General features: G+C 38.0%; 6 protein-coding genes and 1 pseudogene across 13 annotated transcripts; 2 read left to right on the forward strand and 5 right to left on the reverse strand.

Annotated features, from left to right (window-relative positions):
• Positions 1-4,191: 4,191 nt before the first annotated feature.
• Positions 4,192-61,256, forward strand: LOC125470827 (annotated as a pseudogene).
• LOC103942925 lies at positions 61,243-66,409 on the reverse strand. Of its 8 annotated transcripts, none has more exons than XM_048570557.1 (11): positions 66,258-66,409; positions 65,879-65,984; positions 65,295-65,371; positions 64,959-65,164; positions 64,089-64,871; positions 63,709-64,000; positions 63,234-63,443; positions 62,881-63,054; positions 62,378-62,578; positions 62,113-62,226; positions 61,243-61,885 (listed from the first exon to the last, which is right to left on the reverse strand). In XM_048570557.1, exons 4-11 carry the CDS (start codon positions 65,003-65,005, stop codon positions 61,541-61,543), a joined length of 2,166 nt encoding a protein of 721 aa, XP_048426514.1. In that variant the 5' UTR covers positions 65,006-65,164; positions 65,295-65,371; positions 65,879-65,984; positions 66,258-66,409; the 3' UTR covers positions 61,243-61,540. The 8 variants fall into 8 exon arrangements, with proteins under 8 accessions (XP_048426514.1, XP_048426521.1, XP_048426516.1 ...); XM_048570564.1 differs by having other exon boundaries at positions 64,951-65,164; XM_048570559.1 differs by having other exon boundaries at positions 65,289-65,371.
• Positions 66,410-86,149: 19,740 nt separating this feature from the next.
• Positions 86,150-86,609, forward strand: LOC125470846 (the record flags this gene model as incomplete). Its single annotated transcript, XM_048570513.1, has 1 exon — positions 86,150-86,609. A coding segment is annotated over one exon (324 nt), but the record flags the coding sequence as incomplete, so codon positions are not given.
• Positions 86,610-97,325: 10,716 nt separating this feature from the next.
• On the reverse strand, positions 97,326-99,328 carry LOC125470828 (putative pentatricopeptide repeat-containing protein At3g13770, mitochondrial). Its single transcript, XM_048570494.1, has 3 exons — positions 98,905-99,328; positions 97,671-98,443; positions 97,326-97,529 (listed from the first exon to the last, which is right to left on the reverse strand). The coding sequence occupies exons 1-3, from the start codon at positions 99,326-99,328 to the stop codon at positions 97,326-97,328; spliced, it is 1,401 nt and encodes a 466-aa protein (XP_048426451.1).
• Positions 99,329-99,675: 347 nt separating this feature from the next.
• On the reverse strand, positions 99,676-102,657 carry LOC125470845 (polygalacturonase ADPG2). The gene is made up of 3 exons (XM_048570512.1): positions 101,896-102,657; positions 100,898-101,229; positions 99,676-100,287 (listed from the first exon to the last, which is right to left on the reverse strand). Exons 1-3 carry the CDS (start codon positions 102,513-102,515, stop codon positions 99,800-99,802), a joined length of 1,440 nt encoding a protein of 479 aa, XP_048426469.1. The 5' UTR covers positions 102,516-102,657; the 3' UTR covers positions 99,676-99,799.
• A 915-nt stretch (positions 102,658-103,572) lies between these two features.
• On the reverse strand, positions 103,573-108,726 carry LOC125470863 (transcription factor bHLH48). The gene is made up of 7 exons (XM_048570575.1): positions 107,716-108,726; positions 107,485-107,604; positions 107,325-107,390; positions 104,842-104,910; positions 104,547-104,618; positions 104,089-104,295; positions 103,573-103,921 (listed from the first exon to the last, which is right to left on the reverse strand). Exons 1-7 carry the CDS (start codon positions 108,211-108,213, stop codon positions 103,886-103,888), a joined length of 1,068 nt encoding a protein of 355 aa, XP_048426532.1. The 5' UTR covers positions 108,214-108,726; the 3' UTR covers positions 103,573-103,885.
• Positions 108,727-135,370: 26,644 nt separating this feature from the next.
• On the reverse strand, positions 135,371-138,840 carry LOC103939822 (protein cornichon homolog 1). Its single transcript, XM_048570431.1, is given in 5 exon segments — positions 135,371-135,687; positions 136,795-136,917; positions 138,028-138,209; positions 138,681-138,818; positions 138,820-138,840. Coding segments are annotated over 5 exon segments (522 nt in total). The 3' UTR covers positions 135,371-135,629.
• Between the last annotated feature and the right edge of the window lie 5,339 nt (positions 138,841-144,179).

A 144,179-nucleotide genomic window follows, 5' to 3' on the forward strand; every position in this document is an offset into this window, starting at 1 on the left:
GCTAGGGTGAATTAGGGTGAAATAAAATATGAATGAAAGTGAATAAATCAGAATAGGGCTGCAATGGTGAAAGGGCTAGGGTTTAAGTGCATAAAATGGACCCAAAATGCTCCCCCTTGCATGGCAAGGGAAGGGAAATAGGGTTAAGCCCACGGCAAGGTTGTGTAATTGGGCTAGGGCCATTGTTTTGTGTCCTAAAGTACCTACAAGGCCTTCAATTTCGTCCAACACTTTGGCTCCAAGCATAAGCTATCCATCCTTAGCCCAAAAGTGCTCCAAAAGGCTCCAAAATGCATTTCTTTGCTCCTTTAGCCCTTAGAACCTGAAAACATACGAAAATAACTTAAAAGACTTAAAGAACTAAGAAATAACAACGTAAATGCACAAGAACAAGCCAACTAAGTTACCTAAATATGCTTCTATCAGCAGTATTGACTGTAAAAACTTCCTACGCAAGCTTTTTCCCAGTTTTTTCTACCTTTGGGGTGAACACCTTATCTCTCTTAAAGTCAGTGATTGGCTCATTCTTCCCATGATTGGCGATACTCAGCTCTATGTCGTGGGAACAAATTGCCGGCTCCTCAAATGTTCTTAGTTTTATGCCTTGGAGGATGTAATGTAACCCTAATGCATGCCTTGAACACACATCTCAATGACAGAGGTTTCAGAAAGCTGATTTTTGCAATCTAAACTTAATGAATGCCACCTATTGATGTACTCGACGACAGGTTCAACCTTCTACTATTTCGTACTTGTCAGCTTCAGCATGCTTACAATGCGGCAAGTGTTGTAGAAGCGGTTGAGGAATTCCCTTTCCAGCTAGTCCTAGCTGTTGATGGACTCGGGCTCGAGGTCGGTGTACCAGTCAAAGGCATTACCTTTTAGCGAGTGCACGAACTGCTTGACGAGGTAGTCTCACTCCGTCCTAGCATTGTTGTAGGTTTCAATGAAATGGGTAATATGTTGCTTAGAATTGCCTTTTCCATCGAATTGCATGAATTTGGTCGGTTGATAACCCCTTGGCATCCTGAAGGCATCAATTTTCTTGGAGGAAGGCTTTAAGTACAACACGGAGTCATGTGAGCTTCCTTTGTGCTTTAATGGTGCTTATAATCATATCTTGCAGCTGTTGGATGGAGAGCGATCCTATGAATGTCACAGCTTGGTCCACCTCCACCTTCTCCTTAGCTTTATCTATCAAAGGCTCCTTATTTTCGTCAGTTTCCTCCTTTAGTGGATCAAGCTTCGGGTCAGCTTTCTCGTCATGCTACGCCTCCAGACAGTTAATGAGTGTAGCAATCTGCAAGTCTTTTTCCTACATAGTCCTTGTTAGCCTTATGATTACTTTGCTAATTTGTGCCAGCTACTCTTCGATTAAAGTCGCACCAGTAGTCATGACTTGCATGGCTACAGGATACGAGCTGCTGCTTAAGTCGGCACCGAAAGTCAACGACTTGGAGTACCTTATCAGGTTTTCTTCCCTTGGAGCCCTTAGTGGGGCCAGGGTGATCATGGGCTCGTGCCTCGGGTGTTCTTGCTCATTCGACAGAGTTGATGTAAGGGTAGAAGGCATGACAGATAGAGCTCTTGCCTTACTTCGGGTTATGACACCTAAAGTGCCACCACTTGCGACAGGGATGTTTTTGTTCTTCGCGTTGGTTACAGGAATAGCTTGATCCTTTCTTAATGCCATGTGTGTTTCTTGTGGATTTGAAGACAAAGATGAGAGACAGAGATGGTCCCATTGAGAGTGCCAAATTTGTAAACACAAAAATTCTGTATCAAATGAAATAATAACACGTGTACAAAGTAGATTTGTATTGATGAATTTGTAGGGTTACAATCTCTGTTTACAACTTTCCTCTGATTCAATCTTCAAATTTGATGTAGATGCGTAGGTTGTCAATCCAAGGGTCGCGAGGACTTGATCTCGGACGAACAGTTGAACGATTGCTTCAAGTTTTGTGCTTAAAACAATGCGTGGATGGTTTTCAGCTTAGGTTTAGGGCTGCGACAAAGGTGATGTTTATGTAGGATTTCGTTGATTCAAGGGTCTTGGCAACTTGATCTTGAATCAAATATCATTACAAGTTTTGAGCTTGCAACAAAGTCTTGAAGGAATCGGCATAAGTGCTTGATTCTTCAAGGGAATGCTTCGACTTTGGTAGAAAGAAAGCTTCGACTTCGATAGAAAGAATGCTTCGACTTTGGTTAAATGTTCTTCGAAAAGAGCTTTGGTGGTGTATTAGTCTTCAAAGATTTGGCAGAGGTTCTCCTCTTGTGAGAATTTTGGCCTTGAATGTAGAAATTCTCAACCTTGTCCTTATCTTGGGACCTTGTATTTATAGACTTCCAAAGCCATGCCTTTGGGTGGATTTGGCTTTGATTTGTGTCTTGATTTGTCCACGGGAGAATTTAGGCATGTTTTGTGTCTTAATTTTAGCCATTTTCCCTTGCTTGGCCGAATTATAGGGTCTTCTTGCTTATTTTGCGGGTAATCTTCAATTCTTGCTTGTTTTGTGAAGATGCTTTAACTTTCTTTTCGATTTTGAGAGCAATTTGGGCCCCTCGCTGATTTTAAGGAGATTTATTCCCCTTTGCTTGATTTGTGCCACATGTCATTGATGACTTGTTCAATTGTGATGCATCATTTGTATGCAATGAAATTTACATGTCTACAATAGCTATATATAACATCTTTATTTTAATACATCCCAATCTACATAAGAGATCTAGGAATAGGCTAAGCCTCACAATGGGTTAACAATTGTAATTTGGTTGGAATTTGCCTTTGGAGAGAATCAAACTTTAGACATTTTACTTAAGAATATCACTAGACTGTAGCACTAAGTGACAACTATATATAACATCTTGAATCAAAAGTCCAATTGGAAATGACCTAGAATATTTTGCAGTAAAACTGCTCTATCTCTTAATATTCATGCTTGGGATTTCAAAAATTAACATCCAACAACATGTATGGCAAGATTTACTAATAAATTAATGTGCCTCTAATAGTAAGCAGTGGCAAATATTATGTTAAATAAATTTTATCCTCTAAAAGTAAACCCGATAGGTTCTTGCCCTATTAGCTTGACTAATTCGAAGCTATTTTAGGAGTCATTTAAGACGTCCAAACATCAATATATTTAATTTAATCTATTTCACTAAATTTCAATCGTAATCCAACTAATCAAATTAATTAGTATCATTTTGTCTTATTATTTTCATATTTTTTGAAATTGCTCTAATAATATGAAGGCCGAAATTTGACTTGGAAGGCCACATTGGCTGAACCCCCTAATACATTTTGGTTTACTTTGTGAATAATTTCTTTTGTTCTCGGATTTAAAATTGGTGTTTGGATGACATTATCAATCTTCCTAATTGCTCAGTAGGGATTGTTGTTACAATAACGGAATATAAAACCTGGATAAGGGTTAAAAAGTATAAATTGATCTATTGGGGTAAAAGTACTTGAATTTTTCAAAATCGGCGAGGAAGTTGTTTTAATATTTACTAATGTTCATTTTACCAACAAAAATATTAATGCCATAGAACTTAAAGTAATAAGGTGAAGACAATTTAATGCATAAAAGAAAATGACTTGAAATTTTATTTAAGATCATGAAATATTCACCACATTTAGCTAGGGAGCAATATAGTTCATCTTCTAATAGGAAGAAGAAGCAGGTGCGACAGTAGTTAGAACACAATGATTCCAAAGTTGTTTACCCCTTGCCAAAGCCTTAGATCTTCTTATTCCAATGCTTCCCCCAAGAGTCCAATCCAAAAATGTATCATGACATTTTTTTCCCACCGCCACAATAGCCCGACAACTTGTGACACTAATCGGTTGTCCGTGAAAAATGTAGTTGTATGCATCGTGTGCATACTTTATGGAGAAATGTTTTTTGCACTCAGCTAATGCCTTCTCATCTATTGCCTCCAACATCGGAAATGTGTTACTTACCAAAAACAAAACTACCACAATTGGAAAGATGTTTATTCCGGCCATACTTCGAAGAAAGAATAGCTTTTAATTTTCTGAGAGAATAATGTATTTAATGGAGTTGAAATTGAAGGCATGTGGCTCAATACTTATAAGGCATAAGGTAAAAGTACAAGTCATTCTAAAAACAAAAAAACGTATTTGCCTTTAAAACTAAACAAGCAACATATTGAACTGCTATGGGGTATTAAATAAGAGAGTTTCAAAATTTTGGTATTTACGCAGTATGTTAAAAATAACGGAATGGGAGATAAATTATTTAAATTAGAACCATTACAAACTACTTGTCATGTGCCAAAATATTACTTCACTATCGAGCAACTTTCGCAACAAAAAAGCGAAAACCTTTTTAGTTTTATATGATAATGACAAAGTAATATGATTATGAAATTTATTAGTAAGTGTAAAATTATTGAAATATAATAAAATAAGTAAACGAGCACCCTTTTTAGAAACTCGTTTTAGCATAAATATTATATCAAACCTAACTTTCTAAACATGGAATGTAACCTTTTCCGTCAATTTAAGTATTGGATCATTAAAAAATATTTTATTTTTGTTTATTCAGACTACATGCACAAGATAAAAAAATCAAGATATGAATAAGTGTGAAATGAATAGATTTCACAAACCAAGGGTATGCTGAGGTTCATCGATTACATGAGCTTAAGTGTGAAATAAATAGATTTCATGTATTTGTAACATCTTTTTTTTAATACATCTGAATCTACATAAGAGTTCTGGGAATAGACTAAGTCTCACAATGGGTTAGTCATAGTAATTTGGTTGGAATTCGCCTTTGGATGGAATCAAACCTAAGAAGTTTTACTTACAAGTGAATTGGAATATCACTAGACCATGACACTAAATAACAACTATATATAACATCTTGAATGAAAAGTCCAAATGGAAACGACCTAGAATATTTTGCAGTGAAACTGCTCTATCTCTTAATAATCATGCTTGGGATTTCAAAACTTAACATCTAGTAACATGTATGGTGAGATTTACCAATCAATTAACATGCCTCTAGGTATAGTTGACAAATATTAAGTTGAGGTATTCATCAATTTACCACCAGAACTTGTGACTATTGGCCAATTTTCCCCCTCAACTCTCATGATTAGTCAATTTGCACCCGACTGTTAATGTTTTTTTAATTTTTCATCTATTCTTCCGACGGTATCCGCATAACTGCCTTTGAAAGGCAAAAATAATCAATTTGCACTCTATTGTCGTTTTTTCAATTTGTACCCTATTATCATTTTTTCAAGTTTAAGTCTTATGTGTCACCAGAGTGCAAATTTGCACTCTAAGTCGTATCCCGTACTGGGGTGTCATAATTCCTCCAGCAGCCACTGAAGAACAAATTGCTTCAAAGCTTTATGAGCTAATGACAATGCAAACCAGCGTGTTCATAGTACATATGTTGTCGTCTATTGGGTCTCGACTTTTCGCCAAGGCAAAAGAGATGGGCATGATGGCTGAGGGTTATGTTTGGATAATTACAGATGGGATGACTAGCTATTTTGGTTCCTTAAATGTTTCAATCCTAGATAACATTCAAGGGGTGTTGGGTGTAAAAACTTATGTTGAAAAAACGCAAGATCTTGAAAACTTCAGAGTCAAATGGCAAAGGAAATTCCAAAAAGACAATCCTACTATCCTAAATATTAGATTGGATGTTTTTGGATTGTGGGCTTATGATGTTGTTTGGGCACTGGTCATGGGAATTGAGAAGGTTGGGACTACTACAAACTTCAATTTCCAAAAGTTAAACAATATTGCTCGCAGCACTTCCAATAATACCATTCTAGAAAAATTAAGGTTCTCTCAAAATGGTCCTAAACTTGTTCAAGCGTTATCGAGTACAATATTCAGAGGCCTCTCGGGTAATTTTAGCCTTGTTAATGGATAACTTCAGTCATCAGATTTTCAGATAGTAAGCGTGAATGGCAACAGTGAAAGGGGAATTGGGTATTGCATGCCTCAAGATGGACTTATGAGGAACTTAAATACCACAAACACTGGTACTGCCAATAGTCTTGGACCTGTTATATAGACATCATGACTAGCTTGCAGCCTAAGCTATTTAACTAACTAATTCGATAACAGCTATAACAACGCAGCCACATTCTCAACTGTCTAACTAACTATTGCTGAGCTGGAATGATAAGGTGGACTGATGAGCTGGCATAGATGAGTCATAGATGTATAGTCAACATTCCCCCTCAATCTAAGCTTGGATTTCCAAGCTTTAGATTGTAACAATGCTTGAGAAACGAAGGACTATGCAGGCCCTTGGTTTAGATTAGCAGTCATATGATGAGTAGCCCCTATGTCAATGATCCAATTATCTTCAGCAGAAAAAACCATGTCCATTTTCATTTGAAAACACTAAACCAGTAGCTACGTTTGACTCAATGTTTGTCTAAGCAGTCATAGCAAGAGAAGATGGTGGTGGATTACCTTGGTAGGCATAGTTGTTCCTATGATAGCATTCAAGAGCAGTATGCCCTCTTTTCTCACAAATTTGACACATTATAGGACTAGAACTCTGTACACTCTCATTATCAGATCTGTAATAACAATTTGGTGCAATATGTCATTTTCTTGAGCATATCTATCACTCTGGTGACACATAAGACTTCAAATTGATATTTCCAACCTAATTCGACTTAGAGTAACCATTTAAACTGAACCTCCATTTCCATAGCTATTGCCAGAATATCCATTTCCTCCACTGTATCCTATTTGCATCCCTTGTGTATTTGAGCTTTCACCATGTTCATAGCCCTGATATCGCTGAGAGTTAGATCCTTCACCTTGGACACACATTGCAACCATAGAACTTGACAAAGATTGCATCTTGGACTTAATGCTCCCTTCTGCAACAAGAAGTTGTGCTTTGAAATCTTTTAAAAATAGAGTTGTATCCTTTGCCAAGATCATTGTCCTAATCATTTCGAATTCTGCAGGTAGACCAGATAGTACAACAATCATCAAATCATTATCTGAAATTCTTTCTCCTGCAGAAGCAAGTTGATCCCTTATATTCTTCAGCCTTATTAAGAACTTATCCACAGATTCCCCTCATTTTTGTGTTGTATGTAATTCAATCCTTAACTGATTAATCTGAACAACTGAGATTGATGCAAACCTTTCTTGTAAACATGTCTAGGCTTCATGAGATGTCATGCACCTAATGACATGCTCTATAGCCTCATCAGATAGAGTGGCAATAAGGAGACTCAGCAATGCCATATCTTTCCTTACCCATTCTTTATAAGCTATAGTAATTTCCTTTGTTACACCAGTTTTTGTATGAATCACAAACTTGGGTGGACAAGGTGCTTCTCCAAGAAAAAAATCAAACAAATCATATCCCCTTAAAATTGACTGGAATCGATAGCTCCACTTAACAAAATTATCATGCTGAAGTTTAACAGTCAACATTCCCAACAACCCTTCAATCTTGACACTTGAATCGGCCATTGTATCAACTCTAGCAAGAAATGAAAAACTAATCGCTACAAACAAATTGAATCTTTGCAAGAACCCTTCAAACACTTCTGGCTATCAGCCTTTTTGAAGCGATAAAATATCAACTTTCGTAAGCAAATCACAGCAAGAAATCTACACACACTTCTATCTATCTGCCTTTTTGAAATGGGACATAAAAGGGAAATGGCTATTGGCCTCTCTATCCTAACAAACACCTCACAACAAGAATTCTACACACACTTCTGGCTATCGGCCTTTCTGAAGTGGAACATAAAAGGGAAATGGCTATCGCCCTCTCTATCCCAACAAACACCTCATTTATCTACAAATTCCATGATTTCAACACTTATGGTCATCGGCCTCTAACAATTATGCAATTTGAAGCAAAGAAATTTGACTGCGACATTCCATCAAAAACATAGAGTGCAAGATATGAACGAACCTGACAATTCTGCGAACCTTGCATCTGTACCCGAACTAGAAAAGATATGAATGAAGATCTTCACCTCTGTTTCAATCACAAATCAGCGGAAGTAGGTCACCAAGAATCGACTCGGCGATGATATCATGTTCACATAGTATCAAGAATGCAGAAATTCAACTAAGAACACTATGACTGTTTAGAGAGAGAGAGAGAAAGAAGAACTAGAGAGAGAAGCAATTGATTGTATTGATGCTGAATGAATCTTTACAACTACGAGAATACAGTTTATATAGCCATCATGACTAGCTTGTAGCCTAAGCTATTTAACTAACTAATTCGACAACATTTATAACAACGCAGCCACATTCTCAACTATCTAACTAACTATTGCTGAGTTGGAATGATGAGGTGGACTGATGAGCTAGCATAGGTGAGTCATAGATGTATAATGGTTGTTTTTTCATATTCATTGGTTTCGTGGTTTGGGTTCTTGAACATCGGGTAAATGAAGAATTCCGCGGGCCTTCGCATCACCAAATCGGCACAAGTTTTTGGTTTTCCTTCTCAACCATGGTTTTTGCACACCGTAAGTTTAATGTGTTGGAATGTATATGCTCTAGCTCTATCACATATTTCATGACTATAATATCCGTTCCTTTTTTCTTCTGGATTTTTGCAACAGGAGAGCGAGTACTGAGCAACTTAGCTAGGTTTGTAGTAATCGTATGGTGCTTTGTTGTTCTCGTACTGATTCAAAGCTAAACTGCCAGTTTAGCTTCACTTTTAACAGTTCAACAGCTCCAACCAGACCTGACAACTGTCGTTGGCTACGAGAAGGTTCACTTGTACGTCAGATTTTGATACAAAATGGAATTCCATCTAACAAGCTTATAAGCTATGATTCTGAACAAGGACTGGCTCAACGTTCTGAGCAAGGGATTGTTTCTGCTGCTTTCGATGAAAAAACTTTCGTTGAGATTTTTCTTTCAACTTATTGCTCAAAATATACTATGGTTGGCCAAAAGCTACTTACACCAGGCGGTTTTGCATTTGTAAGTTTACTTGCTTCTCTCTCCCTTACCTTTGTTATTTTACATAAAACAGTCTGGCAATATTTTGTTGGAGAATAGTCTTAAAATTGGACATATAACAAAATAGTATTTTAGTTTGTATGTGGGAGAGGTTCACTGATAATATCACCAAATGCTTTTGTAATACAACTCAACACCTAATAGTAGTAACAGGTGGGTTAGTTGCGGATATCTTTTCTAATTCATATCTGACTCATTTGCTAGTAACTCGAACCTGGAACCTTTTACTTGCTAGTGACATACATGTGACATTTACCTACATATAAATTTTACTTTCTCTGTTCCTCTTGATTTCGTGACTTACAGTCCTTCCACAAGGGTTCACTTCTTGATGTTAAAATTTACTTGACACTCAAATTAAACCCTCGTTTGACAATTCTAGTAGAATGGATAAATGAGGGATCGTTCTAGACCGGGGATTAGGAGGGCTTGCTAAAACCTTCTAAATTGACTTAAAAACGTAGAAACAATATAAAACACTAAACTGGACTCAAAGAATGCAAAACTAAAATTTAAAACATTAAGATAAACCAAAAGACTCAAAACTAATTTTGGACGAATTTAAGATTATGGCTTGATTCAAAATACTTTAAAACATAAACTAAACAGATTCTAAGCACTAAAGAACAAGAAAGTAAAGGGGGGGGGGAAAGTTTTGATTTGACAAAAATTGAAATAACAAAACAAGTTAATAAACTAAGCGGAATGTAAATATGAATTTGTGATGGAATGAATGGAATGAAGGCTAGCTAAGGGGTTCTTCTCCACACATGTTATACTTGCATACAAGATTGATTCTCAGTTGGTCTTTCGATAAATTATGAAACTCAACACTCCGGATTAATTAGGTCCGCTTAAATTAACCGTCAAGTTTTCCTTAAGTTAATGAATTGGATGGGTTTGCGCAACGCAATTCACAACATTCTCCAAAAGTCCTTTACGTGAACAGCACAATAAAGATACAATCAAAGATCATTAAGTATTATGAAAACTATAAGTGTTGACGAGGCATTCGTTACTATGATGAGCATGAAACTCGTGCCAAGAATTCATTTAACGCGATTGTTTATAAGCAACCTCCACTACTTGTGAATATAAGTTCATAACGATTAGGTGAAAATCACTTATATTCTAGCGTCATATTTATGCATGAAGATTAAGCGCGCATTCTTAATAAACATTCATAAATAAGTTATCAATCAAACGGTTAAACAAATTGAATCCACAACTTATGAAATTCCAATGAAAGTTAATCAATTCATATTGCAAATATAAACATAGTTTCGAATCACCCCCTAGCTAAAGGGGGATTAGTTCCTCATACCTTTGAAATCAAAGAAACACCTAAACATTCCAACAACTCAAAACTTGAATTGTATGAACGTTTAAGCACTCTTCTCTTCCATTCCTTATACGTACAAAACAAAGAGAATTAAAATGAAACTTTGAAATCAAAGAAACACCTAAACATTCCAACAACTCAAACTTGAATTGTATGAACGTTTAGGCACTCTTCTCTTCCTCGTTGTTGTAGCACAAGGTTTAAGGATAGGTTGGTTGGGGGGATGGAAGTGTGGAATGGAGTGGAAATGGAGAAGATGGAGAAGGGGAAGTGTTTGTGTATTACAATGGAAAATGAGATGATTTGGTGAATGGAATGAATGGGTATTTATAGGAAGAGAATGGGTGTTAATGGATGTTTGTTTAAGGTATTTGGTGGATGGGAAAAGGTGTGGATGGTGGGAATTATGGTGGATGGATGGTTTAGTGGATGTAATTTAGGGTTTATTTAGGTGAATGTGGATGCATGGTTTAGTGGATGTAAAGGATAATGGGATGGTGTGGAATTAAAAGCTAAAAAAAATGGGATAATGGGCATTTAAGTGTGAATGGAATGGTGGGATGCACTAATGGAAATTATGGAATGGAATGGTGGGATGCACTAATTAGGAGGAAGAATTAGGGTGAAGGGCTTAATGCATGGATTTGGGCCAATTAGGGTGAAGGGCTTAATGCATGGATTTGGGCCTAAAATGCCCCCCCTTGCATGGCAAGGGAAAGGACTTGGGCTAAAGCCCACGGCAATGGCTCTAAAATGGGCTAAGGTTAGGGTTTAGGTGCGGCATAGGCTTAGGGTCCACAAAGAGTTAGGGTTTAGGTCATCTAAAAGCCCAAAGCCAAGAATAGAAACTCACGACAATGGAAACCTCCAAGAATAGAAACTTCCAACTTTAGAAACTTTGGTAACCAATTCCGACTTCCTTGCTCTTCACTTTCATTTCTTCATTTCTTAAGCTCCTTTGACCTTCAACCTCGTTCATTCCTCGTGCTCCATTTGCATACACCACATTCCAGCTCAGTTTTGCTCCAAAAGCTCCCAATTGCATCATTTCATGTAATATGTCCTTTAAACCTGAAAACACATGAAAGTAGCTTAAAAGACTACTTTAACGAATAAAACATAACAAAAATGCATAAGAACTAGCTAACTAAGGCGCATAAATATGCTCCTATCAAATTCCCCCACACTTAGCTTTTGCTAGTCCTCGAGCAAAACAAACAAAAGAAAGAAAAACAAAACGAAACAAACTAACCAAAACCAAAAACTAAACCTTCCAATGTTCGCCTCAGGGATTTCCAATGCACATGACATGTTAAAGATCGTTATCCCTACAGATTTGAGTCCTCTTTACACAAGCACATACTTAATTAAAGCCACTACTCACTTGTTCACAAGTAATCAATTAAAACAATGCTTTGAATGTAGTAACATGCCTTAGAGAATTCCCTCAATTCCTTACAAGATATACACTCTATTTTCACTCAGATTTTCTAACTCCACACCCTAAACTAGTCATATGTGAGAAGATTGATGTAGATATGAAAACGAATGCTCACATATATGTTTCACAACGAATGCAATTTCTAGAGTTAAGAAGCATGTTTAGATATGATCTCATGAATAGAATGCTACTACTTAGATGCGAGAACCAGTGACACCATATGCTCATACCAAATTCAAACTCCACAATTGAAATGCACAACACTCAAGATAGAAGTAGAGGGTTGTAACGGGGCTTGGGGTGTTGGCTAACAAGGAAAGGTAGGGATAAACAAAAGTTCTTTAAGCAATAGCAAGTAAAGCAATGAAATTAAGACCTAGAATTCCCTTAGAATGCAAAAATCAACTTTTAGACAAATAGGGGAAACTCAAACAACTCTTAGGGCCTAATTCATTGTTTTGGGCCCTTACTTCAACAACCAATACTTTTCAACTTTTTTTTTTTTTTTTTTTTTTTTTGACTCTTTTTTTAGCCGTGCCTATGGCACATAAACTCACATCAATAATCCTTCCCCCACACTTATTTTCTGCAACATATTAATCAAAAGGAATTCATTGCTTACTATGCTTCGAGAACAAGGGTAAGGATGGTCCTAATCTAGGCTAGGTGAGGATAATGTGGGTTAACAAAGAACATGGGCTAACACGGCTCAACGGGGTTAAACTTAAACACAAAATGAGTGAAGGGCACATGGCTGTTTGGCTTTGATGGTGGTCACTACACAACTTCATCTTGAATATGTGGTATGCAAATCAATGACATGCTTTGAATGAAATGGGCATGAGTTCTAGCATTTGGAACTAAGTGATGAAACGCCTTCTAAGTAGTAACCAAGCAAAGAATAATGAGATCATGCAACGACTTTAGAAAACAATGACGCACAGATTATTACTCTCCAAATAACGTTTAGGCTCAAGTCTCACAGGGATGTATCGTTTGTTTAAGTTCATTCCTTCAAGCATGTTACAAAAACTAATTTTTATCATTTGTGATTACATGTGAATTCGTAAACTATAACGACAACCAAGCATAAACCAAAGAGTATATCAAACGTCCTTCCATGTTTGTAACTTTCTTTAACCATCATGCAATTAAAAACCAAATCCTCATCATTGCGTTTGGAAGGTACCCTACGACACAAACACACAAAAACAACTTTAAAACAACTCTTTTTGGGTTTTTCAAAACAATGTTTCAAATTTTTATGGGATTTTCGAATTTTTAAGTCAAAACACACTAAAACAGTTTAAAAACATTTTAAAACAGCAAGGAACAACACTTGAAGTTATGGGTGATAAAATCCAACAAATTTGCATCAACATACTTAGTTACCCCCCCCCCACACTTAAATCAAACATTGTCCTCAATGTTTTAAGCTTAAAACACACCAAACAAAAGAAAACATATAAAACAACAACTAAACATACTAAACATGGCAGAATGTATCTATCAAAGAGAAGAGTTTTAGAGATGCAAATCTGGTTATGGAGTGTAAATTCCATCTTCTCCTTGGTGATTGCAGTGAGGCTTCATCTTGAGTGATTCCACAGGCTTACTCTTGAACTGCGTTACTCCCATCGTTGATTTTCCTTTGTGCTACTCTTGAACTGGGTAGCAGGCTTCCTTTGGTCTCCCCCAAAGGTCTGAGCTTCCTCCTTTTATCTGTTTCTTTGTTCAATCTCTCCAATTCATATTGAAGAGGGTTAGAGGATAGCTCAGCAAAGCTAGGTAAGCAACCAGGGAATAGAGTCCAGATAGACTCCAAGTGCCGGCTGATTGCTTCTTTCACTTTGCCATGCAAGTAATATCAAGGACAAAGGAAAAGACAGGGAAAGAGCATGATATGAGATACCTTTGCTTTTGCCCTTGATGATATGAGATACCTTTGCTTTTGAAGAAGCGGTGAATGAATCAGCACATGTATTTGTGGTGCTGTTTCCTCCTGGGTCATCTGTACTCCAGGCATCTAGTATCATCTTTGGGGAAGAAGAAAGAATGGAGTATTTCGAAAGGCTTTGCTGGGAGTGCGCCTTCAGAGGTGAGAAAGAGTTGGGCATTTTCTTCAGTTCTGTCTTGCCAAAAAAAAATGAAGGTCGACATATATAGGGAATTCAATGGTACCCTTCAGATATCGCAGAATCCGTTTGACAGCTTGAAGATGAGACTGGCGAGGACTGTGCATGAACTGGCAGACAAGGTTGACGGCAAAGGAGAGGTCAGGGCGAGTCCAAGTGAGATATTGGAGAGTACCTACGATGGATCGATATTCTGCAGGATTGTCAAGAAGTGGAGAGGAATGATCGAGCTTCGCAGTGCTGAGAGGAGTGACACAGGGTTTGGAGCCTTCCATGTTAGCTTTCTTGAGAAGATCAAGAATATATTTCGTTTGCGTAATGAAGATGCCTTTAGAAGATCGATGAACCTCAATGCCCAGAAAGTAGTGAAGGGCACCAAGATCTTTGATGGGAAATAGAGAACTGAGCTGAGAGATAACATGTTGACATGCTGAAGTGGATGGCCCAGTAACTATAATGTCATCAACGTAGACTAACACAAAGACCATTGGATCCTTTTTGACAAATAATGAGTGGTCAGATTGTGAGCCAACAAAACCAAGAGTGCGTAAAGCAGCATGAAACTTCACGTACCAGGCGCGAGGAGCCTGTTTCAGGCCGTATAAAGACTTGTGCAGGTGACACACATGATGGGGTTGAGTAATGTCCTCAAAACCGGGAGGTTGTTGCATATACACAGATTCGGATAAAGTGCCATGGAGGAATGCATTGCTGACATCAAGTTGATTGAGAGGCCAGTTGAACTGAGCAGCAAAAGTGAGTAATATGCGAATAGTCACAGGCTTTGCTACTGGACTAAAGGTCTCAGTATAGTCCAGTCCTTCCTGTTGATGAAAACCTTAGCGACGAGCCGAGCTTTGTACCTATCTATGGTACCATCAGGTTTTCGTTTAATTCGGAACACCCACGTACACTCCACGATGTTTTGGTGGCCGGTTTTGGGAATGAGGGACCAAGTGCTAGTTTGTTGTAAAGCAGTAAACTCTTCCTTCATGGCTTGAATCCAATGAGGATATTTGGAAGCTTGAAGATAGGTAGTAGGGACAAAGTCAAGAGAGAGATGCGAAGGGAGAGGGTGTTTAGTGGCAGAGAATGCTTTTGGTTTGTGACGGATTTGGAACGTGTCTGCATAGGATGATTATTAGTAGGTACTAAGCAAGATTGATGCGCAGAGGAGGACGATGGAGAGGGGGCAGGAGATGGTGGAGATGGGTTAGAAGAAGATGAAGATGGTCGTGATGGTGGAGGGGAAGGACGGATGATGGGTTTAGTGAAGGTAAGGTGAGTAGGTATGGTGCTGGAAGATGAGAACGGTGTTGATAGAAGAGAACATGGAGAAGCAACAATGTTGTGAAAAGGGAAGCTATCCTCATCAAAGAGAACACTTCTGGAGATATACACCTTGTTTGTGGTAGGATCGAGACATTTGTAACCGCGATGATTGAGACTGTAGCCAAGGAACACACACTGCTTGCTTTTGCGATCCATCTTAGAGGAAGAATAAGGTTGCAACCATGGAAAGCAACTGCACCCAAAAACCTTGAGTGTAGTATAAGTTGGTGATCTTCGAAACAGACGTTCCCATGGAGATGGTGATAGAAGCATATTTATGCGCCTTAGTTAGCTAGTTCTTATGCATTTTTGTTATGTTTTCTTCCTTAAAGTAGTCTTTTAAGCTACTTTCATATGTTTTCAGGTTTAAAGGACATATTACATGAAATGATGCAATTTGGAGCTTTTGGAGCAAAACTGAGCTGGAATGTGGTGTATGCAAATGGAGCACGAGGAATGAACGAGGTTGAAGGTCAAAGGAGCTTAAGAAATGAAGAAATGAAAGTGAAGAGCAAGGAAGTCGGAATTGGTAACCAAAGTTTCTAAAGTTGGAAGTTTCTATTCTTGGCTTTGGGCTTTTAGATGACCTAAACCCTAACCTTAGCCCATTTTAGAGCCATTGCCGTGGGCTTTAGCCCAAGTCCTTTCCCTTGCCATGCAAGGGGGGGGCATTTTAGGCCCAAATCCATGCATTAAGCCCTTCACCCTAATTGGCCCAAATCCATGCATTAAGCGCTTCACCCTAATTCTTCCTCCTAATTAGTGCATCCCACCATTCCATTCCATAATTTCCATTAGTGCATCCCACCATTCCATTCCATAATTTCCATTAGTGCATCCCACCATTCCATTCACACTTAAATGCCCATTATCCCATTTTTTTTAGCTTTTAATTCCACACCATCCCATTATCCTTTACATCCACTAAACCATGCATCCACATTCACCTAAATAAACCCTAAATTACATCCACTAAACCATCCATCCACCATAATTCCCACCATCCACACCTTTTCCCATCCACCAAATACCTTAAACAAACATCCATTAACACCCATTCTCTTCCTATAAATACCCATTCATTCCATTCACCAAATCATCTCATTTTCCATTGTAATACACAAACACTTCCCCTTCTCCATCTTCTCCATTTCCACTCCATTCCACACTTCCATCCCCCCAACCAACCTATCCTTAAACCTTGTGCTACAACAACGAGGAAGAGAAGAGTGCCTAAACGTTCATACAATTCAAGTTTGAGTTTTGGAATGTTTAGGTGTTTCTTTGATTTCAAAGTTTCATTTTAATTCTCTTTGTTTTGTACGTATAAGGAATGGAAGAGAAGAGTGCTTAAACGTTCATACAATTCAAGTTTTGAGTTGTTGGAATGTTTAGGTGTTTCTTTGATTTCAAAGGTATGAGGAACTAAACCCCTTTTAGCTAGGGGGTGATTCGAAACCATGTTTATGCTTGCAATATGAATTGATTATATTTGGTTGGAATTTCATAAGTTGTGGATTCAATTTGTTTAACTGCTTGATCGATAACTTATTTATGTATGTTGATTGAGAGTGCACGCTTAATTTTCATGCATGAATATGACGCTAGAATATAAGTGATTTTCACCTAATCGTTATGAACTTATATTCACAAGTAGTGGAGGTTGCTTATAAACAATCGCGTTAAATGAATTCTTGGCACGAGTTTTATGCTCATCATAGTAACGAATGCCACGTCAACACTTATAGTTTTCATAATACTTAATGATCTTTGATTGTATCTTTATTGTGCTGTTCACGTAAAGGACTTTTGGAGAATGTTGTGAATTGCGTTGCGCAAACCCATCCAATTCATTAACTTAAGGAAAACTTGACGGTTAATTTAAACGGACCTAATTAATCTGGAGTGTTGAGTTTCATAATTTATCGAAAGACCAACTGAGAATCAATCTTGTATGCAAGTATAACATGTGTGGAGAAGAACCCCTTAGCTAGCCTTCATTCCATTCATTCCATCACAAATTCATATTTACATTCCGCTTAGTTTGTTACTTTGTTTTGTTATTTCAATTTTCGTCAAATCAAAACTTCCCCCCCCCCCCTTTTACTTTCTTGTTCTTTAGTGCTTAGAATCTGTTTAGTTTATGTTTTAAAGTATTTTGAATCAAGCCATAATCTTAAATTCGTCCAAAATTAGTTTTGAGTCTTTTGGTTTGTCTTAATGTTTTAAATTTTAGTTTTGCATTCTTTGAGTCTAGTTTAGTGTTTTATATTGTTTTTACGTTCTTAAGTCAATTTAGAAGGTTTTAGCAAGCCCTCCTAATCCCCGGTCTAGAACGATCCCTCACTTATCCATTCTACTACAATTGTCAAACGAGGGTTTAATTTGAGTGTCAAGTAATTATCACATCAAATTTTGGCGCCGTTGCCGGGGATTAGCAACTTTGCTAATCCCTTGGATTGTTTTATTTTCGTTTTTTTTTATTTTCCCAGATTCTTAAATTTGTTTTGTTTCTTGTTTTAGGTACTAGTTCATGACTCGGAGTTCTCATCCGATTCGTGAACATATCCTGGAGTGATTGGGTTCTTCGTCCGGCTGCAAGACGTTAAAGCAAGCGCTACTTGGGAGGCAACCCAATACAGTAAATAAAACTTTTGCTTGTTCATTGATTTTTTTTCGATAAATTACAATTGTATCTAAACATGGCAGAAAGATGGAGCCTTTACAAAGGTTGTGTACGTGAGGCCCCACTACGTGGCAACACTCTCGGAGCAAGAGGCATCGGAGCAGGAGGTCTCGGAGCAGAAGGCATTGGAGCAAGAGGCATCGGAGCGGAAGGCATAGGAGCGGGAGGCATCGGAGCGGAAGGCATAGGAGCGGGAGGCACCGAAGATAGATCATTCAAGGCCTCAAACCTTGGTGGAACGCTGGATGACCCAGGAAAGAGGTGCCTCTGGAAGAAAGCCGCAAGCTTTTGACGGTCATCAAGCTCATCAAGCTTCCTCTTCATGCCTGACGAATAATTGTTGGCAAGCACGTGCAAACTTCGGTTCTCGTACTTAAGCTGTTTGATCTCCTGCTTAAGACTCTCCACCTCCGTCATCAAGGATTCAACCTGACGGGAGCGAGCAAGAAGGCGTTGGCCCATGTTGGACACAGAGCCAGCGCACTGAACGCTAAGAGCCAAGGACTCTTGAACGGCCAACTCATCGGACCGTCCAGAAAGCAGCTGACTGTCTTTGGGAGTGAGGAGGTTCCGAGCCACTATCGTAGCTGTTGTGGGATCCGTCATCACAGAGTCCTCATCTGTAAGAGGGCCATGGGAAGATAAGAAAGACGGGCACCATACCTTACCCTGACGAGACGCGACCGGATCACTGCTTAGACTCAAATCTAAGCAAAGGTTCGATGGGTTGGATGAGCTAGCCATTGTTCACGAAGTTAAAAGAGAAGGGGTGGACGGAGTAGATTTTCAAACGGGCCGGAGACGATTTCTCGGCAATTTTCAAGTGTGCATGCTAGAGGTGATCAATTACCTCTATTAAAGGAGAGGCGTTCACCAATTCAGAATGAAGAGACACCACTCTTCAAAACCGGAATTTCCGGCGTAAAGATCGCCAGCTCATCAGACGCAATCCCAGCTTTTCAGAAGACGCGTGGAAGGCGAGAAATCAGCTGCACACTTTAGCCGACAAATGTGGGAGACAAAGCCGAAAGCTCCCGGCTTTCCAGAAAGCGTGTGCATATTTGTAGAAAACTCCCGGCTTTGCAGAAAACGCGTGCCATTTGTCAAAAGATCTCAGACAGAGCCGCATCCGTGCTACTACGTGTCGTTCAGAAAGCGAAGGGCATCGTTCAGAAATCGAAGGGGCGACTGCTCAGAAATCGAAGAGGCAAATTCAAAGATCGAAGAGTCGTCACTATTTCAAAAAGCCGGATTTGCGGGATCAAAACGTTTGTCGACAACGGTAAAAGAACAGTACCACCACTTGCTATTGAATTCCCTATATATGTCGACCTTCATTTTTTGGCAAAGCAGAACTGAAGAAAATGCCCAACTCTTTCTCACCTCTGAGGGCGCACTCCCAGCAAAGCCTTTCAAAATACTCAATTTTTTCTTCTTCCCCAAAGATGATACCAGATGCCTGGAGTACAGATGACCCAGGAGGAAACGGTAGATGGAAGCATGTGCTGATTCATTCACCGCTTCTTCAAAAGCAAAGGTATCTCATATCATCAAGGTCAAAAGCAAAAGTATCTCATATCATGCTCTTTCCCTGTCCTTTTCTTTGTCCTTGTTCTTACTCGCATGGCAAAGTAAAAGAAGCAATCAGCCGACACTTGGAGTCAGTCTTCCGATCTGGAACCAACTGCCTGGAATCCCTTCCCTGATTGCTTACCTAGCGTTGCTCTCGAGTAGTCATCTTCAACGGTTGATACATTTCCAGAGAAGGGACCACTTCTGCAAAGGGGAGCAAGTAAGGCAAGTGAAAATGATACATTGAAGCATGTGTAGACAAGCTGCAACTGCATATGCGGAGCTATCCTCTAACCCTCTTCAATACGAATTGGAGAGATTGAACAAAGAAACAGATAAAAGGAGGAAGCTCAAGACCTTCGGGGTGATAGGAGCATATTCATGCAACTTAAATGGCTTGTTCTCGTGCATTTACGTTATGTTTCTCTAGTTATTTTAGTCCTTTATGCTTCTTTTGTGTGTTTTCAGGTTCTAAGGGCTTAGGGAGCAAGAAAGTGCATTTTGAGGCTATTTGGGGCACTTTTGGGCATAAATTGGATAGCTTAATCATGGAGCAAAGAGGATGGACGAAATTGAAGCTTTGTATGCTCTTTGGGGACATCAAACAAAGGGCCTAGCCCAATCAAACAAATCCTTTGAGCCATGGAAAACCTCTAGCCCAATCAAACATATTATGCCATGCAAACCAACCTATTTTAGGCCCATTCTATGTACTTAAACCCTAGCCCTTTAAACTAGTCCATTTATCACTTATCACTTCCATTCACTTATCACTCACCACATATCATTCATTTATCACTTATCATACTCATAATCATCTACACATTTCAAACATATGCATTTCATCTCACATGCACACCCACCTCTTTCCAAACTAATTCACATGCATACCTATTCTTTAAATCAACACATGCATTCACACACATGCACATCATTCACTCACATTTCCACCATTCATTCTTTATTCCACAAACAAGTCACATGCATTTCCACCTTCCTACTTCATCATTTCACCACATTCTCCCTCTTTAACTCATTTCATTATTCATTCACTTTGCATTCATTCAATTCCACCCCACATGCACCCTTTATTCTTCATCATTGCAACCATGGCACATTTACACCAACAAAACAACTCCCATGCCATGGCCTACTCATATTCCCATTTCCTTTCCAACATCTCACATGCATTTCCACCTTCCTACTTCATCATTTCACCACATTTTCCCTTTTATTTCCACATGCAATTCTTCATCATTGCAACCACAAACACCTTAAACAAATAGCCATATACATCTCCACTCCTCCTATAAATACCCTTGCATTCATTCATTCAAAAATCATCTCATTCACAACACAACACCCCTCAAACACTTCCATTCCTTCCTTAGCCGTGAGTCTCCCTCTCCCTTATAATCCAAACACCACTCCATTCCACACTTCCATCCCCCCAACCAACTATCCCTACACCTTATGCTACAACGAAGAGGAAGAGAAGAGGGCCTAAACGTTCAAACAATTCAAGTTTGAGTTGTTGGAATGTTTAGGTGTTTCTTTGATTTCAATGTTTAATTTCAATACCCTTTGTTTTGTACGAATGAGGAATGGAAGAGAAGAGGGCCTAAACGTTCATACAATTCAAGTTTGAGTTGTTGGAATGTTTAGGTGTTTCTTTGATTCTCTTTGTTTTGTATCATGAGGAACTAAACCCCCCTTAGCTAGGGGGTGATTCGAAATATATGTTTATGCTTGCGTTTTGATTTGATTAATTCTAATTGCGTTTCATAAGTTGTGAATTCAATTTGTTTAACTGTTTGATCGATAACCTATTTATGTATGTTTATTGAGAGTTGACGCTTAATTTTCATGCATGAATTTGACGATAGAATATAAGTGAGTTTCACGTAATAGTTATGAACTTATATTCACAAGTAGTGGAGGTTGCTTATAAACAATCGCGTTAAACATATTCTTGGCATAAGTTTCATGCAATCATAGTAACGAATGCCTCGTCAACACTTATAGTTTTCATGTTGCTTAATGATTCTTGCTTGTATCTCCATTATGCAATTCATGTAGGGAACTTGTGAGGAATGCTTTAGGTTGTCGTATGCAATCATCCAATTCATTAACTTAAGGAAAACTTGACGGTTAATTTAAGCGGACCTAATTAACCCGGGGTGATGAGTTTCATAATTCATTGAAATGCAATTGGAAATCTTTTTATTATGCAAGTGTAACATGTGTGGAGATGAACCCCTTGGCTAGCATCCATTCATTCCATTTCATCAATTTCATACTTACATTCTGTCTAGTTTATTAACTTGTTTCGTTATTTCAATTTTCGTCAAACCTCAATCCCCCTTTTGCTTTAATGTTCAATTTAGTTAGAAATCAATTTAGTTTGTGTTTTTAAAGTTTTTTAAGTCTTTTGGTTTGTCTTAGTGTTTTAAAGTTTAGTTTTGCATTCTTTGAGTCTAGTATAGTGTTTTATATTGTGTTTTTACGTTTTTGAGTCAAATCCAAGTGATTAACAATCCCTCCTAATCCCCGGTCCAGAACGATCCCTACTTACACACTTCACTACAATTGACAAAAAGAGGGTTTAATTTGTGTGCGCATAATTCTCGCATCAAATTTTGGCGCCGTTGCCGGGGATTAGCAACTTTGCTAATCTCTTGGATTGTTTTATTTTCGTTTGTGTGTATATATTTTTAGTTTTACTTTAGACGCAAGACATGGCATTTGATAGTGCTTCTCTTATGTCACAGCTTATGGAAGAGTACCAAACGCAAAGAGTTGGTACATTTGATCATAATCAATCAAGGAACGACGTGTTTTCCAATACTTACAATTCGGATTGGAGTGATCATTCAAACTCTATATGGTGGGAACCTCAACATATTCAACAAGAAGGATATTGGCAGCCTTATGAGGAGTTCTATACAACGTCTATGCATCCACCACAACCTCATACTCAATATGCCCAACCAAACTCAAGTTCGTCAATAGATTATAATCAAAAGCTTAATGAATTACTTTGTTTGGTGCAGGGCTCACAAAACCAAGTCGAGGAGGCTCAACAAAGGGAATATTGGCAACCATATGATGAGTTCTATATGACACCTATGCAGCCACCACAACCTGCCCAAAGCAATGTAAGTAATTCAAGTGATAATGATACGATTTTTCAATTACTTATTACTTTGACGCAGGAAGTCCAAACTCAAAACAAGAACGAACAAAATCAAGACAAAAAGTTGGGTAAATTGGAGGAGCAAATTGGGCAGATTATGGAGTTCATGAAACAAATTCAAGAGCAAGAAGTGGAAGAGGAGCTGCTAATTGAGGAAGAGGAACACACGCAACCTATGGCAAGGGTGGAAACACCTTTGCCGCAGGCACCTATTGCTCCTACGCCATCTAATTCAGGTAAGGTTGTTCCAAAGTTAATTATTTCTAACCCCGTTCCACTGAATGTCCCTATTCCTTGCAGGTTCATGAATTCCAAGGAAGAAGAGGGTGAGAAAGGCATCTTCAAATCCTTTCCAAAGAATCAAGAGCAAGATGTGACGGGGGAATTCGTCAAAGAGGACATATTTGAAACCACAACACCCGAAGAAGTTGAATTTGACGACATTGGACAAGTCATAACCATCACATGCAATCTGGCCAAGTCCAATATCCCTGAAACTTTCAAGGGAGTGGTGTTTGTCATTGAGTTCTTGTCGGAGCACAAAGGTAAGCCGCCTTCCCGAATTTCAATTTTATTTTATACTAATATGTTGTTAATGATCCAGGCACCCACTTTAGAATTTGAACCATTACCGGATCATCTCAAGTATCACCCCCCATTCAGAGATAAATTCCATGTCATGGGTCCTAAATGAGCCTAAGAAGGTTTCGTCCGGCTGCAAGATGTAAAAGAAAGTGCTACTTGGGAGGCAACCCAATACAGTAAATAAAACAAAGCTTGTTCATTGATTTTTCGAGAAATTACATTTGTATCTAACAAAGAAAGAGAAAGATGGAGCTTTCACAAGGGTTGTGTACGTGAGGCGCCACTACGTGGCAACACTCTCGGAGCAGGAGGCATCGGAGCAGAAGGCATCGGAGCAGGAGGCATCGGAGCAGGAGGCATAGGAGCGGGAGGCACCGAAGATAGATCATTCAAGGCCCCAAACCTTGGTGGAACGCTGGATGACCCAGGAAAGAGGTGCCTCTGGAAGAAAGCTGCAAACCGTTGACGGTCATCAAGCTCATCAAGCTTCCTCTTCATGCCTGTCGAATAATTATTGGCAAGCACGTGCAAACTTCGGTTCTCGTACTTAAGCTGTTTGATCTCCTGCTTAAGACTCTCCACCTCCGCCATCAAGGATTCAACCTGACGGGAGCGAGCAAAAAGGTGTTGGCCCATGTTGGACACAGATCCAGCGCACTGAGTGCTAAGAGCCAAGGATTCTTGAACGGCTAACTCATCGGACCGTCCTGAAAGCAGCTGACTGTCTTTGGGAGTGAGGAGGTTCCGAGCCACTATCGTAGCCGTTGTGGGATCCGTCATCACAGAGTCCTCATCTGTAAGAGGGCCATGGGAAGATAAGAAAGACGGGCACCATACCTTACCCTGATGAGGCGCGACCGGATCACTGCTTAGACTCAAATCTAAGCAAAGGTTCGATGGGTTGGATGAGCTAGCCATTGTTCACGAAGTTAAAAGAGAAGGGGTAGACGGAGTAGATTTTCAAAGGGCCGGAGACGAGTTTCAAGAATGAAAAATCTTTAGAGTGTGTAAGTTGGCGGTGATCGATAGCTCTATAAAAAGCCAAGGCAACGCGTCCACCGATTCAAAAAGCCGACAAGCGCAAAGTTCGGCGACGCTTTATCTGCTTTTCAGAAAACGCGTTCAACACGTGGAGGCCATCATCGCAACTACACGTCTTTAGCCGACAAGCGCAAAGTTCGGCGACGCTTTATCTGCTTTTCAGAAAACGTGTGCAGCTTTATCGAAGAGGCGTCTTCAAAGATCGAAGAGTCGTCACTATTCCAAAAAGCCGGATTTGCGGGATCGAAATGTTTGTCGACAAGGTAAAAGAACAGTATCACCACTTGCTATTGAATTCCCTATATATGTCGACCTTCATCTTTTATGGCAAGACAGAACTGAAGAAAATGCCCAACTCTTCCTCACCTCTGAGGGCGCACTCCCAGCAAAGCCTTTTGAAATACTCCATTCTTTCTTCTTCCCCAAAGATGATACCAGATGCCTGGAGTACAGATGACCCAGGAGGAAACAGCACCACAAATGCATGTGCTGATTCATTCACCGCTTCTTCAAAAGCAAAGGTATCTCATATCATCAAGGGCAAAAGCAAAGGTATCTCATATCATGCTCTTTCCCTGTCTTTTCCTTTGTCCTTGATATTACTTGCATGGCAAAGTGAAAGAAGCAATCAGCCGGCACTTGGAGTCTATCTGGACTCTATTCCCTGGTTGCTTACTTTGCTGAGCTATCCTCTAACCCTCTTCAATACGAATTGGAGAGATTGAACAAAGAAACAGATAAGAGGAGGAAGCTCAGACCTTCGGGGGAGACCAAAGGAAGCCTGCTGCCCAGTTCAAGAGTAGCACAAAGGAAAATCAACGATGGGAGCAGCGCAGTTCAAGAGTAAGCCTGTGGAATCACAAAGATCCAAGCCTCACTGCAATCACCAAGGAGAAGATGGAACGAACACTCCATAACCAGATTTGCATCTCTAAACTCTTCTCTTTGTTAGATACATTCTGCCATGTTTAGTATGTTTAATTGCTGTTTATATGTTTGTTTGTGTTTAGTGTGGTTTTTAACATTGAGGACAATGTTTGATTTAAGTGTGGGGGAGTTACTAAAGTGTTTTGATGCAAATTCGTAGGGTTTTATCCACCATAACTTCAAATGTTGTTTCTTGCTGTTTTTAAGTGTGTTTAGTGTGTTTTGACTTAAAAATTCGAAAATCACATAAAAATTTGAAAAACATGTTTTGAAAAGCCTAAAAAGAGTGTTTTGAGTCATTTTTGTGTCGTAGGTCGCCTTCCAACACAATGATAAGGATTTGGTTTCTAATTGCATGACTGTTAAAAAGAGTTATAAACATGGAGAAAAGTTTGATTTACTCTTGGTATATGCTTGGTTATGGTTATAATGTATGACTTCACATGCAATCATAAAAGAAAAATTCGTTTTTGTAACATGCTTGAAGGAAGGAACTCAAACAAACGCTACAACCCTGAGAGACTTGAGCCTATAACGTTCTTTGGAGAGTATAATCTGTGATTTCTTGTTTTCTAAAGTCGTTGCATGATCTCATTATTCTTTGCTTGGTTACTACTTAGAAGGCGTTTCATCATATAGTTCCAAATGCTAGAACTCATGCCCATTTCATTCAAAGCATGTTATTGATTTGCATAACATATATCAAGATGAAGTTGTGTAGTTGCCACCATAGCCGAATAGCCTCACTTCCCATATTTCGTATTTGTTGTAAGTTTTAACCCCGTTGAGCCTTGTGTAGCATTTATTCTTTGTTTACCCACATTTTCCTCACCTAGCCTAGTTTAGGACAATCCACACCCTTGTTCTTAAAAGATAGTGAGCATAACTTAAATGAATTCCTTTTGAGTTACATTACGCAAGAAAATGAGTGTGGGGGAGTAAAAGTTTGTTCTTACGTTTATATGTATGTTTTGAGATTCAAAAGAAAAAGAAGAAGAAAAAAAAAAAAAAAAAAAAAAAAAAAAAAAAGAGAAAAAGAGAAAAAAAAAAAAAAAGAGTGAAAATAAGTAAGGATGAACTCACGAGCGTTGATGGTTGAAGAAAGGGTCCAAAAAGTGAATATGGCCCTAAGTTTTGTGTGACTTTCCCTTGGGTGTTCAAAGTTGACTTCTGCGTTCTTAAGGGAATTCTAAGTGTCTGATTCAATACTTTGCTCACTATTACTTTAAGAATGTTTGTTTATCCTTCACCTTTCATTGTTAGCCAATACCCCAAGCCCCGTTACAACCCTTGACTTCTATCTTGAGTGTTGTGTATTTCAATTGTGGAGTTTGAACTTGGTATGAGCATATGGTGTCACTGGTGCTCGCGTCTAAGTAGTAGCATTCCATTCATGAGATCATATTCATGTCATTATCGTAAATCCAGAAAATGCTTTCTTTGTTATAAGATATGTGAGATACTAGTCTTTCATGTTTACATCAATCTCTCACATATAACTAGTGTAGGGTGTGTAGTCAGAAAATCTGTGTGAAAATAGAGTGCATTCTAGCAAGGAATTGAGGAAATTCTCTAAGGCATGTTACTACATTCGAAATGTGTTTTAAATGCTTAATTGTGAACGAATATGTGGTGACTATGATTAAGAATGTACTTAAGTGTAAAGATGGCTAAATTCTATGGGAATAATGATTTTTAACTGGTCATGTGCATTGGAAATCCCTGAAACGATTGTTGGAAGGTGTAGGTTGTGTTTTACGTGTTTAGTGTTGTTTTGTTTATTTGTTTTTATTTTGTTTTGCTCGAGGACTAGCAAAAGATAAGTGTGGGGGAGTTTGATAGGAGCATATTCATGCGACTTAAATGGCTTGTTCTCGTGCATTTACGTTATGTTTCTCTAGTTATTTTAGTCCTTTATGCTTCTTTTGTGTGTTTTCAGGTTCTAAGGGCTTAGGGAGCAAGAAAGTGCATTTTGAGGCTATTTGGGGCACTTTTGGGCATGGATTGGATAGCTTAATCATGGAGCAAAGAGGATGGACGAAATTGAAGCTTTGTATGCTCTTTGGGGACATCAAACAAAGGGCCTAGCCCAATCAAACAAATCCTTTGAGCCATGGAAAACCTCTAGCCCAATCAAACATATTATGCCATGCAAACCAACCTATTTTAGGCCCATTCTATGTACTTAAACCCTAGCCCTTTAAACTAGTCCATTTATCACTTATCACTTCCATTCACTTATCACTCACCACATATCATTCATTTATCACTTATCATACTCATAATCATCTACACATTTCAAACATATGCATTTCATCTCACATGCACACCCACCTCTTTCCAAACTAATTCACATGCATACCTATTCTTTAAATCAACACATGCATTCACACACATGCACATCATTCACTCACATTTCCACCATTCATTCTTTATTCCACAAACAAGTCACATGCATTTCCACCTTCCTACTTCATCATTTCACCACATTCTCCCTCTTTAACTCATTTCATTATTCATTCACTTTGCATTCATTCAATTCCACCCCACATGCACCCTTTATTCTTCATCATTGCAACCATGGCACATTTACACCAACAAAACAACTCCCATGCCATGGCCTACTCATATTCCCATTTCCTTTCCAACATCTCACATGCATTTCCACCTTCCTACTTCATCATTTCACCACATTTTCCCTTTTATTTCCACATGCAATTCTTCATCATTGCAACCACAAACACCTTAAACAAATAGCCATATACATCTCCACTCCTCCTATAAATACCCTTGCATTCATTCATTCAAAAATCATCTCATTCACAACACAACACCCCTCAAACACTTCCATTCCTTCCTTAGCCGTGAGTCTCCCTCTCCCTTATAATCCAAACACCACTCCATTCCACACTTCCATCCCCCCAACCAACTATCCCTACACCTTATGCTACAACGAAGAGGAAGAGAAGAGGGCCTAAACGTTCATACAATTCAAGTTTGAGTTGTTGGAATGTTTAGGTGTTTCTTTGATTTCAATGTTTAATTTCAATACCCTTTGTTTTGTACGAATGAGGAATGGAAGAGAAGAGGGCCTAAACGTTCATACAATTCAAGTTTGAGTTGTTGGAATGTTTAGGTGTTTCTTTGATTCTCTTTGTTTTGTATCATGAGGAACTAAACCCCCCTTAGCTAGAGGGTGATTCGAAATATATGTTTATGCTTGCGTTTTGATTTGATTAATTCTAATTGCGTTTCATAAGTTGTGAATTCAATTTGTTTAACTGTTTGATCGATAACCTATTTATGTATGTTTATTGAGAGTTGACGCTTAATTTTCATGCATGAATTTGACGATAGAATATAAGTGAGTTTCACGTAATAGTTATGAACTTATATTCACAAGTAGTGGAGGTTGCTTATAAACAATCGCGTTAAACATATTCTTGGCATAAGTTTCATGCAATCATAGTAACGAATGCCTCGTCAACACTTATAGTTTTCATGTTGCTTAATGATTCTTACTTGTATCTCTATTATGCAATTCATGTAGGGAACTTGTGAGGAATGCTTTGGGTTGTCGTATGCAATCATCCAATTCATTAACTTAAGGAAAACTTGACGGTTAATTTAAGCGGACCTAATTAACCCGGGGTGATGAGTTTCATAAGTCATTGAAATGCAATTGGAAATCTTTTTATTATGCAAGTGTAACATGTGTGGAGATGAACCCCTTGGCTAGCATCCATTCATTCCATTTCATCAATTTCATACTTACATTCTGTCTAGTTTATTAACTTGTTTCGTTATTTCAATTTTCGTCAAACCTCAATCCCCCTTTTGCTTTAATGTTCAATTTAGTTAGAAATCAATTTAGTTTGTGTTTTTAAAGTTTTTTAAGTCTTTTGGTTTGTCTTAGTGTTTTAAAGTTTAGTTTTGCATTCTTTGAGTCTAGTATAGTGTTTTATATTGTGTTTTTACGTTTTTTAGTCAAATCCAAGTGATTAACAATCCCTCCTAATCCCCGGTCCAGAACGATCCCTACTTACACACTTCACTACAATTGACAAAAAGAGGGTTTAATTTGTGTGCGCATAATTCTCGCATCACGGGGGAGACCAAAAGAATTATGCTGCTCAGTTCAAGAGTAGCACAAAGGAAAATCAACGAGTGGAGGAGACCACAAAGAATCCTCCAGCCCAGTTCAAGAGTAGCACAAAGGAAGCTCAAGACCTTCGGGGGAGACCAAGGGAAGCCTCCAGCCCAGTTCAAGAGTAAGCCTGTGGAATCACCAAGATCAACCCACCCATTCAACAAAGGAAGACCGAGAAAGCACTCCAATTCCAGATTTGCGTCCCTAAACTCTTCTCTTTGTTAGTTACATTCTACCATGTTTAGTATGTTTAGTTGCTGTTTTATATGTTTTCTTTTGTTTGGTGTGTTTTAAGCTTAAAACATTGAGGACAATGTTTGATTTAAGTGTGGGGGGGGTAACTAAGTATGTTGATGCAAATTTGTTGGATTTTATCACCCATAACTTCAAGTGTTGTTCCTTGCTGTTTTAAAATGTTTTTAAACTGTTTTAGTGTGTTTTAACTTAAAAATTCGAAAATCCCACTAAATCTTGAAAATTTGTTTTGAAAAACCCAAAAAAGAGTTGTTTTAAAGTTGTTTTTGTGTGTTTGTGTCGTAGGTCACCTTCCAACGCAATGATGAGGATTTGGTTTTTAATTGCATGATGGTTAAAGAAAGTTACAAACATGGATGGACGTTTGATATACTCTTTGGTTTATGCTTGGTTGTCGTTATAGTTTACGAATTCACATGTAATCACAAAGAAAAAAATTAGTTTTTGTAACATGCTTGAAGGAATGAGCTCAAACTAACACTACATCCCTGTGAGACTTGAGCTTAAACGTTTATTTGGAGAGTTAAAATCTGTGCATTCTTTGTTTTCTAAAGTCGTTGCATGATCTCATTATTCTTTGCTTGGTTGCTACTTAGAAGGCGTTTCATCACTTAGTTCCAAATGCTAGAACTCATGCCCATTTCATTCAAAGCATGTCATTGATTTGCATAACACGTATTCAAGATGAAGTTGTGTAGTGAACACCATAGCCAAATTGCCATATTTCCCTTTTCATTTGTTTTATAGGATTTAACCCCGTTGAGCCTTGTGTAGCCTACTTTCTTTGTTAACCCACATTATCTTCACCTAGCCTAGATTAGGACCATCCGTACCCTTGTTCTTGAAGCATAGTAAGCATGAATGAATTCCCTTTGATTAATGTGTGCAGAAAATAAGTGTGGGGGAATTTTTATTGATGTGAGTTGATGTGCCATAGGCACGGCTAGAAAAAGAAAAAAAAAAAAAATTTGAAAAAGAGTTCCAAAGTATTGTTTGTTGAAGTAGGGCCCAAAACAATGAATTAGGCCCTACGAGTTGTTTGAATCTCCCCTAATTGTTTAAAAGTTGATTTCTGCATTCTAAGGGAATTCTAGGTCTTAATTTCATTACTTTACTTATTATTGCTTAAAGAACGTTTGTTATTCCTTACCTTCCCTTGTTAGCCAAAACCCCAAGCCCCGTTACAACCCTTGACTTCTATCTTGAGTGTTGTGCATTTCAAATGTGGAGTTTGAATTTGGTATGAGCATATGGTGTCACTGGTTCTCGCATCTAAGTAGTAGCATCCCATTCATGAAATCATATCCATACACGTTTAATTACTCCCGAAATTGCTTTCTTTGTATAACGTATGTGAGTACTAGTCTTTCATGTTTACATCAATCTTCTCACATATAACTAGTGTAGGGTGTGTAGTCAGAAAATTTGAGTGAAAATTGAGTGCATAACGAGTGAGGAATTGAGGGAATTCTCTAAGGCATGTTACTACATTCAAAATGTGTTTTAATTGATTAAATGCGAACTAGTGAATGGTGACTATGATTAAGTATGTGCTTGAGGGGAAGTAAGACTAAAAGCTATGTGAGTAATGATTTTTGACATGTCATGTTTCATTGGAAATCCCTGAGGCAACCGTTGGAAGGTTTAGGTTATGTTTTGTTTATTTTGTTTCAGCTTGTTTACTTTAGTTGTTTTGTTTTGCTCGAGGACTAGCAAAAGCTAAGTGTGGGGGAATTTGATAGAAGCATATTTATGCGCCTTAGTTAGCTAGTTCTTATGCATTTTTGTTATGTTTTCTTCCTTAAAGTAGTCTTTTAAGCTACTTTCATATGTTTTCAGGTTTAAAGGACATATTACTTGAAATGATGCAATTTGGAGCTTTTGGAGCAAAACTGAGCTGGAATGTGGTGTATGCAAATGGAGCACGAGGAATGAACGAGGTTGAAGGTCAAAGGAGCTTAAGAAATGAAGAAATGAAAGTGAAGAGCAAGGAAGTCGGAATTGGTAACCAAAGTTTCTAAAGTTGGAAGTTTCTATTCTTGGAGGTTTCCATTGTCGTGAGTTTCTATTCTTGGCTTTGGGCTTTTAGATGACCTAAACCCTAACCTTAGCCCATTTTAGAGCCATTGCCGTGGGCTTTAGCCCAAGTCCTTTCCCTTGCCATGCAAGGGGGGGCATTTTAGGCCCAAATCCATGCATTAAGCCCTTCACCCTAATAGGCCCAAATCCATGCATTAAGCCCTTCACCCTAATTGGCCCAAATCCATGCATTAAGCCCTTCACCCTAATTCTTCCTCCTAATTAGTGCATCCCACCATTCCATTCCATAATTTCCATTAGTGCATCCCACCATTCCATTCCATAATTTCCATTAGTGCATCCCACCATTCCATTCCATAATTTCCATTAGTGCATCCCACCATTCCATTCACACTTAAATGCCCATTATCCCATTTTTTTTAGCTTTTAATTCCACACCATCCCATTATCCTTTACATCCACTAAACCATGCATCCACATTCACCTAAATAAACCCTAAATTACATCCACTAAACCATCCATCCACCATAATTCCCACCATCCACACCTTTTCCCATCCACCAAATACCTTAAACAAACATCCATTAACACCCATTCTCTTCCTATAAATACCCATTCATTCCATTCACCAAATCATCTCATTTTCCATTGTAATACACAAACATTTCCCCTTCTCCATCTTCTCCATTTCCACTCCATTCCACACTTCCATCCCCCCAACCAACCTATCCTTAAACCTTGTGTTACAACAACGAGGAAGAGAATAGTGCCTAAACGTTCATACAATTCAAGTTTGAGTTTTGGAATGTTTAGGTGTTTCTTTGATTTCAAAGTTTCATTTTAATTCTCTTTGTTTTGTACGTATAAGGAATGGAAGAGAATAGTGCTTAAACGTTCATACAATTCAAGTTTTGAGTTGTTGGAATGTTTAGGTGTTTCTTTGATTTCAAAGGTATGAGGAACTAAACCCCCTTTAGCTAGGGGGTGATTCGAAACCATGTTTATGCTTGCAATATGAATTGATTATATTTGGTTGGAATTTCATAAGTTGTGGATTCAATTTGTTTAACTGCTTGATCGATAACTTATTTATGTATGTTGATTGAGAGTGCACGCTTAATTTTCATGCATGAATATGACGCTAGAATATAAGTGATTTTCACCTAATCGTTATGAACTTATATTCACAAGTAGTGGAGGTTGCTTATAAACAATCGCGTTAAATGAATTCTTGGCACGAGTTTCATGCTCATCATAGTAACGAATGCCTCGTCAACACTTATAGTTTTCATAATACTTAATGATCTTTGATTGTATCTTTATTGTGCTGTTCACGTAAAGGACTTTTGGAGAATGTTGTGAATTGCGTTGCGCAAACCCATCCAATTCATTAACTTAAGGAAAACTTGACGGTTAATTTAAACGGACCTAATTAATCTGGAGTGTTGAGTTTCATAATTTATCGAAAGACCAACTGAGAATCAATCTTGTATGCAAGTATAACATGTGTGGAGAAGAACCCCTTAGCTAGCCTTCATTCCATTCATTCCATCACAAATTCATATTTACATTCCGCTTAGTTTGTTACTTTGTTTTGTTATTTCAATTTTCGTCAAATCAAAACTTTTTCCCCCCCCCCCCTTTTACTTTCTTGTTCTTTAGTGCTTAGAATCTGTTTAGTTTATGTTTTAAAGTATTTTGAATCAAGCCATAATCTTAAATTCGTCCAAAATTAGTTTTGAGTCTTTTGGTTTGTCTTAATGTTTTAAATTTTAGTTTTGCATTCTTTGAGTCTAGTTTAGTGTTTTATATTGTTTTTACGTTCTTAAGTCAATTTAGAAGGTTTTAGCAAGCCCTCTTAATCCCCGGTCTAGAACGATCCCTCACTTATCCATTCTACTACAATTGTCAAACGAGGGTTTAATTTGAGTGTCAAGTAATTCTCACACCAGATGGGCGAGAGGCAGATGGCAACCTGTTTATGAGATACACAGCAGTGGAAAAGGCATGATCCCAATAACCATGAGGGACCTTGGAAACCGTTAATAATGTCCGAGCAGTTTCAACGATATGTCTGTGCTTGCGCTCAGCACAACCATTTTGTTGGGGAGTGTGAGGGCAACTGAGTTGATGATGAATACCATGTGTAACTAGAAAATTGGAGAATGCAGTGCCAAGATACTCCCCACCAGAGTCTGATCTGAGAGCAACAATTTTTGTATGCAGCAAGGTCTCAACAAGAGTTTTAAACTTGACAAAGGTAGAAAACACATCGGATTTGCATTGCAAAGGAAATAGCCAACAGTATTTAGTAAAATCGTCAACAAAGATGACATAATATCTGCATTGAGTAAATGAAGTAGCAGGCGCAGGCCCCCAAACATCTGTATGAAGAAGCTCTAATGGCTTACTGGTGTGACACGGTACAGAGGTAAATGGCAATCTAGAGTTCTTGCTTAAAGCACAACCATTACAAAAGGAAGTAGTGGAACCACTAGAGACAGAAATACAAGATTTGGCAGCCAACTTATTGAGTGTCTTGATTGAAGGATGGCCAAGCCTATGGTGCCATAGATTCCGAGAAGCATGAGTTGATGCAGCAAAAACATTGTGAGAGTTGAGTGCTGAACTGGAAGGTTGGGATTGCAATGAATAAAAGCCATCGTTGACAGGACCTTTAAAGAGCGTCTTCCCCGAAGAAATATCCTTCACAGTGAAGTGAAAAGGATAAAGATGCATAGAACACCAATTTTCAACAAGAAACTGATTCGCAGAAAGGAGATGTTGTTTCAAATCAGGTACATGCAACACATTTCGAAGCTGAAAATGATGAGTAGGAGTACGTAATGTAGAGGAACCAGAGTGGAGAATAGGCAAACCTTTGCCGTCTCCAATGTAGACCTGCTCAGGACCGGAGTAGGGCTCAGGGTTCTGGAGATTGGTGTAGGAATTTGTCATATGAGTACTGGCGCCAGAATCAATAAGCCAGGTAGGTTGAGAAGACTGTGCATGTGCAGCCATAGCAGAAGGAGAGGAAGCACTGGAGTAGTGTGGATTCATGCGCTGAGGGCAGTCGAGAGCATCATGCTCAAATTGTCGACAGATTTAACATGGATACTTTCGGCCAGATGAGGGAAAAGTAGTTCGACCACCACGAGTGTAACGCTGAGAGTTGTTACGAGAATAGTTTGGACGAAAATTATTAGATCTGAAATTACCTCGACCTTGACCAGATTTGGATGATGAGAAGTTTCGACCTTGAGAGAAGTTGCGATCACTGCCACGACCTTGAGCAACAAAGGCTTGAGAAGATGGAGTAGGAAGAATACCGGCAGTGGAAGTATAGGCCTGAATGGGCACAGGTGGAGTAGATTTCTTCCGATTTGCTAACTGTATCTCCTTACTTAGGAGAAGACCGTGCAATTCATCAATTGTAGTGGAGCCAAGCCGAAACTGGATCGCATCAACGAAGGAGTCATAATCTGGTGATAATCCATAGAGTGTAACAGAAATGAGCTCAGAATCTGCAACTGGAGCTCCAGCACTAGCAAGTGCCTCTGCGATCGCTTCAATTTGTTGAAGGTACTGAGCAGCAGTGGAATCACCTTTCGAAATGCAACGAAGACGAGATCGAAGCTCATGAATGTGGGATTGGGATGCTGCAGCGAGTCTAGATTCCAACTTGGCCCAAAGTTCTTTGGAGGTCGTAACACCAACAGTGTAGGGAATGAGCGATTCAGAAAGTGTGGAATTTATCCAGATGAGGATGTTCTGATCGTTTTCAAACCAAGAAACATATGCCGGATTGAGAACCGAATTTCCAGCAGCATCGGAGATGAACTGTGATGGAGGAGGCACTGATCCATCAAGAATTCCGGTGAGGTTGTAGCGACGGAAGATCGGAGCAAAAAGCGCATTCCAAGTGAGATAATTGGTGGTGGTCAGCTTGATCGGCACCATAGATCCGATATTCTGAATTGTAATTGAAGGCGTAGAGCTTGGTCCTGAGCTAGGATCAGAAATTTGAGGATTGATGGGTGTGGCCGTTTCAAATGAGGGAGAAGCTGAGGTCGCCATGGAAGAGGGAGGAAGAAAGCTTAGCGAGGAAGCTTGGAGAGGAAGAAGAAAGCTTAGCGAGGAAGCTTAGGGAGGGAGCTCAGGGAAAAAAAAGGAGAGAATCAAGGTGAAGTCGTTAGACAGAAGGCTCTGGATACCATGTTGTGAAATGAGTTTTCATTTCTCAGTAAATCAATAGATTACAATTGTGTTACTTATATACATCCTTTCCCACTCACACATAACTATATTCTTCTAACTAACTTGCCACCTGTCATAATACTCTCAACTAATTATTACAGCCATGCACAGCACAACCTATTTCTAGGGTTTATTACAAACTGCTGAATCTGTGATACTACATTCCTTAACAGATCCAAACGCCTCATTTTGGACAAAAATTTGCGAGCTATTGAAAGCGTACAACTAGAAAGAACTCAGTCTGCATACTATCAGGAATACTGGGCTGCAGGATAGTAGTGATCACGGTATTGGTGCAGTTGAATCCTCACCAAACATCATGACGGATTGCTCCCCAACGCCATCCAGTGATTTGATACATGCTGATCCATCACACAGTGTTTTAGAAATGCAAGAAACGCATTCAAGAACGCATGGAAATTTGAATGCCAATGGTCAAGCAACCCAAGAGTGATGAAATATAGAGCTTAGATACATGATTGATGTACTATAATTAATTTGACAAGAGTTTCACTTGAAAATTTATATATATCAGATTTTGTAAGCTAATATAAATGCACTTCATTTGTACATACAATGGGCGACAAATTCTGAGAAGAAAGAAGCTATGGATCAGTAGCAGAACATTTTTCATCTGTTGTATCCTCGTTCAGTGTCCACGAAGGTACGTTGAAGGAAGAAACGAAAGCCCTGTTTGATAACTATTTCGTTTTGGTTTTCATTTTTCGTGTCAGAGTAGCTCTTACAAAACATAATCTTTAATCCATTGAACGAAACTGAAAATTCATGATCTCACGTTTCAAAGATGTAGAAAAAAGCATATCTCTGCTGCACTTGGACTGTATCCAGATCGAGTTCAGCAAGTATGAAGTAATTTCTATTAATGCTATATGATAACAAAAAATTAACTCAATATAATACACGAAAAAGGTAATGGATTTAGCCAATTTTGCCTAAAGACTTGAAATCGTCTTGATATTTGCCTCTCGTTATTCACAGCTCTGTTTAAGTTTTCTCCGTACGTTCATGATGCAGAAAACCAACAGGTATACACATCTAGAGTCCACTCTTTTTACATTTATGCAGACCACATCTCACGAAGGAGTTCATGCCTCGCTTTCGTGCAGGCATGACCTGTATGCTCATGTTTTCCGTTTCCATTTCCATTTGCTATGACAGTCGGACTTGACGGTAGTTTGTAAATGATGGATGAAAGAGGTGAATCCAACTCCTCTGGCCCCTCATCACTGGTATATCCCTTTCTCTGTATAGATGAGTGGTTCCTTTCCAGTTGAGAACTTCCTCCTGCTTCTGAAACTTTCTCTGTCACATTGGCCGACGAAGGTGGGTTGTACACAACTGGTGCTGCTGTGTAAGGGAAGCTTCTCACTGATTCACCTGACAATCTGCGCTCTGATACTACGATGAACTTTTTTTAGGTCAACACAGTCTACCATCAATATCATTGATATTGTTCCAATTTAATCACATATTACTAAATGTTGGATTTTATCACAAAAAGATCTTAGTCATATTAGACGTGAAAACTGTCATATATTAATTATATATTATTTCATCATATGACTCATGCATGATTCTATTCTGCAACAGATTTTCACTCGGATTACAATTGAAATTTAACCAAAATATTCAACACTCTTGGAGTTAACACTGCCGTCCTTCCCCCTTTACTCTTTATATTACTTGCATTTCTCCCATGTAATTCTCTTTGTCTTCAACACAATGTAAAATCAAAACTAAAAATAAAATGGTTAGACAAGCTTTTAAATACTTCCTACAATTGTTTGGGCTTCTCTCGAACCTTGCTAACTCTTGTTTCCGCTGGAAAAGCATTTGAGAGGCTAAGTGACTCGCCAGTGGGTGCTTCATCTGTCTTACATGTTTCTATTGAGAATGAACTCACATTGATGTAAGGGCGGATATTACATTATAAGAGGTTGGACTACTTCTTATATTAAATGAGGGGTTGACAAGTTGACCCAATAATTAAAACACCATGCTCATTAAGTCCGGACCAAAACCTATTTTTTCCATGTTATTTCATGTCGTAATGTGTGTATGTTTGTGTGTGTGTGTGTGTGTGTGTGTGTGTGTGTATAGGGGTAGGTGTATATATATAATATAGGAATAAGATCAAAGGACAATTATTTTGACAAACATCTTTGCACTCCGTATTAGCTCTTGAATCTTTTTACATCTAATGGTCCTGAATAAAACTAATATGACTCAAGATAAACTACTGAATGATGTGGCGTGCCATGAAAATAAATAGACTTTATTCAATTAAAACATTTAAAAAAAAAAATTGATAGGAGCATATTTATGCGCCTTAGTTAGCTAGTTCTTATGCATTTTTGTTATGTTTTATTCGTTAAAGTAGTCTTTTAAGCTACTTTCATGTGTTTTCAGGTTTAAAGGACATATTACATGAAATGATGCAATTGGGAGCTTTTGGAGCAAAACTGAGCTGGAATGTGGTGTATGCAAATGGAGCACGAGGAATGAACGAGGTTGAAGGTCAAAGGAGCTTAAGAAATGAAGAAATGAAAGTGAAGAGCAAGGAAGTCGGAATTGGTAACCAAAGTTTCTAAAGTTGGAAGTTTCTATTCTTGGAGGTTTCCATTGTCGTGAGTTTCTATTCTTGGCTTTGGGCTTTTAGATGACCTAAACCCTAACTCTTTGTGGACCCTAAGCCTATGCCGCACCTAAACCCTAACCTTAGCCCATTTTAGAGCCATTGCCGTGGGCTTTAGCCCAAGTCCTTTCCCTTGCCATGCAAGGGGGGGCATTTTAGGCCCAAATCCATGCATTAAGCCCTTCACCCTAATTGGCCCAAATCCATGCATTAAGCCCTTCACCCTAATTCTTCCTCCTAATTAGTGCATCCCACCATTCCATTCCATAATTTCCATTAGTGCATCCCACCATTCCATTCACACTTAAATGCCCATTATCCCATTTTTTTTAGCTTTTAATTCCACACCATCCCATTATCCTTTACATCCACTAAACCATGCATCCACATTTACCTAAATAAACCCTAAATTACATCCACTAAACCATCCATCCACCATAATTCCCACCATCCACACCTTTTCCCATCCACCAAATACCTTAAACAAACATCCATTAACACCCATTCTCTTCCTATAAATACCCATTCATTCCATTCACCAAATCATCTCATTTTCCATTGTAATACACAAACACTTCCCCTTCTCCATCTTCTCCAATTCCACTCCATTCCACACTTCCATTCCCCCAACCAACCTATCCTTAAACCTTGTGCTACAACAACGAGGAAGAGAAGAGTGCCTAAACGTTCATACAATTCAAGTTTGAGTTGTTGGAATGTTTAGGTGTTTCTTTGATTTCAAAGTTTCATTTTAATTCTCTTTGTTTTGTACGTATAAGGAATGGAAGAGAAGAGTGCTTAAACGTTCATACAATTCAAGTTTTGAGTTGTTGGAATGTTTAGGTGTTTCTTTGATTTCAAAGGTATGAGGAACTAAACCCCCTTTAGCTAGGGGGTGATTCGAAACTATGTTTATATTTGCAATATGAATTGATTAACTTTCGTTGGAATTTCATAAGTTGTGGATTCAATTTGTTTAACCGTTTGATTGATAACTTATTTATGAATGTTTATTAAGAATGCGCGCTTAATTTTCATGCATAAATATGACGCTAGAATATAAGTGATTTTCACCTAATCGTTATGAACTTATATTCACAAGTAGTGGAGGTTGCTTTTAAACAATCGCGTTAAATGAATTCTTGGCACAAGTTTCATGCTCATCATAGTAACGAATGCCTCGTCAACACTTATAGTTTTCATAATACTTAATGATCTTTGATTGTATCTTTATTGTGCTGTTCACGTAAAGGACTTTTGGAGAATGTTGTGAATTGCGTTGCGCAAACCCATCCAATTCATTAACTTAAGGAAAACTTGACGGTTAATTTAAGCGGACCTAATTAATCCGGAGTGTTGAGTTTCATAATTTATCGAAAGACCAACTGAGAATCAATTTTGTATGCAAGTATAACATGTGTGGAGATGAACCCCTTGGCTATTCCATCATCCATATTTTCATCTCATTCATATTTACGTTTTGCCTTTAATTACAATTTGTCCATTTAATTTAATCTCGTCCAAACACAATCCCCCCTTTACTTTATTGTCAAATTAGTTAGAAATCAATTTAGTTTGTGTTTTTAAAGAATTTTGAGTCTTTTGGTTTGTCTTAATGTTTTAACGTTTAGTTTCACATTCTTTGAGTCTAGTTTAGTGTTTTATATTGTTTTTACGTTTTTGAGTCAAAATCCAAGTGATTAACAATCCCTCCTAATCCCCGGTCCAGAACGATCCCTCACTTATCCATTCTACTACAATTGTCAAACGAGGGTTTAATTTGAGTGTCAAGTAATTCTCACATCAAATTTTGGCGCCGTTGCCGGGGATTAGCAACTTTGCTAATCCCTTGGATTGTTTTATTTTCGTTTGTTTTTATTTTTCCAGATTCTTAAATTTGTTTTGTTTCTTGTTTTAGGTACTAGTTCATGACTCGGAGTTCTCATCCGATTCGTGAACATATCCTGGAGTGATTGGGTTCATCGTCCGGCTGTACGACGTTAAAGCAAGCGCTACTTGGGAGGCAACCCAATACAGTGAATAAAGCTTGTTTATTGATTTCCGAGTGATTGTAATTAAAAAAAAAAAAAAAAAAAACTTGTTCATTTATTTTTGAGAAATTACAATTGTATCTAAACATGGCAGAAAGATGGAGCCTTCACAAGGGTTGTGTACGTGAGGCCCCACTACATGGCAATACTCTCGGAGCAGGAGGTCTCGGAGCAGAAGGTATCGGAGCAAGAGGCATCGGAGCGGAAGGCATCGGAGCGGGAGGTACCAAAGATAGATCATTCAAGGCCTCAAACCTTGGTGGAACGCTGGATGACCCAGGAAAGAGGTGCCTCTGGAAGAAAGCCGCAAGCTTTTGACGGTCATCAAGCTCATCAAGCTTCCTCTTCATGCCTGACGAATAATTGTTGGCAAGCACGTGCAAACTTCGGTTCTCGTACTTAAGCTGTTTGATCTCCTGCTTAAGACTCTCCACCTCCGCCATCAAGGATTCAACCTGACGGGAGCGAGCAAGAAGGCGTTGGCCCATGTTGGACACAGAGCCAGCGCACTGAACGCTAAGAGCCAAGGACTCTTGAACGGCCAACTCATCGGACCGTCCTGAAAGCAGCTGACTGTCTTTGGGAGTGAGGAGGTTCCGAGCCACTATCGTAGCCGTTGTGGGATCCGTCATCACAGAGTCCTCATCTGTAAGAGGGCCATGGGAAGATAAGAAAGACGGGCACCATACCTTACCCTGACGAGGCACGACCGGATCACTGCTTAGACTCAAATCTAAGCAAAGGTTCGATGGGTTGGATGAGCTAGCCATTATTCACGAAGTTAAAAGAGAAGGGTTGGATGGAGTGAAATCTCAACGGGCCGGAGACGATTTCTGGGCAATTTTCAAGTGTGCATGCTAGAGGTGATCAATCACCTCTATTAAAGGAGAGGCGTTCACCAATTCAGAATGAAGAGACACCACTCTTCAAAACCGGAATTTCCGGCGTAAAGATCACCAGCTCGTCAGACGCAATCCCAGCTTTTCAGAAGACGCGTGGAAGGCGAGAAATCAGCTGCACACTTAAGCCGACAAACGTGGGAGACAAAGCCGAAAGCTCCCGGCTTTCCAGAAAGCGTGTGCATATTTGTCGAAAGCTCCCGGCTTTGCAGAAAACGCGTGCCACTTGTCAAAAGATCTCAGACAGAGCCGCATCCGCGCTACTACGTGTCGTTCAGAAAGCGAAGGGCATCGTTCAGAAATCGAAGGGGCGACTGCTCAGAAATCGAAGAGGCAAATTCAAAGATCGAAGAGTCGTCACTATTTCAAAAAGCCGGATTTGCGGGATCAAAACGTTTGTCGACAACGGTAAAAGAACAGTACCACCACTTGCTATTGAATTCCCTATATATGTCGACCTTCATTTTTTGGCAAAGCAGAACTGAAGAAAATGCCCAACTCTTTCTCACCTCTGAGGGCGCACTCCCAGCAAAGCCTTTCAAAATACTCAATTTTTTCTTCTTCCCCAAAGATGATACCAGATGCCTGGAGTACAGATGACCCAGGAGGAAACAGCACCACAAATACATGTGCTGATTCATTCACCGCTTCTTCAAAAGCAAAGGTATCTCATATCATCAAGGGCAAAAGCAAAGGTATCTCATATCATGCTCTTTCCCTGTCTTTTCCTTTGTCCTTGATATTACTTGCATGGCAAAGTGAAAAAAGCAATCAGCCGGCACTTAGAGTCTATCTGGACTCTATTCCCTGGTTGCTTACCTAGCTTTGCTGAGCTATCCTCTAACCCTCTTCAATACGAATTGGAGAGATTGAACAAAGAAACAGATAAAAGGAGGAAGTTCAGACCTTCGGGGGAGACCAAAGGAAGCCTGCTACCCAGTTCACGAGTAGCACAAAGGAAAATCAACGATGGGAGCAGCGCATTTCAAGAGTAAGCCTGTGGAATCACTCAAGATGAAGCCTCACTACAATCACCAAGGAGAAGATGGAATTTACACTCCACAACCAGATTTGCATCTCTAAAACTCTTCTCTTTGATAGATACATTCTGCCATGTTTAGTATGTTTAGTATGTTTAGTTGTTGTTTTATATGTTTTCTTTTGTTTGGTGTGTTTTAAGCTTAAAACATTGAGGACAATGTTTGATTTAAGTGTGGGGGGGTAACTAAGTATGTTGATGCAAATTTGTTGGATTTTATCACCCATAACTTCAAGTATTGATCCTTGCTGTTTTAAAATGTTTTTAAACTGTTTTAATGTGTTTTGACTTAAAAATTCGAAAATCCCATAAAAATTTGAAAAATTGTTTTGAAAAACCCAAAAAGAGTTGTTTTTGTGTGTTTGTGTCGTAGGTTACCTTCCAACACAATGATGAGGATTTGGTTTTTAATTGCATGACGGTTAAAGAAAGTTACAAACATGGATGGACGTTTGATATACTCTTTGGTTTATGCTTGGTTGTAGTTATAGTTCACGAATTCACATGTAATCACAAAGAAAAAAATTAGTTTTTGTAACATGCTTGAAGGAATGAGCTCAAACTAACACTACATCCCTGTGAGACTTGAGCTTAAACGTTTATTTGGAGAGTTAAAATCTGTGCATTCTTTGTTTTCTAAAGTCGTTGCATGATCTCATTATTCTTTGCTTGGTTGCTACTTAGAAGGCGTTTCATCACTTAGTTCCAAATGCTAGAACTCATGCCCATTTCATTCAAAGCATGTCATTGATTTGCATAACACGTATTCAAGATGAAGTTGTGTAGTGAACACCATAGCCAAATTGCCATATTTCCCTTTTCATTTGTTTTATAGGATTTAACCCCGTTGAGCCTTGTGTAGCCTACTTTCTTTGTTAACCCACATTATCTTCACCTAGCCTAGATTAGGACCATCTGTACCTTTGTTCTTGAAGCATAGTAAGCATGAATGAATTCCCTTTGATTAATGTGTGCAGAAAATAAGTGTGGGGGAAGGATTATGGATGTGAGTTTTTGTGCCATAGGCACGGTTAGAAAAAAAAAAAATGAAAAAGAGTTGAAAAGAAGTGAAAAAGAGTTCTAAAAGTATTGGTTGTTGAAGTAAGGGCCCAAAACATTGAATTAGGCCCTAAGAGTTGTTTGAATCTCCCCTATTTGTTTAAAAGTTGATTTCTGCATTCTAAGGGAATTCTAGGTCTTAATTTCATTACTTTACTTATTATTGCTTAAAGAACGTTTGTTATTCCTTACCTTCCCTTGTTAGCCAAAACCCCAAGCCCCGTTACAACCCTTGACTTCTATCTTGAGTGTTGTGCATTTCAAATGTGGAGTTTGAATTTGGTATGAGCATATGGTGTCACTGGTTCTCGCATCTAAGTAGTAGCATCCCATTCATGAGATTATATCCATACACGTTTAATTACTCCCGAAATTGCGTTCTTTGTATAACGTATGTGAGTACTAGTCTTTCATGTTTACATCAATCTTCTCACATATAACTAGTGTAGGGTGTGTAGTCAGAAAAATTGAGTGAAAATTGAGTGCATAACGAGTGAGGAATTGAGGGAATTCTCTAAGGCATGTTACTACATTCAAAATATGTTTTAATTGATTAAATGCGAACTAGTGAATGGTGACTATGATTAAGTATGTGCTTGAGGGAAAGGAAGACTAAAAGCCATGTGAGTAATGAATTTTGACATGTCATGTTTCATTGGAAATCCCTGAGGCGAACGTTGGAAGGTTTAGTTTTTGGTTTTGGTTAGTTTGTTTCGTTTTGTTTTCTTTCTTTTGTTTGTTTTGCTCGAGGACTAGCAAAAGCTAAGTGTGGGGGAATTTGATAGGAGCATATTTATGCGCCTTAGTTAGCTAGTTCTTATGCATTTTTGTTATGTTTTATTCGTTAAAGTAGTCTTTTAAGCTACTTTCATGTGTTTTCAGGTTTAAAGGACATATTACATGAAATGATGCAATTGGGAGCTTTTGGAGCAAAACTGAGCTGGAATGTGGTGTATGCAAATGGAGCACGAGGAATGAACGAGGTTGAAGGTCAAAGGAGCTTAAGAAATGAAGAAATGAAAGTGAAGAGCAAGGAAGTCGGAATTGGTAACCAAAGTTTCTAAAGTTGGAAGTTTCTATTCTTGGAGGTTTCCATTGTCGTGAGTTTCTATTCTTGGCTTTGGGCTTTTAGATGACCTAAACCCTAACTCTTTGTGGACCCTAAGCCTATGCCGCACCTAAACCCTAACCTTAGCCCATTTTAGAGCCATTGCCGTGGGCTTTAGCCCAAGTCCTTTCCCTTGCCATGCAAGGGGGGGCATTTTAGGCCCAAATCCATGCATTAAGCCCTTCACCCTAATTGGCCCAAATCCATGCATTAAGCCCTTCACCCTAATTCTTCCTCCTAATTAGTGCATCCCACCATTCCATTCCATAATTTCCATTAGTGCATCCCACCATTCCATTCACACTTAAATGCCCATTATCCCATTTTTTTTAGCTTTTAATTCCACACCATCCCATTATCCTTTACATCCACTAAACCATGCATCCACATTTACCTAAATAAACCCTAAATTACATCCACTAAACCATCCATCCACCATAATTCCCACCATCCACACCTTTTCCCATCCACCAAATACCTTAAACAAACATCCATTAACACCCATTCTCTTCCTATAAATACCCATTCATTCCATTCACCAAATCATCTCATTTTCCATTGTAATACACAAACACTTCCCCTTCTCCATCTTCTCCAATTCCACTCCATTCCACACTTCCATTCCCCCAACCAACCTATCCTTAAACCTTGTGCTACAACAACGAGGAAGAGAAGAGTGCCTAAACGTTCATACAATTCAAGTTTGAGTTGTTGGAATGTTTAGGTGTTTCTTTGATTTCAAAGTTTCATTTTAATTCTCTTTGTTTTGTACGTATAAGGAATGGAAGAGAAGAGTGCTTAAACGTTCATACAATTCAAGTTTTGAGTTGTTGGAATGTTTAGGTGTTTCTTTGATTTCAAAGGTATGAGGAACTAAACCCCCTTTAGCTAGGGGGTGATTCGAAACTATGTTTATATTTGCAATATGAATTGATTAACTTTCGTTGGAATTTCATAAGTTGTGGATTCAATTTGTTTAACCGTTTGATTGATAACTTATTTATGAATGTTTATTAAGAATGCGCGCTTAATTTTCATGCATAAATATGACGCTAGAATATAAGTGATTTTCACCTAATCGTTATGAACTTATATTCACAAGTAGTGGAGGTTGCTTTTAAACAATCGCGTTAAATGAATTCTTGGCACAAGTTTCATGCTCATCATAGTAACGAATGCCTCGTCAACACTTATAGTTTTCATAATACTTAATGATCTTTGATTGTATCTTTATTGTGCTGTTCACGTAAAGGACTTTTGGAGAATGTTGTGAATTGCGTTGCGCAAACCCATCCAATTCATTAACTTAAGGAAAACTTGACGGTTAATTTAAGCGGACCTAATTAATCCGGAGTGTTGAGTTTCATAATTTATCGAAAGACCAACTGAGAATCAATTTTGTATGCAAGTATAACATGTGTGGAGATGAACCCCTTGGCTATTCCATCATCCATATTTTCATCTCATTCATATTTACGTTTTGCCTTTAATTACAATTTGTCCATTTAATTTAATCTCGTCCAAACACAATCCCCCCTTTACTTTATTGTCAAATTAGTTAGAAATCAATTTAGTTTGTGTTTTTAAAGAATTTTGAGTCTTTTGGTTTGTCTTAATGTTTTAACGTTTAGTTTCACATTCTTTGAGTCTAGTTTAGTGTTTTATATTGTTTTTACGTTTTTGAGTCAAAATCCAAGTGATTAACAATCCCTCCTAATCCCCGGTCCAGAACGATCCCTCACTTATCCATTCTACTACAATTGTCAAACGAGGGTTTAATTTGAGTGTCAAGTAATTCTCACATCAAAAATTAGGTTAGGGAAATGTAAACACTTCTGAGCCTCCATCTTCCTTTAAGCCCCCAGGCCGTTGTTAATTAAGATGATAAGAACTCTATCATCCATGGTGGATATATCAATCTCTTTTCTTACTTCTCTCTCCTCCTTGAATCATCCACAGTATCAATAGTGTATTTTCATGGGTCTTCTGCAAGTCATGGGAAGCAATGAAAGTGGCTAAAGAAAAAGAGGGGATTAGAGATAGGCTCAGAGAACTCTTGCCCCATTAAAAATTTCAATTTTTTTTTTTTTGTTCAATTAGTGAAGATGCCCTGATTATGATTCTTAGCCCAGAAACTAAATCTTGATACCCGAGAAATAATATCGAATCTTCATAGAAAAGAATGAGGTTTCAGAACCCTAAATTTGATTTCCGTTAAATACTTAAGCATGTCCTTGATTGACAAGAAAGCTTTTCAATGGCTTGTTCATGTTTCACAATATAAAACAAAAAACTAATGAAAATCTCTATCCTCACCCTTGTTTATTTTAGACTCGGCCAATATTTATTTGATGCAAAATGGCATGAAGGAGCAAGGTGCTTGTGAAGCAAAAATCCACTGGGAAAAATGCTCCTAATCGTAGGAAAAAAAGTACATTAAGATCAAGCAAGTATACTTTAGGATACTCCCCCTGAGTTTGATTCCAAAAAGAATTAGCAATGTTACAGCTCAAAAAGTTTACGCATCCAATTCCTTGAACAAGCTTCTGAAACATCGCCTTCAGCAGTGATTTGGTGAAGAGGTCGGCCAAATTGTCTTGTGAACTGATTTTCGTGACTTCAATCTTCTGATGTAAGAAGAAGAACTTCGGCACAATGTGCTTGGTGTTGTTTCCTTTGATGCCTTTCTTGAGTTGTTCGATGCATGCTGCATTGTCTTCATAGTTTGTCGTAGGGACATTAACAACGGGGTAAAGATCGCATGAGCTTCAAATATGGCCCACAACTGCTCTCAACCAAAAGCATTCCTGAGTTGCTTCATGTAAAGCGAGAATTTCAGGTTAGACGAAGTGGCAACTAAGGTCTATTTAGTTAACCTCCAAGAGATTGCAGTGCCTCTAATGGTAAAGACTTAACCCGTTTAAGAACGCACCTTGTGGGGATCAAATAAGTATCCTGCATCAGCATACCCAACAAGACGAGAATCGACTTGAGAAGCGAGGGGTGCAATATCACTCAAGGATCCGTAGGGATAGAACAAGTTCATATCCGTAGTGCCCTTAAGGTAACGGAAGATGTCTTTAACACTAGTCCAGTGTCTGCGTATTGGTGCATTACTGTATCTTGCCAAAAGATTAACAGTGAAGGAGATGTCTGATCTAGTTTATTGAGCTAAGTACAATAAAGTTCCTATCGTACTTAGATAAAGAACTTTAGGCTCCAAAATCTCTTCATCATTTTCCTTTGGATAAAAGGTATCTCGTTTTGCATCTAGCGATCGAACGACCATAGGAGTACTTGAAAGCTTCATTTTATCCTCGTTAAAACGGCGCAACACCTTATGGGTAAAGTTTGATTGATGTACTAAGATTCCATCCGAACAATGCTCTATCTCGAGACCAAGACAGTATCAAGTCTTTCCTAGATCTTTCATCTCAAATTTTGACTTCATGTGCGTGGCAGTTCTTGTGAGCTCTTTAAGAGTTCCGATGAGATTCATGTTATTGACATATACTGCAACTATCGCAAAACCAGAATGTGACTTCTTAATGAACACACAAGGGCATAGTTCATTGTTCACATATCCTTGACTAGTCAAATACTCACTCAGACGATTATACCACATTCTTCCGAATTGCTTCAAACCATAGAGTGAACGCCTCAGTCGAATTGAGAGCGTGTTCCAGGATTTGGAAATATTTGATCTAGTCAATGTAAGTCCTTTGAGAACATTCATATAAATTTCCTTATCAAGATCCCCATAGAGATATGCAGTTACTACATCCATCAACTGCATACTTAGTTTTTCAGAAACTACCAAACTGATAAGGTAGCGAAAAGTAATCACATCCATAACGGGTGAATAAGTTTCGTCATAGTTAATCCCAGGGCGTTGTGAAAAACCTTATGCAACAAGACGAGGTTTATAATGCATAATTTCGTTCTTTTCATTACGCTTCTGAATGAAAACCCACATGTAGCCAACGGGCTTCACATGTGGATAAGTAGAAGCTACAGGTCCAAACACCTTACATTTCGCAAGCAGATCGAGTTCAACTTAGATTGCTTGTTTCCAGTTTGACCAATCGATTCTACGTCGACGCTCATCAACGGAACGGGGTTCAATGTCATCGCTCAACATGATCTCAGTAGCTACTGCATATTTAATGCATCATCGACGATTATCTCATTTCTACACCACACATCATCTAAGCTAGCATAATACACTAAAATCTCACGATTCTCGAGAGGTGGATTTGTCTCTTCAAGGACACTTCAGTAATCTAGAATTTTCTCATGTGTTGGATATAATGAGTAAGCGACGGTCGGATTCATGGTAAACTCTTTAGGTGCCTGTGTCGTGGGTTTCCTCTTCCGAGGATGTGAATCCTTTGAACCAAGAAGGAAGTTCGTTGTGCATTTAGTACATCCATCTTTGCAGGCACATTCGTAGCTGGAATATATGATCTTGTCACTTGCGCTAGATCGGTGAAAGCATCTGGCATGCTCTGAGCTATGCTCTGGAGATCTAATATGCGCTACACTTCATTTTCAAACTGAGCAGTGCGGGGATCTAAACGAGACAAAGTGGGAGTCATCCACGATAATTCACATCATTCTTCAGAAAGATTGACGTTCTTATCTCCCGTTAACAACGGGAAGACTGTCTTATAAAAGTGACAATCTGCAAAACGAGCAGTAAACAGAACACCTGTCAAAGGTTCTAAGTAATGAATAATCGAAGGAGAATCATATCCGACATGGCTTCTCATCATTCCCTGAGGCCCCATTTTTGTACGTAAGAGTGGCGAAATCAGCACATAGACCGCGCAACCATAAATGTGCAAATGCGATATGTCGGGTTCATATCTGGTAACCAATTGAAAGGCGCTATATGATTAGGTCGCTGTGAACATGGGGTACAAGATGTTCAACTTCAACCCCAACTGACATTCAATAGTCATCAAAAGTTTTAAATGTGAATCTCTAGCATTATCCAATCAAATAGATTTGATCAGATAATCAAGGTGGTGAGCCCTGAGCTTCATATCCTGAGCTAATAGTTTGGAGAATGCAATGTTCCTGTGGACAACAAGCACACATGTGACCAACGTGTGAAAAAGTCAACCAAAACCATAAAATATCTAAATGGTTCGCGTGGAGGGTGAATCGGTCCACAAATGTCCTCCCGAATCCTTTGTAGAAAAATGGAAGGATTCAAACGAATCTTGTCATAAGAAGGCTTAATAATAAGTTTTCCCATGGAGCAGGTTTGACATGTGATTCCTTGAATCGAACCTAAACTTTGGGTTAGTGGATGCCCGTGTGATGATTTGAGGATACAATGCATCGCTGTTTGTCCAAGATGTCCTGAACGATCATGCCAAAGTGTAATTTCATGCATGGTCCCAAAGGTAGGACCGGCCACATAGTGGCTCTCTATGGGGCGTATGGTCATAATATACAGACCACTTGGGATACGCTTCATCTTCTCTAGAATATGATTCTAGCTATATTCGTAGGAAGTTATGCATAAAAATTCAACTCCGTTTCTACGTGGGTTTCAACATGGTAATTATCTCTAATGTCCTTGAAACTCATCAACGTTCTTCCAAAACGTGGAGATCAATTGTCAAAACTGTACCATTGGACAACATTATACGTGCATTACCATATCTTTCAATCAGGTTGGATAGGCCTAAGAGGGTTGTCAGATGTGCATTCTTAGGTATGAAGTTAGTGACATAAATGCGTTCACGTAAAACGGTGTGTGTGGTTGCACTATCTACCTAACAACTAACTTCCCTACTAGTCATACCTAGAATGAAAAATTAATTTAAATCGATCACATGCATAAAAGTTCGTAAAAAAAATATCAATTCAAAATAATTTTAAGTATTCAAGGTTTGTAATTAATTAAAAACTTAATATCCAAAAAACAAATAATCCAAACATAAAGGAAAATTGTTCAAAATTTAAACAAAAAATAGTGGGCCGGGGGGTTCAGCCATTATTGTGGAATTCGGCCTCAACTAGAAAAATAGTTTACTTGCACAAAGTTTGATTCAAACTTCTTACGACGAGAATGATATTCAGCTACAACCTTATGGAGAGCTCAGCAAACACATGACCAATGATCTTTTGAACCATAGCGATAACACATATCTGTATCCATGGTTTGAGGTGTTTTGCCCTTATTCTTGAAGTTTGAGGCCTTGGGAGCGAGGTTAGGGTACTTCTGGGCTCAGGTTTCTTCATTTGGTGGGCCTTGGCTCTGTTGACCTTGACGGGGTAGCTAATGGCCGCCCCTACCACGCCTCTTTTGGTGTTTTGGGCGTAGGTTCATGTTATAGTATGCTTCAGGCACAGCAGTCGCCCCAGTAGGTCGAACTTGATGATTCTTCATCAATAGATGATTCTGCTTTTCAGCGATAAGTAAAATAGAGATCTAATCCGAAAACTTAGTGAACTTCTGATCTCTTTATTGTTGCTACATGACAATATTAGTAGCATAGAATGTCGAATGGGTCTTCTCTAGGAGATCATTTTCGGTCAAAGTTTCGTTACAAAACTTGAGAAGCGATCGGATTCGACAAACTTCAGAATTATATTCATTCACAGACTTAAAGTCTTGGAAGCGCAAATGCTACAAGTCGTGTCTTGCTTCAGTCAAGAAGATTTCCTTTTGGTGATCAAAATGATCAACCAAAGCGACCCATAGTGCTCGTGGATCCTCCTCAACAAGGTACTCGGTTTGCAATGCGTCATGAATATGTCTTCGAATAAAGATCATAGCAGTGGCTTTCTTAGCTTCACCAACTGGGTTGTCCATCTCATCTTCAATGGCGGGATACAAATTCTTTGCAGCAAGGTGGAGCTTCACATCTTGGACCCACTTAAGGTAGGTCCTTCCAGAGACCTCCAAATCGGTAAAGTCGAGTGTGTTCAAAGTCGACGTGTTCCTATCACAAAATAGATGGACAAGATGTGGTTAGTGTAATGGAGAAAAATCAATATATTCACAAAGGAATAGAACATTCAGGTTCTAATAGACATGTATTGGTTTAAATTTGCATGAAAAAACTTCGAGTTTTCATGGGTGATGTTTTTAAGGAAAACTTCAGGTTTTCAAAAAGGCATGTTTCGAGAAACTTCAGGTTTCGAAGTAATTATGAACTTCAGGTTCATATGTTACTGCAGACAAACACAAATATATATATACAGAAATATGCAACAAGAAAATATGCAAATAGAACTTCAAGTTTATAATTATAATCGAAGTAATTATTTGGACTTCAGGCCAAATTTAAAGTGTGGGTGAAAAAATATAAAACTCATTAGGCCTAAAAATAATAAACAATTAAGCTTGAGCCCAAAATAAGGCCAAAGCCCACGGTTGGGAAAAGCAAATTTGGAGTTATGTGGCCCAGGCCCAAAATTGGGCTAAAAGAGGCTTGGGTTGTTCAAGCCCAAAATACATGGTGGGCTATAGGCCCAGTAGCAGCAAATGGGGTGCAAGTGAGTCGAGCCCAAAATAGATGGCCCAAACTGGGGACTAATTAGGTGTGACGCGACATGGGGGAACACCAATAACCGGCTTAGGCTGGTATTATGCAGGCTGGGTCCAATAGAAAACTAATTGGTTTGTTAGATCTAGGCCGAGACAGCAATCAGCAGCCCAAAGGGTGCTGTGTGATACAGGTCGAGGGTCTAAGGCCCAATACGAGCTCGAGTCGAGAATATCGAAGTCACCCCAGTGGCGCTGGGTGTCAAATTCGAACCAAGAAAAATTTCGGCATCGCTTTAGGCAACTTTCCTTGGGGGTCACGGCACGGCGATGCACGAGGGTTCAATTGGGAACCCAAATTATGGATGGAAACCTAAATTTCAACGTCGGGGGAGGGTTCGAGAACATTGAGGATTCGAGGAATCAGTCAAAGAATTCTTCGATGTTCATCGGTTTTCTAAGAAAAAGCCACTGTCACCAACGATGGTGAGTTCCCAAACACAATTGCAGGTTGTGATTTCCCAGGAAAAACGACGGTGAGGCCGTGGCCGACTGCGGGCTGTGCTGGGTTATGGGTTCAATGCCAAAACGACATCGTCTCAGATGGAGCAAGGGTTCTGCTCCGGTGCATCGCAGTACAAAAGGGCTCGTGTGAGCCTTGTTATGTCACAAGTCACGAGTTCAAAGAACACTAGAGTTTTTTCGATTTCTTTTTCCTTTTTCTTTTTTTCAATTAATTCAAAGCATATAGAATTTTAATGAATGAACATATATTTGATGCAATTCATGGCAATATCAAATTCACACAATTCAACAATTATGAATATAATGCATACATAATTTATGTAGAATCTAAAATTCGAAAAACCTAAAGTTGGATCATGCATTATGGTGAATGTTCATGCTATCAAGGCTGCAAAAATATTGAGATAAAAACCGTTTTTTTAGAACAACCTGATTGCTTGATGATATGGATGAACTGGTTTAATGCAGAAAATCTCATTGTCAAATTCCTAAGCCCAGCGGTAGGAGCGTGCTAATAACGTGTTGTGGCCTATTTTATCTGATAGGGGAAGGGGGCCGACGACAGAGAGAGATATGTTTGTAGGAATGTAGGGGAATGTGTGTGATATCCTCCTACCTAGTGCCTTTATTTATAGTAACAAGGGAGAGAATAAATCCTTCATCCCCAATGAATACAAGTCATAATAGGAAAGGATAACTAGAAACAAATTTAATCTATGATTTACACAATCACACTTAAACTAGAAGTTTACAACATTAAAAGAGATTTTTGCTTATTTATTCCAAGTCATTGCCACATCACCTACTAGTTTAATAACAATGATCTTAACTTTTAGTCATAACCATTAGATGTAACAAGATCCAAGATCCAAGAGTTAACGAGATCCAAGAATTAAATATATATATATATATATATAATTTATAGATCATTTTTGTAAAAATTTATAAAATTTGAAAATCATTGGACCACATAATTCGAAGGTAGCCATTTAGTGCTTCTTTGAAGAACCGCCTTCATCTATTTCCTCACTATAATTGGACGTCCTAATGGTTTTGAACTTGTCTAATTTTTTACAAAGATGATCAATGAATACTGCCTTGAAATATATTTGATTTGAATCGTTGAAAAAAAAAGTTATGAAATAATAAATATCACAAGATGTCTCTCAAATAAAATTATTTTAAAGAGGACTAGTACAACAAGGCCTTAGACGATGTGGAAAGGCGTCGTCTTGCAGAGTTAAAAAATATCGTTTTAAGTGATAGTCGTTTGTTAACCGATAGTAATGGAATCGTGACCTCCACACACTGAAAACATCGTCACCAAAAACGCAACAACGGTTTCACAGTCTTTCGTCATATGGTTAGTGTTGTCTATGCATAAATTGTATTGGACAATGCTTAAGGCAAACCAAATTTTAAATCAAATAATATGGTTGTTGATGATTGATTTATTATTCAAGTGTTGATTAACGTTCTTATTTCATATTGGAAACACATTATTTGATTTGTAAATTTGATTTGAAAATTTGGGCTATCTAATATTATTTAATTGTACTAGTGCACATAAACTTTTTTTTTTTTAATATAATATTATTGAGGGAGAATATTTGTTGTCAGAATCAACCGAACTTACACTTAATAAAATTGAAAAGGTTTACCAATTTTACCAAAACGAGTTGAAGTGGAACACACCACAAACTCGATTGCCACTTACATATAATCGAGCAACTGATGTGCAAGCGTTGTTCACATATAATCTTTAGGGTTTGACATATAAACCCATGACAAGCGAATTACATTGATGTTGCGGATTGAGCCTTGGAAAATGCGTCTACATAGAGGCTTGGGTTGGAGTTGGAATACGGCCTCCTCTTCCAGTTTAGTTTTCCTTCGCTTCTTCTCAAGTATCAGCATTCAGCGTTTTAAGGGTTTGGAGAACTTCCTGCTCCTTTTAATAACATGTGTAGGAGTAAATGTTTTTAACTAGTTCAACTAAATGCAATGACAGAGTCAGAAATCCATGCAAGGAAGGGATCTTTAAACCAAATAAAAGAAATTAGAAAAAAAAATATAGCAATATAATTAATTGAAGAACAATTAAAGATTTTTTTTTTTTTTTTTTTTTGTATTTTCATGGAAATTTTTAATCAAACAAGAGTAATGAAATTTTAAAACTTGTATGAAAATTTTAGTAGTGAGTGATTATATCATAAGAATAGAGTCTATTTACTACAATCTTTGCTAAAAAAAAAAAATTAAGACATTAGAGTCGAACAAATTTAAGGTCATAACTAGCATAAAACTATTACTATGAGGTTTTTCTTTTAACATAATTAAATCTTCCTCTATATTATATAGATCTGAGTTTATATAAACTAAATATAAAAAAACAGAAATGGTTTTAAAAAATCAAAAGGTTATCTCCACCTCCACAGGAACCAGCAACATAAACCAAAAACTTGACCCCAACACAAATCAAAAGGTTATCCACGCATTGAAAACATCGTCACCAAAAACGCAACAACGGTTTCACAGTCTTTCGTCATATGGTTAGTATTGTCTATGCATAAATTGTATTGGACAATGCTTAAGGCAAACCAACTTTTTAAATCAAATAAGATGGTTGTTGATGATTGATTTATTATTCAAGTGTTGATTAACGTTCTTATTTCATATTAAAAACACATCATTTGGTTTGTAAATTTGATTTGAAAGTTTGGGCTATCTAATATTATTTAATTGTACTAGTGCACATAAACTTTTTTTTTAATATAATATTATTGAGGGAGAATATTTATTGTCAGAATCAACCGAACTTACACTTAATAAAATTGAAAAGGTTTACCAATTTTACCAAAACGAGTTGAAGTGGAACACACCACAAACTCGATTGCCACTTACATATAATCGAGCAACTGATGTGCAAGCGTTGTTCACATATAATCTTTAGGGTTTGACATATAATCTTGTGAAAGTAAGATATTGCAAAGCACCAACCACACTTCTATAAAGTGTTGGATTATGAAAGAGTTTGCCATCATCCTTAAGCAGCCTATTCTAAGGTAGACAAGGAGTGTGACATGATTTAGAGAGAGCCATATCAATTGTTTAGCAAATCTGTGACATATTTGGACTATAAGAGAAATAAATCAGTATATCATAATGTCAAGATCATAATGTCATCATCATTAAATAGGACCCCAGCTGTAGCTAAGTAGCCACTGGCTTCTTTAATGTGTTGAAGATATAAAGAAATGGAATATGTACCTTTCTTGATGTTCTGCAACTCAGATTTCATCTGAAATATTGTAGCGCGAGTGACAATTGAGAACTGTTCCATAAGACGAACCCATAAATCTTGAGCACTGGTGCTACCTATAGCACAAGAAATTACAAAAGGGGACAATGTGGTAGTAATGAGCTGCATGAGAGACCGATCATGCATTTTCCAAATCTTATACTCATCACTATCAACTCTCGAAGTAGAATCACTAGAAGATACAATGGAATCACTCTAATGCTAAGTATCAAATCTCGAAGGACAAGGATTTGTACCATCCACAATACCCATAATACCATGTCCTTCTAAAATGAGCTCCATCTGAAAATGCCATGTGAGATAGTTGGATTCGTCAAGTTTCATAGAGACAGAAGATGAAACTGATGAAATCAAAGAAGTAACTGGGGATTGAAGGATCTTTAATTGCGTAATAGTCACCATGATCGAATACCAATCAAGTATTTGAAGAAAGATTCTTTGAGGTATGAGATCAAACACCTTAGGTACAAGATTATGAGCACCGCGAAACAAAGAAGAAGAGGGTAATTAGAACTCGAAATTGAGTAGCAGAGCGGAAGCAAAAGCTCCAAGATCAACAAATTGTCAAGCACGAAGCTCTTTTGGAGAATGATACCATGTAAATGTAGCAGCAATGGTGAAGAATTGTATTCTTGCAGAAAAAGAAAGAGTGTTTGAATAAAGAGAGAGAGAGAGAGAGAGAGAGAGAGAGAGAGAGAGAGAGAGAGAGAGAGAGAAGGAAGCTTTCCATTAACTGTTTTTCTTAACAGATTACATTGGCAGTTACCAAAGGTATATATATATACCTAACAAGGTTGCTTACTCCTTAAGTTATTACAAGGATTACAAGATGCTTACACTTGTCACAATTACACCCATAAGACCACAAGTTGTTAAGTTTGATACACTATTGTCAACAAGCACTTGTTTTTTCATATTCATTGGGTTCGTGGTTTAGGTTCTAGAACATCATGTAAACGAAGAATTTTGCAGGCCTCCACATCACCAAACTGGCACAAGCTTTTGGTTTGGCTAAATAGCCAAAATGGTCCCTAAGATTTGCATAACTCATCACTTTGGTTCCTGAGATTGAAAATCAATAGAAATGGTCCCTGAGATTGTCCACCATCCATCATTTTGGTCCTTCGGTTAAAAACTCTTTAGGCAATTTTCAAAGCTTCGTAACTCAATCGTTTCTTAACCAAATTCAACCCATAATATATCAAAATGAAGATAGGAAAGTGTAGAATAAGATTATATCTATTTGGAAGCCCAATGGTTGCTGAAGATGGCCGGAAAATAGCCTCAAAACTGACTAGTCCGCGAGAAAATTGGAAAACTCGCCGAAAACTGGGTAAACTTTTAACGCTCATACTTCTTCAATACTCAACGAAATCAAGTGATTAAACAACCAAAATCATACTTCTAGATGATAAAAAGATAATGGTATCTTTCTCGACGGCTAGCTCGCCGTGATATGGCCGGAAAACGGCTTGAAATTGGCTAACTCGAAAATACTTAGCCACTTTCGAGCTGTTTTCCGACCAAACCATGGTGAATTAGCAGTCAAGAAAGGTCATTATCTTCATCTCATTGAGAAGTATGAATTTATTTTTTAATCACTCGATTTCGTTGAGTATTGAAGAAGTTATGAACGTTTAAAGTTTACCCCATTTCCAACGAGTTTTCCAGTTTTCTCACAGACCAGTCACCTTTGAGGCTATTTTCCAGCCATATCTGGCAACCATTGGGCTTCCAAATGGTATAATCTTGTTTTACACTTTCCTATCTTCATTTTGATATATTATAGGTCGAATTTGGTTAAGAAACGATTGAGTTACGAAGCTTTGAAAATTACCCAAGGAGTTTTTAACCGAATGACCAAAATGATGGATGGTGGACAATCTCAAGGACCATTTCTATTGATTTTCAATCTCAGAGACCAAAGTGATGAGTTATGCAAATCTCAATGACCATTTTGGCTATTTTGCCTTTTAGTTTTCCTTCTCAACCATGGTTTTTGCACACCGTAAGTTTAATAAGTTGGAAAGTATATGCTCTAGCTCTATCACGTATTTCATGACTATAAATCCATTCCTTTTTTTCTTCTGGATTTTTGTAACAGGAGAGAGTAGTGAGCAACTTAGCTAGGTTTATGGTGACCGTATGGTGCTTTGTTGTCCTCGTACTGATTCAAAGTTACACTGCCAGTTTACAATCACTGCTAACAGTTCAACTGCTCCAACCGCTCCAACTAGACCTGACGAAAGGGGTTGGCTACCAAGAAGGTACAACTTTTTGAGCAAGGGATTGTTCCTGCTACTTTCGATGAAAAGCCTTTCGTCGAGCTTTTTCTTTCAACTTATTGTTCAAATATACTTCGGTTTGCCAAAAGATATTTTCACCGGGCAGTTTTGCGTTCGCAAGTTTACTTGCTTCTTTCTCCCATACCTTTGTTATTATTTTACATAAAACAAATCTGGCCATATTTTGTTGGAGAATAGAGTCTTAACATTGGAGATATAACAAAATAGTATTTAGTTTATATGTGGGAGGTTCACCGCTAATGTACCGAAACTTTTTGTGACAAGACTCAACACTTACTAGTAGTAATAGGTGGGTTATTTGGGGATATCTTCTCCTATATCATTGCAGACTCATTTACCAATAACTCGAACTTGGAACCTTTTACTTGCTAATGACATAACTTTTACTTTCTCTGTTCCTCTTGATTTCGTGACTTACAGGCCTTCCCAAAGAATTCACCTCTCACGAGTGATGTTTCAAACGCGATCATTGCATCGCAAGACAAAATTAAACGTATACAAGACAAGTGGTTTTTTTAACAAATCAAGTTATGTTGATCCCGACAGTAACACAAGCTCTTCTAACAATCTTACTCTTAGCATTGACAGCTTTGGGGGCCTCCTCCTCATTGCTTGGGTTTCTTCATCCTTAGCTCTCCTCGTATATGCAGCTATGTTCCTCTATGAGCATGGACACATCTTGATGCGCTCCGATCCAAACGCCTCATTTCGGACAAAAATTAGCGAGATATTGAAGGCGTTCAACCAAAAAGGCCTCAATCTGCATACTATCAGGAATACTGGCAGGGCGGCCCTGAGGGTAGCCCAAGTAGGTGCCCGACTAGGGCTCCCACTTCGGAAGGGCCCCCATAAAAAATTTATATCCTATAATTAACAAATAAATATAAAAATAAAGTAAGAAATATCATATTTCATTTGTTAGTACAGTGAAAATTTTGGCTTCATTTTTCTTTGGGGTGTTTAAGTTCGAAACACGAAGCCGCCTTTCAGTAACTAGATTTTTCTTGATTTTTTTTGTTTTTTAAATTTACTACCAATTCATCTGTCCAAATGCATATAAAGTTATAAAACTCAAGTCTCTTTGCAATCTTTTTTCTTTCAACTTCTCATTCTCTCAATTTATATCAAATGTTTAAACCAACTTCTCATTCTCTCCATTTCTATTGAATGTTTAAAGCAACTATCATATGGTCTTAAAGATTGTGCTTAAGGTAATCAAAACTTTGAATTTATATTTTTCTTTTCAATAACTTTTTATTCAATGGATTATTTTAATATTTAATTCGTTAGTGTGATATTAATTTTAGAAGAAAAAAACAACACAAGAGAAACAATTAGTGTTGAATTTATTATACTCGCCAATCAAGTTTTATTGTTATTTACTCTCTTGATTATCAAGTTTATTGTTCTTCACTCTCAATCTTAGACTTTTGACTGCAAACATTTAATACATTTGTGTCCAAAAATGTGAATCGTGTAATGTTTAAATAATGTTTGTATATTTATCTTCTTTTGATATTAATTTTTAATGATATTTGATGTGAAAATAAAACTTTTTATGTATTTAGCGAATTCTTTTTATACAAATCAATATACAAAGAACCAGAAATCAGAGAATTTTAGAGCCCCACTTCAAGGGCTCGCCTAGGACCTCAAATTCTCAGGACCGACCCTGAATACTGGCGTGCAAAATGGAAGTGATCACGGTATTGGTGTAGTTGAATCCTCACCAAACATCGTGACGGATTGCTCCCCGAGGCCATCCAGTGATTCGATACATGCTGAACCATCACACAGCGTTTTAGAAATGCAAGAAACGCATTCTACAGCGCATGGAAATTTGAATCCCGATGGTCAAGCAACCCAAGAGTGATGACATATAGAGCTTAGATACATGATGTACTAGAATTAATTTAACAAGAGTTGCCCTTGAAAATTTAAATTATCGGATTGTGTAAGATAATATAAATGCACTTTATTTGTATACTCAATGGGTGTTGTGGTTTACGATTAGGATAATGCAGAAATTAGGTTTGTATTACTTATTTCATTTTGTGTATTATTTGGGTTTGGATTTGACTTATTGGTTGGATTTCTTGCTTGGTTGAGAGATTTTGTTAATTACTTATTTGATTAAGATTTGAATTTACTTCCAATTAGGATTAGGATTCTTATTGTAACCTAAGTCCTATACACTATAAATAGGACCTTATGGATAGTCTATTTTTTGTGCCGTCACATGGTTTAGAGACTTTTCTCTAATTCGGTTTCAGGGTGGAGGTCGCCGTTTGGAATCATGAGTGCGTGGCAAACTCATGGCTCATTCTTTTGTCAATTTGTGAGAATCAATTTATGAGTTAGAGAACAATTTGGGAGAATCTTCTCCGTTTGTTTTGGGTTCTCTACTCATTGGTTTAGGGATTGTAATTTGTGAGATTTAGGTTGTTAGAGTTACACGCTCTTTTGTTATCTCCATTTGTTTAGTGAAATTCTTTGATGTGCTTCGCTCGTGGACGTAGACTTTACATTGAACCACTTAATCTCGTATGTTCTTATTTTGAGATTGTTTGTTTTTTCGCTTTTGCTAATGACTGATATTTGACATTTTTGTTAGAATTCGTTTCTGCTTGCGCATAAAAGTACAACAATGGGCCATGGGCAACAAATTCTGAAAAGAAAGACAAACACTATTAAAGCTACAGTGAAGGAAGAAATGAAGGCCCTGCTTGATAACTTTTTCGTTTTAGTTTTCACTTTTCGAGTCACAATAGCTCTTACGAAACATAATCTTTAATCCATTGAACGAAACTGAAGATTCATGATCTCTCCACTTGGGATGTATTCCAGATCGAGTTCAGTAAGTATGAAGTAATTTCGGTTATATGCTATATGATAACAAAATTAACTCAGTATAATATACGAAAAAGCTAATGGCTTTAGCCAATTTTGCTTAAAGACTTGAAATTGTCTTGATATTTGCCTCTCGTTATTCACAGCTCTGTTTTAAGTATTCTCAATACTTTCATAACGCAGAAAACCAACAGGTATATACACATCTCGAGTCCACTCGTTTGACGCTTAAGCAGACCACACCTCACGAAGGAGTTCATACCTCGCATTCGTGCAGGCATGACCTGCATGCTCATGTTTTCCGCTTCCATTTCCATTTGCTATGATAGTCGGAGTTAACGGTAATTTGTCGATGATGGATGAAAGAGGTGAATCCAACTCCTCTAGCTCTTCATCGCTGGTATATCCCTTTCTCTGTACAGCTGAGACGTCCCTTTCCAGTTGAGAACTTCCTCCTGCTTCTGAAACTTTTTCTGCCACATCAGCCGACGAAGGTGGGGTGTACACAACTGGTGCTGCTGTGTAAGGGAAGCTTCTTGCCGATTCACCTGACAATCTGCGCTCCACAATGCTCTGAGGAAATGATGAAAGGATACGTCAAAACTTTAACATTACTAATTTTGTTTTTTGCAGACTAGAACCTACAGATTTTGGTTCATTTCACATTTCATGTTAAACAGAAGATCCTTCAAAAAAAGTTCACGATAAAACGGTTGTTAAATGCTTAAAACCCTTACAGTTGTAGTTGCACGAACACATCTAGGCCATGGAACATCAAAAATGAATAAAAGCAAGTATACCTCGGCATTCAGTGCCTCCAATACAGCTCCTGGCACAGCATCCGGACAGAACTCATCTGGAGTGAAGTTACAAAGTATCCGCTTAACTAATGGAAGACTAATTGATGGGCAGACCTAGTAAACATGAAAGGAAACAAATTTAATCAGCCCAAAAGGAGAGGAGAAAACAATGACGACAGAAAATTCAGACAGGTTAGGACAGTCGGACTAAAACCAAAGCCATTTCCTTTCCATATATAAAGGCACTGAAATTACAAAAACTAACCTCCTTTCTGATTCTCGTATCAATAAGCAAGTCTTTCGGAAGCATCAAAAGATCACTCAAGGCATTCAGAAGAAGGAAGGATTTAGATTCACCATCGCCAATCTGCCTGTCATCATCCTCACCATCAGGGTGGTCTTCTTGCAGGGAATCATCATCATCCATGTCAAACAAATCACGTAGCCATCTAGACCAATTTCCAACCTGCACGACATGCAGCCTCCTCGTTATTTAAATCTTGCAATCACATTTTGTTTTTCAAATAACACCCAAGGATGTAAAAGTATTATGAGGAAGGTAATTCAAGCAAATGGTCAAGACGATGTTCACATGTACGGTTTTACGAGTAACTTGTTAGCTGTCTAAACCCCAACTAGTGGTTACGGGCACTAGGGGTTAAGAATCCTTTGGAAGATACTTTCACAAACTATGTGAACCTTTGAAAGGTAAATACTTCTTTCTGGTATAAACAAAAGTAAAAGAACAAGAAAAAATGAGATACATACGGAATTTTTGAGTTGTGCACCAGACCCAAAACTCAAGTCGCCAGCGGGAATAGGTAAAACCCTGGAATCAAGAATAGGATCCGATACTGGATCAGTAGGGATCTCATGGGCAGACTCACGCAGGATAGCATTGAACATTGCCACATCTAGCCTTGCAACACAGTGTTGCATAACCTAACCAGAAAACCACATCGAATTAAACCTCCATAGCATAAGGAAAGCTCATACAGTTGTTCTGTGAAGAATAAATGAAGATGAGAAACTTTGGTGGCTGAAATTAAATTCCAATGCCTGTGATGAAGAAACTTTAAACTGCAGAGGGATCTTTAGATAGATATTCAAGAATTCCATACCATTCTTGCCAAAACAGGTAAGCAGCCACATTTATGCCCTCCTGCTCGAACAGGACAGAGTCGTTGAGAAGCATCCTGAAAAGCATTTTTCCATAGGTTGACAGAAAAGCTACCTTGCTTCTGATCACCCAGTGCAGGTCCCAACAACCTTACAGACATCTTATTTGTGGATGAATTCTCAGCTGGAGATTGCATATTTGGAGTCAAAGCCTAAAAAGATAAGACTCTGGTCAGCAAACCGTAAAATCACATCAAAGCTACTCCAAATTCACATGTTTGGTGATAATTTAATTTTCAATCAAAACTAACAATTATCATTCAGTCTAAATAAGTTCATGTCTACACCTCAGGCAAAAAATGGCCTTAGACATGTAACTTGTCCATCAACCAAAATGATTGTCGTGATGTAGGGACCCAGGCCACCTTTAACATGTTAAAAGAAAGAATGAGAGGTTCTTTGTTTGTGTAGGTGTACCTGCCACCATACTGACTCAACGATCCGAGAGAAAATCCAGAATTCAACTTTTTCCAATGCAGCAGTGAAGGTTCCTGTCTCTTGCCAGTCATCAGCAAACTGCATAAAACCGTTCATTTGTTTATTACTGGAACTACCCCTCCATTTCAGTGTCGCAGACTTCACTTCATTTCTCTTGCTAGTCCCATTTGACTCCACAAACTTAACCGAAGGACTTGACTTGCTTGAAATGTCAAATGCTTGAGATATGATCTCCCTTAGCACGACAGTGTTTGATAACCAGAAGGTCAACCTTAACATACAAATGGAAAAAATGAACATCAGTTCCCAGTAATTAAGAGCATTTGTAACACTATGAACTATAACGTGATAAGTTTTACCTGGGGACATCATTGCCACAGGACTTTGCTATCAAAACAAGCCCTGATACAGTGTTCTTAGCAATTGTGGCTCGCTTGCCCTGAGTCCAATGCTTGCAAGCATGGATATAAAGTCTAGAAATGCGACGAGCCGGCGTGTGAACTTTATGCACAGAGCTCCCATGCTCTGGTACAACAGAGTAGAGGGAAATTTCAAGTACAGCAATTTCTCGCAGCTCTTCCTCAAGTTTCTCAATTCTCATTTCCATTTCGTCAATCTTTCGTTCCAAGGCTGTTTCAATCTCTTGTTCGCCATTTTCTTCAGCGTCTACTATTTCATGGTCACTTTCCACACTCTGAGCACCATTTGAGGCCCCATCAAGGATATCAGTTCCTCTTACCTCTTTAATAGGCTTATCGTCAACCTCCTCAACTGATTCTGAGGAAGGTTTAATGGGAACTTCGCTATCACTAGAACCGTTTCTGGTTTTAACTCCTGAAGGTCCATTATTCGAATTAGTGACTTTGTTGGCAGTGTGATGCAATCCTTTTGATCTTGACTTAACAGATTCACTACGAGACCCCTCCCTGTCCCTTGATCCAGGAGAGCTTTCTGAGGAATTCTTTTTTACAACAATTTTGGGTACCCTTGATACCCTTTCTACTTGCTCATCCTCATGGGTAGGTGAATCCCCTTGAGATGACATGGAATCCTTTGTTGTCTCGCAATCTGACACCTCGTCGTCAATATTCTCTTTGGAAGTCATTGGATTGGCATTCAGAGCTTGAGGCACCTCCTTAAACCTGTTGACATCATCCACATAATGATAACCAAGTTTTCGTTAACTTGAGAGAGCTCTGTGCCCGTGTTTGAATCACTTACTAACGTACTGGGGCTGGTCTAGCATAAGAGACTTTAGATTCTCTATCTTTTCCATTCAATGTCTTAGCGGTATTCCCTTGATTCGGCTTGTTGTCTCTCATTTCTGTTCTTCCAGTCCGCTTGGTGTTTTTAGTATTTGGGGTTTTCCTTTTGTCGATCTCTTTCATGGTTAACAAGGTTTAGTTCCTCCAGCCACAGCAATCAAATGAAAAGACTGTTACATGGAAGAAAACACAATAATCAACAACATACCAAAGCCCTTCTTCTAATTACTCTCTGTGTGACGGCTGGAAAACGGAAAACCAGCAATACATGCATAAAGCAAGCAAGGGGATTACAATTACATCTTATGCAGTGACTTCTTTAAGATTTCATTAACCAGAAACGTTGCACTGGACTTTCCAAATTATTTTCAGTCAGCCTGCAAAAAAGACATCGATATTGGTCATCAAACGGAGACTTTTACGCATTTTCCACGCAACAAAATCAAAACGGCGCTACAGTGAGCGCACTGGGTGCATCACACAAAATGCAAAGAAGAGCAAGCTTATGACTACTCTTTTCAAAGCTCGCTGCAGTCACACAGCCTTACGTTCATTTCTCAACTCCAAAAGGATAGACAAAAAATCAAGCACAAGGGCCAAACAAAGTTTGTTTACTCGTTGCAAGCGACTCGTAGCTCAAGTAATTAAGAAACACACATTCCTCTGTACTAGATTCGGTTCCCCTTTCCCAAATATCTCTCGTATCAAAATCAAATTTTGTTTACGCACCCAAAAAGAAAAAAATATATATCTATTCATTCCCAAAGCATAACTCACAATAATTGCCTATATATGCCCACCTGATGACGTGGCCGGATCCTGATCGTAGAATGTAAAATAGCGTGAAGTTTCGGTAGAGTGAAAAGAAACGGACAGCCACTTACCAGAAACATGAAAGGAGAAGATCCAACGCAATGTCGCAATCCGAGCGCAAAACGACGCCGAACTGAACCAACCAAACACCCGCGGAAGTCTCTCCGCCAGCCGGGACTGCACCAAACGCAAAAATAGAAAAACGACACGAAAGAGTGAGGAAATGCCAGAATTGAAGAACTCGAATTCCAGAACCAAAACGACGTTAGAATCTATAACCTTAAAAGAAAACGACAAGAGCTCGGTAAAAGCTTTAGTCTTTAGAATTCAGATCAGAAGATTCGGAACAATCTAAACGACGCGTTTTGGGGGTCGTGCCGTCTCCATCCGCCGGAAAAGGCCAGCAATGAGCACTAAAAAGAGTAACTGACAGTAAAAAGTTGTACGTACCGAAGCTTTTTTCTGCTCTGGGAGCTCCGGGATTATCAATAATTCCACGCCAATTAAGAGCGCTGAGTTAATGGGGTGTTTAATTTTGTGTGGAATGTTTTAGGGGAGGGAAGGTGGTGTTTAAAATGGAAGGGTGTGACTGTGCCAAGGGTACGGACATGGGGTAGTGGGTGACCGGGAGAGAGGTTGTCGGTGGGCGTTGGGTGACCAGGTAGTACCGGTTAAAGGGTTGCGCGTTGTGGAGTGTAAGGATTCGTTTGGAAAATGTTTTTAAATGATTGAAAGTGTATTTAAAGAAAATGTTTATGAAAATAATCCTTAATAAACATGTAAGTTAATCATAAACAAACACTTAAAGTATTTCTTGCAAAAAGCATAAGTTACGTGCTTATTGCAGGAAAGCACTTTAAGTGCTTTTGAAACTCGAAAATATTTTTTATAAAAGAGCTTTCAATCATTTAAAAGCACTTAACCAACAAACCCTAAGTATGACAATACGGAACTGCCATCGTTGTTTTTGTTGAATTACATTTACCCGATCGTGAAGTGGTAGTGGGATTTGGAACGAAAAAAATATTGTTAATCACCGGTAGAGGGGAGAGGGAGCTGGGGTTTGAATGGAAAAAAATTTCAATGTGTTCAGGACACAATTTGGTATACTAATTTATAATATAAGTTGTTGGACACTTTAAAAATAATGTTTCAACCACTTGTATTATGATATTTGTGACATATTAACGTAAGGGTAATTGGAATAAAAAAGCAAACGAAATTGAATTCCGATTACGAAATCCCGGTGTTTACCAAATATTTGGAAATAAAAAATTTATTGGGACCCACACAATTTTGGAATCCAACTCCAAATTTTGATGGAATTGAATCCCCTACAATTAGATGTTAATTGCATTTCAATTTATTGAGGGATCAGAATGAATTTTTCCTTCTCATTACACGCTCACAAAAGTTTTACAAAAATAAAACTAAAATTTATATGATTCAGTACTATTGCTACTTTGATTCTTAAAATTTTAGTAAATAGTTTTAATAGGAATCTGATTTTGATTATACCATATTTCAGCTTCTCTTCAATTCAGTTTCTTTTATTTTAAATACGGATTAGTAAACGAGTCTTTGGTCCACTAAACCGTATTCTTAATACACTAAAAAAATTCTTATTTGAATGAGCCATGATTGATGATTGTATGTGATTGGATGTGATGTGTCCTCTTTTATTTGTTAGAACATGAGGAGTGAGTGCGGATCGATTTCGATTCAATAGTAAATCTGATGTGATATTAGGAGACTATAAATTACTTGAAACCTCAAACTTCTAGTCTAATGCGATGTTGAAAGTCTTGTTTCTTAATTTGGAAAAGAAGTATTTAGGGTTCATTTGAAAACATATTTTAAAACGATTAAAAGTGTTTTTTGATAGAATGTTTTCGAGTTTGAATGTGTTTTTTGTAAGAATCACTTCAAGTGTTTTTTTAAGATTAATTTGCATTTTTACTCAGAATTGGTTTCAAAAATATTTTCTTTAAGAAAAGCGTTTTTAATCATTTAAAAGTACTTCCCTAATTAATCTCCATAAGTAGGGAATAGGTTGACAAAATAAGATAGGGTGGTATTTTTTATAAACAATGATATATTTACATTACAAGTGGAAAATAAATTAACATCAAACTCGTTGTACATGAAATTCAAACTTAAGATTTTTCACTTATAAATGAAAAGAATAACACTAAATTATTATATTAAGTATTTTACCATTCATATCTCCACCACATTGACGGTCTTCAACATTTGCAAGTATGTTTTCAAACATATTAAATGAGCAAAATTACATTATAAAATAATACCAAGAAATTATAAATTAAACTAGACGAGACGAATGCAAAATCGAAGAGGTTTTGAGTTGACTAGTTTATTGCTATAGAGATATTTTGGGTCACTCAAACCACTAATATAAATGGCTCGTTCAAAATTGTTTTTAAAATGATTGAAAACGCTTTTAATAAAAATATTTTTGAAATTAATTCTTAGTAAAAATTCAAGTGAATCTTAAAAAAAAAAAAAAATTAAATGCTTCCTACCAAAAAAAAAAACACTTATTTAGTGTTTCTAACACCGTTTTTTTTTTTTTTTTTATCACCTTCTCACATAAATTCTGCACACACAAAAAAAAAAAAAAAAAAAAAAGAACCATTCCTTTCCCAGCTTAGAAGAATGGTAAGACTACTTTCTATCCACAAACTGGACCACATCGACAAGAAATTTTTTAATATGGCCAAAATACGGGATAGAACACTATATATATCATTATGCAATGAGTTTTTATCACAAATGATCTTTAAGATTGATCAAACTCGTCATTTTGATCCCTCATTTTCAAAATCAATCAATGTCGTCCCTAACATTCACTATCGCACATCAATTTGGTCATTCCGTTAAGATTCCGTCAACTATTCCGTTAGTTTGTATGTGGGACCCACAAATCCAATGAGATGGTGACACGTAGATTACACAAAATAAGGGTTTTTATCATAAATGGTCCTTAACATTAATCCAACTCCTCATTTTGGTCCCTGAGTTTCAAAAATCGATAAATTTGATCCTTGACTTTCAATACCGCACATTAATTTAATCATTCCATTAAAGTTTCGTCAATATTTTTTGCCTCACTAATCCAATCATATGGTGTCATGTGGATTAACTATAAATAAACTATTTTTTTAAGATTTAAAACTAAAAGTAAAATAAGAAACTAAAAACCAAAACTAAAAGAAAAAATAAAGTCATCATCATCTTCATCAGGGTATGCTCAAAAAGAAAAGGAAGGCACCATGACACCATTAAACTGTTTGGCCTCTTGAACTACTCCTCATTCTCTCTAGTTGGTTATAATCCTATCAAGTTTGAATTGAATTTGGATTCGATTTTATCCAATTTAGATTGATTTTTTTTCCAATTGGGGTTGTGAGATGTGAGAAAAATGTCAGCACAGAATACTCGTCCGTTAGTTCACTCTTAAAAAAAAAAAAAGTTTCTTATAGTTTATCCATATGGAGCCATATGATTGGATTAATGGGACCACATCAACACACAAACGAAAAAATATTGATGAAATTTTAACCGAGGACTAAATTGATGTGCGGTAGTTTAAGTTAAGGACCAAATTTATCGATTTTTGAAACTCAAGGATCAAAATGAGGAGTTGGATCAATGTTAGGGATCATTTGTGATAAAAATCCTTATTTTGCGTAATCCAAGTGTCACCATTTCATTGGATTTGTGAGTCCCATATACAAACTAACAAAATCTTAACGGAATGACTAAATTGATGTGAGGTAGTGAATGTCAGGAATGACATTGATTGATTTTGAAAGTGAGGGACCAAAATAATGAGTTTGATCAATATCACGAACCATGTCGGATAAAAATCCTTATGCAATTGGAGAAAAGTGTTTTTCTTTTTTCAAGTGGTGTTCTTGCAAAAAACACATATTTGGTGCTTCTTCCAAAAAGCACCATTTTGTTATCACCTTCTTGCATAAATTCTACGCAAAAAAAAAAAAAAAAGGAACCGTTCCTTTCCCAGCTTAGAAGAATGGTAGCACTACTTTTCGGTCCATGGACCGGACAACATTGACGAAAGATTTTTTAGTATGACCAAAATACGAGATAGAACACTATATATCATTATGCAATTAGAGAAAAATGTGTTTTTTTTTTTCCAAGTGTTCCTTCAATTGCATAATGACACGTGTTCGTCTTGTATTCTGAACACACTTGAAAAATATCTCCACATCCACATCTACACAAAACAAAAGGAAGGGTTTCATAGAAATATAATATATATATATATATATATATATTGTCACCTTATTAAGCAGTGGTTGAGTTGGGGTCTAGTCCAATTTGGGTGCATACATATATAATTTTTTAGGTCCTACAAAATCTGTTTCTTTCCCTAAATAATCAGTGTGGTGAGATTAGTATTTATATCAACATGCTTACTTCTCTCAATTATTGGGTGGAATTGCTAAGAAGCCCCAACTAATCCTTAAATCACATCAGCATTATTGCTTTATACTATGTCATTTGAAGTTTGTCTTTGTTGTTTTATTTTTATTTTTTATTTTTTTGTTATAATTACTTGGTTCAAGTCATCGCAACCTAAGTTTATATTATTTGAAAATGTCATTAAAGTTTTTAGGTTAGAAATGGATGTTTCGAAACAGGGTCTCCAATATAGTAATTTTTTCGAAAAAAAAGATACCGCTAGACAAACATCGTGACATCATCATTAAACTTGCATGTGTTGATTCCGAACGAAGAAGGATGATTCTCTATCTTCCTATTCACATCTCCTTCTATCCCCTCCTCTTACATATTAATTTTTGTCTTATTATGACTATAAAAAAAAATCAATATAAGATGTTGACGTGATTTAACCGTGACCGTTCAAATAGAAGGGCATGAAAGGATAGAGAGATTAGGAAGGTACAGAATCCTCCTCCTCAAATGAAATCTTGCACAGGATGATTTTCCAAATTTATTAAATAATGGATCAAATCAAATATTTATTTATTTTTCCTTCAAATCAAATCCGTTCCTACACATCCACACTAATTAATCTGATCACAGAGTTAAACCTGAAGTTCATTAGAATATACAGACCTTTTATCTAAAGGAAATCCCTTTCTTTGTTTTTTTTTTTTTTTTTATTTATAAAAATAAGGATTAGTTGTAGAATCTACACCACATCAAACTTTAATGATCGAAATCGTTTCTTTTTCAAGTTGCACCTCATAGATCATCCTTGCAAAATATTAACTAAATCAAAAATATTTGCGGTATCTAATTGAGTTAAAAGAAATTGACGAACACTTAGTTTTCTAAGAAACATTGTAATTTCATTATAATAATTAAATAGACAAATAGTTTCAGATCGAATTAAATTTTTTTCAAGAATGTTGTATGAATCGATACTTACAAAATAGACAATTCAGATCGTTGAAATGCGTTGTGAGTGAGTACCACAATCAATCTTCATTTTTAAATAAAAAATGAAATCCCTTTAGATAAAGGGTATGTACACACACATATATAAGACCAATTTGGTGTGTCAGTATTCTTTTATGTGATGACATTTTTAGGCTTTCCACATATACATCACTTGCTCTGTCAAAAAATAAGAAGAAATTGTATAAACCAAAAGCTTTAAAGTGAGTCACCCAAGAAATCTCGCACTCGTAGAAAATGTGATTAACGGAAGCTTACTTAGTTTCAATTTCATAATTAATTTAAGAAAGAATTCAAGATAGACCCTACTCTTTTTTTTGGTGACACAAGCGATGGAGAAAGGGAAATTTGAACCTAGGACCTCTGGTGCAGGTAGATGATCGATCTTAGTCACTTAAGCTATAAATCATTTGTAGACCAAACAAATTCCTCTTCATTTGTAAGTAAGAGATTTTAGGTTCAATTTTCGCCAAATGCGAATTTAAACCACATTATTGCTAACCTATTATGAGATTAAGCTCACCCCCTCCCCCTTAGTGTAGATACTATCGTTTGTCTAAAAAAAAATATACAACAATGGATATGGAAGGTTTTGCATTCCAAAATGATGTGTATTAGTTTCAACTTTATTAATAACTTATAGTAGTGATGAAAATATCCGATAAATATGGAGAATAGACTTTTGTACCCTATTAGTGTATTATTTTATGTGACAAGTGATGTGTACGTGTTATTTTTTATACATATTTTGACACACACTCTGGAGGGCCTATTTCGTAACCTTTGACAAAGATTTGAACCATATGTATTTTTGTTTATCATTCATATATCACCATTGCAAAAAATTAGACAAATCTAATACCACAAAGACATTCGTTTCTAGATATATACGATTCGGCAAAAAAAACACTAAAACGAAAATAATCCAAAGTAATGCTACCCATACCACATATTTGTACACCATTTGTACTATCTCTCTAATAGAGATCTGACCCACCAACAAATGTGGGCCTCATCTCTATTAGAGAAATAGTACAAATAATTATACAAATATATGGTAAGAGTATCATTTTTGTTTAACCCAACATTCATATAGTTTCAAATTGGGGTAATTTTTGGTATACATAATTTTTAAGGGTGCGTTTGTTGCACCGGATTATCTCAGACTGGACTAGCTTTAGGGTCTAATCTAGACTAACTTAGAATAGACTAAGCTGGACTGATTTAGTGCAGTGTTTGGTGCAGTGTCAAACTAAAAAGCAAGATTCTAATATTATATTATTTAAGGGAGACTTTGGATGCGATCCTTAGTTATAAATATTCTTTGATTGAAACCTTGTTGGTTTTTAATTTTTGATCGAGGTCCCTGAAATTAATGTAATAATTTATTTCTATGTACGTTACTATATTTTTTAAATTAAAAATTAGAAATTTTAATTGTTTATATAAATGAGATTTTAAATTAAAAAAAAACCATAATTTGTGGGATTAAAAATATTAAAATATAAATATGCTATTGTGTGTGTGTGTGTGTGTGTGTGTGTGTGTGTGTGTAAACATGGGTACATTCATCAAAATTAACCAAAAAATTTATTGTATCAAAACATGGGTACATTCTTCAAAAGCACAAAAAAAATAATAATAAATAAATAAATAAAAGATATTAGGCTTAATAACAGTAGTAAATTTCTTCTATTAAACTTGACATGGATACATTTTAAAATCAAAGAAAAAAGAATGTACTCATATAAGTTTAAAAATGAATTAGAAAAAAATTGAATAGATTTTATATATTAAAAAAAAAGGTACATTTTACATATAACAAATTGGTATATTTAAGAATGAGTACATTTTAAGATTAAATAGTTTTACATGGATGGGTACATATAATTAGCTTGGGTACATTTAGCAAAATAAAAAGTACAGATAAAAAAATATATATGGGTACAAATACAAATGAACTTTAAAAAATATGGGCATAAAAAGAAATTAATATATGGGTACAAATTAAAACTTAAAAGAAAATTGGTACAAGTTAAAAAAGAATTACAAATTAAAAATTAAAAATAGGTACAAACTAAAACTAAAAATATATGATAAAAAATTTAGTCATAAATATAAATATACTAATTGTAACATTTTTAACATTAAATGAATATATTTAGAAATAAAAAAAAATATTTTATTATTGAAATAATTAATGATGTTATTAATACCCAAGGACCTTGATAAAAATTTGAAAAGAAATAGAATTTTAATCAATGAAGTAGTAAAAGGAAGGAAATTTCTTCATTATTTAATCTATAACTATAATATTTTATTATTATTTAATATAATCTACTAATATTTGTTATTAGTAATCATTTTCTGTTTTCTAGAATCATCTTCCACTTCCTCTATCTAAAGCCATTATCCTTTACTCCACCATTTCCTCTACCTAAACCTCCCAAATATCTCATAGAACTATATACAAATTTTTCCATAAATCAGACCCTTTAATCAAAACCCAAAATCTCAGAAACCTTACATCAGAACCCAAAATCCCAAAATAAAAAACCCTCAATCTCAGAAAACTCCATTCGCCATGGCCGTCACCTGTCAAGCTCTCCATCTTTGTATACCGGCGAAGGCCCAGGCGGATCGAAGGTGATTCAGACGATGGCGAGACAGTGGTGATGATTCTGGGGTCTCGTTCGAATGAGACGATGGCGAGAGAGTAGGTTCTCCGATTGAGGTTCGGGGCGAGGAGAGAGCAGTGGTAGCTTGGTGGTGATCTCGTCGAAGTTGGTGAGTATAACCGATGGTGACTCTCAGTATTCGTGAGAGTACAAAGCAGATAAAAGGCAATACGAAGGAGAGGAAGGGAAAGTCCTAGCAATACCGTGGTTTTTGGGGGGCCTGCTAAGAACTTTTTGTGAAAGAGTTAGTGTTAGTGTAGGCGAGTCCTATTTAATCCCATTAAAAATAGTCCCAGCTTGAAACAAACACAAGACTACACTAATAATTAGTCTATCTAGTTCAGTGAAAGACAATGAGGTCAAATAAACACACCTTAGGGTACATTTGTTGCACCGGATTATCTCGGATTGGACTAGACTATCTCAGACTGGACTAGCTTCAGGGACTAAATTGGACTGGCTTAGACTAGACTAAGCCGGACTAACGTAGTAAAGCGTTTGGTGCGGTGTCGGACTAACAAGCAGGATAATTAACAAACTCTTATATTATATTATTTAATTCATAATTATTAATATTTTATTTTTATCCTTTTTTTTTATCCTTTTATTCCTCCCTTGCCGTCCCATTCTGTCCCTCTTTTTCTCCCTTTTCCATTCCAATCTTTTCCTCCCCAGATTAAACCTCTCAATTCCAGCCTCTATCTCCTCCTTCCTTCTCGATTTCAGTCTGTACCTCTCTTTCTTCCCTTTCTCTCTCTCTCTCTAGCTCTGCGCTAGTCGAATGGAACCCTCACGGCTCCATTTTTTTTCAATGAGTTGCAAGTTTCTCAACGAGTTTTCCAACTAAACCTTGTCGGATTAGATGAGGTTTGCACCATTAACAAACTCTTCCCCATCTCTGGTCCCAGATCTGAGCTTTGCATGCTCGAATCTGTCATGGATTCGAAAGAACCCAAAGTGGTCGAGATTCCAAGCCATTTTTCGGCCACCTCTAACCACATTTTTGCCTCAATTCAGGTAGAATTGTAATCCCCTCACTCACATCTTCAATTTGGTATTTTATATGAAAATTGGTTGTGATAGTCTAATGGTTTTCGAGGGTGAGTGGTCGAGGAGTAGGGCGAGGAAAAGAGAAGGGGAAAGAGGGGACAATCTTAGCTAGTCTCATGGTTTTCGAGGGGTCTCACTAAGACCAGCTAGTCCCTGATTTAGTCTAGGCGAGTGAGACTTAGTCTCATTAAACCTAGTCCCTGTCGGGAACAAACATAGGACTGGGTTAACCCTTAGTCTTGTCCAGTCCAGTACACTTTAGTGAGGGCAAACAAACGCCCCAAGAATACCTAGAAGATAAATGGTTTGATCGTTGAAAAACTTCACGAAGAAGGTTGTATGAAGTGCCTGTCAAAAAGTATGTACTCCCAATTCTAACCCTATAGTTTTCGACCATATGCGTACTCTGAAACAGTATAAGCATTGATGCAACATGATCTCCTGTCGTGCATTACTTTGACATGATCAATATGCATATGCTTATGTCTTTCCAGAGTCACAAAAGAAGGTGCAACCCGACAACACATACGCGTAGATAAAGTGTTACAATTGAAAATAATATATATATATATATATATATATAAATTAATTAACAAGAACTAAATTCTCGATTAGTCAAAATTAAAGAACACGCAATAATTTTTTAATTATTTCATGATTCCAATCGATGATCTCTTGATGAAACATATGTCTTTGCATACTAAAAAGATAGTACAAATAGATAATAAATATAATACTACTCTTGTAGATCTAGTCGGGACGCATAAACTTTATCACATAGCCTAATTACCCCTCTAAAAAAAAACTTAAAACGGTAAAAGCTATTTAGGTCAATCTAGTTCCTCGATCACCTAATTCACCTATGTTACTAACTGCAATGCATCAAATAAGAATGAATACTCCAACTGTCATACCTTCTTTTTTTTTTTCATTAAAATAGATTTTCTATTCCTAATTCGAATTTCCACATTCAAAGGTATTATATATTGACTATTAATGCCACTTAATACCACGGTCCAGTTATATTCCTATTCACTTGTAAGTGAGAAGTCTTAGGTTCGACTCTCGCCAAAGGCGAATTTTGAACCATATTATTGCTAGCCCATTGTGAGGCTAAACCCACCCCCTCCCCTTTAGTGTAGATTATATCACTTATTCAAAAAAAAATTGTGTTTTATTTGAAGAGTTATAATCCTTTTTGATGGGGTATGAGGAGTTCTTTAAATAAGAAACCTACCGAAAACAGAATACGTTAAAACTATTATGTCTCCTCCACTTCTTACAATTATATCGTCATCATTTACATTCCTACAATCCCTGTTTTATAATTCTTGGGCAATTGATCACTACTTGGCAATTCCATCTGCTGAACGGATCAGACATCTTGTGAGGCATTGGGTTGTATTTTGGAGTTGTAGGCACCGTCATAACCTGCACATGGGGAGACATCTACGGCATTAGAGTAGCAATATCGCAACTCTCTTCAATTCACAGGCCATATACTTTTATTCCTTTTTCCTCATTTAATTTTCTTAAGTCTGATAGTGAATATACATTTAATGTGTTATATTTGCTTATATAAATAGTTGGTATATTTCTACAATATATTTCACATTATAATCATGCATTATTCACAAATAAGCCCGTCAAAACTCTTTTACGTACTTAAAACCCCTTAAAGCACCATTTTGAAGGGAAAAAACCTCTTTCATGACCCAACTATTTTTAACAATCGATTCTAGCAATCTTCTCCGGCTGAAGGGGGATCAAGAATGATGTACTCAGCGTCCTCTTCAGGTTTCCATCCCATCTCGTCTGCCGGCGTGCTAATTTGTACACCATCTTCTTGATTCGTCTGCTATGATTGTTATTTGGTAGCTTCGTCATCCCTTTGGACCTCAATAACCTCTACGGGGTAAAGGTCTTTTTCTTCGACTCCTTCAGTACTTGCACAATGCATCGTCGAGATGCGACCTGGTTAAACTTGATTTCTTAAATTCTTCCTCTCGGGATGCGGAATCAGATTTTTTGATACTTAACGGAGGTTACGGCATCCAGATTTATCAGGCAAAGTCGACCTAGAATCCCATTGTAGGGAGACGGGTCACTTACTATCGTGAACATCTGCTTTGAGACAACTGGTGGTGTTCTCACGTCAAGTGTAATGTTGCTGTTGTTAGTCAATGTGTGTCTGTTGAATCCGGTAAGTACCTCCACTCAGCGTATGTTTGTGCTTTCCAGGCCCATCTTCTGAATTACTGAGAACTGAAGTAGGTTGACCGCACTTTCGTTGTTAACCATCATTATGTTGACTATAGCGTGCGCTAATTGGACAAATACCACTAATGTGTCATCGTGTGGGAAGTCGATTTCTTCGACATCCTGCTCGATGAAGCCAACGATGAGTCTATGTTGGATGTTAACTGCCTGAACTTATGAGATTAATAGAGCCTACTGGATCTTCCTTTTCTTGGAGTTGTTGGTGGCCCCGAAGTGCTCGGACTCGACGAAAATGCCATTGATCCACCTGACCTACCTTCCCTACCTCACATCCCCAATCTCTCTCAACATTGTGCACCGCCACTGTGCATATAGCTCTTTGGTGAAGTAAGACGAGTTTTGCTCTAAATGCTACTAGATCGGGTCTTGGTTAATTATTTGGGTAGTGTTTGAAATTTATTGGTAAGGTTTGAATGCAGGAACACCTCAGAAACGCTCTCCCCATATTTTTCGGTGAAAGACCGTAGGTTGCAAGCCATTTTCCAGCCAATCACGACCTCGACATGACCTTATTTTGGTACAACTCAAATCTCTACTATTTTATCTTCAATTTAGATTTAGAATGATGAATTTTGGATGAGTTTCAACCCCTAATTGGAATCGGGGGAATTTTCCTGTCGGATTCCGGCTTTCTCTATCATTAGGTCTGGCGACCCATGAGTAGAGTTAGGTTGGCCAAACCCTTTTAGTTTAAACCCCAAAGTCTTTGTCACCAGGACCTTGGACCATTTAGAACAAGGGCCTTAGCGCAGTTAACTCCAAAACCTAATTCCTTTAAAACCCTAACCCAAAAAAAATGGCCTTGGGGCCAAGTGGAACTTGGGCCTTCGACCCGTTTAACCCTAAGATCCCAACCCATTAAAACCCCAAGCCCAAGAACCCTAAACCCAACCCCTTTTGGGCCGGGCTACAAAGCCCAAACCTTAAACCCCTCAACCCAAACCCCAGGCCGGTTGACCTAGCAACCTGTGACCCGGTTAACCCCAACTCGAACTCGTTGACCCAATCTAACCGTTGACTCGATAAAAGCTAATCGTTGAATTTTTGTTGACTTTTTCAAGTTTTGTCCAGGACCCCTCATAGGCTAATTTTGATGTCATGGATCCGTTTTTTAAGTCCATTTTCCGAAATTCAATCGTTTGAGTATAGTTTTATTAATTGGACCCTTTATGTGCTTAGGTGCAATTATTAGCAGCGTTTATGTCCCATCTATTTCGTACGGCTCTTCAACGACAAAGTATCCGTGAGTGGACCCCTTCTAAAATGCATGTTTTAATAGTAGAAATGCATACATGAAAAGCATGATTCAATGGTTACGTTTTATGAAACGTTTTATAAGTAAATTAGATTTACATTATATGATTATCATGCTTTACTGAGAATATTTTGGAATACCATACTTTATCGAACTTATGTTCTTTGTAGTATATATGATGGATGACTATATACTATTTATGAACATGTTTTTACAAATCTTTGTAGTATATATGATGGATGACTATATGCTATGAAGATGATTTTGAGATATATGTACCTATGTTTGGAAAGATTATATTAAATGGTTTTGTGTGTACTTAGTGGTCACATATATGCCTTCAGGTGGGTGTTGTAGGAGCCTATGGGCAATTGATACTTATATACCTTCGGGTGAGTGTTGTAGGAGCCTACGGGCGATTGATATTTGAAGTATTTCTGAAGGAAGGCCATCGGGCGAATGAAGAGTTTTATATGCATTCGGCGACACTGATACCACTAGTTAGCACATTATATACGAGATATGTTTTATGAAAAGTTTTATGGCATGTTAGGGTTTTCAGCAAATCTATCACCTATTATGCTATTAGTTTTCATAAAACTTTGGGGGTTAGTATGCTGATAACTGTTTCAGTATTATATATATATATATATATATATATATATATATATATATAACTTAGTCCACTCATGTTTGTTTTGCGCCCCCTAAGGACATAGGAACGAGGCTTATGATCCGAACTTTGAGGCATTCCCCTACCATTGATATCATATCATCATCTCTGCTTTGACATCTATTGTAATAGCACCTCTCTACTTTACCTTCCGTTTATACTCTGGATTAGTTGTATGCTCTGAACATGTCATGCATTATCACTATATTCATTGTTGGCAGTTAAATATTATTATGGTATTTTGTAAGACTTATATTTAAATATTCCTTTGAGTATTTACGCGCAAAATTCATATGCATGATTTACATGTTCTAAGCATATGCATTCATGAAATGGCTTATGTCACCCTCGGGTGTCAGCCAGCACGCGGCCATCCCGATGCCCCCCAAGCATCAGGATCAAGGCGTGTTAGATAGGATGAATACTCCTTGGTGAAAACCAAAGACAGCTCATCGAAACTCTGGATGGATTGTGGCGGCAAGGTATGGAACCAATCTTACACCTCACCTTGTAGAGTGGTGGCAAATATCTTGCATATGAAAGCGTCGTTGTTCCGATAGAGGATCATTGCACTTTGGTAGTGCTTTAGGTGTCTTTCCGGGTCCTTATCTCCTTTAAAGGATGTGAAATATGGCATGCTGAATTTACATGAACGCTATGCCTGCTCGATCTCATCCATGAAGGGCGACCTGCTTATGTTGATTATGTTCTATCATAGTGCCTCATCAATGACCTCGTTGCGTTGGAAATCGGTCAATTGCTCTGTCAGGAGCCTCTCTAGTTCTTCCTGAATTTGCCTTTGTTGGGGTAGCAAAGCTCTTAGCTACCTCCGGTAGTGACTTGCTGGTCTAAGCTACTCTTCCATGTGCTCGGCTCGTCTATGTCGTGACTGCAGTGCATGTGGTACTTTCCTAGCAAGCGAGCAAATTACTCGTAGGATGCCGGTTAAACATGAGTCATATTAAGTGACTACTTCTCTTTGTCCATCATGCTGCCTACTCCAATGTGAGGTGAAGATGCTCATTGCAGGCCTAGCCACGAATAAACACTTCGCCTAAAAGGTTGTTTATGTCGATTATCAGAGTACGGCCCCAACCATAAATGTATGCTCGTTCATAAGCCTAACCAAGAGTGCACACTCATCCGCGTGCTAAGACAAGAGTATAGGCTATCTCGGGGGCCCAGTCGAGAGTGTACACTGCCCGAACGCTTGGTTTGTGGCTGGTCGAGGTGCTATTTTCCAAGATGCTGCTGGAGAGGTTCGTAGTTTACCCTTGTCCTACTTCGGGATACCATGTTTAGGGCATGCTACATCTCAGTGCCCTGCAAGAGATGATTCACTAAGGTCGTCTGTTGTGCAAGGAAGCTTGTTAACTCTATGACTTGTTAGGAGAAGTGTTGTTCGCCATTTGGGGTGGAAGAGTTTGGACGGTATATGTCTCATTGAGTAATGGAAGTGTAATGGACTCCAGGCGTGAGATTTGAGTTGGGATATGTCAAATCTGAAGAGAAATGGGGTTAAAATACCCCCGATTCAATCGTCGGTCTAAAAATCTGAAGCCGGGATGGTTGAACTGGTCTTAGACTGGTTGGGATGGCTTGGTGGGCCACGGGAGTGAGTTGGGCCGCAGAAGGGGGTCGGGCCACATGTGAGGCGCGTGGACATGGTGCGACACTAGGAGCACGTTGGATCTGAGACAAGAGGATTGTCGGCGTAGCTCAAGCTTGCAATGCGCCTTGAGCCTGTGCTGTTGGGGCAACAGCTTAGGCCAACTCATGATGGGCCTGGCTTAACTACCTTACGACTTGGGTTGCCTCTTAGGCTTCTAGCGCAGCTACTCCCTGCTCAACGTGGGCTTGTGACCATGAAATTGGCCCACTCCTCACTGCCACAATGGTCCTTGTGACTGCCACGGTGGTCATTGTGACTGCCATGATGGAGCTGCTCCTTGGTGGCAAAGTTCATCCTCTTGCCGCCGCATTAAGCATTGTGGATCATCATGGTAAGGCTACATTTCTTCCTCCATCATTTGATCTAGATCTTTAAATGTAGGAAGTTCCGTTTGTCGTGGTTTTCGAATTTTTCGTCATTGTATTTTTCCCTTACCTCTATTCAAAGAATTAAAAATTCTAGGAATAAAAAAGAGAAAAATTTACGAACAAACGAGAAATAGGAAACTTTGAATGCAAGAGTCTTCTTCGAGCGTGTGAATCAAGACTCTCAATGAAAGCACCAATTTGTGGATGCAAATTTCTGTTGTCTTCTCCTTTGACCAAAATGCAGCTGCAAAATAATAAAACTAAAAGCCTCACGCGCCCACGATGAATTTAGGGGGTTGGGGGGGGGCTTTGGCCGAAGAATCTTCGATGCCAAAGTTAGAATTCTAAAAAGAATGTGTTTAGGAGTTTTTGGGTAGCAAATGACTTAGCTTTTTGGTGGGACAATAGGGCTATTTATAGGGGAGTGGCCAGCCATATATGATGAAATTGTGTGAATAATTGCAAGATATTATGTGAAATAATATCTTGCAATTAACACGGCAATTAATCCTAAATTAAATAGGAAAATTGGGAGTTACGTTTTGAATAAGGGTTTGATGAGGAGTGATGAGAGGGATTCGAATGAATATCATTTTAATCACCTTTGACTCTTTCTTGATTGAGCCGTGTTGTCTATTACATGTGCATGTGAATCCCGGTTGGCCTCGAGGGTAGTTTTGTCTTTTTCACCTAAAAGTCCACGTGTCGCTTCCATAATTTTCTTGATTATTTTTGGCTCCATGATCATATCTTTTGTTTTCATTAAAATAGATTTTCTATCCCTAATTCGAATTTCCAAATTTGAAGGTATTATATGTTGGTTATTTTAAATATTTTTATTTTATTTTATTTTAAAGATTCAAAATTTATTATTTTATTTATTTTTAATATCTAAGAGTTGTGTTTTATTTGAAGAGTTATAATCCTTTTTGAAGGGTTTTGAGGAGTTCTTTAAATAAGAAACCTCATACCAGGTTCTTTAAATAAGAAACCTCATACCAAAAAAAAGAACATGTTGAAACTATTCAATCTCCTTCACTTCTTACATTTCTATCGTCTTCAATTTATATTCTTACAATCCTTGTTTTGTAATTCTTGGGCAATTGATCACTACTTGGCAATCTCGTCTGCTGTCGATGTGCATAATGGATCAGATATCCTGTAAGGTTTTGGGTTGTATTTTGGAGTTGTAGGCACCTTCATAACCTGCATGTGGGAAGACGTCTACATCTTTAGAGGAGGGATATCGCGCCTCTCTTCTGTTCACGAACCATAAGGGTTTAGGGTTTAGGGTTAGGGTTTAGGGTTTAGGGTTTAGGGTTTAGGATTATCAGTGTACTATTCCAATGATTTGTTAAATCTAAGAGTAGTCAATCCGTCGAGCATACTGAAGTATTTTAGAGATACGACAAGCTCCCACATCAAGAGTGTTGATATTTGTGACTCAAATCTTGTATCCTGCTTTTACGTCGGAGGTCGGATAGACCTTCTTCTTAGGAACGTACCGCAACTTATTGACGTAACCATTTGTGTTGACAATGATGGATTCGTAGAGGCTGCCTTCAATCAACTCCCATGTTGGTTTTCTCAGCTAGAGACTCTCAAACTGGATGGAATACTGGTTAGTACATTTATGTTTGGTTCTCCTTGGTTTTAGTGGGATTATGTTTAGTTAGGCCTTATTATTTGGTTTTCAGATGAACACGGAGAATTGTATATTTCCCATGCTTGAAAATCTCAAGCATTTGGAATTGACACTTGGTTTAGATGATTATTGCAATCTTCTTCAGTTAAATTCTTTCATTACAGCATCTCTTTACTTGCTTAAACTTGTGTTGAATCTAAGTAATGCTTTTTTTCATTTCTTTTAATTAAAAAATACAATATTCTTTATATATCTACAAGTGCCACCAAGGGAGGAGTAAATTGACCTCGGAACTTTAGGATCAGGAAGTAAATGCTCTTAACCACTCAACTATATATAAACCCTTTGCAAACTAACTAAAATACCATTTGGGGTTGTAAGACTTGATGGAATTGCTGGTTTGTTTTGGATTTTCAGGTGCACTTAGAGTTTCTATCCAATAATATTGGGCAGAAGAAACGATAAGAAAGATGCTCCACCCAAACGCTCCCATGATTACCTCGGAGAAGTGGAAATTAGACGGTTTGAGGGCTGCACTGTTAATTTCCAACTTCTCGATTACTTGACGAAGACTGTTAAACGGGAGAAACTCAGTATAAGTCCATCGAAGAGTATGGAACAAACGGCAAGAAAGTATAATAGGCTTGAAGCAAAACTGCCTCTTGTACTCCTGTAGGAGCTTTAGGCCATCTTCAACCGAAATGGCTAAACATAACCTCGTCCAGAATTATAGCCAGGAAAAAATTATTTTTAAATGAATAGTATTAGGCCATAATTCATATACCATCTCAAAGGGTAAACATAACCCCTCGATGATTTAATTAAATTACCATTAGATGCTTTTAAATCTAGTCGTTGAATTTCAATCAATTATTACCACTGGAGAGCTGAACCCCAAAAAAATGGCTAAGAAGAGGGCTATAGCAAGCCTATGAGCATATGGTTGAAATTTTGGAACCAACTTTTCGTGGTTGTGTACAAACATTTTCTATAAATCTGAGACATAAGTCGGTATGACTCCTAAACCGAGTATTTCTACCATTAGTATTACAAAAGGCTTTTGCTCTAGAATGCTATTTTTTCTATCTCTGAGTTTTTCAAGAATTTTGCTAAACCTCCAAAGTCGAACTTAAACTCATCCTAAATAAGATAAGTTCCTCCATAAAACATGAGAAAAATACACATGAGAACATCAACACTATACACAAATGTACGTCTCGGCTTGCTTTTGAGCCAGAAATCCCACGAGCAACTTACTTCCTGACCAAATGAGTACCAATACATTGAGTACCAATGAACTACAAACTCATGGTTTCCGATAATATCACAAACGTTTAAAACCAATTCAGCTCATACGGTTAGGCAAAAAGATTTTCTAAATGACACCTTAGAGTGAAAGAAAAAGACATGTCTAGTATATAAAGTGTAAAGAAATTGGGTTCTTGGTACACATAGTTCCTTACACATTAGGTCCATGGCTTTCCCGAGTATTGTCCACAATGTACTTTAACCTCTCAATTCAAGTTAATCAATCAAGCACCAAAATACCCAACACAAAAGGTTCACGGTATGTGTGAACCATACAGAACAACTCAAAAAACCCTTTTAAAGATAATAGCTTTGACCAAAATAAATCCAAAAAAAAATCAACCCGAAACAAAGACTATGAATTCAATAGAAAAAGAATGAAATACGAATAGCTGCTGATCCTTTTTTGTATCCACTCTACCAATTCATCACAACATGGGCCTTTTTAGGGCTACACTGTTGCCTACGTCTGACAAAACTTAAAAATATGAGTACAGAGATAACTGAATCTGAATTTCATCATCTCCAAGGTCTCAACCCTTCATTTGTATACAAACGAAAAGTCACTAAAATTGGTAAATGGTATGGAACTTAGCAGAAAAAATGCCACACATGCGAAAGAATAACACACCCCGCTTAAAAGAGTAACAGCCAGTTCATTTATAGATATAGGTGATTACCACAATGCTCTAGTTTTAGTTAACGACACCTAAACTACGTTTATGGTTTTCCCAACAGCAGAGAAGACCACTATGATCAAACCTAGAGATCACCCAAGTATCAACCAAATTTTATAATGTGAGACTAAAACATACTCCGTGCCACTAAAGAAAATGAATATTCTTTGTATGAGTCAGCTGACCACCTCAGTAATGAAATATGGAATTGAGACAGTTCACGATACAGTCTAACAAAAACCTTTCAGTGTGTGTTTTACCAACCCAAACGCTTCCAAAAATTTCAGAGAAAATTTCCAGTGATCTGCATTTATATTCTAAATGTGATTTGTAAAATTCATGGAAACCACAACCCGCGGCTCCTATATCACAATTCAGCACGTACAAAATTTAATTTACGTTTTCAGGAAACAATTATAAGAAAAAGAAAAATGCTAAATGGTATCAAATTTCTATGGTGTTTAATTTATAACTGACGCAAGAGCTCACATGCCATGTAAGTTTCATATCATTTAGAAAACCTTTTTTTTATACATCTAGCATCATTTTAAGCAAAACCCCCTACTAATCCTATTTAGGTTCCTCAGACTTCAACATATCTTAAAAGTCAACACTGTAAGCGTGTAAGTATCCAGATATGTTTCAAGCCCTGCTGCCCTTTATGCACACAGATTACAACCCTGGCTCCTATGTATCAATTCAGCACTTTGATTCTCTCCGCGCCTCTAAAACTTATATCTTCAAATGAAAAATTACAAGAAAAAAGAAAAACGCCAACCATTCCCAAAGTTCTACAATGTCTAATTCATAAACTGATGCAGTACGTACCATGTAAGTTTTCACATCATTTCGTAAACCTTTGTTATACATCTAGCATCATTCGAAGCAAAACCCGTTTCAAATTTATCCTACTTCTGTTCTTCAGACTAACTGTCAACACTCAACAGTGTATGCACTTCAGGCACATAGATGGCATCCTAGCCCTAGAAATTTTAATTAATGCATCCTAATTCTATAAATTTAGCTACTGATATCACTGCACAATTCAAATTACAAGCATAAAAAACTATATTAGAGGAAAGAAATTGATGAACTATTCGAAATCATCGACGAGTCAAAACATACAAATAATTGAAAAAAAACTAAATTATGAAGTAATCATCAAGCTTCACATCAAAAGCCCAATTAGACATCCCCAAACCATTATTTCAACTACATATCATATCAACAACCGAAAACCCATTTCAACTCTTAAAAAAAAAAGGATCGATCTCAGAACGAACCGGCATACCCAGATCGGATTTCAGTCAGATTCAGCCGACCCAGCAACAGAGAGGCCGGCCTGCTCGATCTCGAGCCGTTCGAGGGCTTTCTGGTGGGCCCAAGTCTCGATGGTGAGATCGGGCTTAGCGTTGAGGCCGACGCCGAGGATGACGATGGTGAGGAAGCTGGTGACGTAGCAGGGGAGCTCCCAGTCCTCCCATTTACGAGACTGACCTGGGGGGAGCGGGGTCCGATTGAAGAGGTAGCCTTTGGGTCGTTCCTCGTGGCCCGGGCTGGTCCACCGGCTCGGACCGGTGGCTGAGCCGCCGCGGGTTCGGAGTGCCTGGACGAGGCGCTGGCGGAGCATTGTGGAGGCGGGTATGGTGAAGACCTTTGCTCCCAGCTCGAAAGGGGGAGAGAGGATGAGAGAGAGAGGAAAGGAGTGGAGTGAGCGAGCTTTGGTTTGCCGTGGTATTGCTTATTTGATGGGCCTAGAATTATATGGGCCAGGAGGAGAAACCCAACCTCACTCACAGTAATCTCCTTGGGCTTTATTTATTCATATATGTTGTTTTACGTAACAATTTTGACACTCCGTTTAGTTCTATGCATTTTCGTTAGATGAGTAAAAAATTATAAACGATTTACTACTTAGGGATGAGTGAAGGGAAACTTTGTCCTTTTGCGCATTAAACCATTCTACTTTTGTACAAGTTACAAAGTCTATTTTCAAAAGAGTAATGCTGCACTTATCATAATCTCATCTAAAACAATATCTGTTTACACTAGCCTCTTTGCCTTTATTTCTGCTCCAGTATTCTACGTTTCACAATTCATTTTCATGTCACGGTTATAGTATAACTGCATTTTGTATCTATTTCACTCTTAAGTCAGATATTTGTAGCTTTAAAGGAGGATCTTCACACTCACCAGTAATCTCTGCAAGAACACATTCCTCCAACAATGTGATTAAACCGGTTTTTATCTCTCATACACATTTGTCTTCCTTAAATCTTCGGGACAAGCTTGGCGAAGTTATGGCAATCAACACAAATCTGAAGGTTACTGGCACTCTTTCAGGAGTAGCAATCATCCCAAAGGCCAAAACCAGTTGTAGACATCAAAATTTCGGTGAAATGAATGTTGACCAATAATTAAAATTTCAACGCTCACGTATCACATAAATTTTACATGTAGCGTGTGCCTCAACGAAAAATCGAAATAAATTGGAAAAGTCATCAAATATGACACGTGTCAATACCTGGCAGAAATGATTTATTTCATCTGATTATTTAAATCCAAAAATCAAGTTTTGGAATTCTATAAATAGGAGGCCAAGGCATTCATTTAGGGAGAAGGAAGGAGAAAGAAGGAAGGGAGAAGAGGGAAGAAAGAAAGAAGCCTTGAAACTCTAAAGCTCTCAAGCAAATCCCGAAGGATCAATCTTCGTTCTTCGTCAAATCCAACTCAAGATCAAGCCCCGACGGCCCTTGAAGAACTTCCACCAACGCAAGATCAAGCCCCGACGGCCCTTGAGGAAAGTGTTCATCGTTCATCATCCGTTCAACCTTCAAGATCAAGCCCCAACGGCCCTTGAAGAACTTCCACCAACTCAAGATCAAGCCCCAACGACCCTTGAAGAACTTCCACCAACTCAAGATTAAGCCCCGACGGCCCTTGAAGAAAGTGTTCATCGTTCATCATCCGTTCAACCTTCAAGATCAAGCCCCAACGGCCCTTGAAGAACTTCCACCAACTCAAGATCAAGCCCCGACGGCCCCTTGAAGAAAGTGTTCATCGTTCATCATCCGTTCAATTCAAGATCAAGCCCCGACGGCCCTTGAAGAACTCACACCAACTCAAGATCAAGCCCCGACGGCCCCTTGAAGAAAGTGTTCATCGTTCATCATCCATCCTCCTTCAAGATCAAGCCCAAAAGCCCTTGAAGATTCGCTCATCCACCAACCTTCAAGATCAAGCCCCAACGGCCCTTGTAGAACTTCCACCAACTCAAGATCAAGCCCCGACGGCCCCTTGAAGAAAGTGTTCATCGTTCATCATCCATCCTCCTTCAAGATCAAGCCCCAACGGCCCTTGAAGAAACTCCCACCAACTCAAGATCAAGCCCCGACGGCCCCTTGAAGAAAGTGTTCATCATTCATCAACTGTTCATCCTTAGATCAAGCCCCGACGGCCCTTTGGATCAACAATTCATCCACAAACCTACACCCTTCGAAGATAGAATCAGAGGACCAAATTACAAAGAGATTGTAACCCCAAAATCATTAATACAAAAAATATATTTTGTACACGTATTCTTGTCGCTTGTTTCAGGAATTTCTCGTGTTTACAAATTTGGCACGTCCGGTGGGATAATCTCTACCTCTCATCTCTATCCTCAAATCATCAAAAAATGCAAATGGCATCAAGAAAGGATCAAGCTGTTCCTGCAATCAAAGCAAAGAACAAGAACATCATCGCCGCAAGTGGTGATATTTCGGGCATCATAACCCGAAGTAAGGCAAGAGATCTTTTTGCCGCAGCTTCCGCCCCTGCATTAACTCTGTCAAAGGAACAAGAGCACCTGAGGTACGAGCCTGTGATCACCCTAGCCTCGCTAAGGGCATCAAAAGGGGAGAGCCCAAGGAAATACTCAGAGTCCCTACTCTCCGACGCTGATTCGAGCGGCAGTACAACCATGCAAGTCATGACCACTGGAGCAACTTCAATTGAGGAGCAGCTAGCTCAGATGAATGAAGCAATTGCAAAGCTCACACGGACTGTGGAAGAGAATGACTTGCAGATTGCCGCACTCGTCAACCAACTAGATGCGCAGCTCGACGTGAAAGTCGACCCAAATGTTGGCCTATTAAAGAAAGAAGGCGACGAAGAAGAGGAGCCACCAGCGGAGAAAGATGAAGAGAAGCCGAAGCTAGACCAAGCAACGGCATCCATGGGATCTCTCTCTATCCAGCAGCTACAGGAGATGATCGCAAGCACTATCAAGACACAGTACGAAGGAAGCTCGCATGACTCCATACTGTACTCAAAGCCTTACTCCAAGAGGATTGATGCTTTGAAGATGCCAAGGGGTTATCAGCCCCCAAAATTCATGCAGTTCGATGGAAAAGGCAACCCGAAGCAACATGTCGCCCATTTCATTGAAACTTGCAACAATGCTGGGACAGAGGGAGACTACCTCGTTAAACAGTTCGTGCGTTCACTGAAAAGTAACGCTTTTGACTGGTACACTGACCTCGAACCTGAGTCTATCAACAGTTAGGACCAGCTAGAAAGGGAATTCCTCAACCGTTTCTACAGCACTCGTCATACTGTAAGCATGCTAGAGCTGACCAGCACGAAACAGTGGAAAGATGAACCTGTCGTCAACTACATAAATAGATGGCGTTCTTTAAGTCTGGATTGCAAAGATCGGCTTTCTGAAACCTCTGCCATTGAGATGTGCGTTCAAGGCATGCAGTGGGGACTACACTACATCCTTCAAGGCATCAAACCACGAACATTTGAGGAGTTAGCCACCCGCGCCCATGATATGGAGTTAAGCATCAACCGTCATGGGAAGAAAGAACAGATCGCCGACTACAAGAATGACAAAGTTTTGGGGCCAAAGGTGGATAAGGCTACGTGGAAACCCACCAAGGAAGCAATGACGGTCAACGCAACTCCAGTCAAAATCCCTACACGAAGCAAGGCGATTCAAACCGAAGCTTTTCGTGATCAAGAGATACGTAGACGCACTTTGAAGGAGCTTGAGGAGAAGACTTATCCATTCCCCGACTCTGACGTGGTTGCCATGTTGAAAGACTTGCTTGACAAAAAGGTAATCGACCTACCTGAGTGCAAACGGCCAGAAGATATGAACCGTACTGACAGTCCAAGGTACTGCAAATTCCACCGCTTCATTAGTCATCCCACGGAAAAGTGCTTTGTGCTAAAGGATCTCATCATGAAGTTGGCTCAGAAAGGGATCATCGAGCTAGATCTTAATGATGTGGTGAAGTCAAACTATACCACCGTCACTTCTGGCTCTTTGAACTCAAAATCTTCACCTCAACCGCTGGGGGCATGCTCCAAAACCATGTCAGTCAAGTCAAGTGAAGTTGAAGGATGGACTTATGTCACTCCAAAGAAAATGCACAAGAAACATAGGTATCCTCCACAAGTTCACCAATCGGAAAGGGGGCAAAGCAGCTACCGTCAACCTTCAAAGCTACATGAAAATGTTGAGGATGATGAAGTTATGACACAAAGATCGTCCGTTGCCATCACAATGCGCGATTTCTTCCCCAAAGACTTCTTCAATCACTAGTCAAGACTCCTTGCTATAAAGATTGCAAGGAATGCTTCACTAAGATCGTTTGACAAATTCAAAAAGCTCCTCGTTCGCACGAGCCTAAAAGGCGACAACCAAAAGCTCCTTGTCCGCATGAGCATAAAAGGCGACAACAAACGCTCCTTGCCTGCACGAGTTGAAACTGCAAACGGCACCAAAAGCTCCTTGCTTGCATGAGCTGAAAATGCAAACGGCACCAAGACGCTCCTGGCCCGCAAGAGCATAAACTGTGTACGGCAAAATCATCATCAAAATCATCATTAAAACCATCACTCATTTGAACTACGTTATGACTTGATCTCTTCTTTGGAAGAGTACGTAGGCAACTTGAAACTTCAAAACTTCAAGTACAGTCACATCAAAATAAATAAATATATGTTTCATTAAAGAAAGTCAATTTTATTACAAAAGAAAAGAAAAAAAATACATATGTTACTATGTAAAAAATATATATATATATATATATATATATATTCTCTATTCAAAAAAAAAAAAAAAAAAAAAAAAGTACATACGTTGTTATGTGTTAAAAAAAAAAAAAATGTGTATATGTGTTATGTGTGTGTCCCTCGCGTGAAGCCCATCCGCACACAAGCCCCAGCTAAGGAACACAACCCAATAGCTAGGCCCACATGTTGCACACCAAATTCCAAATCCCTCCTCAATAGCAGTGGGGCGTCATTGAGCATCTTTCATGGTGGGTTGCAGTTGAATAGGCGTGTGGCAGCCATTGAAGTGATTACATAAGAACAGAGCCAAGAAATCCTTCTTGCGAGTTGAGACAGAGGACCGAGGTCTGTTTGCCTTCGGTTATGCTCATCCCTGTGAGGCACAAGCTATAGTTCAATTTTCCCTCCGAGTTTTAAGATATGGATCCCAGCCAGGAGTCTAGTCTGTTGCCTCTCCCTGATTCTCAGCAGACAAGGAAGCCGCATGCGCCACCAAAGCGGTTTGTGAGGAACCAAATTCCGGACTCAATCTTCCCCTCTGAGGCGTTTCATCAAATACCCAAACCCACTTTCCACCCGACCCAAAATCGGCGCCGATCCGATCTTCCCGGGCTCCTCCCATATCTCAGAGCAATCAATCACTCTCTCTCCCATGGCTCTCTCAGACAAGCAATCGCATAAGGCTCTGATCCCAAGTCACCATCTTCTTCTCTCCTTCTGCTTTGCTCTCTCTCCCCTCCACAAATTCGTATAAATCCGATTATCCTCCGACAAACATCAATCGGCGAGAGAGTAAGAAAGCGCAAGAGGTTTCAAGGCTTGTACTTTCTAGGGTTTTACCACTCTCACAAGTCAGAGATCCAGAGCACCTAGCCAACCAAATCCCAAAACTCCCACAATCGCCTTTGTCCTCTTCCTCCTTCCCCACAACCGCCTGACAATTTCCCAGAAATGGAATATTCCGGCGACGAGTACGACGTCATCGTAGTCGGAGCTGGCATCATGGGGAGCTCCACCGCCTACCAGACCGCCAAACGCGGCCAAAAAACCCTCCTCCTCGAGCAATTCGACTTCCTCCACCACCGCGGCTCCTTCCACGGCGAGTCCCGCACGATTCGCGCCACTTACCCGGAGGACTACTACACTCCGCTGGTCCTCGAGTCTTACAAGCTCTGGCAGCAAGCGGAATCCGAGATCGGCTACAATGTCTACTTTAAAGCCCACCAACTGGACATGGCTCCGGCGAACGACAAGGTTCTCCACGCCGTCGTCGAGAGCTGTCGGAAAAAATTCTGTCGCGTTTAGGGTCATGAACAGGGACCAGCTGGATCAGGAGTTTTCGGGTCGGGTTATGATTCCGGAGGATTGGGTGGGTGTGGTGACAGAGCACGGCGGGGTTATTAAACCCACCAAGGCGGTGTCCATGTTTCAAACGCTCGCTTTGCAGAACGGCGCCGTTTTGAGGGATAACATGGAGGTGAAGGGTGTGGAGAGAGATAGGGTGAGAGGAGGGGTTTGGGTGTGCACAGCAAACGGGGAGAGGTTCTTCCTGGCTGGGATTGGAAGTTTGTCCCTCAGTGTACTCGACTACTGGCCCCCGAGAGACCTCCTGCGTTCACCACCCTGTGAATTTTCAATCAAATCCAAGAGCTCTGCTCCTTTTTTTTTTTTTCTGCAACAAAAGAACATGAAGTCAGTAAGAGAGGTTAAGAGAAAGTGACGGAACACAACAAGGCACTTCTTCCTCTCCATCCATGCAGCTCTTCGCCTGCAAGACCCTCAGCTTCACTCTGGCCACCGTGGTCAAAATTGGCGAAGAACTTCAGTGACCGCTGTCAAACGACTAGCCGATCGTGAAGCTCGACGCTTTGCACTACTTCAAGCTCTGGCTGCTTCTGCACTTCCGCCATGGCTGCTATCTTTGAATGTGATCAACAAAATCAAAGTTTGTCAACTCACACCCAAAGATCTCATCCGTCTGCTTGCCTCTGCTGCTGCCTTTGAATGTGATTGACAAAATCAAAGTTTGTCAACTCACACCCAAAGATCTCCTCCGTCTTCTCTCGGACTCTACTGGGTTTTCACCCACGAACTCAGTCTTGCAGATGGCCATATAAAGAAAAAAAAAAAAAAAAAAAAAAAAAAAAAAAAAAAAAAAAGGTAATGATGATGCTGGGAAGCATCTTTCAAAAGAATAAAAAAAAAAAAAAAGTAATGATGATGTTTCTGCAATCATGTGAAATATATATATATATATATATATATATATATATATATATATATATATAAACGATGGTGGTGCTTCTGGCACCATCTGAAATATATATATAAATGAATGGTGGATCAGCGCCACCGAAAGCAAACAATGAATAAAAAAAAAATTGATGATGGACAGTGATGTATATGTTTTATCAGTATTTAGCATAATGCACTAAATAAAACGAAGCATGTTCATTGATTTTCGAGAAATTACAAGTGCGAAAAAAAAAAAAAAAAAAAAAATGTATCTAACAAAGAAAGAGGAAGATGGAGCCTTCACAAAGGTTTTTCACGAGAAGCCCCACTACTTGGCCAAACTCCAGGAGCGGGAAGCACCGAAGATAGATCATTCGAGGGCCCAATACTTGGTGGAACGCTTGATGACGCCGGAAAAATGTGCCTCTGGAAGAAAGACGCAAGCCTTTGACGGTCACTTTGAATGCGACCTTGAGATTCTTGCATCTCATCAAGCTTCCTCTTCATGCCCGACGAATAGTTATTTGCAAGCACATGCAAACTTCTATTCTCGTACTTAAGCTGTTTAATCTCCTGCTTAAGATCTTCCACCTCTGCCATCAATGATTCCACCTGACGGGACCGAGCAAGCAGGCGTTGGCCCATGTTGGACACAGAGCCCGCACACTGAACACTAAGAGCGAGGGACTCTTGAACGGCCAACTCATCGGACCGTCCTGACAGCAGCCTACTATCTTTTGGAGTAAGGAGGTTCCTAGCTACTATTGTAGCTGTTGTGGCGTCCTGCATCACGGAGTCTTCACCTGTAAGAGGACCGTTAGAAGATAAGAAAGAAGGACACCATACATTACCTTGAAGCGGCGCAACCGGATCACTGCTGAGACTCAATTCTAAGCTAAGGTTCGATGGGTTAGCCATTTTTCAAAGGTGTTAAAAGAGATGGGTGGATGGAGTTAAAACTCAAAAGGCCGGAGATGAGCAACCTTCAAAGTATGCATGTTACAGGTGATCAATATCTCTATAAAAAGGAAGAGGCGCTTGCTCAGAAATCAAAGAGGCGTTGGTTTAGAAATCGAAGGGCCGCTTATTCAAAAGTGAGGAGACATCACTCTACAAATCTCAAAAGCTGGATTTTCCGGCGTAAGTTAGGCGACGCTTTCTCGGCTTTCCAGAAAACGCGTTCAACTTTGTCAAAAGATCTCCGACAAAGTTGAAAACACGTGGAGGCTGGCGACGCTTTCACGGCTTTTCAGAGCACGGGTGCCACTTTGTCAAAAGATCACGTGGAGGTCATCATCGCAGCTACACATCTTTAGTTGACAAGCGCAAACTTCGGCGACGCTTTCTCTGCTTTTCAGAAAACGCGTGCCACTTTGTCAAAAGAGACGCTCGTTCAGAAATCGAAGAGGCGTCGTTCAGAAACCAAAGAGGCGTATTCAAAGATCAAAGAGTCGTCACTATTTCAAAAAGCCGAATTTGCGGGATCAAAACGTTTGTCGACAAGGGTAAAAGAACAGTACCACCACTTGCTGTTGGGAAATCCCTATATATGTCGACCTTCATCTTTTATGGCAAGGCAAACCTGCAAACAAGAAAAAAAAATGCCCAACTCTTCCTCACCTCCGAGAGTACACTCCCAGCAAAACATCTCAAAATACTCAATTTTTTCCTCTTCCCCAAAGATGATACCAGATGCCTGGAGTACAGATGACCCAGGAGGAAACGGTAGATGGAAGCATGTGCTGATTCATTCACCGCTTCTTCAAAAGCAAAAGTATCTCATATCATCAAGGGCGAAAGCAAAGGTATCTCATATCATGCTTTTTCCCTGTCCTTTTCTTTGTCCTTGCTCTTACATGCAGGAGAAGGGGAAATAGAGTTATCAGTCGGAACCTGAAATCAAACTTCCGACCTGGAACTGATTGCCTGGAACCTTTGCCTGGTTGCTTACCTTGCATTGCTCTCGAGTACTCATCGTCGCGGAGAAGTAATGTTTTGAAGCACCATTTAAATGCAAAGGTTGCATTCCATTCCTGCATCAGAGGACAAATACTACACGAGAAGATGCCAAACCTGCATAAGGAAATACCACTTCTGCAAAGGGAGCAAGTAAGACAAGTGAAAATGATACATCAAAGCATGTGGAGACAAGCACAACAAATATATGTGCTGATTCATTCGCTGCTTCTTCAAAAGCAAAGGTATCTTATATCATGCTTTCTCCATGTCCTTTCCTTTGTCCTTGTTATTACTCGCATGGCAAAGTGAAAAGAGCAATCAGACGGCACTTGGAGTCAGTTTTCCGATCTACCCTCTTCAATACGAATTGGGGAAAGATTGAACAAAGAAACAGGTCATCACTTCCACCTCCTGCTTGCCTGCCATGTGTCTGAATCCTGCTACCCAATTCAAGAGTAGCACAAAGGAAAATCAACGGTAGGGGGAAACCAAAAGAATCCTCCAGCCCAGTTCAAGATCAAGCCTCGATGGCCCTTGAAGAAATCACAAGTCCGATTCAAAATCAAGTGTTCACCACCCTTGAATCAAATTCAACTCCAGATCAAAGGAGTAAGTTCAAACCTTCGGAGGAGACCAAAAGAGTCCTCCAGCTCAGTTCAAGAGTAAGCCTGCGGAAAATCAACGATTGGAGGAAACCGGAAAATCTTCCAGTCGAACTCAAGATCAAGCCTCGATGGCCCTTGAAGAAATTTCCAGCCCAATTCAAGATCAAGCCTCGACGGCCCTTGGGTTGACATCTACATTAAGGGACTTCAAAACGCATCTTCTACACGTGACAAGCACATGTCTACGACGCGCCTTGAAGTGGGGGCATTTGTAGACATCAAAATTTCGGTGAAATGAATGTTGACCAATAATTAAAATTTCAACGCTCACGTATCACATAAATTTTACATGTAGCGTGTGCCTCAACGAAAAATCGAAATAAATTGGAAAAGTCATCAAATATGACACGTGTCAATACCTGGCAGAAATGATTTATTTCATTTGATTATTTAAATCCAAAAATCAAGTTTTGGAATTCTATAAATAGGAGGCCAAGGCATTCATTTAGGGAGAAGGAAGGAGAAAGAAGGAAGGGAGAAGAGGGAAGAAAGAAAGAAGCCTTGAAACTCTAAAGCTCTCAAGCAAATCCCGAAGGATCAATCTTCGTTCTTCGTCAAATCCAACTCAAGATCAAGCCCCGACGGCCCTTGAAGAACTTCCACCAACGCAAGATCAAGCCCCGACGGCCCTTGAGGAAAGTGTTCATCGTTCATCATCCGTTCAACCTTCAAGATCAAGCCCCAACGACCCTTGAAGAACTTCCACCAACTCAAGATCAAGCCCCGACGGCCCTTGAGGAAAGTGTTCATCGTTCATCATCTGTTCAACCTTCAAGATCAAGCCCCAACGGCCCTTGAAGAACTTCCACCAACTCAAGATCAAGCCCCGACGGCCCCTTGAAGAAAGTGTTCATCGTTCATCATCCGTTCAATTCAAGATCAAGCCCCGACGGCCCTTGAAGAACTCACACCAACTCAAGATCAAGCCCCGACGGCCCCTTGAAGAAAGTGTTCATCGTTCATCATCCATCCTCCTTCAAGATCAAGCCCAAAAGCCCTTGAAGATTCGCTCATCCACCAACCTTCAAGATCAAGCCCCAACGGCCCTTGAAGAACTTCCACCAACTCAAGATCAAGCCCCGACGGCCCCTTGAAGAAAGTGTTCATCGTTCATCATCCATCCTCCTTCAAGATCAAGCCCCAACGGCCCTTGAAGAAACTCCCACCAACTCAAGATCAAGCCCCGACGGCCCCTTGAAGAAAGTGTTCATCATTCATCAACTGTTCATCCTTAGATCAAGCCCCGACGACCCTTTGGATCAACAATTCATCCACAAACCTACACCCTTCGAAGATAGAATCAGAGGACCAAATTACAAAGAGATTGTAGCCCTAAAAATCATTAATACAAAAAAATATATTTTGTACACGTATTCTTGTCTCTTGTGTTTCAGGAATTTCTCGTGTTTACACCAGTATTTCATGTGGCTTGGGAGTGTCTTCTCCTTCTGCTCATCATCCACATCATAGAAAACACAACCCAAATCAGGAACATAACCAGCTTCCTTCAACTTAATTGATAATTCTTTCATGAGAGCAATCGCTTGCATGAAATGTATGAAGGATTAGGTCAAGCTCAATCCAATTTCTTCCTGGCTCCCTTATCACAACCTTCTCTAACATCAATTCCCTTATGATTCTTGCATCTTCCCATCTCCCTGTAGAAGCATATAAATTAGAAAGAATGACATAGTTACCAGCATTTTCAGGCTCAATCTGTAAAAGTTGGAAACCCACAAATTCACCAATGTCGATATTTGAGTGAACTCTATAAGCACCTAATAACGAACCCCATATAGCAGCGGTTGCTTCAAAATGCATCTTTTTTTATAAACTCAAATGCCTCTTCAACTTGACCAGCACGCCCAAGAAGATCAACGACACACCCAGAGTGTTCAAGCTCTGGCTCGATTCCATTTTCACCTTTTTCCATCTCATAAAACTATTCCAACCCTCTTTCATTCCTCCATGGCTGCAACCGAATAAAACCACCAAAAAAGTGACACTGTCTGGTCTGACTTTATTTTCCTCTTTCATTAATTTGAAAAGCTTAACCACCTCTTTACCCATTCCGTGTTTACTATACCCTACAAGCATAGCATTCCACGAGATGATGGTTCTCTCTGTCATGCTATCAAAGATCCTTCTTGAGTAACTCAGGTTTCCACATTTAGAGTACATATCAATCAACGAGTTCAGAAGAACCACATATGAGGGCAGTTCCCGACAAAGGATGTGGCTGTGAACTTGCCTGCCAAGGTCCAATTCAGCAAGCCCTGATAATGCTGTTGACACACTCGCATAAGTGACGTAGTTCGAAGTCATTCCTTCTCTCTGCAACTGGCGGAGTAGCTCCAAAGCCTCCTCATCAGGACCCAGCTGGGCATATCCAGAGATTATAGCAGTGCAAGAAACAACATCCCTTTCTGACAAGCAGTCAAAAACTCCTTGGGCTTCATAGATTCTACCAGCTTTGGCATACATGTCAAGAAGTGAGCTCCCAACAAATATGTGCGACTCAAAATTTCTTCTTATTATTAGAGAGTGGATTTTCCTTCCCAAGTCCAATCCCAAAGCGCCTGTACATGAAGTAATTATGGTCACAAACGTGAACTCATTAGGCTCCATACCTGCAAAATTATCAATACAAGAAGCCCCTGTTAAACAAAGAGAGAGAAAACATAATAACAACAATGCCTAACTAATCAAAAGATCATTTTTTTTTCTTAAGGAAAGGAAGATAAAGGATTAGAAAGTCGAGCTACACATAAGGCTTGGTCATCAGTCTACCATGGTAGCCTGACTCTCTAAACCCACACAAGAAGGTCAGAAAGAACCAAGGCCCTGAGATTTAGCCATCAACTATAAAATAGCCTACTTCCTTCCTGCTCAGAGCGATTAGAAATGGCTAACTCCTTAATAGAATGACCCCCTTGTTCCCTATCTCCAAAACCCGTCAAAGGAAAAAAACAATACATCAACGAAAAAAGGAAAGCTCAACGCACTTAAACTCGAATTAAAAACTTTACTCACAACACAAGCAATGTCTCAACGACGCACTTATATAAACTCGAATTAAGAACAATAATACCTGATCTTAACATCTGTACAAGAAGTTTCAAGGCTTCAGAGGCATACCTCCTCTTAGAATAAGCCGAAACCATGGCCGTCCAAGACACAACATTTCTTTCGGGCATTTCGTCGAGCGTACGGCCTGCGTCACCCAAACAATCGCAGTAGTTGTAGAAGATGATCAGCCGGGTTCCGAGATGCACAGGCGGAAGATAACAGGTTCTGATCATGTGGGCATGGACTCTTTGGCCTTCTCTGAAGGCCTTTCGGTTTACGCACTCATTTAAGAGTGTATAGTAGCCGTCGAACTTCATCTCAAGGCCTATAGCGGCCATTTCCAACAGAGCTTCTCTCAGTTGACCGTTGGAGCATAGAGATTTAAAATTCTGTGGATTTGGAGGGAAGGAAGAAAGGCAGAGTTGGCGGGCAAATTGGTTGGCCATTTCCAAAAAGGTAACCTTCTAAATTGTTTAGACGGCTTAAAGATCTTCAAGGTCCAAGAGGTTATGTCCCCGTTTTTTTAATTCCTCCCCAAAAAATTATAAAATCTCACGAGATGCGCATTCATACATCACTACACGAATTAAACACTGATCTTCTCGTCCCTTTTGCCTATCCCACATGAATAGTCATAATTGATCCATACCCGCGTGCTCAACTAATCTTAGCATACTTCTCACAACTTAAGAGTGCGAGTGAAAGGAATTTGTAGTGTATTCTGGTTAAAAACCTTTAAAATCATAACATACAAAACAAATCTAGATATTGGTTTTTCTTGGTGGGTGACCAATTGAACAAACATTCATGCCTTTAATCTAACAAAAGCTTTGAACAAACCATCACCAACGTACAATCAGAAGAATGACATCATTCAATACTTCTTCCTAATCTCTCTCTCTCTCTATCCACCTCTTTCATTGTTTGTACAAGGCGGGGTGGAAATTAAGCAGAGATATGTTATTTACAGTAGCAGACCTGAAATCCAAAGGATCATTCCATTGCCTTAACGGATCATCGGACCATCTCATATTAACATTGTCAATCACCAAGCCATTGATGTGTTCCATGACGATCCCAGCCATGCTGTGTTTAACAAGACCCTGGCATCCCGGTCTGTAGTCTACCAACCCACCAGCATCATCGGTCCATCTTCTGTAAGTCAGATCCAAGTTAATGAATCGTAAATCACGGAGAAGCCCGCCTTTAGAACCTGACAAGAATACTCCATTCTCGGAAGTTGAGGTGATATTAACGAAGAGTAGGTTAGAGATTGAACCCTCCTTTGACTTTGAGTGTCGAGGACATGTGGTCACGTAGATTGGCTCCGCTCTTCCCCACCAGGATTGATCATAGTATCTTGTGCGTATATTTATGTTTGAGAAGGTAATGTCACTCACATTTCCTGCACAGATGAATAATTAGTAATCTTGTCATACTGAGAGAGCTATGACAGCAAGCTCTAATCAGCCTTTATTTTATCACAACGAAATTCTCTACTGTCAAACGTCAGTAAATTACCAAGTCCAGCTGCTACTTGTTGAACCAATTTGTTAATTGTTTTCAACTATTAAACCTGTCAATCTTTAGTTTGAACTCAGAAGGCAGACAATACAAAAGCCACAGAAAGAAGGAGTTTCGTTTAAGGACAGTCCCCCATAAGTGGTGGTCAATCGTTCATACAAGTGAGACCTACTGGGGACAGACATGCAACTATCGCTGAGAGTTATTCACGGGCTGCTTCAAACTTTCAGGCAGTCAAAACTCCCCAACTTGCGTACAAACTAGAGCTACGTTAATCCCGAAGCCCAAGAGATAAGTCCAGAAATTTTACATTCAAAGTCCCAGTTGGGTTTAAGCTATCTCATCGTTTACATTGACAATACGAGGTGATAAATGCATCAACTGATTAAAGATGTCGCATTATAGTTGTGGTACTTCTTTTCTTTTCTTCTTCGTAACTTAAAAGTAACAGTCATAACAATAATGCAACAAAATGATAGAGAATATATTACCTCCATCGCGTATTTGGAGTCCCAGCCCTCTATGAGAATCCACAATGGTGATGTTGTCGAACACCAGACCCTTGAAATCGAACCAACTAGCGCTGCCAAGTTTGATTGCCGAAGACTTTGTTCGAATCCAACAATTTGTTACAGTCAAGTTATAAAGGGGGCCAGTGTACGTCTTGGGACAGATAGCATCATCTCCAGTATCAATATGGCATCTGGTAATCACTGTGTTATTTGAATCCTCGATATCTATCCCATCATTGTTGGGTGTGTTGAAATCTCCATAAATTGAAACATCTTCAATGAAAATATTCTCGCACTGTACAATGTGCAAGCTGCAAATATGCAATGTTCCCATCAGTTACATTGCATTTCAAACTTGTACAAACTGCAAGCTGATTCGATCCGGACCTCTTTAAACAAAGAAGAGACTAAGTTTCACTAGACCAAATCGGGATGTAAGTAATTGATAACAACTAAATAAGGAGAAAAAGAATGTCAGCGGCTTCAAAGACGTAAGATATGGGAGGTTTTCTACCATGCTCCAGAGTTTCTGGCTCCATCTTGGATTCTTGGTCATTGTTTCATTGATCAAGGATCTAATGGATAAAAATCAATGCGCACATAATGCACCAGAGCATAGTAGAATTTTCGTATATAAAGTTGCACAATTTATTGAATGACATTATATCTAGGAGGTTCTTTACTATGCTCCGTGATTTTTGGCTGTATTTAGTTATTAGATTCTTGATCAAGGATATATAACTGCTAAAATTTCGGTGTATAGAAAGCGCCGGAGCATGCTAGAATTTTCGTATATATGGTTGTATAATTGTATAAGTAACTTGTAGCTTAGCTATTGGGCATACCCCAATAACTGAACTATATAATATTCCCAATATCTAGTTCCATATCCAAATGATGAATTCAACGTCATCAGTTAAATAAAATAAAATTATCTAAAAAATTTAAAAAAAATAATTGAGAGGAACAAAACGCACCACCAGTAAGCGGGCTGACGCAGCTTGAGATTGGAGAGATTGACATTCCGGCAGTTGATGAAGCCGACAAGCCTGGGGCGGCACTCGTCGCCCAAGCAAGCCCCGGTCCAATTCCAGCTCACCATCACATTCTTCCTCTCATCGAACCTCGTCACAAACTTCAACCCCTGACCGTCCACCACTCCGCCCCCGCTGATTCCGACGTTGATCGCATTCTCCGCCAGCACCACGTACCACTTGCTCTGCTCCTTCGGGTAGTCCTCGAGCCTGGGGCCGCCCAGGAGCGTCGCGCCTTCTTGGATGTCTAATACGACGCCGGATTTGAGGCGGATGGTCGCGGTGAGGTAGGTGCGGCCCGCGGGGAAGGTGACGCGGCAGGGGGAAGGGGAGGGGCAGCTGTCGATGGCGGACTGGATGGCGATGGTGTCGTAGCGGAGGCCGTCGCCGACGGCGCCGTAGTCGGCGACGGAGATGGTGGTGGTGGGGTTGTTGGGGAGTTCGATGGTGGGTGACGTGGCGAAGTGGGATTGGAGGGGAGGAAGCAGAAAGAGGAGGAATAGGAGCGGGAGAGTGAGTGATTGGATGAGGAAGGGCGGAGGAGGTGGTGGGGCAATTGCCATTTGGAATTGGCTGCTGCCTTTTCAAACTTGAAGTCAATCGTCCGCTCTCGATGATAATTCTGAAATGCGAAACTCCCCTTCAACGCGTATACGGTTTATTATGGTTTAGGAGTGTTTTTTAAGCAACTAAAATCATGTATGTTTCGTAGAAGAAAGTTATAAGTGCTTCTAGCGCTTTTTAGAACAACTTGAAGTGTATTATGTGCTTATTGAACTTGAAGCCCATTTTTATGTAGCGCTTATATTTTAATTAAAAACTTCAATATGCTAATAGAAGTTATTCTACTAAAAGTGCTTCTGAACAAAAGTGATTCTTCAAAATGCGGTTCAAAACAACTTTACTTTAGTGTTGCTTAGTGCAAGATTATGGAATATAGAATTAATATATGATGGAATTTAGAAGACTTCACAGCTAATAGTAGTTCAATCCAATTTCAGGGCATTATCAAGTCTAATTTTTAGCTACAATGACATTCCAATTATTCGAATGTAAATTATGCATGGAATGATTAGAACTAAGATGAAAATGAATGAGCACACTACTTTAACTAATTTGACTATATTCAAGTATTTTATTGACTACAATTTTACTCTTTTTTTTTTTTATTTTGAACTCTAATAATCGAGAAAAACTTGCATGCATCCGTTGCATAAAATTGGTGTCTCAAAATCTCACATTCATAGTCATTTGTTGCTCACTTTATATAGCAAATGTTCAAACAATTGTTTCATGCAAGCAGCGCAAACATGTTAAATTTTGAGTTTTCATTGAAAAATTAAGATATATAAATAACAAGAGTGTGTAGAAGGGGAAAAAAAAAAAAAAGAATATGCCAAAATCATTTGCCTATTAAAGTGTCTCACTGTTCTGTAGTAAAAACTATCATTCATGAGATTTGAACTCAAAACGACGTACTGTTGATGGATGAAAATCTAATTGGGTTGTACTTAACTTCAACGAACAAGTTTTCAACACAAACGAGCACAAATCCTCGACAAGAGATAGAAGCTACCTCAGCGTCCTAGCCGTGCAATTGCTAAAGTGCAGAAGTATTCATGGCGCACAATGAACAAATATAGTATTAAGCAAGGGTTCCTTCAATGATTTTACAATAGGAATCAAATATCAGTTCAAAAAATAGGTATTAGTTTGAACGACCCTCAGAGTTGGTATATATATACTTATAAGGATAACATACCAAATCTATTTCCTCTCGAGGCGAAGCAAATCGGGATGTTCTTAACTGACTCTGAAAAACAGAGAACAAAGAAACTCGACCATGAATACCGAGACATTTCATCTACTACCTGCTAACTGCTAATACTATACTTCATATACACATTTCTACTAGTACAACTTAATTACGTCTTCACATCTCCATCTCCAGGTGACTTGTCTGCAGTTGCTGTACATAAATACCGAAACCAAGTTAAAATCGTTGTTTCATTTTGCTTTTCGAGTGACAACTGAAACAAAGTGCACCTCACGTATATTTTTCATGTATAATTCAGCCTGAAAATGAGATATGCAAAAGAACTTTGCCAATAACGTTAAAATCGGTCTAAGGTCTACCTGAGTTTGCTGAAGAATCCCAACTGATGAGGAGGGTTCTGGGCTAATGAAAGTGTGATTTTCTTCTTCCCGCCCCCAACCTGGCTGCTGAAGCGCTTCAAAGTGCCATTGCTGCTGATACGGTTGTCTGTTCCTATTGATAGGGACTTCCGGATACATCAGAGGTGTAACCATACTGGCGAAGTTACTTTCCATCAGAGATCCACTCTGAAAATTGTGAAGGATAGAAAAGTACTTCAGTAACAGACAGCATCAACCTTTTAACACCAACTCAAAGAAAGGTTTGACGAGTCTAATATTTTTGCATAACTTCATACGATGGAAACTGGAAACAGACACCTAAGCAAGAATGCATGCATAAACCTGTACTGAACAACTGATAAAATTATAAAACACATGGGCAACTTCATAATTTACCAATTTTACTGTGCAATAGTAAGTATAGGAGTTATACTTACTTCAGCAACCAATAGACTATCAAAGTTGAAATCAATTCTCGGGTTGACTGCTGCAAGTCTCATTGATAAGATCTGAAACAAATGCAAACCAGAATCAGAACATAGCAGCACAACATAGTTTGAAATTACCAGTTTGATAACTAAAGCATAAGTCGTTAGAAAAAATGGTGGCATGCAAGGACAGGATCCAGAGTCCAGATCCATAAGGATGCACAACCACTGGCCAAGTTCAAGCCTTTTCATTTTAGCGTCAAAACTATTACATGAGATGTATGAGATGTGGAGCAGGTCTGACCTCAACTTGATGTTGTAGGGACTGCACGTGACTGATGATTTCATCTAGAACCAATGCTGTTCCTGAAATCTGCAAGGCAAATTTATTTTAGTCAGTGACTCAAAAAAGGCATACAAAAATTCAAATGATGTAAGGTATACCAGTTAGAGAACAATTAACAGAAAAAGTTTGCTTAACACATTCAATCTAACAAGATGGAACGAATCCTGTAACTGGGAAATCATTCTCGTGATCAAAATGTTCAGCTCCTCAATATATATTTATTTTCAGTGTAAAGCATTTTCACTAGATGAGGCCAAAATTAGATCATATGAGAAAAATAATTCCTTTTCATAATAAAAACATGCTAGTTAGATTCACATTGCACGCTAAAAGCGTTCTCATCATGTCAGTTTGAATGAAGTACCAAAAAATTGGCATCAAGAATGGACTGAGTACAGTAGTCAACTTCACTGGAGAATAATAGAATGACTTCTGAAAACTGGAAAGTGCAATTCCACGAGGAAAACGCATTTGAAACTCGAATATTTTGATGGTAAGATGTAGGTGCGCAATTGGTGGCTCCAATTATGGATGCAGGTCAAGAACAAAGACTCAATATGCACTAAAAGAAACAACTCGTTTTAAGAAAGCATCGTCATTTGGCTTTTCCGCAAGGTAAATCACATGGAGTAAACTGTCCTTGCAATCTGTCAGCTTCCAGCAGCGTACAGCTCAATGGATCAACTCCAACGAGAGCAGATAGAAATCAATCACATTTGTTTTCTATTATCGAACCTACACCGAAGAAAAGGTAGTATGCTAAATTTTATTCGAAATTTTGTTCCTATCCAATTTGAGGAAACTTCACAAAATTATACCGGAAAATCCCAAAAACTTGCCATCAGCAGAAAGGAATCTTAGGCATGCTAGATCTTTCGTTCAGCTCAATCAAGTGAAATGCTAATTGGACTCTCACTCACCCACATCATGATGTCCCACGCAGTTAGGTGGTGAAGGGCAGTTTGTTAAAGGAGGCTTTCTTTTGTCTTCTCTTTTCCGTCATCCAACTAAGGATGGTTACCAAACTCGTCACAGGTGGCAGTACCATGCACCCTTCACATAGAGCTAGAGTGAACCCCCACCCCCCACAACTTGTGGGACCCACAAATATCTAAATCTGTAAATTCAACATTGCCCACTAATTGTGGGGTCTCTCCCCCGAAGCACCACAGCTCAGTCCAGCTAGCATTAACCCATAAGGGCACATCCGTCTTTTACAACAAAATTCCGCTATTTTCTAAGCGAATAATAACAATATATGAGTTAGGCTAGTCAGATGGCCAAAACTTACACACTTGGGAATATATTTGTTTCTTTCTACCTCTTATCACTTGAAGAGAGAGATAGAAAGAAGGGGGTATACACCAAAAGACATGAGAGTGTTTCTCTAGTTGGACATGGCAATATGTCTGTGGTCCGCCACCTTACACCCGAGTTCAAATATCTCCATTTTAGACTAATTTGGAACTAGAAGTGTCATTTAGACAAAAAAAAAAAATACAAATTCTAACATACAAAACTAAATGAAATTTCGGCACTTAGTATTATGCTCTAGTGGTATTGCTTTTTACTTGTAAGTGAGAGGTCTTAAGTTCGATTCTCGCCAAAAGCGAATTTGAACCACATTTTTGCTAGCCCATTGTGAGATTTGCATAACTCATCACTTTGGTCCTTGAGATTTGAAATCAATAAAATTGGTCTCGTCCACCATCAATCATTTTGGTCATTCCGTGAAAAATCTCAATAAAATAAGAATAAAATAACAAAAACACGTCAAATCATTTTGACATATTGTTTATTATGTTAAGGGTAATTTTGTCATTTTGATCATTATTTAACATAATCTTTCACCTAAAAACCGAAACTATTGATGGTGGACAATCTGAGAAACCACTTCTATTAATTTCAAATATCAAGAACAAAGTAAGGAGTTAGGCAAATCTTAATAACCATTTTGGTTAAAAAGCCAAAAAAACTAAATGAAATTTCAAATAACAGAATTAACCTTAAAAAGAACTCCTCACCAAGCCCAGTACACACCCGATTTCATCTTTGTAGGTAGAGAAGGAAGAAAAAGGTACAAAGAGAACGAAAAAGTACGGAGTGAAAGAAGTAAAAAAGACAGTGAGAGGAGGGGAACGAGGGGAGGGAAAAAACAGGAGAGAATCCCCATCACCACCCTCACCCCCACCACTACAACTTTTCCATTTTCTCAAATTTTCTCCAAATTATAAAAACAAAAAAATTAAAAAATTAAAACTGCATTGGATTACGGAAATGCCACTGGGACAAGCCCAGAGAGCGCTTTTCTTGGTGGAAAAGCAAGGCACTTTTGTGAAAAGGGAACAAGGACAAAACCGTTACTAAAAAAAGCACATAATCTTAAAAATCCCCAATCAACCGATTAATCAAAAGATTAAGATCCTAAAAGTCAATCAAACCTTATTGCATCCTGGGACCAGCTCCTGCAGCAGCTTCATCCTCGCGTTAATCTTCTCTCTCCTCGCCTGTATAATCCCAAAAGTATTTAATTAATTAGCAGAAAATATTTGATTAGTTAACATTAATTGTGCGTTTAATTAATTAAAGAGGATTGATTACTCGCTCTGCTAAGCTATGGCTGTCCGTGGCTTGACCGCGACGAGCTCGAACATGAACGTACGGCAACTTCTCGGCGTCCTCTTTGATTTCGGTCTTGCACTTCTTCGTCGGGGCCTTAATCTGAATTTCACAAAGTCAGAGGGGTTCAATTCGAATTTTATCGATCACTGCGAAAATTCAGCAAAGTTTTCGAAAAGGGAACCCTAGAAACCTAATTCGACGGGGAATTACCTTCTTCTCTCGCTCCTTTCTCTTACCCGAGGTCCTCTGGTTGTTTTTGGTCAAGTCAAGCGTCAGCTGCGACGAGCTAGGGTTCGAATCGGTCTCGGCCGGCTCGGTCTTCACCTTCTCCAATTCGGCGCCGGTGTTCGACAGCGTGGAGTTTGTATCCGGCGAGCCATCTCCGGCGAAGGTCGAGAACTTGGCGGCGCGTTCGATTGGGGCGGGGTTGGTAGGGAAGGTGAGGCTGGAATTGAAAGGAAGGTGCTGGACGAAGGGCGTGCGTTGGGGGTCGCCGGAGACGGCGGCCGGCGGCGGAGCAGAGTCCGGTTCCGTCGAGAGGTGGAGGAGCTCCATGGCTTGAGTGGGCGCAAGTTCTAGAAGCGCGGTGAAGGAGCTGGCGTTCTCCGGCGCTGTCATGAGTCGATGGATTTCTTCTCGGAACTGGAGGGACTCGAGCTCGGGTCCTGATAAAGTGGATCCGGGTACGGTTGCTCCAGTTGGGTCCATTGAATTAGGCGGCAAATTGAACTGAAACAGAGCTCAATTCCGTGGCAAATTCCCAAAATTTTCAACTCAGACAAAGTGTTGGAGTTAAATTAAGCAAAAACCCAGTAATTTGATTAGAGTCTTGGGAAGAACAGCGGACTTCGGAACTGAAATTGGGTAAGAGAGAGAAGCTGGAGAGGGAGAGAGAGAAACGAGTGCTGTTAGCAAATGTGGGCAAATTGGGCAAGTGGGCAGGAGATATAATGAGGGGGGGGAGAGAGAGAGATGGCTATGGTGGTCAAAATGTTATCTGTGCGTTGTCTGAGAGAGCGTCTGCGTGTTGGTTCTGAAGAGAGAGAGGGAGGAGAGATATTAGGTGTTCTGGGGCATTTGAAGTATTGCGAAAGCGACGTTGTTTGTTTTGGGTGTCCTGTTTTTAAATTATACGGGTTTTCTTACCCTCCATTCGTACAGTTCGTTGAGGGCTGAGCTGAGGAGAGAGAGGAGTAAAAAGCTGGAGGAAGAAACGGAGAAATGGAGGGAGAATGAGTGAGGAGAGAGAGGAGTAAAAAGGAGGAAGAAACGGAGAATGGAGGGGACCACTACTATTTGCCAAAAGCTGCCTTCATTTTCAACCAATTTTTAGTTGTGACGGAAACACAAGCAGTATATCACATGTTTTTATCTAAGTGATGAGAAATTTTATTTTTTAAGTTAGTAACTTTTTAACACATATATCGCATCATTAGTATAGTAACACATAGTGTATCACCTCGTGTACTGATCACACTGAAAAATCTCTCACCATTTTCCCCTTTTCGTTTCCTCTTCCTTTTCAATTTTTTTTTCTTTTACCTGTTTCGACTTTTTCTTTATTTTTGTACGTGCATTTCTTTTTCGTCTAACACTTTTATTGTTGTCATTTAGTAGTATAGTCTACTGACATTTCTTACAAGTGAAAAAAATATCACTAGATTATTGCTTTATATAAAACTATAAATAACTTGGTCTAGTAACAAATATATAATCATAAACAAATTGAGTTAGTCTCAAGCACGAACAATTTCAATTAACTGCGAGTGAAAAATAATTTTTGTTTTATACTTTTTCATTTTTAATAGGAAAACTTTCTTTGAATGTCATGTAAGATCCCACGTCGCTCAGGGGTGAGGATCTTGTAAGCTTTATATGTATATTTTCATCTTTACCTAGCACGAGATCTTTTGGGAGCTCACTTGTTTTGGAGTTCATCGGAACTCCGAAGTTAAGCAAGTTTGGGCGAGAGCATTCCTAGGATGGGTGACACTGGGAAGTTCTCGTGTGAGTTCCCAGAAACAAAACCGTGAGGGCGTGGTCGGGCCCAAAGCAGACAATATCGTGCTACGGTGGAGTTGAGTCCAGGATGTGGTGGGGGCTTGGGCCGAGATGTGACATGTCATATAAACTTTTTTTTTTTTAATTTGTCATATGAACTAAATTTTTAAGCAATTTGTCACATAAATTGTTCCAAAATCAGTAATTTAGCATCTCACCACAACTTTGTCAAGTTTTCCATCCAAATAAGTCACGTGCAGTGCACATGACTTGTGCTCAGGGTTATTTTAGACTTTTGACCTCCTTTTCACAAGTTTTTATTTTGTTTGTATTTTTACACAAAGATGTTTTTATACTAGGAAGGGGAGGACTAAATTGGTTTCGGACATTTGATCTCCTTTTTACAAGTTAACTCTCTTTGGTATGAACCCCAAAATTTTGGCAAGTAAACAAACCACGCCATTTCGTTTCAAAAAGTAATAGTGTTTAACTAACTGCACACTTCGAGAATTCAACATGCTCAACGCGGTCCACTTGTTCTTAAAAAAAAAGGAGTTGAATTGTACGAAATAACATTGACAAGGTGGTGGGAAGTTAAAAAGTCCGAAATAACCTTGAAACCAAGTCATGTGCAAAATGGCTTATTTTGGATAGAAACTTAATAGAGCGAGAGTGAAATGACAAATTAATGATTTTGGAAAGTTGATTTGACAAATCTTTTCAAATTTTAGTTTATATGACAAATATAAAAAGAGTGTTTAAGTTAGTATGATTTTTTTTTTTTTTGTTAATATAATGCCCTATGAGTTAGAGCCACTTTTCAACATACTCGCAACTAATGCCAATCTATCTCTTCAAATTTGATTATTAAAATCTCTATCTCTGCATTTATGAATTCAATTTCCCCCAAATTATAAAATTTAAGCAAATTCTAGCAAAAAATAATATTTACTTAAAAATCAATAATAAAGTAATATTATTCTTCGCACAGTTCTTTCAAAATAATAATGACACACCCCGACCGAGATCAGGGCATGCTGGCCGTCACGTGAGAGTTACGTAACCATGTGCACAATGCGGAAACCAAGAATAATAATGAAAGTACGAATAAATAAAAACCAAGCTATACACTAAGTAGATAACATACATGTGAAAGCGTAAGTGTGAAAAATAATATTCAGAGCACAAAAGACCTAGTGCAATCCAGAGGAACAAACACTAATGAAACACACCCAGAGGTGGTCAAACATTGGTGATAATCTGTTAGATTTGCCAAGAATCCCTTGAGAGCCACCAAAAGAGTAATCTAAACTAGAACCTGGAGAGGCGCAAAACAGAAAGTGTGAGTGGGCAAAAACAAAGCTTTTCAAAATCATTTCATTATCAAAGTCCTAACCCCTCGCCGTAAAACCTGTATAGTTTTCCAGAAAAACAGAATATACACACATATAGAATAACATGCTCAGAAATATGCCATGTCGAATGTCTCTACATAAAATGTAAGAAAACCAGGTAATGTCAAACAATGCCATGTAATCTGTCAGCCGGAGTCACCTAACGTGACTTGTACGGCTGAATCTAGAGCTCAAATCTCCGACTCACTAACTATACCTGCACATGAGTCGGAACCACCTAAAGTGGTTTGTACGACAGGACTAGGTGTAAATAAGTATGCTCAAGTGCTACGATCACGTGAAGACTGGGCGAATAATCGCGGGTCACCTATGAGTCGGAACCACCTATAGTGGTCTATACGACAAGACTGTGCACTTAACTTGGATCCAAGATGAGCATGTGGTGCGGGAGGTGAACATCACGTGAAGGACTGTGCCCTACTCTGGGCGGGAGCACTAACACCGAGGGTGCAGGTTATGAGCTCTCTAAGTATTTCACATCACTACTAATCACAAACATAAGCCATAACTTACCTGACACTTACCTGTGTGTCCGCATCACCAAACATACATATATGCAATTACTAATGCATAATTAAATAGGCAAATGCAATGCATGGCATTTAAAACATATAAACGTTTCATTTCATTTTCTGGGAAAATCACAAGTATATAGGTATATACGGAAAACCAAAAGCCCGCTCATTGGTATGTAGAAGGGTCGTAACCCCCTTGCCTCGAGTGACTGCGCTCGTCCTCGGGATAGGTTTCACCTATATGCGAAACAACTATAAAAACGTTAATTTAAAGCACATAACCAAAACTAGGTAATAACTTCTCATATAATGCTCAAATGGGGTGTATGAATACACCAACGTGATCTACTGAACCTCACGGACATCCCCATATTTTTAAAATAATTTTTTGACACATCACGTGCCCCCATGCGTCGGCCAAGGCACGGCCACATGTGTCACCCACACGCAGGCACATGCCTGGCACACTGACAGCATCAGTTAACGCCGTCAGGAATATTCCGTTAAAACTAACAGATTCCATTAAAATTAACCTAACGCCGTTAGGAATATTCCTTCCAAATTGACGGAATATTCCATCATCTTCTCCAGCCAACCTCCGGCACCGTCACCGTCGCCGGAAAACTGGAAAATTTTCTAATCTTTATTTCTCACTCTTTTTTCCACCAAATTTCACGAAATTGGTACCAAAATGAAGCTTACAACTAGTAGAACAAAACCTTACCACTTTCAAGCACTAAAACCAACGGAATCTCGCCGGAAAAACTTCACAAAACCCGGCCAAACCTGCAACTCACGATCCCGACGTCCAAAACCTTCAAACGAACCACCCCGAGCTTCCTACAAACCTGAAATTCCCAAAAACGCACGATTTTACGTGTGCATGAACAGTGACCAATTCGGGGATCTCGAGTTCGACGTGAAAGCAAAGGTTTCCTTACCTGAAATGGGTATAGTTGAACTCGTATGAACCTCACAAACACAAGGGTATGGTTTTCTTCCTCGATCCGTAATGTTTTCAAGTGATTTGGTTCTTGTCCGTATGTAAGAAGAAGAAAGGAAAGAGAGAGAGACTCGGGATAGGAAGAAGATGATAAGAATGAGTGTGGGTGTGTGTGTGTGGTCCAAAAGCAGCCAACCAAAACCCCAAAACAACCACACAAAGAAACAAAATCACTAGGGGCAAAACCGTTATTTTACCCCTACGGTACGAAAAATCCAGGACGGGCTATCACAAATAATGTATTCACATAATTGTTAATATATTTTAAGAAATAACTATTGATAGATTTTAAAACATAAAATAAATACATGTAACTAGCATGGGTACATTTAGCAAAAAAATAAATAAATATATATGGGTACATAATAAAATATGAAGTTATGGGTACAAATTAACCTAAAAAGCATAATTGGTACACATTTACATATTAAACATAGATATATATGTATATATGTATATATGAAAAATACTAAAAGAATATATTTAAAAATGATTAATAAGTTTTTCAAATTTGTTGGGGGATTGTTAAGTCAAGGTGGACTTGGGCTTTGAGAACATCCTCTTTATCACTCTTGGTTCAATTTCATACCAAGTCCAACAATATCTCGAAAGAGTTAGCTCGTTTTAAGAAATATCCTTGTTAGATCAATAACTCGAAGATAGAATGATTAAGCAAATAACGGCTTGCTTAAGTGAGGCATGTTGTGGAAGCTAAAAGATCATCAATTTAGCATGAGAGAGAAAGTTGGCATGTGGTGTTCTAGGCTAGATAATCTAGGTTTCCTAGGGTAGTAACAAGGTTTTTTATGGCTAGAATACTTAAAGGAAGGTTATGGACAATACTAAGGTTCCCTAGTGATGCTTTCTGGGATTTGAGGTTGTTTGCACTAAGGGAGAGATTTCCCTATCTTGGTGCAGTACAATCCCCTAATGTTCTTTTCTCTCATCCTATCCTCCCCTTATGATGTTCTGGTCTTTTTTGGGGTGAATGATTCCTTTATTCTTAAGGAATCTCTAATTGTGGCTTGGTCATTTCTCCATTTTCTCTCTAATTCTTCTGTCACTTTTGTTTTGATGGAAGGTGGCTAGGTTTTGCTACCTTGTGAAACCTGCATCGCTCATTCTTCCCGAAGCGCAACTTTCCTAGGTCAGCCTTTCACTGTCATTACTTATAGTAACGCGTCTTATGGCTTTTATGTGTTGATCTTCAGCATGAGCTTGGAAAGGAAAGTCAGTCTCTCTCTTCATTAAATGCATGATTTGCTGGGCTTTCACGTGACTTTAAGGCTTAGGGTATAGTTCATTCCTAACTAAGTTGGTTAGCTTGCTAGAAATGAGGAAACTAAGTTGGTTCTCTCTTAAACTTGCTCACATGGGATACAAAGATTATGGGCTTGGACTTTTGGGCTCCCAAGCAACCAAAGTCTACCACAATCTTGACTCCACATAGGCCCAATGACCTTCTGTAACCATTCACAAAGTGGCGAAGCTAGGATTTTTCGAGAGGAGGGGCAAAATTCCAAAGAGTGCAAGTTTAACCGAAGCGAGCATTCACATTGAAGAGTGCAAAGTTTTGACAATATTTATAAAAGAGAATGCTCTCTTCACTGCAACAATTATAAGCGGTAACATCAATCCATTGTAAGAAGCTTAAATTGGCTATGATTAGATTCTAAAAGATGTTAGGTGCTAGTCGGTCGACGGGATAAGGCCTAACACCTAAGTGAGATATAGGCAGGAGCTTAGGAGGACTTAAATGAATTTATTATATCGTATAAATGAGTATTAAATAATATTTATGTATTTAAAAAAAAAAAAAAGAATAATGCTATATTTATATAAGACAATCTCCAACCATTGGGCTAAAACCTAAAATTTTTAGCCCCAAAAATTTAGGTTTTAGCTCGGATAGCTTTTCTGCTCCAACCCTTCTGACCTAAATTTTTTAGCCCAAGATTATTAAAGAATAAATTTAGGCTAATTTTTTATTTTAAAAAAATTATGTACACTATCATAATTTAATTTTATGAACATTTTAACCTAAAAATATTTAAATTCCGATAAATATTGAAAAATCACTAAATTTAGGTGAATTTTGAGTTAAATAATTTTTTAATTATTTTAGCTGTTGGATTTAAATTTGGGCCGTTAGATCTTTTTTTTACCGTTAGATTTGATTATATTCGATCTTAGCCCATTGGATTCAATAAATCTTAGGAGACATGCACATGTGGGTGGGGTCCTGCTGGTGGTGCCTACACCATTTTCTGAGCTAAATCCTGGAGGGAATATAGTTTTTGTTCGGCTTTTAGCTTTTAGCCCACACATTTAGCATGGGTTGGGTTGGGTTGGGTTTTTTTTTGGGGGGAGGGGGGAATAAAACCTAAAAAATAGTATTCAACCCAAGGTTAGGTTTCATCTAATATGAGAGTTTAAGATAAATATGATATTGGTCTTAAAAGAAAAAAGTAAAACTTACAAGAATAAAAAAAAATAAAAAGATAAATGGGTAAACAAACCACAAAAAATGCGGGGTCAGAAGAGAAAAAAAAAGGAAAAAAAAAAGGGTAATCAAACGAGTGGGCAGAAGAGTTAAAAAAGGTGGGTCAGTACAGTCAATTTAAAGAGAAGAAGGGTAAACAACCGGTCGGTAGAGAAATCCAATTTCTTTTGCCAAACGACTTGGAGTAAGTGTAGGAATATCAAATAAATAAGCCTTCATCTTCTTCGCAACTTCCGCCACTTTGCAACTATTTTTTTTTTTTTCCAGATTTCGTCCTCCAAAAATCCGAAAAGTTCAGTAGAGCAGAGGGGCAAAATTCTTACTGTCGATAGAGATTTCTGACGAGTGGAGGGGCAGCCGCCCCTCCTTGGCCCTATGTAGCTTCGCCCTTGCATCCACACCACAATTCACTTGACAAGCTCAGGCCATATGACTTAGGCTTATCTTTGACATGAATAGTGATTAGCATAATAAAGCTTGGTGTGACAAATATGCATGAGTTTGCACGAGCGTGGCATGATTTATACAAATGTGTGGCTTGATTAATGTAGCATGACATGATTACAAACATAACTCCTTCTTGATTCCGCACTTTTGCATGTATTTGGGCTTAGCTTGAATCTTATATAAAAATTTAGTTTCGAGACTTGATTAGGCTTGCATGTGACATTTTTGGGCCTCAACAAAATTTAAAATTGACGTATGATTACATGTAAATAATATAATATTCAAATAATAACGTGGACCAAAGTCAAAAGGACCTTGATAAAAAATGAAAATGAATAAGATTTCAATTAATGAGAAAGAAAAAATGAGGGGTAGAAACCTAATCTATCCTAAAAAGTGATTGAAAGAATGATTATCCATTGTAATAAACCAACTATATTATCGTGTATCACTGAGTTACTTATATGTCTAAAATGATCCCTAACTAAGAACTCGTTTTGATGTGTTTTTAAAATGGTTGAAAATATTTTTGATGAAAATATTTTTGTAACTAATCCTTAGTAAAAATGTAAGTAAATCTTGGAAAAATATTTAAAGTACATCCTAGAAGAAGCACATAACTTATGCTTCTTGCAAAAAGAACATAATTTGTGCCCCTTGCAGAAAGCATATAATTTGTGCTTCTTGCAAAAAGCACTAAAGTACTTTTAGAACTCAAAAATATTTTCTCTAAAAACATCTTTAGTTTCTTTAAAAACACTTTCAAACGAGCCAAGAGTTAATTCTCTATTTTCCTTTACACAACCATAAAAATTGATCTATTATATGATTCTTATATCTTATTATTATTTTTAGTTTAATATTATGTATTTCGCAATATGAAATACAAATATTCTTCCAAACAATTGTCCAGTCTTTTATTTATAGGTTTTTTTTTATTTACAATAAATGTTTTTCATTTCCCTTTATACCATGGAACCGTATTGAAAGTGGTCAAACCGCAAATGAGAAGGTGCACGGTGCAGTGGTTGGATGGTAGGCCTTGGGGCCGTAGATTCGAATGATATGTATGCCGGGTCCCATAGGGCGGGGACGGTCCACGAAGCCAAAACTCGACACGATTAGAAGAAGACGACCCGTCGTTTTCTTGCATTGATAATAATTACTATCCAATAATAAAAAAACTATTATTGGAACTCTAAAATTCTCATTCTAAACTTCAAACTTTCTATATTTATAAAGAAAAATACACTTATAAGGAGTGTAGAATGTGATTTTTAGAATAACAATAACACTTCCCAGTAATAATTGTAATAATAATTCATTAATTATATTTACCCCATTTATGTATACACATAAATTATCAGTAATTACAATGGAATGAGGATCCTCTTCGAATCCTCTTTTTGAGCATCTCGAAGATCCTTTAATTGTATCCATTCATTGTATATCGTGCGGTCAGTTTTCATCATGTACTGTTTGTATTCAATTTCAAATAAAAAAATTTTAAATGATTTGACCACACAATTTACGACGAACAAACATAATTAAAAGATCTCGATATTCTCAAAAAAATGATTCGGAAAGATCTTCATTCATTACAGTTTAGTGAAGTGTCCTCAATCGTCGTCAACGTAGGGTGGGCGATTAGAAGTTAATTTACCTTACCACATATTTACTGCCTGGCTTTTTTGGTTTTGTAATAATTTGGTGCAAAACATTTGAACCATCACTGACTTTTGTGATTTAGTGCTCAGGGCATATGAGCAAAGGTTAATCGCGTGTGATGAAAGGATTGTTATCCACAACAATATCGACAGCTCAATTTACGGAAATATCGACTGTTGATTGTCAATTGGATTAATGTAAATTTATTCCAAAACTTGAAAATTTTAAAGAGAAATGTTAAGGAGATTCTCTTAAAAGTAAGATTTTTCATAACTTTCTGTTATCTTATGTTTTTTGTTCAATGTTTTGTAAAGTTGACACCGAAATTGAGATTAAACTATGAGGTGCTAAAGAGTCTATCGAAAGTCCCGCTTTAAAAGAGTCTTTTTAGCATTTCTCACTTTTAAATGAAGTTTCGAAAATGTTTAATCACTTGACAATGCATGATTGCATGTACAAGACAAATCAACGTAGTGAAGCATGATTCATAAGATAAGTAAATACGATATGTAAGGTCTTTACCAAAATAAAAATAGACACAAGTAAGGTGTTAAAACTTAAAGCATACAAGAATCACACATTAGAAAATCGACAAAACTAAACGTCTTATTTTGAGTGGCTCCACACATGTTGCACTAGTATATTATAAGATGAAAGTTGAGGATTAATATCAATGTGGTTAGTAGTACGCCATTGCACATTGATCCATCTCGCAAAAATTTTAACAAGATATCAAAAAGAGTTGTTTAAATGGGTCCAATCAAGATTGTAAAAACAAATCTAAATATTGTCAAATGCGCATTTTGTTAAATGGAAAATTGGGACAAAGTTAAATTTAAATTTTCTATTTAATAACACAACAATAACAACAACAACAACAAAGCCTTTTCCCACTAAGTGGGGTCGGCTATATGAAGCCTAGAACGTCATTGCGCTCGATTCTGTGTCATGTCCTCCGTTAGATCCAAATTCTCTAAGTCTTTTCTTAGAGTCTTTTCCAAAGTCTTCCTAGGTCTTCCTCTACCCCTTCGGCCTTGGACCTCTGTCTCGTAGTCGTATCTTCTAACATGAGCGTCAATAGGCCTTCGTTGCAATGTCCAAACCACCATAACCGATTTTCTCTCATCTTTCCTTCAATTCTCGCTACTCCTATTTTACCTCGGATATCCTCATTCCTAATCTTATCATTTCTCATGTGCCCACAAATCCAACAAAGCATCCTCATCTCCGCTACATCTATTGTATGTACGTGTTGATGCTTCACCACCTAACATTCCATGCCATACAACATCGCCAGCCTTATTGCCATCCTATAAAATTTTCCCTTGAGCTTCAGTGGCATACGACGGTCACATAACACGTTGGATGAACTCTTCCACTTCATCCATCCAACTTGTATTCTATGGTTGAGGTCTCCATCTAATTCTCTGTTCTTTTGCAAGATAGATTCTAGGTAGCGAAATCGGTCGCTCTTTGGTACTTCCTGGTCTCCAATCCTCATCCCTAACTCATTTAAGCCTCCACTTGCACTGAACTTGCACTCCATATATTCTTTCTTTGATCGACTTAGGCGAAGACCTTTAGATTCCAATACTTCTCTTCAAAGGTTGCGCTTCATATTTACTCATTTCCTGAGTTTCATCTATCAACACTATATTGTCTACGAAAAGCATACACCAAGGAATATCATCTAAAACATGTCCCATTAACTCATCCATTACCAATGCAAAAAAGTAAGGACTTAAAGATGAGCCTTGATGTAACCTTACAATTATAGGGAAGCTTTCAGTTTGTCCTTCATGAGTTCTTACGGCAGTATTTGCTCCATCATACATATCTTTTATAGCTTAGATATATGCTACTCATACTCCTTTCTTCTCTAAAATCCTCCAAAGAATGTCTCTTGGGACTCTATCATACGGGTCTTTCCAAATCTATAAAGACCATGTGTAAGTCATTTTTCATATCTCTATATCTTTCCATCAATCTTCGTAAAAGATAGATTACCTCCATGGTTGAATGCCCTTGCATGAACCCGAATTAGTTGTTCGAGACTCGTGTCTCTTGCCTCAGTCTATGCTCAATGACTCTCTTCCAGAGCTTTATTGTATGACTCATTAGCTTAATACCACTATAGTTCATGCAATTTTTTACGTCGCCCTTATTCTTATAGATAGGCACCAAAGTGCTCTTTCGCCACTCATTTGACATCTTCTTCGTTTTCAAAATCCTATTAAAAATGTCTTTGATCCCAAGACTTTCCACACTTCGATTGGTATATCATCTGGGCCCACTGCTTTTCTATGCTTCATCTTTTTCAAAGCTACAACCACTTCTTCCTTCCTAATTCAGCAGTAAAATGTGTAGTTTCTACACTCTTCTAAGTTACTCAACTCCCCCAAAGAAGTACTCATTTCATGTCCTTCATTGAAAAAATTATGAAAATAACATTTCCATCTGTCTTTGACCGCATTCTCTGTAGCAAGAACCTTTCCATTCTCATCCTTGATGCACCTCACTTGGTTTAGGTCCTTTGTCTTCTTTTCCCTTGCTCTAGATAGTTTATAGATACCCAACTCTCATTCTTTGGTATCTAGTCACTTATACATATCGTCATACGCCGCTAGCTTAACTTCTATCACAACTTTCTTCGCCTCCTGATTCGCTATTCTATAGCTTTCACCGTTTTCATCGGTCATATCCTTGTATAAGGCTTTACAACATTCTTTCTTAGCCTTAACCTTTGTTTGTACCTCCTCATTCCACCACCAAGATTCCTTTGGGTGAGGAGCAAAGCCCTTGGACTCTCCTAATACCTCTTTTGCTACTTTTTGGATACAACTAGTCATGGAATCCCACATTTGGCTAGCTTCCCTTTCTCTATCCCACACGCATTAGGTGATTACTTTCTCTTTGAAAATGGCTTGTTTTTCTCCTTTTAGATTCCACCATCTAGTCCTTGGGCACTTCAAGGTCTTGTTCTTTTTTTCTCTCTCTTTTGATATGTACATCCATCACCAACAAGCGATGTTGATTAGCCAAGCTCTCTCCCGGTATAACTTTGCAATCCTTACAAGTTATACGATCCCTCTTCCTCATTAGAAGAAAATCTATTTGTGTTTTTGACGACCCACTCTTGTAGGTAATCACATGTGCTTCTCTCTTCTTAAAGAAGGTGTTGGCTAAAAACAGATCATATGCCATTGCAAAATCCAAGATGGCTTCCCCATCCTCGTTTTTCTCCCCAAAACCATGGCCACCATGAAAACCTCCATAGTTTCCTGTCTTCTTGCCCACATGTACATTTAAATCTCCTCATATAAATACTTTCTCCATTTGAGTAATTCCTTGCACCAAGTCTCCAAGATCTTCCCAAAATTTCTCCTTTAAACTCGTATCCAACCCTACTTGAGGTACGTACACACTAATCACATTGATGAGTTCTTGTCCTATTACAATCTTGATTGCCATAATTCTATCTCCTACCCTCTTGACATCAACAACATCTTGTGTCACGGTCTTGTCCACGATGATGCCAACACCGTTTCTCGTTCTATTTGTGCCCGAATTCCAAAGTTTGAAACCTGAGTTTTCTAGATCCTTTACCTTAAAACCAACCCACTTAGTTTATTGTAGGCACATAATACTTATTTTTCTCCTCACCATAACTTCCACTACTTCCTTAGATTTTCCCGCTAAGATTCCTATATTCCATGCTCCTAAACGCATTCTACTCTCTTAAACTCTACCCTCATGTCCTAGCTTCTTCACCCTCCCCTGTCTAATAACATCAAAGTACTTCTTTTGTGTGTCTTGTGTAAAGTTGATAGGAGCATATGCTTCCAAACAACTTTGAGTTTAGTTGTTCAAAAAGAAGTTTATATGGCCCCCTTGCTCATTTAACACTACATCCGGGAGCCGATGGAGATACAATGACCTTTGCTCACTTATCACTGTGCTTGGGCCACACAGCATGCCACTTACGGATGACGCCCTAGCTTTAGCGCGATTTCGTTATGGATTCATTTTGATAAGGATTCGACGTAATCTAGGAGTGCCGGTTGTCAACTACCTGACGCTCTCCCCCTTCTCCTTTATCTGGGCTTGAGACTCCTTTGTAGTGGACTAAGTCGAATTGTATGGCTCATTTAGAAGTGTTTTTAAAATGACTGAAAAAACTTTTGATGAGAGTGCTTTTGGAACTAATTCTTAATAAAAATGCAAGCAAATCATAGAAAAGCACTTAAAGTGCTCGCTGCTAGAAGCATATAACTGGTGCTTATTGCAGAAAACACTTCAAGTGTTTTTAAGTTCAGTGTTTTTGGAACCCAAAAACATTTTTTGTAAAAGCTTTTTCAGTAATTTTAAAAGTACTTTCAAATGGACTAGAAATAATGTGGTTCAAACTCGTCTTTGCTGAAAATCGAACCTAAGACCTCTAATTTCCAAATAAAGAAAAATACTATTATACTGTAATATTAAGTGATTACATAGATCTAATTAGCCTTAATTTGATTTCCCATCTACCATAGTTGGGTAGCTCACAATAATAATAATAATAATAATAAAAAGCCTTAATTTGAATTTATAACAACTGGGCAGGCCCAACCCAGGCTTCATTAGGTTCTTAAATTGAACAAAAAAGTTTTGGGTCCATACTACTCAAAACAATTAATTTACGGAAAGAACCTAGAAAGGCTCTTTTATGATTTATCACTGTCAAAGCCGCAGAGCCATTACACCAAAAAAAGGTAAACGCAATTAATTTGTGTATATGCAAGGAGAATTGTTATTAGTATTCTAAAAATCTTATTCTACACTTCAAATTTTCTATATTAGGAAAGAAAAGTACACTTGTGAGGAGTATAGAATGAAATTTTTGAAGTACCAATAACACTTCTCATATGCAAATTACGAAAATCTGCCCAAAAGTTTCCAGAATTCACATTTTTGTCATCCTTCCCAGGTTGATCAAAATTGTGGAGAATAGCATCCAAGAAAATGCTTTGGAGCCCATATTCCATCACCTCATGAGATAGATACTCATTGTAAAACGTTAGAAGGGAAGGGTGACAAAGTCGTGGAGCCAGAATTTAACGTTTGAAGACTCTATTCATTTAAGCAATCGATTGTTTACAACTCTTAAGACGTTAAACATGAACATTTGTACCTACTCGATATTCCAACTCGTAAAGACACGATCTTGGTTTAGAATCAAAGGTACAAACTCGTTATTCCTATGGGCAGAGTCACTAAGGTACCGTTTGGTACGTGGAACGGGACGGAACAGAGTGGGACAAGACGTTCTGTCTCACGTTTGGTGCGCCTAAAACGGGTGGAACGAGCTGTTCCACGGGACGAGTTTTGGGTGAATTTTTGTTCCACCTCACCCCCTAGAACGACTCGTTCCACATCCGTGGAACACAAAATTATAACATCTCCGTCTCCTTCTTCTTCCTCCTTGTTTCCATCCGAGGGCATCTTTGCTCCCGCTCCGTTCCGTTCCGTTTCGTCTCGTCTCATCCCGCCCCATTCCGTTTTGTCCTGTCTGCATACCAAACGATACCTAAGGGACCAAAATGGTCTCTAGCGCACGTTTTTTTTTCATTTTCTTTTTTGCCACTTTAACAGATGTTGTTGTAAATCAGTCTAATATTCTTAAAATTCAAGTGTGCTCTCAATTCAATATCTTTTTCGTTCCAGGCCAGACCTCATTTTTCTCTTCATGCCTCGTATTACGATGCAACCTTAACTTACCCTCCTTATTCTATCAACTTTTCTTTAACTTTAACTGATAACTTAAAATTTTTCTTGCATACTTTTACCTCATATTCGGTTTCTGGGTTTGTACAATGTTTTTAGTTCTCTCTATTGAATTTATGGTCTTCCAATTTTTATTCAAATTACTCTAATCTCACATGTTTTGATTTCACAGTACCCATGTATCTAAGAGCCCCCTCTACACATGAAATTCTAGTTCTGGCAATGATTACTTTAACTTTATATCTCTAAACTAATGTTGGGACAATTTATTTGTTTAAGTCATGACTCACTCTAAATTTTATTTATTTATGGTTAATAAAAAATTATCACATCAATTGATGCTAGGACAAAAACAAAAGTACTGACACCAAAATTGAAAGTGAAAAGTCAAGTATTATAAAAGGTCTTTCATACATTTAATTCTGAGAATTGTTATTGGCACTCCAAAAATTTCATTCTGCATTTTAAATTTTCTATATTATGAAGAAAAAAAATACACTTATGAGGAGTGTAGAATGAAATTTTTGGAGTGCCAATAATATTTCACTTAATTTTTTGTACAAAATTAAAAATTATGAATTTCTTTTTTGAATTTGAGATATTAAAAAAAAATTAATGCTTATCAATGAGACTCGCATGGAAGTACCATACCCATTATCTCGATGACCTAGAACTCACGCCGGTTCAGTGCAAGCCACCACACAAACTTGATATATCAGGTGAAGATTGTATCAGTTTCCTCCAAATTCAACAAGGCAAAAGTCAAACAAATCCACAAAATAAGACATTCATTTATAGTGAAGAAAATGGAAGAATACGATTCTATAAAAAAATAACTAAAACGAGTACCACTTATCCAACGATTATATGATTTTAGATCTTTTTTTTTTTCAAAATGAAGAAAGATTAGGCAAGATTAGCTGTTCGGCAATAGTCGCCTGCGAGCCATCTACCCTTCTCCGAAATGGTTAAGACCATTACACCCAGAATTCCCCTGCTCTTCCCTCCTCCACCAAATTTATTAATAATAATGAAAGCAAACGAAAAAATACAAGCTGGGGACTATATCAAGACCGACAAAGACAAAATAATGCCCTACATACGCCATATTTACTAGCAATAATGCAAATATATATGTATTTACTAGCAATAATGCAAATATATATATATAGTCCTCGCTGTCTCAGTACATGTACCAAGGTCAGCTAATTAACCTATGACCATCCTTAGACCATCTCTAACAATGCTAGCTAATTTTTATTATTTGACCTAAATATTCATTTGGTTAGCCACCACTTCCAACAATCCTAACTATTTTAGCTTAAGTTAAAATATTTTAATATTATTTTTCCTACACTTAACAATCGAAACCTTTTTTTCTTCTCTTGAAATCCACAAAAAGTGCAATTTTATAATTTTTAATGTTTAGCAAAAATTTAACTTTCTTGTAGGGAATTGTTAATAGCACTTCAAAAATGACATTTTACAATCCTCATAAGCATATTTTTCTTTCTAATTATAGAAAGTTTGGAGTGCCAAATGAAATTTTTGGAGTGCTAATAACAATTCCGTTCTTGTATTGGTGAGCCTCCTGCTTGGATTAGAGCAGCTCTCATAGATGATGTTATTGGAGCCCCTCGGACTCGTTTTACGTCTAATTCTGCTTTGTAGTTTACCTTTTTGGGTTGTATTCCCCACTCTTCAAAAAAAAAAAAAATTCTCTCCCTTCCTAGCTAAATTTAGCTAATTACTATTCACAAAGTTAAGATAACTAGTCGTTTAGCTAACCTATTGGAGCTTGACTTTTCGGTATTTTTTGTTAAAGTAGCCAGAAAAATCTCATTAACTAGGTTGTTGAGATGCTCTAAGGGTGGACACAATCAATGAGAATAATGTACTGATGAGTCAATTTCATATTATATATTTTATCCTATTCTTAGTATGTTTTGGTAATTATTCTGGTAGAATTTTGATACTTTGATTTATATTTTCAATATAGAACATTCGACTTCTTTTGGAGCATAACATGATCAAACGGACAAATTTTGGAGTGATTCAAATTGAATGACGTTCATGTGTCTCTAGCGTATTTGTGTCAAAATTTGGGATTTTTCTACCAAGCAGTTATTTTCTGGCGATTGAATTAAGGAGTTGTGCGCGGTGCTGTGAAAAGACGTTTCTGAGCTTAAATTGCGTTTTTGGAGCCCGAGATCACCTCTGATGGGTTTGTGGCCTTCTAGAAAAGTGTTCAGAATATTCCAAACCTTAAAACCAATTGTATTGAACCCGTTTTGGAACAGTTTAGGGGTCCAAAACGTGGCTGTTCAGATTTTAGGCGAATTTTATCATTTAATTTAGGGTTATATTTCCTATTTTATTTTAGTTATTTAGTTTACTAGTTCAATTGGAAGACTTTTGATTAGGAGGATTTAATTTCTGCTAGGTTAAATAAGCTTGGCCCGCTTTAATCTTGGGTCTACTTCTTCTCCGTGCGTTCTTGAAGAGAGGGAATTGGTCAAGTGTAGAGATTTTTATACTTTTTCCATTCTAGGTGTTTTCGATCTTTTATTATTTCAATAAAGAACTTTATGATTTTTATTATGAATATGCGTAATTAATTCTCTTTTTGCCAGGGTGAGGCCACGAGCCTTAACAAGAATATGTAGTTTCTCTTTAATTTGCTTATGATTATATGCATGTAGGTTTTCGAATTATTAATCATTGATTTAAACTATCTAATTATCTTGATGCTTGATCACCATTAGAATGTTTAGAAAAGTTATTTGATGCAATTTTGGTTGGAGGTCGGCCCTGAAATTGACGAAGGCTTCTTGTGATTAATATGTGCAAGTTCACTTAGTATGAATACCACGTCTTGAGGGTTACATGGTTTTTCAAAAGGTTTCACAAAACTTAATGAGTCATGCATGTTTAGATCTGATCTAAATACCACAGACGGATTGCATGTTTAATAAACGCTCTATGTTGGGGGTCCAAGTAGGCATATATTAGGAAAACCTAACCTTCAAAATATGCATGTATAAGTCATAAGCAATTGAAATAACTATATAGGATTGTTAAGGTGACGGTGGATCCCTAGTGTTTTCTTAATTTGATTTCTACAAAATTGTTTCCTTTTTCTTCATCTTTGATATTGCAGATTAGTTTACTTTTATTAGTTAAATTCAATTTATTAAATTAGGTCATAAAAATCAATCATCTCAAATTTCTACTTTGCAATAATTAATTGGAATTTAATTTGCTTCAAATTATTTAATAATCCTTGTGGAGAACGACCTTGCGAAATCCGTTTGTACTACAATATCCTTGTTTTTCTTACAAGTATTATAGGAGTTTTTAACCCGTTTGTGTGTGTGGTAAAATCCCTATCAAATACCACCTTCTGAAAGATGCTACTATTGGTGCTAAAATAGGAAGCATAACCAGGCTAGGACAATCATTCACTTGGTTCATGTGATATATAGTTGTTAATATGGTAACGATATTCAATCGGTATGATGAAATTATATAAGGGTTTGTAACTCAAGCAGTAATATTTACCCTACAATTCAGTTGCCAAAGTTTAAACATACCGCCATCACCCTTGATCTCTTTTATACCAATATAAGAGTTTATGGGTTCTTCCAATTGTGACTAATTGAGACCCTATTTATGAATGAAAGAAAGGGTTTATGAGCCCTAATCATCCTTCAAGAAGTAGTGGGGGTGGGGAGAAAAATGCGAACGAGAGAAAGTTGGAAATGGAGACAAAGAAGATGACAAAGAGAGTTCAAACTCTCTTTTTTTTTAGTTCTGAAGATGAGGAGGATCCAACAAACTTAGCTCTTGGTAGTGTTTTTTTTATAGTCCTTTGCTATTTACAAACCCCTGGCTCGTTCATTCACTCGCTTGGATTCCGTCTCGTTTGGTTGTTCATTTGTTCACAGGTAGTTAGTTAGATAGTCGTGGTTGGATTATTCACTTGGAGTTGCTTGGTAACTTCCTGGCCTTATTGCACCTTTTCATGTGGCATACTAATTAATACATGTGAATTTGATCTTGGTTTCAGTCTCGGTTAGAGTTCAAATTCTCCCTCGATAATATTGTTGAAGGGAAAAAAAGAGTTTAAGGAAGTCATCTAATAATCAATTAGGATTTTAAACAGTGCATATAAGTTTTAAGTGCTCAAACAACCATTTGAATTTTAAGGAATCTGTTAAGACTAAGAGGGAAGTATTATCTGTCACAAGAAACAAAAGATTGTTCATGCAGTCCTTAAAAATGAGTCTTACAGTTTTCTTTTTTGTTTTTTTTTTATTTTTTATTATTATATATATATATATATTTTTTTTTTTGGGAAAAAAAATGAGTCTTACTGTTTTGTGTTTGATGATGATTATTTATTTTTAAAAAGTACAGAGACTCCCATTAGTAGTTTTGTTAATCGCACATCATTTCAAAAACAAATTTGACTTTAACGTTTATGTTATTGAGAATGACTTCATTTTTGAATTCGGTCTATTTTATGACCCTTTAGGCCTCTTTTTTGTGTGAATTTCTCGTGTTTGGTGGGTGAGTCACGAATCATGACCCAAAAAAAAAAATCCAATTACAAAAAACAAGAGCTGTGGTTCATGTTTGGTGAATTTAATAATAGCGGGATTAGACACATTACGTTGGGAAATTATGTAGGATAAGAAAGGGGTATTTAATTAGAAGGAAAAGTTTGAAAAAGGGTTATATGGAGCTAGAAATAATTTCAAAAATTCTGAAGGTAACACATGAATGGTTTTTCAAGAAAGACAATATGACCTTCATTAAATGAGCAGACGCACAAATATTCTCACGCGCAGCTCAACATCTCAAGAAGTTCAAGCAGCTAACACGACTGCTCAAATCTCCCCCACTCATAGTATGAAAAAGTCAGAAGTATTAAAAATAGGGATTAATTACCAAATCCATCTTTAATACAATCTCAATTGAAAATCAACTCAAGCAAGTAAGGAATCCCTATCACTTAGAATACTTTCACCATTATCCCATGATATTATCTCCTAATTAATATCTTGGGAATATTCTTTCTTCATTCATCAAACAGATGACATACTTTGGCCAATAGGATGCCACCATGTGTAGGGCTACTCCCTAACACTATCATCCGCAACCTCCTCCTAATAAATACCTCTATCTCCACCAAGTTTTGGTAAGCTTTTTGCTACGCATGCAAGCCCTAACCACTCACTCTTTTCATAGATAGTAAATTAGGCATAGGAGACCTACTAGCCAACCCCCCACGTCGTGGGCGCGTGAAGCTTTGGTCTTTGATCAAATGTGTTAATTGTTTTGTACGTACAAATTCGTCAAGACTGAAGACGACGGATTTTTGCTAGTATAGGTTTGATTCAAGAACGAGGAGAAAACGTTTAAAGATGGAAAATCGTGATCATATAATAACAGACAAGTCGCTTAGTACTACAGTCTAGTAGTATTTCCCTTCACCTATAAGTGAGAGGTCTTAGATTTGATTCTCGCCAAAGGAGAATTTGAACCATACTATTGCTAGTACATTATGAGACTAAGCGGACACCCTCTCCCTTAGCGTAGATAATATTATTTGGTCAAAAATAAATAAATAAATAAAAAGCAAGGCTCATTGTTATAGCTTAGGTTCATGTTTCTTATTGAATATGAAACATGCATTGATGTTATCTCCTAGTTCATTTGGGAATTTAACTTTATGTATCGTACGTGCATTTATGTATCATCTAGAGATATAAAGGTGGTTTGTACCCTTAGTTTCTCAGTTCTCATATATCAATCAACAATATTCTTAGTTGAATATATAGTTATTCTTTACATAGAACCTAGTTGAATACGTCTTCTTCAAAATTCTAAATAAATAAATAAATAACCTAGTTGAATACGTAGTTAAATTCACCTTAATTTTGAATTTCAAAAAAAAAAAAATCACTCTAATTTTTCAACCCATTAGATTAAGAAACAAATAATAATAAAAAAAAGGTGCAAAAAGTGAAAAAGAAAATGATGTACATAAATCAATCTCTATAATAACAAGTTTTTTTGGGAAGGTTTTTAACCGAGACCCACATTATAGTGTGTAATGCATGGCATGTTGTATTCTTGTCTTTTGGAAGTTTTGTATTTAGTTAGGAGTGTTGATCATGTAGTTTATGCTCAATGATGATAATTAGACCGCGTGTCTTTAAGTAGGCAACTTTAGGTCCTGATCTTCAGGTATACTATATTTTCTCTTTATGTTTAACAGACAACTTATGAATAAAATTTGAGTTCTACTACAAAATTAATTTGGCACTATAGGAAGCTGACCAATTTACTTATAAGTTCATGCATGATCTCTCTTCCCATCGATGTAAAATTTATTCTCAACAACTTATTTGATAAAAAGTTAACGAAGGATTATATATGCGCTACCCATGGTGATGGTAAGTGGTAGCATATTGGAACAAAAATAAAAAGGGAAAAAAAATGAGTTTACGACGTATATGTGTCGAATATCTTTTCACACAGCAGTTGCACGACTTTGTCATGTCTATTTGCATGAATCTATATTGTCAAATTGTCACATCATACCATCTACTACTACACCAAATATTTAACCATTTCACATGCATTCTCATCTAATATTCCGAATGCAACAAGCATATTATTGGCTTACCAGAAGAACACAGACATGCATGCATTCTGGTGATCTAATCCACATGATTTCTGATCTAAATTATTCTACATCCTTATCAAGTTATTAGATTCCATCTACCCTTTTGAGGTCATAATGTTTAACCCTACTCACATTTCTAACAAATCATCAAACCAATTATACACGAACAATTGTAGTAAAATATGTAAATACGAAGTCGATCCCATATAAATTACTTTAACACCAATTTAACCGACTAATCAAATCTAACTTAATTAATCAATTAGATTGAATTGAATGATTGATTAAGACTAAAATTAACAAAAAAATTAAAAAGACAAGTAAACAAAATAAACACACGTCAAGAAGAATTGGAGAAACAATGAAGCTTAAGGTTATGAATCCATCAACAACAATCCTATTTACTTTTCTGAAGCCAACTACTATCCAATTATCATGCTAATGTTAAAGGTTGTTCTTTCTAAGGTGTGAATTAATCTGTGGTCAAACATTAACTCGTGTATCTCTACAATGAAAATATATTTTTTGTCTGACATACAATTAACACATAGAAACCCATTAAGTATAGAAGAATTATCAACCAAGTAGGGCTAGCTTGATATTGGTCATTCTCACTAGTTTACTACTCTTCTTAGTCTTAATTCTAGTAAACTTAATTTATTGGTCATCCTCAAAGATTTATTTCAACGGGTGATCAATCATTATAAATCCAAATCTAGACTAAAATACGTATAAAAATTAAGAATGTAACATCACATAGAGATGAATAGCAATTAACAAAGTACTTCACAAATATTCATGTCATGGCTTCATCATAAACTTTAGAAAAGAACTTAGTTACACATAAATGGTATGGTATTATGATGGTGTGGTGATATGGACAGAGAGCTTATGACGCCTTATTTATACGTAAAAAGTCTAAAAAGGTCTAGTAGAAACTCTCCTAAAATAAAACAAATTTGTAAACAATTATTGACAAAGAATTATTCTTGGCTTGAAAAACATGTCATATGTCTTCCACGCCAGCTTCGGGGTTCTTCCCTCTTCTAAAAAAATTTGGAAAAACAAAAGGAAAATTGTAGCTCTATGTCTTATATTTCTAGGAATATATTGCACGTTACTAGGAAAAAGCGGGAAAGACTTCGCATCTTCATTCTCCCACAGCTGTGCAGTTTTGACAAGAATGTAACTTCCACAACCACATGATTAACTTGTAAAACTGGAATGTTTGGCTCCATAGAGAATTATGAAATTTAGATTTAGACACAACAATCTTCAACCTCTTAGCTTCCTCCTCCAATTGGCCCTTCATAAAAAATCCTCGATAAAGTTGATTTATCACCAAAATGTTCTAAGTGCACAACTTGGTTGAAATTGAGAAAAGAAAAATAATAGTGCTCTTTTAAAAACCAATTCCTTAACAAAATTAGGGATAATTGACGTGAAAATATACGAAATAATGCACCTATCAATCTTATCCCCAAAAAATAGTTTTAAAAAAAATCTTATATTTTGACTATGAAATATTAGTATCCTACATCGTAGTTGAGTTTAACATCCATAAATGTGAAGACCATATATATTTGTGATAAGTTTGATACTTAATTGTGACACTTAAATACGAAAAAGGACACATGTTTATAATAAATTTGATAATTAGCCGTGACTTGTCCTCAAGTCGATTCTTTCCATGAATATTTTGTTTCCTTTCGAAAGAAATGAGGGTTCGAAGTTGACTACATATGAACTTGAATAACGTATCAAGTCACTTGGTCAGCAAATGTTTTCACGTTTGCCAAATGCTAGGATTGCTAATTGGTTTCACATTTAGCAGGACCATCTTGGTCAGGGCCACACACGCCAACACTAGATCTTTGGCATTAACAGTGGTCGTTGCAACGGGATATTCACTTTAATCGCTTAAGACCTGCTTGGATGTGAGTGTGACCCTTCACTCTCTCTCTAAGAAAAGCCTTTGAGCGTGACGATTGTGTAGTTTTCGCGGCAAATTACTGTTTTTTCGGTTATATTGGAAGGCCTCGACCCCTTTTGCAGTTATCGTCTTTTTCTTCAATAAAAAGAGAATTACTGTATAATTAACTCAATCACAATCTTCCAAAGTCCATGATAGAATTGTGATAAGAGAGAAGCGAATTGTGGTGAGTTTGACACCCAAAGAAGGTGGGATATAATAAATTATTTAAAAGAAAATAGAAAAATGAGACAACTGGGATTTATCTATATTATTATTAAGAGAACCTTCCTTGTCAACTTTTTGCCCCATTTTTTCCTATTTTACCCTCACTTTTGATACACGATACTTACATAATGAGGGCAAAATAGTCATTTTTTACCTTTTGAGAACATGACGATCATATCCTTAATTTTCCTATTTTACCTTCGCTTTTGATACATAATATTTACATGAGGACAAAGCAGTAATTATGTAATATTAGGATAAAACATACACTTATTAAGAGAAATTCTCCCACCATCATTTTTTCATACTCTTTTTAAAAAATTTATATAATATTAAGATAAAACATGCACCTATTAAGAGAAATTGTCCCATCAACATTTTTTCATACTCTTTTTAAAATTTTAAAAACTAATCACACTTCTTAATAAAAAAAAAAAATAAAAATAAAAAAATAAAATGAAATTGTTCACACATACAAAGTGTGTGTTCATCGGCTAGTTTGGATTAAGAATAGATATGGTGTAAAAGCTGACCAAATTGTGCCAAAAGGTTTGCATAAGGAATATTTGGGGTTTGGACCACATAAGATTTTGAAAGCAGCCACATTTAAATGGGGGTCTGCGTGCAGTCCACGTGACGATGGCCCATAGGCCCATTTCAAAATTGATATTTATTTCTGGATATTAGACCTTTTCTTACTTTGATTTTTAAGAGGAAGATACCAGCCTCATGCGCACTTCCAAGGGACAAATTAGAACTTTGTGCTAGTTGTAGATGGCGGGTTGAGTTTCTACTAGAAAAGACCGTGATTTGCAGGTGAGGAGGAATGACTTTGTATGTCGAACAATGTTATTGGATGACACAATGTGCCCTAGTCATGGTCATTAACATTTCAAACATGTAAACCCTCTTGTTTTGTGGGTTAATTTAACAATCCAAACAACATAACATGTCAATCATCATAAAGTTAGTCTAAACCTACTATCCAGATGGAAAATATCCAGTTGGAAAACATCGAGGACCGCCACCGTCTGCCACAGAAACGTACCAAGTGTCTAATTCAAGTGGGTTGAGGGTCCACTTGAGAGCTCATTTTCCACCCCAAGTCGTTGAAGGAAATAATTCATATAACCCAATCCAAAAGGAGCGTACGTAAAAATGTCTCCATGACAAGCAAACCACAGAACAAGGTGAATCATAACTTTGTTAATGATTCAATGTATTTTGTGTATGGGAAATGAGAACCACAAACAACTCTTCTCCTCGTACACACTCATCTTTGTTTATGGCCGTTAAATTGAATAAATCAAACAAAAACAATGAACAAGATGCAATAAGAGTATGCGGAAGAAAAACGGGTATGCGGTTATCACTTCACGTTGTGAATTGCTAGCTGCAATGATACTAATTTTCAAAAAGCAAAGAACAATGAGAGGTGCAATCCAAGTGCTGCATAGCAATCTAGAGGCCATACCGAATGTGAGAGCAAAAGCAACAGGCACGATATCAGTATTAATGTTTGGATAATGTAAACCCTAGATGGTGTGGATGGGAGGTTTTTTGATGAATGGATGGGATATTTTAGTCAGAAAAACCTGCTCATAAACGCCAAACCATTCATTATAATGCTAAAGCAGGTAACAACTCCGAGAGCACTTTTGAGAGCGTGTAACAGTTAAAAGTGATTCTGAGTTACAATACCATATATTAATGCTATTTGGAGAATGCGTTTCTTCACGAAGCACTTTCAACTTCGACACCCTTCTAATGAAACCACTATATGTCATTCCATAACCATGGAAATTATGAATCAAGGAAAAACAACGAACCGAACAAATCTTCGGTGCATCTAGTGAACGTAAGAGTGAGTTCATTTGCCACTCAGTACTACGGTCTGATGATATTCCTCTTCACTAGGAAGTGAGAGGTCTTAGGTTTGTATCTCGTGGATGGCGAATTCGATACAAAATTAGGCGGCCTATTGTGTGGCTTAGTCGAACTCCCCCTCCCCTTAATAAAAATATCGATGTACCTAAAAAAAATAAATAAATAAAAAATAAAATAAATAAATAAAAAAGGAAGAGGAAAAGAGTGAGTTCATTTTATGTCAGAAGCCAGAGAGGGAAGCCCACGCTAAGACATGGAGGAAGATGCAGGCAAAAAACACCTTGTTGGAATTATTTTCCCAAACAAAAACAGCCAACAGAAGACCAAGGCTCCAGAGACTTTCAATACCCAAACAGGTCCTTGGGGGGTAAAATCATCATGAACAGAGAGGGACTGGGTACATCGGACGGTCAGATGTCATCGAGCTGATAGGCCCACTTGACAGTGACCATCCAGATGAAGGTCCACTTTCCGTAGCCCAAAAAGGGCCTCAATTATGGCGGGCCCAGTCCAAAAACAGGAAAACAACACTAGTCAAGTCCCAGGGCCCGAAAAGGACCCAGCACGCTACAAGTCACGGACCAGTGGGGAGTAGGGCCCACTATGCACATTATTGGCATCTTCTGACTGTACAAAGAAAGGCAAAGCTTTTGTGAAGCTGCCTACCGTCTGTCTGGTGTCTCAGTCTGACAAGCTCATGAGGGTTGGACACTTGGGGGGCGTGAAGAAAATAAGAAAAATTAATGAAAAAAATTTAAAATCTTTGAGTTTTAATAATAAAGACAAAATAAAAAGTAAAATCAATAGCACCTTGATTAACTTTTTAGTGTAAAAATATGATTTTTCATTAAACTGAACAGTATCAAGAATTTTTCGTTAAAATTCTCAATAAAATATGGGGCCTATTTTGATACCTTCTGTCATTTCAAAGCTCAGTTCAAAAAAGAAAATGATTTCCGCACTCTCTTTTGAATTCTCCCTTAATTTTGTCCCCTTATCCTTTTATTTATTATAAAAAGAAGGGAGTGCAGTAGATGGAAGAAGAGTGCCGAAAGTCAAAAAATCTGTCAATTTAGGCTGGCTAGGACTTTGGACCCTAACCCTAACTCTTAAGAAATACCTAGCAATCTCAGAAAGCCCAAACAGGTATACAAAAACAAAGGACATGAACCCCATTCATGTCCCCCGCAAGCCCAAACCCACATAAGTCTGGGCCTAACAACAAAAGCCCAGATCACTCGTCTTTGGGCTATATTTTCTGCCCACAACCAGAAATTACAAGCACCTAGTTTTCTCTTAATCACAAGAGGTGCAGCCGCTTGTCTACATTTATGTTTCTATTGCTCTTACCAAATGACTAGTAACGTAATGGCATAGATAAACATGTGGTTTGACACCACCAACAACCGATGATAGATCTCGCCTAACAAGGCCAAGAGTTGTTGTGGTTATGTACGAAAGAAGAAAAGAATGCATTTGTAGTAGATAAAAATTTCAATATTTTGCGGGAAATGGACTCAGAAATGGCAGTTCAAACATTCAGTAATAACGCAGCAAGGATAACAGTGGTGAATGAATTGGCACGACTAGGGTAACCTATGAACTAGGAGTGTCGGACAGCAGGTTCAGTCGTCACTTTCACTTACGAAATCAATGGATGAACAACCAAGATACTTGCTGCCTTTCGAGAGAAGCTAACAACAGAACAAGACATTAAAAAAAAGATGACGTACCATGGACACGATTAAAGCACCCTGAAGACAAGCTAACAAGTAACAACTATACCATTAATCATCTGAACACAAAGGTACAATCTACAAGGATTCACCATGCTTATCAGTCAACGCGAATACTTCACATATCAAACAACAAAAGGGTAGGGTTGTCCACTGAATCAATCATTCTACCCTTTGAGCTCTAAATTTCTATAATCCCTGAGCTATGATTCATCTTTCAGTAGTACAAAACTATAGATAGAAAACAAACTTACAATGAGTGGCAATCATACTGTCAAGCAGTGAGTAATCAAAATATCACAGCATGTTCTTCACTAGTCAAAGAGTTGAAAGCAGCTAAGGTAAGCCTGCACATTAGGATTTGTTATCAGCATTTGATACATCACCTAGGGAGGCAAAAGAAGCAACTAGCGACAATCAATATCGCCTCCAGATAAACTGATGATGAAAGAAAAAAGTAGAAGGCTTAATGAAATCAATTAAATGACAGACTTTGAGTACATTTTGGTGCTTGCGGCTCATATAAAACAGTAGCGCTTTTTTGGAAAGGAAGACAATTTCTCAAGGGGAACAAATTTTGGAATGGCAGTTATGAGTGGACAGATGTAGGGAAATGCGGCTAAAGTCCCCATCGATAAATCAACACAATGGGATATGAAATATTTACGCGGTGAAGAAATTTCAATGAAAATACAATGGAATGAAAACCGGGGGATCATCATTTCAGAGAACTTTCATGCTACTCTTAACAAATTTATACACAATTTTTATTAATAAGCAGATATTCTCCATTATCGGATCTAAATAAGGATTTTAATACATCTGACCCAGGCTCTTCAGGATATTTTATAATTTGATCGAAAACAGAATCCTGCAAGGTGAATTAGACTACCATTTCGCAAACTTAATCCCTACTTTGTTCAGAGAGAGAGAGAGAGAGAGAGAGAGAGAGTTAAGTGCTGGATAGATAATTAAATCAGATACCATAACTGTGGATCATCAAAAATAAAACATATCACCACCTATATATACAGGATACAGCGACTTCTAAAAGCAATCGATATCATGATAAAAGAATAATAGGTAAAATATGCCAATGAGAAAACTTTGCAACCTAAGGAGGAATCCGTTAATCCTTAATCTTGATACCCCCATCGATATCATGTATCTGTTAATCATTCATGTCAACAGGTGCTACTCCAAGTAATAAAAGGTATATACAATGAAAGTAGATTATGAAGTTTCGGTTCTAGAATTCTAGAAAAGAGGCACGAATGTCTAATTCTTCAGATCCGGCCGTCGGAATTAATATTCCAGAGATGGCAATTCTATAACCAAACAGCAGCGAAACACTTAATTAGAGATAATGAATTAAATGATAACACAAAGAGCAAAAAAACATTTCCCTGCAAAAGATAGCATGCAAAAGTCTATTTATACTGTAAAGAACAAACCTGATGATGATTACAGCAAGGAGGGAAAAGTAGAAACCAAGTTTGACAAGCCTGCATTTCTTCTCAGTATTAAGAACCCTGAACACTTCAGTCACATCAATAAGATGCTGCTGTTTTACAAACCTGAATGAATCATGGGGAAATGATAGTTATGAAGTTGGGAATGCAAGTTCACCCCCCGTCCTCTCAAACATAAATACCACACATCAAGATACGCATATGGACAGTCATTTAATAGGTACTATAAACCAGAACAAAATCTAATTTATAGCGGATCAAGCAATACTTTATTTCCAATTCTTTTTGTTTCACCACTCAATTTAAATGGAACAGCAGAGCAAAAGTTTTAACAATCAAGAGACACACTAACCCTAAATTGTCCAAAGTAACATCGCTGCTAATGGCATGTAATAGAAGAGATATGAAAAATTCCCTATTATTGGGGAATGCTGTGAGTGGTGAGGAACATAGTACAATGGCTTTTTTGTTATCCTTTTATGAAACTAAATACAGAAATCCAATCAAAACTTCCAGATATAGGACCAATGACTTTTAGAAGAAAGAGTGAAGGAAATGCTGAGTTTCATTCTTTTAAATGTCACCCGCAATGATGATGAAGAATACATATAAAGAAATTAACAAGGCCGGTTAAAAGTAACAGAAATCCTTCCCATCACCATCCATGTGGTCTTTCCACTCAAAATATGAAAAGCACTTTAAGAAATAACAGTGACATTATTGATGGTGGTTACTAGTTAGTGTCTAATAAAGTATGTCAAGTCTGCTGACTATTGAATTCAAAAGAAAACGTGAAATGCGGTCCAACTGCATTCTCGAAGGCAAAATATTGCGACAGGTGGTTAGAACACTTTAACCCCTTGAAAAATTGAGGACAGAAGTTGTTAAATAATAAGTTAGACCAATGATGAAATTAAAATTTCAGTCAATCTTTTAGCTTATTCACCTTCTTATGCCTGATATAGTGCTATATTACAAGAATGTTACCCTAATTCTCTCAACTATACCAAGTCTAGTCAAATCTATCTGTCACAATTTCTAAATGGAAATCACAATTCTGTTCAAAAAGTTAAATCGGTGTTGATTATCTTTTCGATATGCATTCATATCAGTTAAAACTTAAAACACAAATTGTATCACAAGCATTATGTTGGGATAATAGCATCACATAATTTTAGCAATCCATTGCATATTCAAATGACGAGTAATACTTACAGCATCGCAATATAGCAAGTAAGAGGGACTGTAATAAGGAACATGAACCAACGTTGAGCCAAAAGGAAAAAAGAACAGAAGACAATGTGCACTATGAACTCAGGGACAACCAATTGATTGATGCGATTTGATAGTTCGTACGGGTTGAGATAGTCAGCCTCCAAGTCTGTTAACATCACATACTACAAAATGCATAGAAGGGGAAAAACATTAGAGGCGTTTCACTCGAGAAGCACAAATATGAATTTCATCCATGCTGCCCAATACATGTAACTATGCTATGAAAACTCTCTAACCCACAAATAACAGAGGCAAATTTTCAGATTTACGACAAAATTTGGACCGATTTTTCCCATATTTGTTCATATTAACAGTTAGTATACTCCCTTGAAAAACCACAAATCACAGGAAATTAAGAGGGAAATTTCAAAAACCCACAAAAATTTCCACTTTCCCAAGAAAATTCAGCACAAATACATATACTTGAGCGATCTCAGAGAGCTCTTGGCTCCCACATTAACAAAACAAACCCAAAACGCCCTTGAAAAGAAAAATTAGGGAAAAAAGAGCAGCAGCAATTCTAGGGTTTAACGGTGGTGGCATTCATTAGGGTTTAGGATCATAACAAGAGAAGTGAAGAAAAAAACAAGTACTTGGTAAAGGCTGGAGGCGAAGAGGGCAAGGTCAACGCAGAAGCAGATTAGCCAATAGACCAATTCCCAAGCCATGCCTGCTTGCTCGTTTGCCTGCTTTCTTGCACAGAGGTTCGCTCTGAAGCTCAGTGTGTATGATAGGCTTTTTAGCCAAAAACATGTAAGGGTTTTTTATAATGAAAATCAACAAAATAATGAGTTTATTCACTATAAATTATTTTGATTTTACACTTATTATTACGTAATACAGTGAGAAATTATACTAATTTCACAGATTATAAGAAGTACAAATCATTAGTAATGAGATTTTATTTGTAACTTTCTTAAATTTTTGTTACTTTTTTTTTTTTTATGTTTTTATATATCCATTTCTATTGTATGATTTTTTATATACTTTTATTAACATCCTATAATCTTATAAAGACACTCAATTGTTGTAAAATCGATGGTATGTGCAGTGAAACAAATAAAACAAGACACAAAATTTATGAGGTTCCTCTACAGTCACTGTGACTGGAGTACGTCATCGGAGCAGCAGTGGTGCTTCCATTATAATTTAGAATAATAAGAGTACAAAATAACTCTCTCCATTATCCCTTCTACTTTTCCTCTCTTTTTCTCTTCCCCTTCCATGAAATTCTTACTTTCATCCTTAGGTGTGTTGTGTTCCATAAGATTTGCTTTTATAGAAGCAAATCATGAGCAACATAGTGAAAGACATATTAGTGGAGTCACCTAACATTCCATTTAATAAAGACAGATTGAAGTGGAATAGTAGCTAATCATCCAATCACCTTTACAACACTCCCCCTTGGATGGTCACAAGTCTTCGATTAACTCGTTAAATTCTTGATATGTTTTTGGATGCTTCCTCTAATTTCAAATCATTTAGGCTGATAGTTGATCATTCTGTTCCAGTTTCTTAGTGAGAAAAGTTGCCGAAAGAGGTGTTTTACTTGTTGTTAACTTTTCATAGGCTTATTCTTGAATTAGGCTGGAGGGTCTTTTGATTTCCTCCAAAAGTCTGAATTTACTTCATTTATCTGGAGCTAAATTTGATTCAAGGGTGGTGGACACTTGATCTTGAATGAAATTAGACCATGAAGAGCTTCACGTGGCAAGTGATCTTCGGTTTTCTCAAGGATGAATCAACACATGTTTGTTGGGCTTGTCTCTACATGCTTCAATGTATCATTCTCACTTGCCTTATATGTTCTCCTTGCAGAAGTGGTATCTTTCCTAGTTTTTCCCCATGCAGGTTTAGCATCTTCTCTTGCAGTATTTGCTCACTGATGCAGGAGTGGAATGCAAACCTTGCATTTGAATGGTCCTTTACTTCTTAGTGACTCATCCATAAGTGGTAGCTTCAGTGTAAAGAGCCAATAACGAGCCAATTTGTCACGCCCCAATCCCGACATACATCTAGAATTGACACATGACGTCACCAAAAATCCGTATCTATCATATTCACCTACGAGATATGGGCAAGCACAACTCAATAATCGAATCACATAGTTATTTTTCGTATGCTTATGGCTGCATCTAACCTCCTCGTTAGACTGCCTACGTACCCTAAACAGGGATCAAGCCATTCGTAGTTCATTATGCACAATAATTGACATATAACACAGTCCGATTAAGTCGAAAGGTATAACATGTCTCATTCAATCAATAGAACTTGACAAGCATGAAAATGCTAGACACAAGGTTACATAACAACCCATCTGGAAATCATGATTTCCCCTCCATCAATATATAGGCCATTATGTCACAACATGATACTGCAATTCACAACATATATCATTTCAAAGAACCAACGATGTACAATACCATTCTCGAGCCACGTTTATCAACAAGTCTAATTATAACAATAACAAAGATATCCAACATAACAATCCCACATGACGATTAACATTTCCACTTCATCCATCAAATAAATCATCACGTTTCCCACATAAATTCGCGTTTCATAGCGTGTAACATATTTAAGAATCAACAAAGTACATATTATTCTTTAGAAATATTAATCAACTAAAATACTCATGATAACTCCACTCATATCCAATGTCATTCCATAATCACAACAATCAATAACACATACCACAAGTTGAAGTGCAAGGCTAGAGCAACACAATTCAGTTGAAGACTACATCTTTGGAAAAAAGGGGATTTTGGACCACCCACCGAACCCAGGCTCCAAAGGGGATTCCGGACCATCACTCAACGGAATCCAAACAGAACTCAGTTCCAATCCACCTAAATTGAACAGAAGTCCAAGAAACATAACAACGGCTCGAAGGAACAAGACATGATTCAAGTTACCCAATCCACGAAACTCAACGAAACGAAGCAATATTGAGTAAAATCCACATCACAATGGGTCATCGGTCATTTACTAGACCTCACATCTCCCAAGCAATTCAATATGCGTTTCAATCACATGTCACAACCATTTTCAATACACAAGTCAAATCACATTTCACTTCATCATGCTAATCACTATACTTCCAACATTATATTTCAATATATAGCTTATAACATATCAAGGAATCACAAAGTACAATATTAACATTTAATTACGTTAATCAATCAGTGATATAACATATCATTTCACGAATTAATTAAAGAACTCTACATAATTCCCAATTTGGGTTAAGAATAATAACATGGTAATTCTAATTTATTTTATCAATATCTATTGTGGGTAATTCCCATCTACTCGAATTTAGGATTCTAAGATCACCTTACGGAATGAACAAGGGCAAGGATTCCGGACCACTCAACGGAATCCAACAACATTGAGTTCCGGACCACTCAACGGAACCAAAATATTAAGCGGTTTCTCATAATCTACCCAGACCGGTCATATGTAAAGTCAATGCCAATATTATGGAATTGGTGCACTGGCAATTCAGGCACTCAGATAAACTAAGAGGCTCGGGTGAGGGACAATAAAATAAGCAAGTGATACAATAATAAACCCGGCCATCAATGATAATTTATAAACCTTGAATATAAATCTTTCATAGGAAATCAATACCAAACTTTTGAAAACTCCGAGGGAGGCACCCAGACATCCAAAAGTTCATTTCAAACGACCATAACATCTCACACCCATATTCACATACACACAATGAAAGTAGAATTAGGCGACACTGTTCATCCAAAGCCTACACTTTGCAACCATCTCAAACTAAACTCCATGAACTAAGGTGGATACAATCCGGACCATCACTCAACGGGATCGCGGAGTAAGATGGATTCCGGACCATCACTCAACGGAACCCAAACCAAGATACGATTCCGGACCGTCACTCAACGGAATCGCGGAATGAAGTAGGAAGGATTCCGGACCATCACTCAACGGAATCCAAACCAGGATACGATTCCGGACCATCACTCAACGGAATCGCGGAGTAGAATGTGTAACACCACCCGATAAAACAAGACATGGATGAAGTTACTCAAGATACAAAGACTCAACGAAACGAGAATGAATAATGACACGAGGGTTGAAACATGTTTCGAAGCAACGAACCCCATAACAATGGATTAATGGTCCACTACTAGCTCTCGCATTTCATCACATCAATCCAATCATACAATACAAACCATAATTCCAATCCACAAGTCAAATCATACTTACTGAAATTAGATCACTGGCCAGAAATAAAATAACACTTCAATAGAATTCATATTTAATTAACATGGGTCTATGGCGTATGTATACATACTTCACATTTCAATATGCAATTCGAATCACTTTCCCACAAATATTACCCATCCATAATCAAACCACATTTAATAAAAATAGATCGATGGCCCATTATAAAATAATCACATTTTAATAGCTTAGTTTGGTTAGTTATGTGTGCTACTTGTATTTATACTCTTGGTTGTACTTTTGTGTTCCGATTAGGCTCTTCAAATGAACAAAATTAATATTATCTAAAGAAGTACACTGATTATGGAATCTACCACTCAAATAATATCACTCAATTAGTAGTAAAGAAGATTAGAAAGGAATCTGGAAAAGAAAATAGGTGTGGCGAAAAAAGTACTCTACTTCTCCACACAATCTGCAGAAAACAACACTATTAGACCAAGTTTAGGTTCCCTTTGGAACATTCCAAACTAAACCAAATCATGTGATATTATATGGGTTTTGAAGCTTGTGTTCTGTACTTTAAAAGCATACAAAGTTTGTAGAAAACGGAGCTCTAAATTGGAAGTTATGCCAAAAGGAAAAACGGAGTCTTGAAACTGGAAACCCAATTTTCTGCTGCTGTTTGGCAGCCCGCGACCCAAACTTAAAGAAGGTTTTGATCAACCAAAACTCAACGAAATTGAGTGAAAACAATTGGGTTACGATCATGAGCATAAATACTTTCAACACACTAAAAATTTTCTCCAAAGGAGCATATAAAGGCCTAGAAATTAAGAGCCAAAGAAGGCTACTCGAAACTTGAGTTTTCTTTGCAAAGAAGTCAATTTTTCTGTAACTTACGTAACAACCCACTATAACAAATCCCAAAATACTACCAGATAGTCCAGAAGTCATGTACACAACATCCAAAACTAACATGACTCAAAATTAACAAGAAATTGCCCTTTTGAACCAAACCCTTGATCAAGAAATTTGATCTACACACCCAACAATTCAATCTTTGGAAACCAAACTAGACATAGGTTCACATGGTCACTAGAAGGTATTTAAAACCTAGACAACACTCGTGAACGATCCCACGCACCGCCACACGCGGTGGAAGTCAAGATGGAGGGTTTACAAACCCCGAATTTCAACATTAACTAGAGGAGCTCAAATTTATGTGGTAGCTAGAGCTCAACAAGGGAAACACTTTTCACAACTAGGCCGATGATAAATTCTAACCGGAAACCGTCCAATTTCACTGGAGAAAACCGGATTTCTAGGTGTTCTAAACATCCAACTCTAAAACGAATACGAAAGCACAAACTAAGCATACCCACTTGAAGATTACGAAGAGTCGATGAAGTTTCATACCTCACTCGAAGGAAATCGTTGCCGGAATCGGCGGAAAAATGATAAAACCGCCGGAAAAGTCGTGGACTTTGCGACCTCGAGCTGCAAAGATGGAAAAGAAATGGGGAAATCTAAAATCACAGAAATGTAGGGCTCGTCAAGAGCTTTCCATGGACACCAAGATCATCCAAAACGGAGCTCGGATGAAAAAGATACAATCGGGTCAAGTTTGGTGGGTTTATGGGTCAATTTCCCCTAAAAACGGGTTAGGCAGCTCTTCCCCCCCTTTTTTCCGAAAAACTCTCCCCCTTTTCCTGGAGGTTTCCCTCCCACTTAAATTATAGCAATTTGGTAATATTACCAAAATGCCATCAACTTTAAACGACTCTAATTTCTCTGTTCGGGCTCGGAAATAAGATCTGTCTACACCTACGCGCTCATGGAATCGAACTCTACCTAAACAATTTAAGAGTTGACCGAAAAGGTCGAGAGAAATT

This window comes from the organism of the source record quoted next, unplaced genomic scaffold (assembly GCF_019419815.1).
Source record: "Pyrus x bretschneideri cultivar Hongxiangsu unplaced genomic scaffold, Pyrus_bretschneideri_v1 Contig53, whole genome shotgun sequence".
NCBI classification, from domain to species: Eukaryota; Viridiplantae; Streptophyta; class Magnoliopsida; order Rosales; family Rosaceae; genus Pyrus; species Pyrus x bretschneideri.

Excerpts from the sequence above, each read along its gene's own strand:
- LOC103942925 (XM_048570557.1), bottom strand. The coding sequence starts at position 65,005 with ATGGAAAAGATAGAGAATCTAAAGTCTCTTATGCTAGACCAGCCCCA. Across the intron at positions 62,579-62,880 it reads GTGCACAACTCAAAAATTCC|GTTGGAAATTGGTCTAGATG; the intron begins GTATGTATCTCA and ends CATGTCGTGCAG. Across the intron at positions 61,886-62,112 it reads TGGAGGCACTGAATGCCGAG|AGCATTGTGGAGCGCAGATT; the intron begins GTATACTTGCTT and ends TCATTTCCTCAG.
- LOC125470828 (XM_048570494.1), bottom strand. The coding sequence starts at position 99,328 with ATGGCCAACCAATTTGCCCGCCAACTCTGCCTTTCTTCCTTCCCTCCA. Across the intron at positions 98,444-98,904 it reads TGTACAGATGTTAAGATCAG|GTATGGAGCCTAATGAGTTC; the intron begins GTATTATTGTTC and ends ATAATTTTGCAG. Across the intron at positions 97,530-97,670 it reads TGATCTTCTTGGGCGTGCTG|ATTGAGCCTGAAAATGCTGG; the intron begins GTCAAGTTGAAG and ends CAACTTTTACAG.
- LOC125470845 (XM_048570512.1), bottom strand. The coding sequence starts at position 102,515 with ATGGCAATTGCCCCACCACCTCCTCCGCCCTTCCTCATCCAATCACTC. Across the intron at positions 101,230-101,895 it reads CGTCAGCCCGCTTACTGGTG|CTTGCACATTGTACAGTGCG; the intron begins GTGCGTTTTGTT and ends GCATATTTGCAG. Across the intron at positions 100,288-100,897 it reads ACTCCAAATACGCGATGGAG|GAAATGTGAGTGACATTACC; the intron begins GTAATATATTCT and ends TCATCTGTGCAG.
- LOC125470863 (XM_048570575.1), bottom strand. The coding sequence starts at position 108,213 with ATGGACCCAACTGGAGCAACCGTACCCGGATCCACTTTATCAGGACCC. Across the intron at positions 104,911-107,324 it reads TGGTCCCAGGATGCAATAAG|ATTTCAGGAACAGCATTGGT; the intron begins GTTTGATTGACT and ends TTTGCCTTGCAG. Across the intron at positions 103,922-104,088 it reads GGATTCTTCAGCAAACTCAG|CAACTGCAGACAAGTCACCT; the intron begins GTAGACCTTAGA and ends ATTTATGTACAG.